General features: G+C 42.0%; 12 protein-coding genes across 29 annotated transcripts in view; 7 read left to right on the plus strand and 5 right to left on the minus strand.

Moving 5' to 3' along the window:
- The window catches only part of cnbd1 (cyclic nucleotide binding domain containing 1), a 21322-nt gene extending 13856 nt beyond the window's left edge, over positions 1 to 7466 (minus strand). Inside the window, 3 exon segments of the mRNA XM_076994640.1 lie at positions 2748 to 2804; positions 7098 to 7217; positions 7447 to 7466. Coding sequence (XP_076850755.1) covers positions 2748 to 2804; positions 7098 to 7217; positions 7447 to 7466 — 197 coding nt within the window.
- A 3034-nt stretch (positions 7467 to 10500) lies between these two features.
- On the plus strand, positions 10501 to 16781 carry cngb3.2 (cyclic nucleotide gated channel subunit beta 3, tandem duplicate 2). Its single transcript, XM_076994641.1, has 17 exons — positions 10501 to 10507; positions 10698 to 10788; positions 11865 to 12025; positions 12908 to 13195; positions 13360 to 13568; positions 13669 to 13719; positions 13805 to 13891; positions 13984 to 14048; positions 14218 to 14340; positions 14997 to 15138; positions 15318 to 15477; positions 15584 to 15681; positions 15786 to 15869; positions 15960 to 16078; positions 16176 to 16328; positions 16429 to 16579; positions 16694 to 16781. The coding sequence occupies exons 1-17, from the start codon at positions 10501 to 10503 to the stop codon at positions 16709 to 16711; spliced, it is 2007 nt and encodes a 668-aa protein (XP_076850756.1). The 3' UTR covers positions 16712 to 16781.
- Positions 16782 to 22047: 5266 nt separating this feature from the next.
- cpne3 (copine III) lies at positions 22048 to 36988 on the minus strand. 4 transcript variants are annotated; one of them, XM_076994616.1, is made up of 17 exons: positions 36728 to 36988; positions 34356 to 34496; positions 34078 to 34257; positions 32848 to 32922; positions 31707 to 31778; positions 29225 to 29305; positions 28940 to 29029; positions 28005 to 28103; positions 27806 to 27892; positions 27589 to 27648; positions 27358 to 27491; positions 26740 to 26794; positions 26587 to 26638; positions 26235 to 26368; positions 25638 to 25874; positions 24749 to 24863; positions 24318 to 24458 (listed from the first exon to the last, which is right to left on the minus strand). In XM_076994616.1, exons 2-16 carry the CDS (start codon positions 34485 to 34487, stop codon positions 24753 to 24755), a joined length of 1599 nt encoding a protein of 532 aa, XP_076850731.1. In that variant the 5' UTR covers positions 34488 to 34496; positions 36728 to 36988; the 3' UTR covers positions 24318 to 24458; positions 24749 to 24752. The 4 variants fall into 4 exon arrangements, with proteins under 4 accessions (XP_076850729.1, XP_076850728.1, XP_076850730.1 ...); XM_076994614.1 differs by lacking the exon at positions 24749 to 24863 and having other exon boundaries at positions 22048 to 24458; positions 36736 to 36988; XM_076994613.1 differs by lacking the exon at positions 24749 to 24863 and having other exon boundaries at positions 22048 to 24458; positions 36728 to 36987.
- Positions 36989 to 40036: 3048 nt separating this feature from the next.
- cremb (cAMP responsive element modulator b) lies at positions 40037 to 47461 on the minus strand. Of its 10 annotated transcripts, XM_076994626.1 has the most exons (9): positions 47398 to 47461; positions 47176 to 47254; positions 46793 to 46861; positions 46009 to 46100; positions 45811 to 45932; positions 45453 to 45614; positions 42848 to 43004; positions 41088 to 41123; positions 40037 to 40717 (listed from the first exon to the last, which is right to left on the minus strand). In XM_076994626.1, exons 3-9 carry the CDS (start codon positions 46841 to 46843, stop codon positions 40573 to 40575), a joined length of 765 nt encoding a protein of 254 aa, XP_076850741.1. In that variant the 5' UTR covers positions 46844 to 46861; positions 47176 to 47254; positions 47398 to 47461; the 3' UTR covers positions 40037 to 40572. The 10 variants fall into 10 exon arrangements, 8 of the variants coding, with proteins under 8 accessions (XP_076850741.1, XP_076850743.1, XP_076850740.1 ...); XM_076994628.1 differs by lacking the exon at positions 47398 to 47461 and having other exon boundaries at positions 45811 to 45929; positions 47176 to 47376; XM_076994625.1 differs by lacking the exon at positions 47398 to 47461 and having other exon boundaries at positions 47176 to 47375.
- Positions 47462 to 47645: 184 nt separating this feature from the next.
- Positions 47646 to 53416, minus strand: fam168b (family with sequence similarity 168 member B). Of its 2 annotated transcripts, none has more exons than XM_076994635.1 (7): positions 53224 to 53416; positions 52170 to 52260; positions 51936 to 52019; positions 50235 to 50377; positions 49360 to 49537; positions 49015 to 49139; positions 47646 to 48859 (listed from the first exon to the last, which is right to left on the minus strand). In XM_076994635.1, exons 2-6 carry the CDS (start codon positions 52237 to 52239, stop codon positions 49027 to 49029), a joined length of 588 nt encoding a protein of 195 aa, XP_076850750.1. In that variant the 5' UTR covers positions 52240 to 52260; positions 53224 to 53416; the 3' UTR covers positions 47646 to 48859; positions 49015 to 49026. The 2 variants fall into 2 exon arrangements, with proteins under 2 accessions (XP_076850750.1, XP_076850749.1); XM_076994634.1 differs by having other exon boundaries at positions 49360 to 49540; positions 53224 to 53415.
- A 3344-nt stretch (positions 53417 to 56760) lies between these two features.
- On the plus strand, positions 56761 to 66004 carry abcd3a (ATP-binding cassette, sub-family D (ALD), member 3a). 3 transcript variants are annotated; one of them, XM_076994638.1, is made up of 23 exons: positions 56761 to 56946; positions 57391 to 57427; positions 57705 to 57803; positions 58316 to 58404; positions 58518 to 58587; positions 59311 to 59408; positions 59531 to 59654; positions 59784 to 59840; positions 59931 to 60073; positions 60165 to 60234; positions 60348 to 60417; positions 60514 to 60611; positions 62652 to 62743; positions 63166 to 63257; positions 63337 to 63409; positions 63532 to 63595; positions 63914 to 63991; positions 64102 to 64167; positions 64267 to 64356; positions 64459 to 64578; positions 64698 to 64802; positions 64904 to 64960; positions 65090 to 66004. In XM_076994638.1, the coding sequence occupies exons 1-23, from the start codon at positions 56837 to 56839 to the stop codon at positions 65165 to 65167; spliced, it is 1980 nt and encodes a 659-aa protein (XP_076850753.1). In that variant the 5' UTR covers positions 56761 to 56836; the 3' UTR covers positions 65168 to 66004. The 3 variants fall into 3 exon arrangements, with proteins under 3 accessions (XP_076850753.1, XP_076850752.1, XP_076850754.1); XM_076994637.1 differs by lacking the exon at positions 58518 to 58587 and adding an exon at positions 58920 to 58989; XM_076994639.1 differs by lacking the exons at positions 57391 to 57427; positions 58518 to 58587 and adding an exon at positions 58920 to 58989 and having other exon boundaries at positions 56815 to 56946.
- Positions 66005 to 66771: 767 nt separating this feature from the next.
- Positions 66772 to 70352, plus strand: LOC143500481 (tartrate-resistant acid phosphatase type 5-like). The gene is made up of 6 exons (XM_076994619.1): positions 66772 to 66970; positions 67086 to 67276; positions 67711 to 67838; positions 67972 to 68163; positions 68636 to 68783; positions 68875 to 70352. The coding sequence occupies exons 1-6, from the start codon at positions 66901 to 66903 to the stop codon at positions 69136 to 69138; spliced, it is 993 nt and encodes a 330-aa protein (XP_076850734.1). The 5' UTR covers positions 66772 to 66900; the 3' UTR covers positions 69139 to 70352.
- f3a (coagulation factor III, tissue factor a) lies at positions 69710 to 74672 on the minus strand. Of its 3 annotated transcripts, none has more exons than XM_076994622.1 (7): positions 74448 to 74672; positions 74199 to 74307; positions 73562 to 73755; positions 73274 to 73458; positions 72227 to 72395; positions 71578 to 71730; positions 69710 to 71488 (listed from the first exon to the last, which is right to left on the minus strand). In XM_076994622.1, exons 1-6 carry the CDS (start codon positions 74515 to 74517, stop codon positions 71585 to 71587), a joined length of 873 nt encoding a protein of 290 aa, XP_076850737.1. In that variant the 5' UTR covers positions 74518 to 74672; the 3' UTR covers positions 69710 to 71488; positions 71578 to 71584. The 3 variants fall into 3 exon arrangements, with proteins under 3 accessions (XP_076850737.1, XP_076850736.1, XP_076850735.1); XM_076994621.1 differs by having other exon boundaries at positions 69710 to 71546; XM_076994620.1 differs by having other exon boundaries at positions 69710 to 71730.
- Positions 74673 to 91806: 17134 nt separating this feature from the next.
- alg14 (ALG14 UDP-N-acetylglucosaminyltransferase subunit) lies at positions 91807 to 99577 on the plus strand. The gene is made up of 4 exons (XM_076994636.1): positions 91807 to 92289; positions 92406 to 92557; positions 92815 to 92937; positions 98683 to 99577. Exons 1-4 carry the CDS (start codon positions 92145 to 92147, stop codon positions 98911 to 98913), a joined length of 651 nt encoding a protein of 216 aa, XP_076850751.1. The 5' UTR covers positions 91807 to 92144; the 3' UTR covers positions 98914 to 99577.
- Positions 99578 to 101085: 1508 nt separating this feature from the next.
- cnn3a (calponin 3, acidic a) lies at positions 101086 to 109722 on the plus strand. The gene is made up of 7 exons (XM_076994624.1): positions 101086 to 101342; positions 106747 to 106868; positions 107093 to 107159; positions 107393 to 107530; positions 107681 to 107797; positions 107900 to 108046; positions 108574 to 109722. Exons 1-7 carry the CDS (start codon positions 101286 to 101288, stop codon positions 108916 to 108918), a joined length of 993 nt encoding a protein of 330 aa, XP_076850739.1. The 5' UTR covers positions 101086 to 101285; the 3' UTR covers positions 108919 to 109722.
- Positions 109723 to 117119: 7397 nt separating this feature from the next.
- On the plus strand, positions 117120 to 133529 carry tlcd4a (TLC domain containing 4a). Its single transcript, XM_076994617.1, has 7 exons — positions 117120 to 117397; positions 121205 to 121374; positions 124248 to 124337; positions 124510 to 124568; positions 125321 to 125415; positions 130187 to 130260; positions 130504 to 133529. The coding sequence occupies exons 2-7, from the start codon at positions 121220 to 121222 to the stop codon at positions 130817 to 130819; spliced, it is 789 nt and encodes a 262-aa protein (XP_076850732.1). The 5' UTR covers positions 117120 to 117397; positions 121205 to 121219; the 3' UTR covers positions 130820 to 133529.
- Positions 133530 to 134839: 1310 nt separating this feature from the next.
- hccsb (holocytochrome c synthase b) lies at positions 134840 to 137863 on the plus strand. Its single transcript, XM_076994644.1, is given in 7 exon segments — positions 134840 to 134899; positions 134901 to 134961; positions 135276 to 135436; positions 135565 to 135713; positions 136327 to 136446; positions 136557 to 136643; positions 136750 to 137863. Coding segments are annotated over 7 exon segments (837 nt in total). The 3' UTR covers positions 136949 to 137863.
- Positions 137864 to 141289: the final 3426 nt, after the last annotated feature.

The following is a 141289-nucleotide window of genomic DNA, read 5'->3' on the forward strand; positions in this document are numbered from 1 at the left end:
GACCGATATGAGCCAAGCAGCCGCATACATGGGACTCTCACCTTACTTATTTGTTTGAGATATGAGAAAAGCAGAGATATGGGGAGGGGTAGAGACAGAGATGGACAGAAAGAGAGAGAGAGAGTGAGATGGAAAGACAGAGAGTAATCCTTTAACTCCCTCTCCTGATGTCAGGGGTTGGATCTCCATCTCAGCAGCTGGTTCTGAGGTTTTGGCGTTGGCTGCCAAAAAGACTTGAGTCTTGACAAAACGCCCCTCAAAACACAGATTATAACTATCATAACTCAGTTTAAATGAGACTCTAAAAGCCAAAGTGAATGTGGGTCATCAAAGCTGAGGACATTTTTTTGAACCCAAGACAAGTGTGTGCAAATCTAGTTATTCTGCACGAACACCCAGAGTTAGATTGTATATGATTTTGCTATGTTGGCAAAGTACAAAGCGCTGTGGAAAACACATTCCCCCCCCAGCTGATAACTGTTACTTCTCGTAAAAAGTTTGCACTAACATTTGGTTCCATGTAGGATGAAGGTCCACTGGCTACACCCTACAAGGGAGCAACCACTGGAAACAAACCAGAAGGGGAGAAAAGAAACCTTCATCAGAGTCTTCTTCAGAGCTTTGTAAAGGGAGAAACGGCAGGGCTAGTGGTGCAGTATTGTTCTAGCAGCAGCTGTGTCTAAAACGTGACTCAAACGCCAACCACGGGCATGGCGGAAAACAAAGCCCACCGAGCCAGGCTGGAATGGGCTGGAACCGAAATCACGCTCTATGAGAGGCCCAGTGCTGTGAAAGTCAATGAGTTTATTCGTTCAGCTTGGGGACAAATTATCTGTTCCAGATGTTTGCATTTTCTGTTCTTGGGGTGGACCGAGGAGACCGAGGCCGAACATCCAGAAGGCAGCAGCCGGCCTCCACCTGTCCCGGGCTGGAGTTCGCTTTCACGCGCGAGCTCGGCCCCCCCCCCCCCCCCCACCCTCCTCTGATGGAAGACTTGCCACCACAGCTGTCGTAGGCTCAATAGCTCTCCTTTAATGAAGCCTGGCTGTCTTCCCCAAGCATAACGAAGATTTTCCAATGTAGTGGGTCAGACAGTTACTGCTGTTGTTATTCCCACAATACAGGGAGCTGCCGCTTTTATTCATGTCTGTGTTGCGTTTGTGTTTTGGTTTTTTACAGCATAACACAAGCAAAATTCAAGTGAAAAAGCAATCTTCAAGTGAGTGGATATTTCAATCTTTCAGTTATCCAAAAAAAAAAGAAATGTGTTTTTTTTTCCCCAGGTGGGTGTCTGATGAAACTCACCTGTCTGACCATGAAAAAGTGATGGATAAGATGCAGATGTCCAATTAAAATGCAAAGTGCGAGAACAAAATGTTTAATCACACATGTACACTATGCACAGGCATCTTCACAAGTTAAGCAAAATAAGCCATGGGATAGCCACAATGCTCATCAAAGGAAGTAATAATTATTTAATGGTGACATCTTAAGACAACACTGCAACCCAGAGATGGCAATAAGCATTTACCCATAAACCCATAAATGAAAATATGAAAATAATATTTTTTTAGGAAATTAATGGAAGGACGTACACATTGCTCAACGAAATAACTTATTTTAAAATGCTATTGATTTAAAGTCAACACAATGCATATGAGTGAATAAATATCAACACTGAAAAAAGTGATGGTTAAACACAACACTGCAAAACGTGCGCTTTAATCGCTAACTCCCAAAGGCAATATGTCACCATAACAAAAGTTTGAACTATATCACTGGTCTAGATCCTTTATTCTGATAATAAAGCATCTCTCTAGCATTCGTACCTCAGATACGGATCCCCAGAGCTATATAAACGGCCCAGCCCAGAAAAACTCGGCCAATGAGTAAACACGATCAGGACTAAACATTCCACAGGATGTACACATTAGAGATGTAATGCAGGATAACGGAGTGCTCCAGAGACAGGAGGGAATGAAACAAACCAGTTGGTGTAAAGTAAACTCATCAGTGGAAAGGAGTTAATGAGAAGATGGATGGCTAAAGGGGGTGAGCTGGTGTGGGTGGGGCATTATGCCAGTCTTCTCCTGCCTTTTATGGTTTCCACTGCCACATTTTCACTCATCTTGCATCAGTGGCCGCAAACGAACTCACACGGCTGAGCAGAACAAGGAGGGGAGCTGTAGGCCTTCAAGGCCGTGAACATGGAGGAACTTCAGAAGAACTTCACCAGCCCAACAACCTGGTGGACTGGTACTCAATGTGTGAGTATGGACTGATTTGTTATCATAGTGCACACATTCGTGATACGATTCTGAGAAGCCACCTACAAACTGCTAGAATAACGAGCAATGAAACAATATAAACAAACCACGGACCAATCAGGTTCTCCCTTAGAACCGAGTGCATTTTTGAGTTCTAGTCAGCATACACAATACAAGCCACCAGTGTGGCAGGCAGTATTGAATGAGAAAAGTAGGTTAAACAGCTTTTCCAGGTCCTCTGAGCATCTCAGATAGCTACAATAAGAGAATTGTCGGAAAGGGGAAAGACACCTAGAATGGAAAGTGTTGAAGAGGGACATGGCATGGATTCATAATGGAAAATAAATATACCAGATACAACAAAAACAGTGGAGAAAAGTGCAGACAGAGCAGACTGCACATGTCGTCTTCCTTCAGAAAACAAGGCAAATGTCTTCTGCTTTGGCTCATGCATCAAGGGTTCTTTCCTGATCCCGTTACCACGGCTGCCTGGCCGAGGGGATGCAGGGTGGGGCCAAACGCTTCCTGCCCCCAGCACTGGCACACAGGAAGGCTCTCACGGGAACAGGGCACAAGAGCAGGAAGTGTGTGTGTGTGTGTGTGTGTGTGTGTGTGTGTGTGTGTGTGTGTGTGTGTGTGTGTGTGTGTGTGTGTGTGTGTGTGTGTGTTTCTGTGCCAGGCAAGCACAGTTGGAACCCACTCCCCATAGTCCTGGATGGGGAAATCTGGCTTTATGGAAGGAACAGATGTAAAAACATGCAAGAACACACACACGATTACACATACACACACACCACATAAATTCACAAAAACAAACACACATGGTAAACACACATGAGTGATCCATGGCACGGGATCAAATGTAAGATCATCAGATGACCTATTCAGCAGATGAATAGACTTTAAAGGAAGGCTGTGGAAAGACAGCATGGGGCAACCGACACAGACAAACTCCTCACACACACACACACACACTTCCCTTTATCTTATAAAAATATCATGATGTCATCTACAATGAACTGGTGATGATCTTCCTCAGTATGTTAACCCTTTCAGGCCTTGGGGGGGCACATTAGACATGCACACAGAGATTAAGTTCATATGCTCTCCTTTCTGCGTAATCTCACCTAGCTCCCAGTTACGCTAGTGCAGTTGTGTCTGATAATGCTCTTTCCACATGGCGGAAAAGGTCCCCCGTACATCAGTACACGGACAACGCGTCTCGGTGGGGACGTGAAGCCGTCTCCCTCCCTCAGTCCTTCAGACACGGTGGATCCTGCTTCCTTCTCCCTCAGCACGTACGCTCACACTGACGGACTGCGGTCGGCACCGGGGTAGCCCACATATCCAGACACTGAGCTGGGAAAGTAAATGTGTGTGCCATATTTTGTCAATTGTGATTTTTACACCGCAATCGAAATTTGTCCTCCGCTTTTAACCCATCTGTGCAGTCAGAACACACACACACACACACACTAGTGATTACTAGGGGGCTGTGGATCACACGTGCCTAGAGCGGTGGGCAGCCCTAGCCCGGCGCCCGGGAGCAGTTGGGGTTAGGTGCCTTGCTCAAGGGCACCTCAGTCATGGCCTCAGGTCTGGGAATCGAACCCACGACCCTCCAGTCACAAGACCAGTTCCCTACCACAGGACCATGACTGCCCCAGAATGAGAATGAGACGGGTGAAAAGAAAAGACAACGAGGAGCAGCGAGTGGCCAGGCAAGCAGGCAGATGCACAGAGATGAATGGAGAGAAGAGACTAGCCCAACCCCGTCCACACGGGCCTCTCCGCACGCTTCCTCTGCTACGTACGGTCTACAGTCTCTGGCTCACTCACCAAGGTTAGGATAAGACTTCTCTGGGACAGGTTAAACAGCCAGGCTGCCTAGGTCTGAGGCCATTGTACACAGAGCCTCACTGTAGTAGCTTTCTGTAGCCATTTGTATCTGATGGGACAGAGGTGGGACACCCAAAGAGAAGTTCATTCGGTTATTGTGTTTGGGTATTGTGTATCTAATTCAATTTAGTTTATACGTTTTCTGGAAACATCTTTGACAAGGCATTACAGGGTTCTTGGCTCTAAACGCATGGCATAAAGAACAGTGATGCCGGTAACGCGTTACTTAGTAACGCGTTACTGTAGTCGGACTACTTTTTTCAGTAACGAGTAGTCTAACGCAACTACTATTTAAAAACTAGTAGTCAGATTAAAGTTACTTATCTAAAACATCGTGCGTTACTATTTCTGCATTTCGGGGGAACGTAGGTTATATTTATTCATTCTTATTTTTTGGCTACACGTTTCTTACGCGGTTACGTCATCTCTGCTCTGCGGCGCCAAAGTCAGATGGAAGGAGAGGTTCGCCTTTAGCAGCTGGAAATACAGGCATTATTTTGATTTTATTTCGGCTAAGGAAGACAACATTAATGTCCGTTGTACACTCTGTCCTGGCGACAGAGTGCTGTCTACTTTCAAAAACACAACGTCAAACCTGAAAAAATAACCGGGGCTTGGCGGCGAACGTAAATTGTTACCGGGCGGGGTGTAAAATGGACTAAATTCAGTATTATATCGCGATCGATCGATCACCGGTGGTTGGCACCAGATCGAACTAGTAACTCACTGAATCATAGATGTGGATCAGAGGTAAATAAACTGGATTTTTTTTTCGGCGTGAGATATCGGAAGTGTGGCGTAAGCGTGTGAAGACAGTCAAATGCGTGTGTCTCAATGCGTGACAGTTGGCAACCCTGTAAGTGGGCGGAGTTGAACAGAAAGACTGTCTTATTTATTTATTTAAAAAACATGTAAGCCTATTTCAAGAAAAAGTTTACAAATGCCAGTGTCATTTTTGATGTTCCGGTTAAAATACATGTCAATAAAGTGAGTATTGGCAGAACTGGTAGTCATTTTCATGTTATAGGGGCGGGGGATCAGCCTCTGCTGAAAGTAACTAAAAGTAATCTAACTTAGTTACTTTTAAAAGCAAGTAGTCAGTAACTTAACTGAGTTACTTTTTAAAGAAGTAGTCAGTAGTCAGTAGTCGGATTACTGTTTCAAAGTAACTATGGCAACACTGATAAAGAAGAATACTCACTTCCCAGCACCATCAGTTGTCTGAATACATTTAAAAAAACCTGTTATTGTAAAAAGTGTAAAATGCTCTATGGCGGCGTGGCTTGGGATTCCTCCGGCTTTCACAGCATTTCATAGCAAGTAGTTTTCGAGAGTGAAAATTGTTAGTGTACCGAATGATGACGACACTTTCGTGAGAAAGAAAAAAAAACCTGCCTTTTGCACTTTTCATCATCTTTCGTCATCGCGGTAAACATTTGAAGCTAATTCTGCACACCTCCGGGTGGCTACACAAAAGTCTCCCCAGGCCCCTAAGTGCATTACTTACACCTAATGTGCCATCAACCTCTTACCCAGAGCAATCAATAGCAGGTAGATGGGCCACCTCATGAGGCCGGAGCGCTACTGCCCACCTGCTTACTGAAAGGAGCCCTGCATGAGGCTGTGTGTAACAACGGCCCTCGGACAGAACCACAGAAGAAGCCTTGCGTGGACTAATGCTCAGACCTACAGTGGCGTGTCCCGTCAGCGCCAGAGCTCAGCGGCCTGCTTCTGATCCTCTTTGGTGCTCCGGTCTGACACAGCCTGGGACAAAAACAAAGCCCACAGACAGGAACCCCGGGTTGCATGAGGGAAAGCCAAAGAGGCACCTAGGAGAAAAGACGCCTCTCAGGTCAGTGAGGGAAACTCACACAGTCACAACAGAAAAAAGATGAGAATAGACATGGCACTGTCACCAGGGACACGGAAGACACTAAACTGTTCCTGCACAAGAGAGCCTTAAGATCCTGTGTGCTCTGTGTGTGTGTGTGTGTGTGTGTGTGTGTGTGTGTGTGTGAGAGAGAGAGAGAGAGACACACACACACACACACACACACTCACTCTCTCACACACTCCATCTCCCTCTCTATTTCACACTTTCATCATCTATCCCACTCTTGGTTTCTGTCCCCTTCTTTCTCTCTGTCTCCCTCTCATTCTCTCTCCATCTCTTTCTCCCCACATCCCTGACTCACAGGGATGTTTACTGATACCAGTAAAGTAAAAAATGTCAAAGGGCAAAAATAGACCTTCGTTTTTGTTAGACATGAAGTACATTAACAATGTGATGCTTGTCAGTGGGTTCACTTTGATTTGGTTTCCAAAATACCAAAATAGTGACAGAATGTATTGAACAATGAGTCCTCAGTCAGTGGTGAGTATAAAGCCAGGATGGTTGCCACAGTAAGGTGTAGTGCACAGGCAGTGCAAACAGCACATCTCCTGCTAATTCTGATTAGCTGACTCTCATGTCTCAATAAATGTTAGGCCATGCTGGTTTCTCGTGGGGATTTTTATGTAAGTAATCATTCAAAGGAGAAGAAGAAGGAGAAACCTGCAGTTGTATATTTGTTTGCCAGGAAGTACAGTATCAGGATTACAGAATGCAAATCTTGAAACTCCATGAAAGAGTGATAGACTGCCCTCAACTGGATGAATTACAGACTACAGTTGTCTTGCAATTGTGCGTTTCATACTCGCGTAAAGGAGAACCACATGAAATATGGGAATGTCCAATAAATTAGTATAAAGTTTGATGATCATAATATCCTGTCCAAAGGCTTGCTACTGATTCAGGTGGGATATATCCATGTAACAAAGCCTCCAATACACTTTCAACAAGACAAGCATCTATTATGAATAAACACTCCATTGTCATGTATGATTCTCAAAGGAAGTTTTGCAAAGAAAAAAGACCGTAGTGCTACTCACGTCTTGAAAGCTCCGATGGCATGGCTGACAAGCGTCTCCCGCATCTGCTTCCCAGGAGACTGCCTGCCTCGTCCTGGGGGACGCCGGCCCTCGGACACCCTCAGGCTCCGTGGGGCATGACTACAGAGGGGAAAACACAGCAGGCAAGCTCACTACTCCAGATCATATCATCATCACAGAACAACAAGAGTTGCAGAACACGAACCCATCACAAAGCATCAAATACAACACCATAACTAAACACAGTCCTTGTAAATTGATGATTAAAAAAAACAAAATCTAAAATAACTGTCAGACTGCCATATTGTTAGCAGCTGTATGCAACTAAGGCCCCTGCTGTCAAAATTACCTAAGTGGAGTTTGTGACATTGTTTTAGTGGTAATTGTTCCACTTGGCATTTAAACCAGCCCATGAATAACTCCTTGGTGAGCTCTTTACAAGATGCCCCAGCTCCTACTGCGAGTGGATCCATATTCAAGCCAATTAAAGGCATGACTCATATGGCACTACCCACAAGAACATTCGTTCTTTTCCGCGGGCCTTTCAGGCCGTTGATGTACTGTAAACATTACTCAGTCTATATGAGTGGGCTCGTTACAGGGCAGCTTTTGACTGACAGGCAACTCTCTGTGTCACGCCGCCCCGGGGGGAGCGGCGCGTTTACGGCCCACGCCTTTTGTCTGTGACATCCTGTTTGTGACTTTCTTTTTAGGTACCCAATTCCAAACAATGCAGACCAATTCTCGGAACAAAGAGACACGTCTCCCGTTCAAAAATCTTCTTTTTCGTATTGTGAAAACGTCAAATGTTCCGGAAGCCACATGACACAAATATAGCTTGCCAATGAGTTTTGACTTTATCGCATGTGATGTAATATCAAACAATATCTGAGCAAGTTTTCCACTGATGGGCCTGATGTAGTCAAGAGACCATGTTAATGATGAAAAGACTACATGGGCATCCATCCATTGGATAGATCAAATCCAGAACCAGTTCCAGGTCACAGGGGCAGTAACCTAAGCAGAGAGGCCCAGGTTTCCCTCTCCTCAGCCTCCTCTTCTAGCTCTCCTGGGGGGATACCGAGGTGTTCCCAGGACAGCAGAGCGATATAATCTCTCTAGCGTGTCCTGGGTCTTGCCCGGGGTCTCCTCCCAGTTGGACATGCCCGGAGAGCCTCACCAGGGAGGAGTCCAGGTGGCATCCGGACCAGATACCTGAACCACCTTAACTGGCTCCTCTCTACATAGAGGAGCAGTGACTCTACTCCGAGTCTCTCCCGGATGACTGTACTCCACACCTTATCTCTAAGGGAGACCCCTGCAGTAATACTCTTTATTTAGGAGTTCATGAACTCTTTATGAGCCTCGTCTGAAGACGAGAGACGTCACTGTAAACAACAAAACAAACATTATGCCAGATAAATAATACTAGAGGAAAATATATTTAGATATGGAATTCACTCACGATAAACCACTCAGGTTTAGTTTCACTACTATCATTATCCAACTGTAAAACCAACACCGCCATGCCAGTCTCTTTCGGACCCATCCCTCTCAGGCCACTGGTTCTACACAAGGCTCTCAACTGGGTGTAGTTAATGCCGACGATTCTCTGTCCATCTGTGACAAACTTACATTAAATTTCCTATCGTCACCGGAGCCAATTCTTTGTCCATTTCTCCCAATATGAGAAGTTTTATACTTGTCTTTAAGTAAAGAAAGTCGCCTAACATGGCCTCATAAGCAAACGGTTAACTACGCCAGGAAGCTAGCGAGTTAGTTTAATTGCACTGAATAACATACACACATAAATTCGTTTAACATGCCAATTTCTAGATGGGAATTTGGCGGTTTTTTTGACATGACATGCTAGTAAACGTGAGGATGCAAATGGAAAGGTAGAAAATGAGAGAAGGATAAATATTCCAGGGAGTGCCCTGATCTCTGCGCCCAGGTCTGTACCTGAAGACCTTTAACTCACTACAGTCACACAGATTAACTCATCGCAGCTAACTCACATTACACACATATATACGTCAAATGTCCAAATTCTGACTCAAGGTTTAGCTAGATTGAACTGGGGTGTGTATTCAAGCCTTGTTCATAACCAGTTATTAAAATGAGGTCTGGCTTTGTCTGGTCTTATTTTTGTTTGCACTAATCCAAATGTAAAATGTAAGATGTAACAAATTAAGATTTTATTATTGTCCAAGTTATTATCCAAGTAAGATAGTTACATTGAAAATGTAAGCAAAAAAAATCCTCGGGTTTTATGTGTGTTAGGCTGACAGAATGTTGATTATATAATCAATTTATTTTTGATCATTTTCACTTCCCCCTGCTCTAATGTATCTTCTGCATGTTCTGTGTTTGTAGGCCCTCTCCGTGATTCACGTGTCTATACTAGGCCATCAGCTTACCATGACCAGATACTATTTCAGCTATGAGAGCTTGTAGGCTCTGCCTATACCCGATGAGACTACACCATAGTAATCCCTTCAACTGAACAGGCTTAGAAGCTTTAATTAAGTAAGTGGTTCTTGGCTTCATTTGAGCACCACAAATCAAACAAAACAACGTAGCTCTCATGCACTTTAAATTATCTACAGCTTTTTTTTTTACTAATGTGTGAATGCTCCCTGGAATAGCATTATATTCTAGAAAAAAATTTATTCCTTATTTTACACAAAAGTTAACTGTATTAGTGTGTTATGAGCATGTGCAGTATGCGTGATATATTTAGCTCACACTGTGCCAGTAGTGATACAAGCGGGTATTAGTGGTCTAAAAGCACTAATTCCATCAGGAGAGCTGGAGGATAAGGACTGAAAAGATCTTGTGTCTTTGCAAAGCTGCAGAACCAGAGTCTGCCTCCGGTATGTTCCACACTCTTAAGATGTTTAGCAGAGGCTCTGTGGGTCCATCCCCAGCCCCAAGCCCGGTCCAAGTACTGGTTCTGGATCCAGCTACAGGACAGACTCCTACATCAACTCCTCCATCAGCTCCTGCATCAGCTGCACCATCTCACACTGCTATGGTAGGACGCAAACATTTTCATCACAAGTTTCCCTTTAGTGCTCGTCGACTACCCATAGCTGAAGAACGTATTTGTTTATTTTATTCCTGATTGTGGACACCATTGGAATGAATCTAGTGCTGTTTAGTGCTTCTGTTTTACGTTTTGTATTCTGAGATTTGTATTGTAATAATTTTACAAAGTTGTCCCAATTCAATTTACAGGCAGAAGAACCCGTCACTAATGAAGAAAAGCCCAAAGAAGTGGCAAAAGCTCATAGTAAGCGAATGGCTATGAAATCTTCCCCCACCGCCACCACAAACAAGCCGAACAGAAGCTCATGTAGGTCTGAAAGCTCTGCGTTTGGTTTTGGTCTGGGTTCAGGTAATGAAGAGTAACCATAGTGCCATAGTGTATGCTTCCAGTTGAGAGTTACAGGCCTGTCTCTTTGTAAACTTCTGTACCAGTGGGAGCACTGCCAATACAAGCATAGCAGAGAAAGTCCTTTTTGAACCCTGTGTGTGTGTGTGTGTGTGTGTGTGTGTGTGTGTGTGTGTGTGTGTGTGTGTGTGTAACCCCTCCAGCACCAATATCCAGCCCTACATGTGTCCCTGCTCCCAGCTCAAAGCCAGCAGACAAGCCAGGTCACCCTGCCGATGGACAGACACCTGAACAGTAAGACTGGAGTAGTTCAACAGTTTCATCTTTGCACGTCTGCTCAGCCCTACATGACTGCAGCTCTTTTATTACATATCGACCATGTTTCTTCTGTACTAGTTATGCCACCAAACCCACTTTGCAAACCAGATCAGTTACTAATTCAGTTACCGAGTCGCTGATTAATGTGAACGGACTCACTGGCCAGAACTTGCATTTGATTAATAAGGCGATTACACAAAATATCGAGCCTAATTAATTAGGGAATCAGCTGGAACACAAAAGAATGGGGCATTTGGACTCATACGCAGCAGTCACAAACATTACCCACAGGATGTGTTTCTGCCAGAGAGCAGGATTACTGAGGTGAAGAGCTGAGAAGAGATTATGAGGTTTGGAGCTCTTGTGATTAAAGGAGCTCTTGAGAGCTACTTACACTGAAGCGACAACACTAAGAAACAGAAAAACAAGGCCTGCATCAAATCAGTAGTTATACTGTAATGAAAGACACATCCCCGTGCATTTAGCCTTCAGTGGCACAGGGAGTTTAATTTGGCAGAAGGATAAGAGCCTCTTGGCACTGTTTCCAATGGACAGTTTATTTTGTATGCAGAGTGCAGAATCTGAACTCAAATGTGTTCACGGGTATGAACTCAAATGTGTGCACTGATATGAACTCAAATGGGTGCACTGATATGAACTCAGATGTGTTCACGGGTATGAACTCCAATGGGTGCACTGATATGATCTCAAATGTGTGCACTCATATGAACTCAAATGGGTGCACTCATATGAACTCAAATGGGTGCACTCATATGAACTCAAATGGGTGCACTCATATGAACTCAAATGGGTGCACTCATATGAACTCAAATGGGTGCACTGATATGAACTCAAATGGGTGCACTCATATGAACTCAAATGTGTGCATTGATATGCTGTATATGATGCTATAGAGCCTAGGAAACATTGCGCCCACGTTCCACAACTCAATGTGTGTACAACGTTTTCTGAATTCAAATTAGGTGTGGTAATATTGTCAAGATGATTACAATATGCAATTTACAGTTATGCTATTGGTTGTGTTGAATTAGACAGGAAAAATTACCCTGTCTGCCGCCTGACACTGTAATTAACAAATACTCGGACGTCCAACTTCGAGAGATCCTCAAGCAGATGCGTGAACGAACAGAACTGTACAAGGAGAAAATCCTGGATCCATACGCCTCGTCGCCCGAGCACAGCCCTCCAGTCAGTGAGTACAGAGTCACCTCAGTTCGGGTCACTACACTTTAGTTCAGTGCAATTGCTTTAATTGTCCCCACAGGGGAGGTGTGTGTTGCAGCCTGATATACTAAAGCTGTAACACAGGAATAAAAACACTCAATACAGCTCATATAGAAAATCCAGTGATCTAAAGATAACATATATCACATATGGAATAATCGTGAAGCCTTAGACATGACAGAGTTCTTCCATCTGTTGCTTTTCATCAATGAGAGCCTAATTCTGCATTCTGGAGGAAAAAGCTGTAACTCATTTAAGTGTCTGGGTAGCTCAGACGCAGTCTTGCTTTAAGGCAGATGAATGTTAGTCAATGGAATTTGGACAATGGTATTTTTTCCACCTTAACAATGTGATTGGGGCAATTCGCACTGTGAAATGTAAGTCTGTAAACCAAACAGCCACAGAAAAAAAGTTAAACTAATTTAATAACTCACCTAAAAAAAAAAAGGCTGACAATCGTCCTTCCCACAATAAACATATTGAACTTCCTTCCTCAGATTGAAGAAATACAATCTCTGCCTGACTTTTTTTTTTACACATTCAGTATTCACATCAAAGGCCAGCTTATCATCAATAACTGTCCAAAAGTATTTATAACTGTCTACAAAGTCAAGTGCTGTGCTGTTAATCAATACAGGTGATGAAAACTGGGGCACTTTACAGAAATCGATTGTTTTTGTAATGTTTCATTTCAAATCCATATCTGTGGAACATTGCACAAAGTCCTATAGAGACGGTTTAATATTCTTTGAAAGGACACCACACACCACCATATCCAGGAGCATCCACTGACTCTTTATTTATTTATTACTCATCACTATTTCATTTGCCCATTTTTTTTCTCACATAGCACCTGTTTTGAGAAAAAAAGATTTCATAAAAAGGCAAGAGGAGGAGAGAAAGAGAAAAGAGGAGGAGGCTAAGAAAGCAGAAAAGGGAGCTGAGGAACAGAAGGAAAAGGAGACAGAAGAAAAGGAAGAGGAGAAGAAAGAGGAGAGGACGAAAGATGGAGCTGCATCAGCCAAGCAGAAGAACTCTCTCTGTCCAAATCTCACATGTACCTTCATAGACACTGTGTTGAAGGCCATAGATGACAGAATGGACGATGTCCTTGGCACGTCCTTGGAGCCATTCACAGGTTACAAACACATCAGAACAAAACACACACTTACTTGCATAGAAACTAGAGTACTGACCACAAACCAGCCAAAATATCTTCAAAAGCTCTCATGCAATATACTGCACCTGTTTCAGATTTTTTAAACATTTAAACATCTTGTTCATTCAAATCATCACCTCTAGATCGCCGGTACATCATCTGGCTTAGCATGGTCACTATTGCCTTGAACTACAACCTTTGGTTCATACCAGTGCGCATGGCCTTTCCCTACCACACTCCGGGGACAATTCCTCTGTGGGTCACCTTAGATGTTCTAGCAGACCTGATCTACATCATCGACATGCTCGTTTTCCAGCCACGGTTGCAGTTCTGCATAGCCGGAGACATCATCGTATGCAAAAAACTAAGTAGACTATTACCATAATTTCAATAACTTGTTCAAAACTGGATTTGGATTATCAAAAATACATTGTTCTCTTCTATCTTGTCAGTACGACAGAACTGTAATCAGGAAGAACTACAGAGACTCGGCAAAATTTCAGGTAGTGAAAAAGTAGGACCTAAAAAATGAAAAATTCTTCACACTGAAACTCAGCAGTAACATTTTTCAACTTTCTTCCTGCTAAGTATGATCTGATATCAGCCTTGCCCCTGGACGTGCTGTGTGTTCCCTTTGGATTCCGGTCTGTCTTCAGGATCAATCGTGTCATGAAAGTATGTCGTTGTGTCTGTTTTTGATTTGTTTTTGTTACTCAATACTCTAATACACAGTTGTAAAATCTCCAATTGTGACTCCTTTTTGTAAGCTTGGAGCATTTTATGAGTTCAGTGATCGACTTGAGGGCATAATGACTAAAGCTTATATCTGGAGGTATGTAATCACAATGACTGGTTATATACAACTTCAGCAATGTTATCATTATTAACACTTGATTCATGTATTTTCCCAACTAAATATGTGATTATTTTCTCTTGTCAGCACTTTAGTGTACCTGACCTTTCACGATCACCCATGTCAGTTGCTTTCGTCCTTCCATTAGGGTTATTCGTACCATTGGATATCTCCTGTTTGTTCTTCATATCAACTCCTGTCTTTTCTACGTGGCCTCTGAATATCAAGGCATTGGCTCCACTAAGTGGGTGTACAGCGGTGAAGGCAGCGCGTGCGTATCTCCACCATTTGTTCACAAGTTACAATGAGTACGTGCAATGTCTCCTAAATTGACTATTTTTGAAAATATGTTTACTCTTCCAGAAGAATTGTTGATAGAGTAATTGCAAAGTTTTTTCTGTAATTTTGATTATATAGAAAATGAAGTCTACAAACTGGTTTCTTCGGCATGAATTATAGCGAGAGTCAGGGGAAACTCTGCTTAATCTTTGCCAAAAAAATCCATTTGATACTTATATACATTTTAAATATAATTTTTTTAACATATATTTTTTTGTGGCCCATGAACTATTGTGAGAGCATTAGCCTGTCTGGGTTTTTATATTCTCATAGCTACCTGAGGTGTTTCTTCTACTCAGAGAAATCCCTGTTGGTGATCTCAGAGCTACCTTTCCCAGACACCTTATTTGCTCAGATCTTTCAGATGACCAACTATTTCTTTGGGTCGTTTTTTTTGTCCATCGTTCTTGGCCAGGTAGACATTTTTGTCTCTACACCTTTTTTTTCCTCCCGCTTATTCGTTTCTGATTTTTCCAGTGGCTTTGCCATTTCTATTCCTTATATCGACCGAGATTCATATTGTTTAAGTTTGCTGAATGTTGAATGTAAGAGGTCATAAAAGTTTCAAAGTCGCTTTCTGCTCAACAGGTACTTGCGCTGTTATTATTTTGCTGTGCGGACCCTGATCAACATTGGTGGACTTCCTGAACCTCACACAGTTTTTGAGATCATGTTTCAGTTGGCAAATTTTTTTGTTGGTGTCTTTGTCTTCTCAAGTTTAATTGGACAGGTAAAAGACACAAGGTGCAGAATTTCCCAGGATTATCCAACCACACCCATTTTTTGGCTCCACCCTTTATAAAAATAAAAATAAACTCATTTGATTGATGTTTTGATTTGAAAGTGACAGAATCAATAGTTTTAAGTGGGATTAATGTATCTGGTGCTTCAGTGTGTGATGTGTTACAGATGCGAGACGTCATTGGTGCAGCCACTGCTGGTGAAACGTACTTTCGCACATCTATGGATACTTGTGTGGCTTACATGGTGGCAAACCGCATACCCAAAGTGGTACAACATAGAGTGCGTACATGGTACAACTACACCTGGGCCTCCCAGGGCATGCTGGGTAAATATTCCTAGTGGAATTAAATGGAACGGAGAATGGAATACGACAAAATATGAAGACTGTAGGACGCAGTATGTGAAGCGTGATAAGACCACTTTCTCCTCAGATGAATCTGAACTAATGGACCAGATGCCTCTGGTGATGAGAACAACCATTGCTGTGGACATTAACCTCGCCACGTTCCAAAAGATTGACCTGTTTAAGGTTGGACTCATTGACTCATTATCTGGCTCCAATTCATGGCATATTAAAATAATCTATGGTCACTAATAAATAACACATGGATCACTGGCCATACGGTGCTACAGGGGTGTGAGAACCAGATGCTGGTAGACATGTTGCTGAGGCTGAAGTCTATAGTGTATCTGCCTGGAGACTTTGTCTGCAAGAAGGTCAGTTCTTCAGTGTTAACAAGTGTGCTCACATTTACCAAAGACTAACAGAATATTAAGGCAATTTATTTCAGCTGTTTTGTCCTACAGGGGGACATTGGTAAGGAGATGTACATCATCAAAGCCGGTGAGGTGCAGGTTATTGGTGGGCCTGACAACAAGACCGTCTTTGTGACACTGAAGGCAGGCTGTGTATTTGGTGAGATCAGGTAAGGCCGTCTCTGCTTAATCCATCGTACAGTGTGTTAATGCATAGAGTCCATGTAAAGACAGAGAGCACGGCTGATGGAATGGACTCCTTCCTAGTCTTCTACAGTCTTCAGCTAATGGAGGCAACAGAAGAACTGCTAATGTAGCAGCTCATGGATTTGCCAACCTCTTTGTGCTGGATAAGAAAGACCTCAATGACATACTGATTCATTACCCAGAATCCCAGAAGGTTCTAGCCAGAAAGGGGAGGTCAGCCTAACGGTTAAAAACACGTGCATATTATGATACTGAAATCTGATTTATTACTGAAAAAGACTGACAATACTGACTGCTTGCCCTGGTTTGGTAGGAAACTGATGAAGACCAAAGGCTCAGCAGGGGTCAGGACAGAAGAAGAGCGTAAGAAAGGCCTGGAGCTGTTTGGAGCCAAGCCTCCCACTCCCAAAATGCTTCGTGCTTTTGAAAGATTCAACAAAAAGGGTTTTTTGGAAAAACTTAAGGTAAGAAACTTAAATGAAGTTAAACGCATGTTAAATATACAAACAAGAAATGCAACAAAATGCTTGTAGTGTCCTTACTAATTATTTTTTTCTTACCTTTTTGTTTTTTCCTAGAGTGCTAAAGATCAATAATTACCACAGAAGAACATTTATGCCACTTCCCTTAGGTGTAGCACGTTCTCAGTTTTTGCTAATTATCTGGAGACGTTTTTAATATGTTAACCATTTGAGTTGATAAAGCTTTGTTGGAAACCTTTGTTGGTTTATCAAGGTCTTTTTTATTTTAAAAATAAAAAAGAAATTACGTATAAAGACTGTAATCTTCAGACGATTTGGCTGGTGTTCACTTTATCCTCCACCACATACAGTATAAACACATAGGATTCTAATTTCATGACTGCACTTGGGCTTTTGTGTCTATGTATATAAATAATAGATAGAGCCCATAGCTAGTGTGCTGACTGTTCATTCGCTAACGGGGCTAGTAGGTCCTGAAAATAGCTACTGGTGAAACCCACCTAGATAATCCCCTTATCCTGCAGACAGCACTGTGAGCTTTCATTAACTGGTATCTCTACATTTACCAGCTATTTTATTAGAAGTGTAACTACCTTGTACCAAGACTTCCTGGCCACTTTACTACATACATCTATCTTATAGGTGCAGTTAATCAGCTTACAATTACAGTGTGTAGCCCATCTATTGGAATGCATTAACCAGTCAAACCAGTGAGGTTAAGGAGAGCTGAGGCTCACACCTAGATGTGGTTCTGAGTTTGCTACAGGTAGCCATGTTCAGCCATGTCCCGCGAACCCTGGGACTCCATCCTGCTCCCGCCATCGTCCCTGCGTGAAGGTAGCAACACCTGCACACGTGGCAAAGTGCTTGTTTTTTTTATTGTGGTTGCTGTTGTACAGTTCTATACATAAAACAAATATGCTAGTTGAAACATAAAATTTAATTGCACATTGCTGTGAGATCATTTGCTCGGTCTACATAAATCAAATAAAAACAAGTATGAAATAAGTGCCATGCACAGTTTAGTAAATATTGACTGCTACCCGAGTTTAAAGTCATTCCACGTCTTATATTAAATAACCTGTATAGTCCTGCACGGTCATGTGAAATGTCCTGTGAATTTGCACGTTCCAAACCATACAGCATGGCAGCCTATGGTCGCTATAGCAACACACAAGCAACACTGCTCCCTCCTGAGTGTCTCGTAATGTGTGCAAAGCATGGTCAGAAACATTACGCTTATAGCTGGACATAGTATGCATGACGTTTAGTGCATATCCATTCATATATATTTCCAGATTGGACCAGAACATTTTGCATTGTAAATATGAATGATTTCCATGCAAGAGCAGATTATTGTAAAATGTTATTTAATATTCACAGAAAGCCAGAGAAGACAGAAAGCACAAAGACAAAGTTCAGCTGTGTATTTTCACAGCTTAAACTCACCTGTAGGCATCATTAGTTTGGGTTTTCTCTGTCATGGATGTCTGCTGTGTTCTCTGTGTGTCTGTTGGTGCCATCACTTGTGAATATGTAAATATACGAGATGTCCTAAAGCAGGCGAACGTAACACTCGTGACGGAGTGTTTTTTCAATAGCCCTGAAATAAATGCTACGGTTTTGTTTTGGTCCGTATCCAGTTAATCAGGAATGAGATTGGGTCCGGACAGGACTGCGTTCGGGTCCGGATCCGGACCGCGGTCCGCCAGTTGAGTACCCCTGTCCTAAAGAATTCCACGGGACATTTTTACATCAGCTTGGCCATACATGAAACTAAACATTACAGTGATCTTTCACAGGCAATATGAAATGAAGTACATTCCCAAATGTAAAAACAGATGAACATCACAGGCCTTACTGGGACATCAGAGAAGTGTTTTTGTTTAACCATGATTTAACAAACTCACAGCTCCAGACCAGGAGCGTGGCCTTCCTGTGACAGCTGGACAACACTGTGGTATGGCAGGTGTACCCAGCACACTGCGTGGTCCTGGATGAAGCCCTGTACCACCAAACGTGCTCTTAGCATGAAAAGGCTGACCTCTGACCTCTCGGCCTCTCAGTGGGTTTAGTTTTAAAGGACGCTTGAGTAACTTACAATGTGTGCTGAAATGCCATTGGGAGATTTGACATGCATGGCTAGCATGGCTGCATAGAGAGCAATATGATCAAATAGTAAGCGTCTTCAACATTACTGAGCCCATAAACTACAGGCTAAGCCAGACAACAACAAAAGAGAAGTTATGAAATATGAGAGTTTATGACTTTATTTGATTTTTAATATGGGTAGTGCAGGCCCTCGCCTGGGACACCCTTTTATGTTTTGAGGTTGTTCGCAGTGCCACTGTTGTCTGGTCTTGTTTTCTATGCGAGGCTACATGACAGGAGTTGGGCTGCTATCATTTCCTCATGCGAACACCAGTGAGAGGACGTGTTCTCGTGCTCTCGTGCACGGCAGAAACAGGATTTCCACGTGGCACTACAGCTTAAAGCAGCCCTGAAATAAATTCCTTTTTTGTAACTTCAAAGGCAGCGAGGGGAAAAAAAACATAATATACTGCTAGTATTCCAGTTGATAAGTGTGACGTGAATGCAAAAGATGTCAAATGCATAAACCCTAAAGCAGCAGAACCCTCCGGTGTGGACCATCCAGCCCTTGAACTACTGCAGCGTCTGGACCCAGAAGCAGTCGAGAGCTCACCGTGTGTGGTAATTGTGATTTAAGAAGGTCCTGGTTAGCATTTACTTCCAAAGGAAAGTTTGTGTTTCCTTTCCGGAGACTGGATTTTAGAAGTCTGCTTTTAACAGCCACACATGTTCAAGCTGGAAGATATTAAAACCAGCCCTTAATAACTCCCTCTCCAAGAAATATGGACTAAAAAAGGAGAGGATAAGAATAAACAAGATCACCTCAAGCAGTACTGAAACAACAAACAAAACAGCAAAAATAATGTGAAGAAACATGGAAAATCTGCAATTTGCAATGAGCACATACTCACAAATCAAATACAATACTCCTGAAAAGAAGACAGCTGAAGAAACATTCCAGATACAAATGCTGTCAGCTTTTGAAACAGAAAGCTCTTGATCTTCTGTTAAATGTGATCAGTATTGACTCACTCCATGTTTCATGATGAACTATGACTTTGGGAAGCAAAAACGGATGGGATAGATACTGTTTCCTGTTGTGTATCATTCCCTCCTGATTCCTCATAATACATCATGTCTGTGTTCTCAGTTCAGGCTGTTCCATGATCCACTTGAAAGCGAAACAGAAAAGGCTTACCCTTCTAGGCATTAACAAAAGAGAGTTTTGTTCATTGCAAAGTCAAAATCTTATCTAAAGCTTTTCTCTGAATATTCAACAGATGTATTCTTGAACAATGTACCAGAATATTTGAATGATTCTGCTGAATTGAGTCCAGGCTCTTTTTGTTTACCACTACAGTTGCATTTCTAAAGAGCAGAGATAATGACAGGCACAGGGAGCAGGGATGTTTAAATCTATTTTAATATTTCCAATAGCAGGAATTTTTTTTTTTCTAAAGAAAATTAACTATAATGTGAGTGAGTATCTACCTGGTACAAAGACAAGACATATATAGACACAGACAACCGTCAGGTGAATGGGGATCATAGGCCCCGCCCACCTGGGGGACGCATACGACGTAACGACGTAACAACTGCTGCTGTGGACGGGGGTGACCAGTAGGGGGTGCAACCCCGTACCGTCACAAAATATATCCAAAGCTCAGATTACATTTTACAGTACGTGCCTAATACCTCAGATATTTTATGATATTGACACTACTCAGCAGCACTGTGTAGTGTTGTTAAAATAAGGTCCAATCAGATTGAAGACAAATAATCAATTTTCAGGATGTAATAACTCAATGCTCATTGCTCATTTCTCTCAGTTGCCCGCACCACTGGTCGCCTCATGTAATACCTGCAGCGTAACTCATTCCTATATGAAGGACTTGGCATCACCAAATGAATTTGGTACATTTTATGAGCTCTTTTATTCAATCTTGGCCCCATATCTTTGTACATATTCCACCAAAGCCGTATTCTCCCCGCTTCCACCACAGATAGTTAGGCAGTTCAAACACTGATCACAAATGAAAGGCCTGATAAAGCCATAAACGTTCTTTGGATTTGCTTCTGTGTCCTATGTCCACAAACACACTCACACACACTGCCAGAGTCAACATATTTTAAGATTAAAAATAAGATGATAGTTTACCTAGTAATAAAGTAATTTAATAACATACTGACTTGCTAAAAACACGTGAATCGGCACTGCTGGATGAACGTCTCTGAGGAGAACAGACATTGCTGTAGGCATCGGACTTGTTTTGCAGAACACCATATTAAAAATGACAAAAGCACACAAACATTATGCAGTTGAAAACAAACCCACATTCATATAAATGTTGGCAGTCTAAAGCTGCCCTACCAGAACTTGATCACTCCGTTTTGCATTACCTGATGATCTGCTGCCATCTGGTGGTGGCCAATGCGTACAATTAATGAATTGAAACCACAAGCTACTTGACGAGTCACTTCAGGCTGGAACACCATCTTGGGGCAGCGGTGTGTACATTTAGATACATCTCCTCACAGCACCATGATGACCAGGTTCTTACGGACATGTTCCTGCTGTTAAGCCAGTCGTGTACTCAGAGCCTTTGTTTTTTTTAACCTGTATAATCAGATTCTCTTTACAATTACAGAGAACATGGTCAATATGAACACACTGAAATAAATCTAATTCACTTCAAACTTTTTAGATTGCAAATAGATTTTTTTGAAAGGTAAACGCTCCCTTCCAAATTGCATTTTTGAATATAATGGTAAATGACCAAGCAAAGCAACTGTGCATTAAAGTGTAAACAGTGATTACACCTGTAAGAAATGCCGTCTGATTCTGATATGTCCCTCCTAGCTACACCTGCTACTAATCACCACGCCCCCTTTTCAGTCACATATATACACCTTCCCACCACTTCCTCGTCGCGAAGTATCGCCGTTGCCATGCAGCATACCAAGCGTTTCCATTGCCTGTTCGATCGCCTGTGCTCTGACCCTTGCTTTCTCTCCAGACCTCGCCTCCTGCCTAGCCCCCCCCCCCCCCCCCCCGTTATGCCCCTGGACCGTCCTGACTATCCCAAGAAAACGCTATTGTTGTTACTACACCTAGCGCTAGTGATACTCGTGCCGTTTTCTGTAAACGTGACTCATTTGAATAAAAGCGGTATACTTCCGCAGTTGGATCCCTCTCTTGTCTGGTCAATACGTTACAACACCCAAAATAGAGGCACCCAAAACAAAATAAAACAGCACAAGAGACCATGGTTCTCTTGAATATTTATTGAAGCTTATTGTTAACTCAATTAATATAAGCTGACAGTGATATCAGTTCTTGAATGAGGATCACAACAAGATTTACTGAAAGCATATTTTATCTACAAGTGAATTACAGAGAACATAGCTTTTTACAGTCATCTTTATAATTAAATGCATTACATTTTTGAGATAGTACCTTGTTAACGTACGTTGGGACAGACGTGTGACAAACTATAATGGCACAGCATCAGACAAAAACTAATCACACCACGGTCAATAAGCATTCTAGTAACGAACGTTTACCAAGACACAGAAATATGATGGTAATCAAACCCAATATTAGGTTGTTGTTACTAGGCACATAAGAGCAATTACGTTTAATCTGTCCATAGGATTAAGACACATGGTATACAACTGGGCACTTAAACATGTTTCTTTAAACTAAACTTATTCCAAAACCTTGAACCCAAAAACCTCAATTTGGGAAAAAGAGTATCAAGATTGCACAATTATTTCTGAAATTACATTGGTATAATCTAAAATGTATTTTACAAAAAAAAAACATACATTTATGTTTAATGATATGTTAACCCAAGTTCTAACTTGCAAAACATTTCTCTGAAGCTGTATTAGAGAAAAGACTTCAATGTTAGTTCAGTAATACTGAAATATAGTGGAGAAACAACAGTTTGTCACACTCAGTATGGCACCACATGGCATCTACTGTCTAATCTTTCATGGTGATTGTGTCTGTGTGGCTGAACTTAAACGTTAAAGGCAATACAAATACGCACACTTGCTTAAAAACAAGATTGGTGTAGAAAATATGGAATAAAGTTTCAAATATCTTCGCTTTATACTATCAAAAGTAGATTTTACATTATACAAATGACAAACAAGACAGTAAATTACAGATAAAAAAAAACCAATTTCAAACATTTAAATGGGTCACTTATAATCTTATAACTGGCCTGTTAGCTAAAGTGGACAGCAACTTTTTATTTACTGAAAAAAAAATTTTGATAGAATGATTTAAAACACAAGACTTGAATATGCAAATACATACATTTACATAATTATATTTACATGCCAGGCAGCATAGGCTAGATTAGCTGGACCTCATAGCATGCTGTTGTAGAAGAGACAACATTTGCACTCACGTGAGATGTGTACATGTGAAGAATGCTGCTTGCCACATTTCAGCTTAGCTCAGGCTAGCGAACCCACACTTGCGATACTAGGCAGGACGTGTCAGGACGTGGCAGGACGTGGCAAACCAGCCCACCGCCATCACTTCGGGACAGCTGAAGAGACAAGACTACGCTTGTCTAGTTGTGTTGGTTTTAAAGGCTACATTTTCTTAACTTTCAATCCTTTTCAACTGTTCATTTACAATCAGTTTCATCCGTGTTAAAATTGCATATGTAACATATACAATATTTTGTATGTAATCTAATGTTTTCATTATTCTAAGTAAACCAAAGATGAAGATTCTGTAAAAGCAAACGTTACTGTTCTGTGGCACAGTTAACTGAAGAAGAATCTTCTCAGCTGTTTTGTACATCTGTACAAAGGAACACATTTTGTTTGTCAACATTAATATTTAAATGCGAAAAAGTCTCAATGTTATTCAAAATAACCCTGATATGCAAGATGCAGTTAACATTATGTGCTTACTTATGTGCTTAGGGGATTTCTGTCTGTCTGATAAAGGCCATTAATAAATGAATAGATTGACTGAGGCAACATTACTACCAGTCAAGTGGCAACTACTGCAGGACTCCTGATGCTTCAAATCAGGAGTACGTCATCTGCTTTCAGTACTCGGGATTGACTCAGGACTGTGTGTTCTTTAAATAACGGAGCAGAATGGAACTGCATGACCAAAGCATGATTCTGTGGAAACTCTAAAACAGTCAAAACCAATAGGAAACAGCCCTCAATTTTTTAGCCCCCATCAACACACGATGTCTGTGCAGAAACTGAACAACATTTAAGTGTATTTTCATTATTGTAAACTGTGACAAAAAAAAAATGCTGTTAGTATTTAAAACAATACAAAATGTTTAAGAAAAATATATCCAGCTTAAAAAAAAAAAGACTGGCACTACTGGAAATCTGAAACATAATTAACAGTAATCAAGAAATGTTCAAAAACAGACAGGGTACAATATACAATACAGGGTATAATATATACTTTAGAGGAGATACATGCAGACATGCTTTAAAGGCTAAAATGGTTGTCTAAACTGAGATGGTCCTTCTGTGCTCCTGATGTACTCATGCACATGCTTTTTTGCATTGTGTTGAGGCCCTGGAGTGGCCCAGAGGGAAGACGTGCAGGCCTGATCTCTCTGTAGCAGCACTAGCCGTCTGCCTTTGGCGGCCCGTCCTGAACAGCTACAGGTGTGCTGGAGTTGAGAGGGCTGAGGTTCAGCATGTTGAAGAAAGTGACAACCTGACCAGGAATCTCTGCCAGCACACTCTGTGCCAGGGCTTCTTGGGGAGCCTAAACACACACACACACGATCACACAGAAAAATGAGAGAAAAGAAAGATTATTAAAGGGGCTGTTATCATCTGAGGAGGAGAAATTGTAAATTGATCATTGATCACTTACAAATAAACTACTATATATAACCATGAGTTAAAAATGTTAAATTCATTGTTCTTTGCATCTTAATCATGTCTTCCACAGGCTGTGCAAAAATGGCACAGTGAAGGTAAGTCAGTAGAGTGTTCTGTGGGAGACAGCAGGGTTTATGGGGTGGTATTATGGGATGAATGGAGTCGCCCTACATGTCTACGATGGGTTTGGTTCATGGGAAGGCTGCAGTTTTTTTAATGTGAAGTAGGTAACAACTTGTTGGGGCAACTCTGCCAATACACACTGGGCCAGCGCTTCCCTGGACGCCTGAAAGGAGACGAACAGAGAGGCAGATAAAAAGACTCTGGCCTTAAACGCCCAACGGAAACAAAGGCAAACATCACAGAGCAAAGGAGACGTCAGGAGAGCACACAGGCAGAAGGACCATGTGTTCTCTGTGCCAATATACTGACCCACATACGGGCAACGTCATTACAGACTGCACTATTTAATGTACTGTGCCACTCATTACCCTCATCAGGGTTTACATCATTAATAATGTTTACATAGCATAAATGCAAACCTTATTTTCTACCTCATTTATTATATTGATTACTATAGAGGTATAACAAAATTGAGTTGGGGGGGGTGTGTGATCGAATTTATACATAACAGTTCAGTTGCATTGGCAGAGCTAATGCTCAAAACCAACAAGGGAAAAAAAGGTGCCAAACATATCCAGGATATCAGACTAAAATATCAGACTAGTGTCCAGACTAGGATATCGGACTAGTGTCCAGACTACAATATCAGACTAGTGCCCAGACTAAGATATCAGACTAGTGTCCAGACTAGGATATCGGACTAATGTCCAGACTACGATATCAGACTAGTGTCCAGACTAAGATATCAGACTAGTGTCCAGACTAAGATATCGGCTAGTGTCCAGACTAAGATATCGGATTAGTGTCCAGACTACGATATCAGACTAGTGCCCAGATTAAGATATCAGACTAGTGTCCAGACTAAGATATCGGACTAGTGCACAGACTAGGATATCGGACTAGTGCCCAGACTAAGATATCAAAGTTGCCCACTCACATTCTGGAATTGTCTGTAAGGCACAAACTGTACAATGTCCCGCACGGCAGGCTCTCCGGACGGAGACTTCAGGCGTCCGTCGTCCCCGTCCAGGATTTCCATGTCATTAAAGTCGGCCGCGCCCACCCCCACAATGATGAGGGACATGGGCAGGTGGGAGGCGGCCACGATGGCGGCGCGGGTCTGATCCATGTCTGTGATCACGCCGTCCGTGATGATGAGGAGAACGTAGTACTGCTGCAGCGTGGAGAGAGACGGGAGAGACGGCTCAGAAACACAGCAGGCGACATGAAGAAGAACTCAGTGGAGCAACTTCGCCTTAGCGTGTGTTACGACCCGGCCTAGGCTACCAGATCGTAATAGGAAAGGACGGAGCAAGAAGTATAATAAAGGAAAAATGTTTATTTGTGGTGGGACAATATAGACTTCAGGAGTTGGCCAAAGAATGAAACTGAAAGAGTTTTGATAATGAAACTGAAAGAGTTTTGATATGGCGCATGTTATATTTTACAAAGCAGTACAACACCGGCCACGGAGAGTCAACCTGTGTGTTGTGCGTCATTTCCCCGAGAGGTCGTGTTCTGTGCTGATACTCACCGAGGCTGTGCGCTGCTGCAAGGCCTCCTGGGCAAAGCTACTCACACGTCTGATGATGGGGGCAAAATTGGTAGGGCCATAAAGTCTGACCTGGGGCAAGCATATCCGATAAGCTTCTACCACACCCTCCACTCCTACAGGAATATCACACACACACACACACACACACACACACACACACACACACACACACACACACACACACACACACACACACACACACACACACACACACACACACACACAACAACCTTTTGCTATTTTCCATCTGAAAAACCGCATCACAGCTACACATCCAATAACTGAACCCATGATCCAGAAGAGGGACTTCCCAAACTACCACAGAACTTACCAGCACAGAATGGATTTGATGAATTAAAGTTGAGAGGGAACTCATGAGACACCTGCAAAACAAGCGTTTCGCTCATTCTGTGTTCAAACCACCAGCCTTCAGGTGTGCACAGCCTCTTCCTCAGCTACAGGTACGTTATGTGTTAGAATTTACCTGCCAGTTTGGTGGAATCTGTGCCCCAAAACCAAAAGCTGGAAACAATTTGTCACTGTAAGAAAAAATGTTATTATTTTATTTTTAAATACACCAGCATCTTAACATCCCTGATCAAAATGACTTAGATGAAACTAAATTACTAACTGGCTATCACCACCCACACACACAAACCGGCTATGACGACTCTCTTCTTTCAGTGAGGTTAGTGCACTTACACAGAAGCATCACCAAACAGAGATCAGACAAATTATTAGATAAGCTTTTATTTTGTAACTACATTCAGAAAACCCAAGTGAGGTGCTTTCAGAGACCGAGGTTCTCACTTTGAAGAGCTAATGACAACTAGCCCCTTTTGGCTGGGTTCACTTGAGAGTAACCCAGTGACATTAAAACTGCTACCATCTCAGCTAGTCACAGTGCAACAGTATCAATTATATATTTGCTGCACATTACATTTCTTACTGCAACTAAGATTAAATATTAAAAAACAAATGCAAAGAAGTGTAGGTGATAATTTTCGATAAATGTTTTTTTGCATACCAGTTTCCATAAAAATTAACAATTTTGTTTTTAAACAAACAAACAAAAAAACACCACCAGCTGATGGAGCATCACCTGTCGTAGTCCTGGATCACCAGGCCCACGGACCAGATGGCGGAGAGGTACTCGTTCACCCCACTGGGGCTGATGTAGTGCAAGGACTTAGGAGACTTGGGGTCACCATTTGAACCTGTGAAATCTATTCCAACCTGCACAAGAAAACGTGAGAGTGATGTTATTTTAATGCAGCGGAGCAGGTTTGTAATTATATGACGATATGTTGTACAGTAAAATATGTGGCCTTACAATGAAATTTATCTGGCAACCCCCCATGATATAATCCAAAAACGTATACTCCTTTACAACCTGAGAAGAATAAACAGAACATATCAAAATAATGTTCCACATAATGACCACATAATGCAAATAATGAATATTCAAATGATATGGTAATTAAAATTATAATATAACGGGTGGAAGTGGAAGGCCAGTGTCCAATAGAGGGCATGTACTACCATAATACCTGGCAGAGTTTCACACTCACAACCCCCGAGTTCTTATAATTCTTCTTCTTTTGCTTCTTCTTAGCGTTAATACAGTCAAACTCCGCCTATCGGGTAGAACACAATGTGTTCAATAAAAACACAAACGCCAGGGGTCACGTAAACCCAATAAACCCCATAATAAAGCCAAAAAACTCGTGTCTCATCTGGTTTCCTGACCGGGGAAAACCGTGTAGCTTCCTGCAGGCGTTTCATGTTGGTTTCAAAAATCCCAATAAGGTCATGTGACCCATCATTGTCGTAGTCATAACATTCCACCTGCAGTGTCAAAGGTACATTATTATTATAAGACAAAACATGACACGACCTAACAAGCATTCACCAATCACTGCATGGTAACACACAAAACACACACAAGGCATGCAAAATATTCACCAAACCAAGAACCATAGATATGCAAATATCTATGAATAATTATCTATACAACTATAACTATGGTAACAAAATCAACACACTGCTTAAAAAGCCATACCATGGCACTGCACTACAATGGTCCAGACTAAATTTGTGCCACGTCTCCAGTGTCTATCACCAGATATAGTAAATCAGTCATGAACTCGTAAGGTTCATTGGGGACGCTCAGAGAAGTATAAGGTGTCCCCACCAGTAGTCTAACAGGTAGGTAGACAGAGAAGACTGTCTCTATGAGACAAGAACCAAGTTAAATTTGACTACTAGTGCAGTGATTAGAGAAAGCACACCAGAACAATGCAATACAACACACTTTATATGAATATGAAATGACTGTGATACGAGTATAAAGCTCTATTTATCGGAAGATGAGTCAAATCACACTGTGAGATGTAAAGCAGCTTAAGTGAATTACCGATGAACAATGAACTTCTTTCCTTTTATAGACGTTTGTCAGTAAACAAGGCAATCACCAACACGTTAATGCAGAAATAATGACAATTACTAAACAACTCCTTAAGCATCAATGACAATTCCAAAGCTACTCAAAAGAGTTTAATACTACAAAACCAGCCAGTTCCAATCAATAAGAGCCATTTTTATGATGAGGAAGCTTACTGTGAGGAGAGATATGCAAGACTTCTTTTCTACACTACAGCTTCATCGTTTGCAGGGGACACTACCTTGATAGGTTTCTCCATGTCTCCTCCACAAAGAGACTGAAGGGGGATTCTGAAAGGTTTCCAAGTGGGGTTCAGGTTGTTCTTCACCACCTTTAGAACAAAGAAGGAGAAATGTCCCGAGTCAGACTAAATAAGATATAAAACCAATTAAAAGTCACCTTAGACATTGCCTTGTGTTCCACAACATGTTAACAGTAACTTTCCCAACTCATGATGGCGGTGACACATCCAGAAGTGGTATCACACCGTTCCCCGGACTTCACTAAAGTGGTGGTTGAATCATACCTCCGTTCTGTGAGCAAGCTGCCATCCTGTCTCTGTCTGTCTGTAGAACTCCAGATAGGGGTCCGATTTTCCAAAGAAATCCTGCAAGCAGCCCATAATACACAAACTACTTGTTTTTAAGGAGGTACATATATTAAAATACATATCATATATCTATTATAAAAGCTCAACAAATTGGATTAGGTTTTCATGTCACTCAAAATCTCAGTTTAGATTGTTTGCGTTATACTCATTTGGACTAATCTAAAAATGTCTATATAAGCCACTTAAATTATTTGTGGATATATCCTTGTATAATTAGGTTACACACACAGCATGTATTCCTGGTGAAAACAGGAGTCATATATATTTTTTATTTATGTAATCACCTTGAATTTATTGGCAGAGAACTGTATTTTTTTTTTTTTTTGCACTGTGCTGTTTTTAGCTATTGATCTAAAAACATTTGAAGCTGCCCATTTACTTTTTAAAGCGTTTTTTTTTTTAATCTTGTTGGCTAATGCCCTTGATACTGATGCCTGCAATACTATTAATTTACTTCTGCTGTTAATCCACATGGTCTCCAGAGAGCCACTGTCAGACCACTGCTGAATACATGCTGAGTAATCTGGACTAATCTGGAGTATAGGGCTCCTTCCGAGGAGGAAGAAGAGAAGAGTTCCCCCCCCCCGGAACTGTCCGCCGGGACGGTAAAGAGGGGCAAGTGTCCAGAGGCGGGCTCATCTCCCGAGCGCTCCCCAGCCAGTGACATGGACTGTTCCCGGGGTGGCAGCTCGGAGCAGCCCATGAGCTGGAGCCGTGGCAGTGAGGAGGAGATGGGAGCGGAGGAAGCCACTCCCACTGCCAGGTCCGGAGGGAGATCCCTGGGCGAAGAGGGATTCCCGTATGGCCCACCGAGGGGAGGGACTAACCGCGCTGCACCTGGCGCGTCGGCCAACCGCGCTGCACCTGGCGCGTCTGCCAGCCGCGCTGCACCCGCTGGAGGGTTTGCAGCAAGGGCAGGAGGAGCACCGCCCACCGCAGCGCCTGCAGCACCAGCAGCTCCCGGTCTCTCTCCCCTCATCGCCCTCCTCCTGGCGCGCAGCCTGGTGCCACTGTCGTGTGTGTCCGTCCCAGTTTTCATGTGTCTTCCTGTGTGTGTACCGAATCCCTTTTTCCCGTTTGTTCCTCTGTGTGTTCCTGTTTGTGTGTTTGCATGGGCGCAGATGGAAATTCTGAAGTGAGGGGGACCAAGCTGTACAATATATACGTTTATGCTTGTAGATGCTAGATTTCGGATGGGGTCAATATAAATCTGGAGGGGACATGTCCCCCCCGTCCCCAGTGCCATCTGCACCCCTGTGTGTTTGTGTCCGTTCCGTTAAATGTGTCTAACGTGTTTTCCCCCGTCTTCCCAGGGAGGGTGTTCTAGACTGTGCGTGGCGGACTCTCCACCAAGGGCGGTCATCTCCCAGATGCAGGACTGGGCGCTTCGGATCCGCCCATCGACGTGGGTTCGGGGCACTCGGTCCTGTTGGCACCCCGGGACGGGTAGTGCCCTTGGAGGGGGCGTCTGTCACGTTACGGTCCCCGAACCCTTCCTTTGGGGTGTGTGTTAACGTTGTTATCCGTGGGTGCGGATACGTCTTGTCATTATCCGTCTCACCTGTGGCTCGTCTCGTCATCACGTGGGGTTGATGTGGTCTGTCTATTTAATGTGCGTTCGCGTAGTGTCTTGTGCTCGTCGTTGTCTAAGTTTGCACGTTGTGAGTGTTCACTGTGTGTTGTACGTGCGCTATTGCGCAATACACGTGTCTAATAAACGTAACCGTGAGTCAACCAGCGGATCCGTGTCTCTTCTGTCTGCCACCGCTCACCATTACACTTACTATCTATAAAGCCAATTTCTTGGCAGAAATGTAGTTTAAATTGAGTTGAGTGATTATCCGAGATCAATCAATTTAAATTAAATTTACCAACCTAGTTTTAGTGTCTACATAGCACTGATACTGCTCTTAAATTAGCGAGGTAGTAGTGGTTTGGGTCCCTGGCTACAAGAGTTGTTCTAAGATCCTCTGATAAGTCTTTAAATGCCTCAGTGTCCTTAACTGAGTCTAACTGTCACCCATGCCCCTGTTATGCCTCTTATATCTTCTAATAGGAGTCCACCAGTACCTCCAGAAACCCGGCTGAAGAGAATGCAGGATGCCTTCAGTAAATATGGCTCCAAGCTCTGGAGTTCTTTATATGAATGCAGTGTTTTAAACTCCAGCACTTAAAACGTAATTCAATTAGACATTTTATCACTTTGCCTCCATCACTCTAAAGACTTTTTATTTGTTTTTTTTACTATTTTTTATTGTTCTCTTACTTTCTGCATTTTTGTTATTTTTGCTCACATTTTGTGTATTACACTTTTTGTACTTGTTTCATAAGGTGCATTACATATACATATTGAATATGTAATGAAATATGAATGCAAGCCCTTCTTCAGGTTTCTTACCTTATTATCTAGTTTCCTGGCGTCCGCTTCAAACGTCACCACTCTGTTGTCCTTGATTTCCTCCGCACTGACCTACAGCAAAATGAACATCTCAACTGAAGAAGGAAAAAAAGCTCAGACCCGAAAAAGCCAAAAACTCTCTGGTTTCGAATATCTGAAATCCAGCTTGAAAAATTATATTTAGATGGCAGATGCAAATTCATAGCCATCGTGAGGGTAATAATAGCACATATCCAGATCTCAGAATAAGCCACATTTAGGGCAAAACACAATTACACAATAACAGCTTATTGGTGTCCTAAAGGGAAAAGTGCCTTTTATGCATTTCTTTTGGTAATAGTCCAACTGCAATAAAATCAGTAACAGATTAGTGCTAAGCCCTGCGAATAACATGGCTCACCCACGACAAATGCAATAAATGCTGTATGAGCTGCCTGATTCAAGCTCGGATTCAATTTCAGCTAAAATGACAATGCAAATCACAACTACCTTCTTCACATTCACATTTTCAGCATTTGGCAAAGACCAAACACAGGCTGCATATGTTTACTGGCATGACACTGTGTGTGTGACACTGTGTGCGTGACACTGTGTGCGAGACACTGTGTGCGAGACACTGTGTACGAGACACTGTGTACGAGACACTGTGTGTGTGACGCTGTGTGTGTGACGCTGTGTGTGACGCTGTGTGTGACGCTGTGTGTGACGCTGTGTGTGTGATGCTGTGTGTGTGACGCTGTGTGTGTGACACTGTGTGTGTGACACTGTGTGTGTGACACTGTGTGTGTGACACTCTGTGTGTGACACTCTGTGTGTGACACTCTGTGTGTGACACTGTGTGTGTGACACTGTTTGTGACACTGTGTGTGTGACACTCTGTGTGTGACACTCTGTGTGTGACACTCTGTGTGTGACACTGTGTGTGTGACACTGTTTGTGACACTGTGTGTGTGACACTGTGTGTGTGACACTGTGTGTGAGACACTGTGTGTGTGACACTGTGTGTGTGACACTGTGTGTGTGACACTGTGTGTGTGACACTCCAGTGACCAAACCAAAGACTTTGATGTAATGAGCGTCTTGCTCTACCAGCTGAGCTACAGTGACATTGTTATATAAAAACAAATGGAGATAAACTCACTGTAATGGTTCCTTTTCCAGCTGGTTTTTTGTTCTTCAAGAGCAGGGGTCTCGTCAGCTTCCCACTGGACACAATCTGCGTTGTGAAAAACAAATGCTTGTTCACGGGTGAGGTACATAGAGAGCTGGAAACTGGCAACAATTGGCAAATTGGCAATGCATACAGAAGCAAATAATATAAAGATCTACAACAAAATGATCACCTTCTCTCCCATTCGCAACCAATAGATAATAACTAATAGATAATAACTGTTGGTCATTTAGATAATTACCGTTTAGATAACAACTGTACAGGTCAATACATCATAACTGTGGTGCTGGAGGCCGCAACTACTCTAGATGAGCTGCATGTGAATGTCGTAGCACAGCCACTTAAATAACTAGCACAAAAGGATAAATTGTTATCACCCACTCCTCCTCATGTTAGGAGTGGGCGATCTTCCCCAAAAAAACAATCTTTTCAACACCCAAACACAATCCACAATCTGACTAATGATCTTTCTTTCCAGTTTTGTAAGCATATCCAGAATAGAAACAGAATCCATATGTTTACTTGCAACATTTAAAACCCAATACAGCACCAAAGATACATGCAAATTCACCATACATGTTTTACAATAATTAAAACTTAATTAGTTAGTTAATTTTATTTAAATATAAAACAAAGCAGTAATTAGCGGCTAAGAAAAATGTATTGAATAATACAGATTTTCATATAGTTAAGTAGTAAAACATACACTAAAAGTCTATTATATAAAGTCTAAGTAAAATGTAAACAGAACCTTCTGTCAGCAGATATTAGAGAAATATTCTGACTTGCATCATACTATGGTGCATCATTGTCTTAAATCCTAAATGGCACCATTTCTTTAGCTAGATAAGAAAGCACTTTGAGAAACCCTTTGCTTATACAGCTAATGAAGGTCCTCTATCTGAAATGTCCTGCTTCTATGGAAACGTTGTGTATTTCACTACAATAAATATACAAACACAAACAAATACCAGACAAAATAAGGTAGGCACAATGAGTTGCCTAAAACCACACGAAAGTAATGTTCCCTGTTCATAAAGTTAAGTATGCACCCTGTATACACACACTGCAAATATGATACTACTATTATGCTCAGCTCTCAAATGACAATAAGTACCATATTTTCACCTGTATTCTATATCTCACCACAAAGTGCAATTCTAATTTACTTTGAACAGTTGTAAATGGGAGCAGTCTTACCTGACCTAAGGAGCACTCGAACTCCCCAAGGAAGTCATGATCACTCAGGTTAGTGGTTTTATAGTCTATATCGTAAATGCCAAATATAAGCTTCTGCACCAATTCAAAGTGGTAATCAATGACAATCTTCTTGGCAAATTTTGGATTCAAACAGTTCTGGACTTTCTCTGTGCGGCCGGCCTAGGAAACAAGGAACAGTTTGTGTGTAATTTGTTATTAACATGTTGATTTCTTATGCTTGTCTGACCTGTGTCTGTGCAGTAAGTCATAGGACTGACCTCAAACCACTGGTTCCCAGATAGACACATTTGCAGTACACACATTGGATCAGACTTGGAAGTCACATCCTTGTCCAAGAGGTGTTCACAGGAGATTGACAACTCCACCTTGCTCACACACTGCATTGCCATGGTTGGAAGCTTAAAAAAAAGTCACACATTAAATGATTACACGCCAGATGTAAAACAAATATACCTGGAAAAACTAGAAAGCAAGGTTTGTGAACACACCTTGAGTTAGCTTGCCAGAGCATGTTGTAACAGCATGAAAACCATGGCTGTGCTAACTGAAAATCAGTATGAAGCCTACATAATTGTGAATGGCAGATATGGAAAATGTATCACAAAGTAAACGTTTATGTCAGGTTTCATGTGTTGAGTTTTAACATTTGAGTTTTAAATTAAAATATCAAGTTTTAACATAAATTACATTGGTTTGCAGAAGTATTCATACCCCTTGAACTTTTCCATATTTTGTCAAATTACAACCACAAACTTAAATATATTTCATTGGAATTGAATGTGAAAGATCAACACAAAGTGGTGTACAGTTGTGAAGTGCAAAGAAAATTATACATGATTCAAAACATTTTTTACAAATAAAAAACTGAAAAGTGCGATGAGCAAAAGTATTCAGTCCCCCTGAATCAATACTTTGTGGAACCACCTCTTGCTGCAATTACAGCTGCAAGTCTTAGTCTCCACCAGCTTTGGACTGAAATTTTGCCCATTCTTCTTTACAAAACAGCTCAAGCTCTGTCAGATTAGATGGAGGGCGTTTGTGAACAGCGGTTTTCAGATCTTGACACAAGGTTAGCCAACATGGCTTCTGGCAAACTGCAAATGGGACTTGTGTTTTTTTCTTTTAACAATGTCTTTGTTTCTGCCACTCCTCCATGAAGACCACATTTGTGCAGTGCATGACTAATAGTTGTTCTGTGAACAGATTCCCTCACCTGAGCTGTAGATCTCTGCATTTCGTCCAGAGTCACCATGAATGTCAACTGCATCTCTGATCAGTGCTCTCCTTGTTCGGCCTGTAAGTTTAGGTGGACGGCCTTGTCTTGGTAGGTCTATAATTGTGCCATACTCTTTCCATTTCCAGATAATGGATTTTATAATGCTCCGTGAGATGTTAAAAACTTGGAAAATCTTTTTATAGCCTAAGCCTGCTTTAAACTTCTCCACAACCTTATTACTGACCTGTCTGGTGTGTTCTTTGGACTTCATGATACTTGACTCACCAATATTCTGTTAACCAACATCTGAGGCCATCACAGAGCAGCTGTATCTGTGCTGAGATTAGATCACACACAGGTCTACTCTTTTTAGTCATTAGCAGTCATCGGGCAACGTTTGAATGCAATTGGTTGCACTTAGAGAAAAGAGGGCTGAATACTTTTGCACACCACACCACACAGTTTATTTGTAAAAAATGTTTTGAATCATGTATAATTTTCTTTCCACTTCACAACTGTACACCACTTTGTTTTGATCTTTCACATTAAATTCCAAGGAAATATATTTTATGTTTGTGGTTGTAATGTGACAAAATATGGAAAAGTTCATGGGGTATGAATCACTAAAACCACAAGCACAGGACAAAAGTTTCTAGAAAAGTTGCGGTCTGTAAAAAAATTAATTAAAAGTGCTTCGTTATGGTAAAATGTTCACGTTCGTGTACACACCCACTAACACAATGCTGCTTTGTTGTGCTGTTGTGTCTATATAAGTTTTTTTGGTCGCTCCCTGCTGTGTTTTGTTGCTGGTGTGGAAAATAAAACCTCCAAATCTCATCACGCCCATTTTTACGACCAGAATGTCAACTTAAAACACTTTAAAACTTAAAAAAAAACTTAAGACAGTAAGTTCTCCTCTCCCTTATACTGCAGGCCCAGGTGTCAGATCCACCCCACCCCATTTATGGGGCAAAACAAACTCGACAGGGTCCCTCAGTGTGTGTTTGAACATCACTTTACTATGAACATCACTTTATTATGAATATAACTTTATCATGAACATCACTTTATTAAGTTAAAATAACGTGTTTTACGTGTAGCCCACCGCGTAGCTGCCAGTCTGGAGGAAGCAGAGCAGCTGAACTAAGTTAGCTCTCGTTAGCTCTGTCGCTAACCGAGCAGCTATACCAGTTATTCCACACCGGTATTTATGATTATCTGAACTATTTCATTACTAATAATAATAAAGGTGGCTAGCTGTGCCGACTAAGTCGACTTTACTAACGTTAAGCTCGTGTGGGCGAACTTTTCGAGGTTAGCTACGCTGCTAACATCAGCCACCATCAGCCGTAAGTTCAGTGTTATTATCACACACTACACTACAGTTTTAATGATACATCTCTCACTACTCACTCTATTACCCGCGAGTGCTTCAGCTGTGTTTCCCCCTCCAGTCGTTCACATGAACCAGTGTTGGGTAAGTTCACTCCGAGACACCGTGTGCGGTTGTCCTCACGTCTCTTCCTGCACACTCAGCCCTCAACATCGCTCCATTCCCCCTGAGAGGCGGTGGGGCGGGCCGCCTCACTCACACACAACCGGCACGCCTCACCCACACACAGAACCGGCCCGCCTCACCCACACACAGAACCGGCCCGCCTCACCCACACACAGAACCGGCCCGCCTCACCCACACACAACCGGCCCGCCTCACCCACACACAACCGGCCAGCCTCACCCACACACAACCGGCCCGCCTCACCCACACACAACCGGCCCGCCTCACTCACACACAGAACCGGCCCGCCTCACCCACACACAACCGGCCCGCCTCACTCACACACAACCGGCCCGCCTCACTCACACACAGAACCGGCCCGCCTCACCCACACACAACCGGCCCGCCTCACTCACACACAACCGGCCCGCCTCACCCACACAGAACCGGCCCGCCTCACTCACACACAGAACCGGCCCGCCTCACTCACACACAGAACCGGCCCGCCTCACCCACACACAACCGGCCCGCCTCACCCACACACAACCGGCCCGCCTCACTCACACACAACCGGCCAGCCTCACCCACACACAACCGGCCCGCCTCACCCACACACAACCGGCCCGCCTCACTCACACACAACCGGCCCGCCTCACCCACACACAACCGGCCCGCCTCACCCACACACAACCGGCCCGCCTCACCCACACACAACCGGCCCGCCTCACCCACACACAACCGGCCCGCCTCACTCACACACAACCGGCCCGCCTCACTCACACACAACCGGCCCGCCTCACCCACACACAACCGGCCCGCCTCTGTTAGGGTCAGTTACAGGCTTTAAAGCAATAAAGAAATGCATAAATAAATAATAAACTTATATTTAAATAAATAAATAAATAGAAATATATAAATATCTGTATCTCTCTCTCCCCAGCCCCCTGCATATTTAATTTTCACTCAATAAATTATTAAAATTATTAATCAAAATAGGCCTGAAACCTGTTTCGCCTAACAATTTATTAAACCCAACACTTTCATTTTTTTTAAGGAAAAAAAAAACTGTTTAATGATACTCATGCTAGTCATAACAAGAGTGGGAATTACTCACAACTGACATTTTAAGGTTGAATTATCATTACAGATGTGTGTGGTCGTCACTATGTGTGGTAGAGGTGTGTGTCGACGTCAGACTCCCTTCGCACATGGACCAAGAGTAAATTCAGCTTTTCTGCTCTATTTATGTATATGTACGTGTTAAACACCAGAACGTGTTGCCAAGAATACCATATAAGACCTGATGATGAGTTTTCTGAGAATGTTACGAACAGGGACTACAGAGCTGTTTTGACACCTGGCTTAATTTCTCTACAGATATCTCCGGAACATGCAAAAGCATTTTGGTAACATGGAGTCTGGGTTATACCAAAGTATTTAATGTTTATATAAATGTTTTTCATTATATCTTGTAATGACTGGAAGAAATAATACTTCCAAATTAGGTTAGTGTACCTGTCTGCAGTGGTTGTGCCACTCGGGAATGAAAGATTAAAGCTGTAGTTCTCACAATACTCCTCGTCAGATCTTATACACTCAATTCACCGAGGACTTTCCAGGCCACCGGTATATTCCTTGATATGTTCGGGTGTTTACAGAGACTCACAAAATGTTAAGGATATTTGGCTTTCGGGTGCAATTTATTTAGGATGAACCTACACTGCCCTCTAAACTCTACACGTGATCATAATGTGACCTTCTCTAAACCTTTGAATGCACATGTCCAACTGTACGGTGTTTCAGTACGTTTTGCATAACTTGCTGTTCTCTACTAAGGAGTTTAAAAGCAAAATCCTCAGCAGGTGTTTGATCCATGAATCGACAACAATTCCTGGTTCAATTGGGATTGCTATTTAAACAGTCCTCGTGCTGTTCACATTGTGACATCATGAGGCCAAGGTGACACCTAACAATTGATCAACAGTGCTTGGCCATTGCGAAGTTTCAAACAGGATGTTCTCAGACGGAAGTGGCCACTGAGCTTAAGTGTCATCAGTAGGTTGCAACAGAAATACAGAGAGACTGGACTAATCACAGAAAGTGGACGCCCTTTTAGCCACATGCCACACCGATGACTGCTTCATTGTGAACAGTGCAACCGCAGAAACAGATGATGAATGCCACAACTCCAGGCACATTTAAAGCAGGTGAGAGGCACCCGAGAGGCACCGAACCATTCGAAACATCAGAGTGGACTGCATGCTAGATGACCCTTCAAGGGTACCTGACCACACCACCAAGCACTGGCGACATCATCTTGCATGGGTTGGGGAGCATTTACACTGGACGATAGACCATGGGGCCTCAGTGCTGTTCACTGGTGAAGGTCAATGCACGCTGAGCAGAAATTATGGTCACCAATAATGTTGGAGACATCAAGGAGAGCACTACACTTCAGCCACTGTTGTCACCAGACGAGCCTTTGGTGGTGGTGGTGGTGGTAGTGTTAGTGTGGCCAGGTGTGTCTAGTCAACACAGACAAGCCCATATTACAGGAACAACATCATTAATCCAGTCATTGTGCCTCTGCACAGACAACACAGGCCTAATTTCATCTTCATACATGATGTTTGCTATAAATTTCATCCAAAAGCTAAATATCCCTAAGTTTTAGTGTATTTAAGTACAGCAAAAAACCTGCATAAAGTACATGCACATGTAGAGTGTAGAATTTTGCTGGGTAGTCAAAAGTTCAAAACATCTATGTAATGAAAAGTTGGACTAACCAAGAAGATTCTAACTGCAATGTGCAATGTTCTTCTTGTGATGCAAAGTTAAAGCAACAGTTTAATCTTTAACTGTGCACTGCTCATTTAGTTGTTGGTGACACATTAAATAAAAGCCCCTACAGTCACATAATGTAAATGACCTAAATTATTCACATGGTCAGATCAAGGTCCAAGATGAAATTGGCCATCACTCAGTATAATGTTATTGCATAGTTGTATTACACTTTGCTCTCTGTCCTGTAACTCCACAATCACTGTTATTTTATGCATTCAACACAACACAAAAATATTATACAAATGTATTACATAAAATATTTTTAAAATATTAAATAAATTATAAAATAATAATTTTTATATTATATCAATAATATATCAATTATTTAATATATACAATTATTACATATTTTACAAATGTTATACATAAATATTGTCTTTGCATCACTGAGCCATTGATACCTTGTACAATTTATGGGACATCTCTAGTGAAATATAAACAACCAGTCCCAACTATCATAAAGGGAAGAAAGACTATGCAACAAAGTGGTTCAGAGTTGCAGTATTCAGCCAAAGAGAGAGCGAGAGAGAGAGAGAAAATCCAAATTAACTGTCAAAAATATATTTACTCAGTTTAAATTCACTACATAGATGGAGATACACTCACATTTTTGTTCAATTTCCATTCACTTGAAATATACTTAGATCTAAGTAGGCAGACTCAAATGTCATAAAATCTTTAAAAAGATTTTTTTTAACATTAAACACTGAAAGTAGCTTTCACAATTTAAACAGTTATAATCCAAAAACAATTCAAATACATTTTTTTTTCAAAAAACATTTTTTTGATTACCATTCTTGTGCTAGTCTAAATTAATTTCTCACAAAATAACCATAAACCTCCTTCAGCTTTTGCTGTTAGGATGAAAGTAGTGGAGGTAAGGTCATGAGATGTGCTGAGATGTGGTGTCCCACACCTAACTGGACTTTCCAGCATAGATTTCTTTCAGGTACTGTAGCTCATCGAAGAGCTTCTTGTTTTGCACCTCCAGCATTGTAAGGCGTGTCTCTAGGCAGCGTATATACTCTCTCTTCCTACGGCGACACTCTTTAGCCGCCTCCCTGCAAAAGCACAAGCGACAAATGCAACATACCACATTCACTGACTCCAGAACAGTGCAGGAGACATGCTTTCTAACACCACCAACAGATGCAGGCACAAAAGGTCTTCAACACACAGAATTACACACATGAGGCAACCATGGCCTTTTCTGGCTGTTGCGAACAGTAGTTAAACAAGAAGTATAAAGCACCTTTGCCCAGATGCTTGCAGTAGCCTGCAACGAGGAGTCTCTTTAATGTCTGGCCTAAAATGGCCTTTCACTATTAAATTTTGTGACAGTAAAGGTCCTTTAGGGCCTTAAGTTCTTCGATGAGCATCTTGTTTTGATTTTCAAGCACAGCAACCCGATTTTCGAGACATTTGACATACTCTTTCTTCTTCCGACGGCACTCCCGGGCAGCTTCCCTGGAAGCGACAACAAAGACGCCCTGTGAGCATTTCCATGTCTGTTTTGACTTCCAGAGTCAAGGCAGAAAATAAACTAGCCATTCAGCAAGCCAATCAAGTGCATGTGGAGCAAAATGTGTCAAAGGGAATGTGAGGGTCAGAATTGTCATAACTTATGTACATGTATTAATCAAATGTTAATAATAAATGTACTTTTTTCTCTGTCTACTTTTAATATACAACTATATTATTAAATTTTCTGAACAAAGGTACAGTCAAACTGGCAAATTTATCTGGTTTGGTAAAGAGCAACTGTATTATGCACCTCTCTAGCTGGAAACCTGTGTACTAGGTTTGCTTAATCTACACCAGATTTAAATGTGTGCTATTCTTCACCTACCGAAGGAAACTTATTTATGTTTTATTAAAGACTGCCGTTCCGTTTTAGCAAAGCACTCTGAAACCATACTGGGACTCTGAGTATTCTCAGTTGAGCAAGATTTAACCTTAATGGTTCTGACCAGCATTGTTATCCAAGAGCACTAGACAGTACAGTACTAATATCCATCAGCCTGTTTAGATCTGGATCCTGCCAACACAAATCAAACACTGATTCTGTAAGAAATGAAAAGCAAAGAACTTTCCAGCTCATTACATGATATTCTGACATTAGGACACTGAAGCTAACACAACTCAAATCATTTTTTTGCAGCTTTCTTGATTGAACACTATTTCCATTCTGTGTGTCAAAAACAGATACCTTGGGATCTGTAACTAACAGTTATTTGTTGTTTGAATGTCCCTTCCTTTGACATTTTATTAACATGCAAAATAAAAACTGCCACATTGCAGGGAAGTGAATAGGCTGTTTCATCAAATTCTAATTTGCAATTTTCCCACACACAGATTAGGCAGACAGACAGACAGACAAACAGAAAGATCTTAAATCAATAACAAATGTAAATTGTGCTACAAATGACTGCACACTCTATAGGTAATTCTTAAGATATTTGCATTTGTTTTATCTAAAATAAAAGATCTCTCATAGTTCCACCCATCCCCCAAGTCTAGCCTTTTTGTATCTCAAGAGATGAGATAGACGAAATAAAGGAATAAGTAGTTATGGGAATTGGCATGTTCTAAAAAAAAAAAAAATCTCTTCTCATACAAAGAAATACAGATATAAAGAGATACAACAATAGTAAAGTCATTTCTGTTTACATGTTTACAATTATTTAAATCTCTTGTTTCATTACTATCTGAAATTAAGCTACAACAATATTTCATAAAGATGACTTAAAATGATAAATGCACAACATGACCGCACAATAGTTTTTAAAAGTTTGGTTTCTCTAGTTCAGGAAAAACTGGAACAAAGAAGAAAAAACAACAAAAATAGAGTGCATTGGCTTTTTTTTAAACATCATGAAATAAAACTTTTGACTTATAGCAGTACAGACATCTTTAAAAAGTGACGAGTAAGTCCACATAGATGGAGAGGAGACAGAAACCGTAGAGAGTTTATGTTAGTGAAATACATGCAGGATGTGTTAAAGATAATTTGAGTACACAACCTGCTTTAAATATTATGCAAATAGATGATTAGGTACAAGCTGACAGTTGCAATGGGCTAAAATCTTTATATTGCAGTGGGTGGGGGTGTGTATATACATACACACACTCACACACACACACACACACTTCTCAGGAGGTTAAGTATAGGAATGGAGCAAATATGGTACCTGTTCTTCATCAGCCGGAGCTCCCTCTTCCTCGAGGCGTCCTCAGCTAGTTGCTGAGGGCTGTGCAGGGATCCTGGAGAGCTGGTCATCACTACACCCTGTGGGAGACTGGAGGTGGGTGAACACATCTGATACGCAGACATATCGCCTGTAGCAGCTGGAGTAACACGCACACACACACGCACACACACACACACAGATACACAAAAACATAAACAATTTGCATTTTAGTTCATTTGCACAATTCAAATGATCTTCAAGTCAATTTATTTTTATATCTGAGTGCCTATCCTGATATGTATCTAATAATAGAATTACAAATAGCCTACATTTAGTGTTTTAATGGGGAGGCCTTTCCTTCGATCATACCAACGCGATATTTGTAAATTAAGGTTAGCTTACTGGAAATAGCATAGAACTGGGATATATCTGTCAAAAATAACAATAAAACTATCCAAAGTCACAGTGCGAAATGTTATGGCTTTGATGGTCTTTAGGTTATATTACATTTTATATAGTAATTTTAATCTTGTCAGTTCCATTATTCCTATCTTATTCACTGTGTAGTGAAGCATCACCAAAACAATCAATGATGTCATTTAAACCACGTCAGTGCTATTTCTGGGTCCCTATAAATTGATGCAGAGCAATAAGGCCATCTGAGGTCAAGAGGTTGTTTCTTACACAGAAACATCTCTCTATTGCATATTATGTTACACATACTTAAAGATGTTCTAGTATTCTATCTTTATCAAGCAAGTATAGATGACCATAAATAATGAAACACAAGCATGCTTATAAAAATGGTAAGACTTAAGCCTTCTTGTGAATAAAACCCTAAATACCTGGAAGGATAAGAGATTACACTGAGCTGCTCTCAACTAGTAGGCTGACATTTTATTATGCATATTAGATATTTTAGTTGTGGATTTAGTCAAATGCAGATATAGTCAAATGGATTAAATGGATTACACACTACTGAAAACTATGTGGTTTTCCAGGACTAAAGAAGCATAGCAACATTCCTACCTCGAGAACAGTTATAGCAGCCACAAACTTTGCTATTCAGTATCAAATATGCAAAACAAAGACACAACACAAGAGTACACAACTGATTCAAATCCTTAAGTCCCATCATTTTTATTTTCTGATGATATCATTAAACCTTCAGAATGCTCTCTCCCTCTGTCTCACTGAGGTAGCAACAGTATATTATCTAACACATGATTAATCTGGCAGTGTCTTTCTCCCACAAAAGCAATTGCCTGTAATCACAGTATGACTCTGGACTGACGTCAGTGTACATCTTATTTGCTGTTCAGCATTTACATTTCCCTGCTGGTGTCCAATTCCAGGAAAGACAGTGACGTCAGCCAGCAGAGTGGGCAGAGCACTCAAGCATTGCACAGAGAGAGAGATAGAGAGAGATGGGGTTGGAGAGAGAGAGAGAGGGAGAGAGAGAGAGAGAGAGAGAGAGAGAGAGAGAGATGGGGGTGGAGAGAGAGAGGGAGAGAGAGAGAGAGATGGGGTGGAGAGAAAGATGAGGGTGGGGAGAGAGAGAGAGCGAGATGAGGGTGGAGAGAGAGGCAGTGAACAGAGAACAGAGCTAAAGAGGCAAGTGAGCAGGCATGAAACCACTGCTGTCAAAATATTTAATGCATTTAACTTGTGCAATTTTAAAATACTGGCAACAGATACATAGTGTAGATATGAAACTACACAACTATTCACTGCCTCTAAACAGAAATCAAAGGCTATTCACATTTTCAAATCAATTCTTCTACCCAAGCTGGAAACTTATCAAGTTGATACATGACTAGGTTCTGTGAGCACCTGGTAAGTTCTTATTTAATAATAGAAAGCCCTCATTGTGTCTATTTAAAAATTAGGTCATTAGATAAAGAAGCCTACATTACACTCTAGGCTTTTGGGTTAAAATATTTTTCCTGATGCATTATTCACACCTTAATATTTAAAGCAGAAAAGCAAAAAAACAAAACATACCTGACTCTGTTTCCTCTCCAATCACAGCCATGTGTAGAGAGAAACTGTTTCTCCCTCTGCCTTCAATATGTAATGCTGTCCAAACCACTAGCTATGTGTGCAATTACAATTAAAGCTATTGACATCACTATGACATCACTTGCCTCCTGATGTAAATAACACAGGGGACATCGGAGTCATCCCTGCCGCTTCCTCTTTTCTCAGTCTTAATGCATTTGAACAGGCCATTCGACCAATCAAGCAGCATTGTAGGTGCCAATGCAAATACCACACTGTAACAAAAATCCTCCCTACACGCTGTAGAAATGTAACACTGGAATGATAGCTTTGGAGTTTTGAAATGGAAAAGGTATTTTACCCTAAACCTTTTACTAGAATGATATGTACATTTTTGGGTTTTGTGTACAACATTTACAAATATTTAAAATGTTAATATACTGTTGCTCAATAAGATAATAAAATTCCTTTATAGGGTCTCCAAGGGCATAACAAGAAAATAAATATAGAATTTAGTCTATATTTTTAACTCAAAATTTATATACAATTCCAAATATATTCCAACCATAAATTACTGCTTGATGTGATCAAATTAAGCTTTTACCTTGGACAACCACCTTGTTGGCAGGCACGTAGTACTGCTGCGTACCACCTCCAGATTGAGCAGAGTATTGAACAATGGTAGGACCAGACTGTGGTGGGGCTCTTGAGGCCGACATGCTAAACGTTGGAAGCCCCTGCTGATTGCTGCCGATATGTACGCCACCTTCATGTTTGAAGGCAACATGAGACCAACAAACACATTCAGAATCTTTACAAATACGTATTGTTTGCTATGTCAGAACCAGCAGAATCAATCAATTAAGTAGTGTTTAAGATGTAAGAACTAAGAGAATTATACAATATGCTCACAGGATTATATAAAAGAACATTTTATCTGGTAGATTTTCTGAAAGACTTACGAAGTCGACTTGCATTAGCATTGAATAAGTTGGATATTGAGACACTAGCAGGAGCATCCTCTGCATCCTTTTCTCCCCTCAAAACTGCTGGTGTATCTGAAGCAAGCTCATTCAAATTTCTCCTTGAGAAAACAATACATTGTAACTTTTTCCTATCAACAATGTACATGTATGCAAGCTTTGAAAAGTCATTCTCACCTGTAGGAGCTTCTAACATAAACCTCCCTTTTCTGCTGTGAGCCAATTTCATCCCCTCTACAAAGTTCATTTCTCAACTCAAAGGATGCTGCCTGAAAAGACATGCAATTCCTTGGCTTTTTTTACTATAAACATTAAATACTGTGGTGATCCATCAAAGAGTCTGCTTTTAATGACAGTTATATGCCATTTTATCTTCAATAGTAGTTTCATTGTGGTTAATCTAGCTATGTTACCCTGTCACAACAGCTACAAACGTCCTAGTACAGCTGAATGCGCTTGGGGAAATGGCTCAACTGCCCTTTAGAGCATCGACGTCAGAACAGCGACGTCTGCTGGTATGCAGAAATTTTATAAGTCATAGGTTCAAAACGGTGTGGCACTGCAATCTATATAATTCTACAGATTTAATAGTTCGTTAAAAAGATTTTAGTCATTAAGTTGTAAATTGCTCTCTGTTGCTTCCACATTTTAATTTACAATTTTAGTTTACAGGATGTTTTACCCCCTCTTAACAGAGCTGTGTCTGTACCTGTGTGCAAGCACTTTTCGTAATTCTGTATTAGCCTATTATATTTAATTTATTGGTATTGCATATTGGAACTAACTGCATATTTGGTATAAAATTAAGGTACAGTGCAGGAAAAAGTCAGATGTAGCCAAAAGAATATTAGCTGGTAACGAAGACACTTCCCAACATGTAAGAAAATAATTTATGTCTGACTAATTTAATTTAGATTATTTGGCTAACTAGTTATCCACCTAACTAACGTTAACCAGCTACCTGTCGACGTTTTTGGTTTTGAACCTGTCGAAAAGCACCGTCTGAATCCATGGCGGGGTTTGTTTCTTACTAAAAAGTAAAATGGAGTTAAACAAAAAATGTATTAGACCGTCACAAATATCTTGTTTAAAATAAAAGTTACAGTCGTGCACTCAGCCAACCTTGCTAGCTAATTAATGGCTAGCTAGCTAAATAAGTTGGAATTATCAATCGGCTATTTTAGCCAGCTGATTACCTAGCTAGGTTGGTTATATTAGATGCTAATCACATCTTGGTTTTTTAGTCTCCATAACAGTAGTTCTGCTAATGTGTTATATTATCATTAATTAGCTCGTTGTGTTGCTGGGCTAACGCTGCTAATTAGCCAGCTACTTCTGACGTACCTATGAGATACGTCAGGTCCTCTGTGGTGCTACGTCGTTTAACTTTAACCGTTAGTTTTCAAGACAGAGACATCATAACCTACGTAACATAAGCAAAATATTACACTTTTTTAAAAATAAAACAATTCAAACTATAACTGGATACTTAAAAAAGATTTTAACCGTCATTTACGCAACGGTTTTAGAACGTTGTGTAATTTGATTTAAACTTGGAGTTCCAACCTTGGAATGGATAGTTGGTGAAACCACAACGAATTGGAGGGACTGGTTGGTATTCGTGGGATTGTTCATGTCTTTTAACAGTTAGTCCTCTGGCTCTGGTTCTACTCTTAGAAGATTTTTCACCGCTTACTGCCCTCCATGCCATTCCTCCTACAAGCATACTTATTGTGTTTGAGTCCAAAAGCCACCCAAGTAACTATAAGCTTCCCCAAATTCTTGCTTTTGTGCATAATAAACACTAAGGACAATGTTCATTATTATGTTTATTTTTTGGTATTTCCTGAAAATACAAAACAAAACCCCAAAACATTACAAAACATTATTTAACTGAGGTGACATAGGCAGTATATATGAATAAGTAAAAAGACAATGAAAATTCGGTCAGTGATGATGCAATCTTGAGGTAACAAGCAATAAAGGTTTTTTTTTCTTAACCAAATGATTCAAATAAGTTACTGTGTCCTTGGTAGTGTTATCAAATGTTTGCATTATAAATTGCCAACATACTCAATTTTATAATTTGCAGGTTTATATTTCAAAATGTTGTTAGCAACGATTCCTCTGTCACTCCTTCAGTTATGTTTTTAACTTAAACCTAAAAAAAACAACACTGAAATAAGTAGGCATGCTCTCAGCACCGGTACAAAGGGTTGTTCAGCAGATCACCTAACCAATCTATATACACACAAATATGTGCATCAATTACCTCCAGTGAGAGCATGAGAAATGATGACCCAATCAGAAGAGAAATGGATATCTGTCTTTTGAGGTGCTAAATAAAAAAATATCTGACTCCTCCTTCAAATACGTAGTGGCAAAAGCGCAATGTGTGTGTTCCCCAGATTAAAACATATCAGGTATACTTTCAAAAATTGAAATCCTAGTTAAAACAAAAAAAGAAGAATTTGAAAACACCTTTTTAAAAATGGGGGAAAAAAAATGCCATTAAATTTTTCTATGAAATAACAATATAGACACACTGCATTTGAGATGTCAAGTTGCTGTTTTTTTTTAACCATAATCCTTTGGATTTTTCTTCTGATAACCTTATGATTTTGTATCAACCACAGCAGGTAGATTCAGCTAGCATTGTTATTTTCAATATATACATGCATTCAATATAGATTCCAAATACAAATCAATTCCAACTGCCTTAACTTCTTTTCACCACTTTTATGCTTCAATGCTATAAAAACTGCAAGACAGACCACAAAACACAAGTCTGCATGAAGAGCTAGTCTTCTGATGTAAGAGATGCCGTTGAACACATATGTAATGCTAATTTAGTTGCAATGGAATGGTTCTTGTTCTCATTCCAAAGCGCACTTTCCTATGCCAACTCTCTTCAGATTCACATTATGCTTGGAAGGAAGAACCACTGGCTGGAAACACACGTGGCATCAGCCCCAACTGTAACTGTAAAATACTGGACTGTGCGGATGCATATCTACCATCTTCTGACCTGGGGAAGACAATCACACAACTGACAATGTCTCATCAAGGACATTAACACATTTTGTGTCTCAAACACAGTGCTAGTGTATTCTAAAACACCTTATTGATATTGATATACTTGGTACTCTGAATTTGTGTTGTCAACAAACATGTTGTACTTACAGTGCCATCTGTTCACCACTGGGGGGGCACATAGCTGTAAGTGGGAGTTCCGGGGGGTCGATAGGTGGGCACAGTGACAGGGTGAGGAGCTACTGGAGTTGGGGAGTGAGTTGTTAATAAAGTTCCTGTGGTTTAAAGGAAACATAATGTGTAATGTAATCACGTAGGTGAGAGACATCTTTGTCAAACACTATTAGCTCTTTCTTCAATATCCTTCATTATCCAAAACGATTACGAAGGAAAATAATATTTTATGCCCTCATTCTGAGGTTTCAGATTCATTTATTGTATGAGGTGCTATTAGAATAGCTAAAAAACATCAACAACGATAACCTTCTCACATACCAGCTGACATTGCCATTGTAGTGCCTGCTACCATTCCCATAGCAACGCCATTAGGACGAGGAGGTGGGATAGGCGGAGCATAAATAGCCGCTGGCATGCCATTGGGCTGAACCACTGTAGTGTGATGAATTACATGGGGCGGGGCGGCGTACAATGGTTGTGTGTAGTAAGTGCCTTGCTGCTGTGGAAAAGAAGATACATTTTGGAGAAACAAACTTACGGAGCCCGTAAGGTGACATCATGTAAAAAATATAATAACGCATGGCCACGACTTACTAATGAGTGCGAACGCCTTACTAACGCGTGGCCACGACTTACTAACGCGTGCGAACGAGATATTTAAGGCGTGGGAACGAGATAATTAAGGCGTGGGAACGAGATACTAATGTCGCCTTTTACGCGTGGCAACAAAGTTTATTTTTTCACAGCAAAGCAAGCAGATCCCAGGGTTGTTCGTGAACTGACTGCCAAGGAGGGGATGTACACTAACTGCCTGCCCAAGGAAGGTAAACCTGGCTTTATATAAAGTAATACTTAATTATCTCGTTCGCACGCGTTAATTATCTCGTTCGCACGCGTTAGTAAGTTGTGGCCACGCGTTAGTAAGGCGTTCGCGCGCGTTAGTAAGTCGTGGCCACGCGTTAGTAAGGCGTTCGCACGCGTTAGTAAGTCGTGGCCACGCGTTATTATTTTTTTACATGATGTCACCTTACGGGCTCTGTACAAACTAACATATGTGCACTGAAGAAACAATTAAGTATAGGAATTCCTTCCACCAGGGGGAGGGAGATATAGTGCCATACAAAGTTTAGCTCCAATACACACATTCAGATGTTACTGATGGCCTTAATGGGCACACTTATTTAACCACTCACCTGAGCGTAAGGATTTTGCTGAGGATAGGAAGTCCTCACAGGGTAGACTGCAGCAGGGTAGGGGTTAGGTGATGTGGAGTAGGGGGGGACAGCACCTGTTGTTGGGGAGCAGGACATTTTGAAAGGTGTCCCTGGGGCATAACCTAGAAGGTGATTTAAAAAAAGAGATTTCAATACATAACCTTTGTAACATTCCTATTTAAAGGTGTTACACTCATATAAGGACAAAATACTGTTTGCTTAAGAAGCTTTTAGGTTGTGTTCATTATGCTGAAGTAATACTCTTAGGGAAATCTTAAAAGAAACATTGAGAGGTGTGTCATTTTGAGTCATGTTATATTGTCCCATGAATGCCTCCATTTTGGAACTGAAATAAAAAGAACTCTAGATGCTGGAAGGCTGTGAAAAGCCAAATCTTGAACATCTGAGTAAGGAAGACCAGAACTCAGCACTAAAAACAGATCCTATATGTCCAATACATTTGCCTGGTTAACACCATTATCTCATTTATTTTGTTTGCTTGTTTGTGTTTTTTAACATAAGTGTAATTTGGAATGCAAGTCACATCTTTAACCATTTCTTATGGTACGCACATTATGGTAACACATTTACATCATTGTTTAAGTAAGTGAATGTTAAAAAGTACATCATGTTAAAATAAATCATAAAACTTACAGCATATCAATATTATAACTACTACATTACAAGATTATAGCAGGCACATCACATAATAGAAAGTGTAATACATATTAGTTTTGATCTGAAAAACAAATTTATAATACATTTAAATACATTAAATGAAAGTCAATAAATTAAGACTATTTAGAATACATAAGGTATTTTAGGACTCTGAAAAGCCAAATTAATTCTAAATCATTTTGGTGATGGAAACAGCAAACCTGACAACCTGTCAGTCTCAAATAGTGGGCAAAGCCTCAATATATGGTACCCAATTTAACTGTCCTTCCAGTTAATGTGGGATTAACTGCCTTGTTTAATCACAATGCTAACATCTATAATTTCACGTATTTAACATATTTTAATTTTATCTGGTTTGTTCATGTTTAGCCACTTTGTTATAGTTTAAGCTTTCTTAATTTATCTGACTTGTAATTCTTTTAACATCATTTCAATTTAATGTTTTTAAATACATCATCTAATTAATTCAAAATCTGTTCCCATAGTGGACACATCTCGATTCAAAACACAATATTAAAAACATATTCTGACAAACATAAAAACACAATCCTAAATTCTTAAAGTTCAAGTAAACCGATCATTTATATTATCTGACTGTTCCTAATGAACATTTGTGTGTCAACAATTTTTCGAAAAGCACTTGAATCATATATTAACCTGTGGTTCTAGTAACCCTGTGGTTCTAGATGGATGACACTAAAGCATCCATTTACTGAGAAGAAATGGAATGACTCAATCAGCTATTCTGTGACTTAAGCTCGTCATTGTGACAATGACCATCTTAGATGTAAAGAGAGGAATACAAAAGTGAATTGGAATGAACCATAAAAAGTACTCTTTGTTTTCTACAACTCCCCTTGTTCCCTGGGCAATAAAAACTGGAAAACAGTCAGATGATGAAACCATAGTGTACAGGCCTCAGTGAGAAGGATATGATCCACACGTGGCTTCTAACCTTTAAGAAGCTGGAGCTAAGAAGCACTGTGTGTGTTGAGAGTTTACCTGTGGGGAATGCGGGGTTGGCTCCAGGGTACATGTTTGGAGAATAGGCCGGAGCAGCTGCGGCATAGCCAACAGGAAACCCAGCTGCAGGTCATAACAGAGGCACCGTTTCATTACAAAAGTAATAATCTAATAAAAGAATCCAATGTTCAATGACACAGGAACTTACAAAGCGTTGGTTCTAAAAAAGGAGAGACAATGTTGAACAAGATCTATTTGTGTATATTCATGTACCTGGGTAGCCTATTCCTTTAGGGTTGGCATAAGGAACCCCTGTTGATGCAGGGCTGTAGACAGGGTTCATGATTTGATCTCTCCGCTCTCTCTGAAAACAATAACCACCCAATAAATGACAACTAAATTAATTAAATCCACATTGGGGGGAAAAAACAGAACCTGGTAAGATAGTTTTTGATAGTGCAACATCATGCTCTCATCAGAATTAGCTGCTGAATAATTTCTTACTATTTTTATTAAAAGTTTTGCATTACGTTAATAATACAGGTTTATTTATTGCCAAACATTGTAGGAAAACGTCTTGCTTCGAATCTACTAACAAAATAGTAGCATACAAGTTACTTTAGAAAACAATGACTATATGCTGATGTGCAGGACATTACTGTCAGATGTCAAATGTCTCTTAAGATAAATAGCTTTTGCTTCATGTCCAAGTTGTCTTTATGATAAGTTACCTAATAGCATGATACTTCAAAAACTGTTTTCGTGGTGTCACCTAATTGCACCCCAAAAGATCACTGACACAAAAGTGACAACTCTGATGAGTAAGCGTCCATACTTTTCCACTAACAAAAACCACATTGTGAAACACACCAGAGAGCCGCCCAAACTGCCCAGATGCCTCTCCTCTCTCTCTCTCTCTCTCTCTCCTCTCCTCTCTCTGCCTCCTCCTAAACGTGAGCACGGTGGGCAATCAGCTTGAAATCTCTATTTTAAAGACTAACGCCGCATGTCCGTGGATGTGATACCGAGAGAGGAGGAACGTGAACACTGTTGTCGCAGTACATCAACACCTGCGTGTCACTTTAACACCACTGTGTACAGTAACACCAGCGTGTGTGTGTGTGTGTGCGCAGCAGTGGCGGTGCAGGCCGCCCATGGCACTGCGCTGCACGGCTGCTGCATCACCTCGCATCCTCACCCCACCAGTTACCCCCCACCAGTTACCCCCACCAGTTACCCCACTCACGTCCACGCTCCATCATCTCCTGCTCCAACAGGTTTACACCGCACACATGAATGCCACCGGGACGGTGTGAGTGCTACTTACGCCTGTTTTACGTCTCTGTGGCGACTGTAATCCCTGCCTGCTATAAATCTATCGCAGTTGAATGACGTTAGTTGCCCCTGTTGCCCCTGTTGCCCCTGGACCGCCTGGCGTCGTCTCGCGCTCTGACGTTGGACCGATGCTGCGTAGCAAGTCTGGAGGCCACGTGCGTCACTTCCGCGGATGAGCGGAAGTAGGTTGGAGCACATGGTTCGCAGCACTGGTCCCACAAACAAAGGTGTTTTATAGCAAACGTGATTTTGCCGCGGTGCTTATGTGGTGGATCTTCGATGTATAAAAAAATTAAAATAAAAACACGAAAATGTTTCACATAAAGCTGTACACAGATCCGAGCAATAATAGTACAGCACATCTATATTATTCTAGCTAGCTAACGTAGTGGGTCTGTTGTGATCCAGCTGTCTACTTTGGCATAACTTAACGTTTACATGTTTCAGTGTAACAAAATATTAATAATAATAATCTTTATTTGTATAGCACCTTTCATACATACATGCAACTCAAAGTGCTTTACAGTATAAATAAAAAGAAACATTAAAAGGAGAAAAGAAAAAGAAAATGTTAAAAGAAATTAAAGATAAAAATATTAAAATAACATAAAACGTAAAGTAAATAAGATAATAAAAAGTAAAGTAAATAAGATAAAACTATTTTTTCGCTATACACAAGTGTACATTATTATTATACATATTAAATATGTGGGAAAGAGGGAAAAGTGAAGTTCAAATGAAGGCACTTTTAGAATGCCACAGAAATGGTATATTTGCTACATTTGGCAAACGCCTTTGTCCAAAGAGGCTTACAGAGGTTCAATATCTCTATAAAACGTCCTCATTTGACAATCAGTCAAACGTCAGTGATGTTCACCTTGGTGTTAAAGATGGTGTGAAAATGAAATGAAACATTTACAATTCGTCTTATATCTTATGATCACGGAAGCCAATACATTGAAGCAGCTTTTAAAACTGAGAATGTAAGCATGAGTTGCCATTTTTCAATCGCCAGTTGCAAAATAACCAATAAGCTAAACTCCACACTTTTGTAACCTTGTCACAGAGTAGGACAACCACTAGGGTGCTCCCCAGTATCCAGGTGTTACATCTCATTCTGGGACCGTCGAGTTTTGTGACCACAGGGGGCGCTATTTCACAGCTTCTGTTCACAGGCACGACAGCTTTACGGACGCTGCATAAGCTGCGCCGACGCGCTTTCGTTTTTCGTTTTGCTACTATCTCCAAGCCAAAAATCAATCAATCAATCAATCAATCAAATTTTATTTATATAGCGCTTTTTACAACAGTTGTTGTCACAAAGCAGCTTTACAAGTGCCGAGTCCTAGCCCCATGGACGTAGTTTTGATTTCATAAGTGGGGGGGACACAACCTGGGGTGGCGAACTGTTGAGCGGGGGGGGGGGGGTTGAATGAAAATTGTTGAGCGCTGTGAACAAAAATTGTTGAGCGGGGGGGGGGGGGGGGAGCTCGGAGCTGCATGATCCTAGTGCTAGATTTGTCGCTATTTGGATATTGTTTTTTTAACCGTTAAAAAGTGGGGGGGACATGACTTCGTCGCTACTTAAATATTTGGTTTTAACTGTAAAAACTGGGGGGGACCAAAACCGGCTTTTGAAAAAGTGGGGGGGACATGTCCCCCCCGTCCCCCCCCAAAACTACGTCCGTGCCTAGCCCCCAGTGAGCAAGCCAAGGGCGACAGTGGCAAGGAAAAACTCCCTAGTTTTTTGCATGAGGAAGAAACCTTGAGAGGAACCAAGACTCGGGGGGGGGGACCCATCCTCCTCTGGCCGACACCGGTCACCATGACAACAACAACAATTTAGACAGAAAGAAATAAAGAAAAGGAAAAGATGTAGTATTGTCCATCATGGTGTAGGCTTATCCGGTCAGACAGTAGGTGGCTGGCACTGGATAACTCGCTTGCCTCTCCTCATCTCATTTTTCCTCGAGCAGGCGGGCAGCCATTTGGAGAAAATAAAACAGGGAAAATTAGCTCTGTATGAGGACATATACAGGACAGATGAAATTAAACACATTTCTGGAGTGTGGCAGCAACTCCGGCATTAAGTTAAACTATTACAGCCTAGCTAAAAAGGCAGAACCAGAAGGTAACATAGGCTTGGGGGCATTCTGAGACAATGGCATCCATCCACTGCACTGTCAACAAACTTGAGTGACCACGAGCAGTGACAGGACGACAGCACCAGCGCCCCAGTCTACCATAAAACCCTTCGTCTATGAACCCCTGGATCTGTACCTTTATCTAAGGGGGGATGTTAATTATCAAATGCTAAACCAAATAGGTGGGTTTTCAACCTAGACTTAAAGATTGTGACTGTGTCAGAGTCCCGTACGCATTTTGGGAGGTTGTTCCAAAGCTGGGGGACATTATAAGAAAAGGCTCTTCCCCCTGCTGTTACCTTATTAATTTGTGGAACTACTAAAAGACCAGCACCCTGTGATCTTAGTTGACGTGGGGGTTCATAGTAGGAAATAAGTTCCTGGAGGTATTCAGGAGCAAGCCCGTGTAGTGCTTTATATGTTAATAATAGAATTTTAAAATCAATACGAAATTTAACTGGGAGCCAATGCAGTGCTGATAGGACTGGTCTAATATGCTGAAATTTTCTAGTTCTGGTCAGAACTCTGGCTGCGGCATTTTGAACTATTTGAAGTTTATTTAGATTCCTATTTGAACATCCTGACAGTAGTGAATTGCAGTAGTCTAATCTAGAGCTAACAAAGGCATGCACCAATTTTTCTGCATCATCCTGTGATAATGCATTTCTTAATTTGGCAATGTTGCGGAGATGTAGAAATGCTATCCTAGTAGTATTATCTACAGGGTTGCCAACTTTTGACGTTCGCTTGGAGTGAGATTTTAACCTGGAGCCGGTGGCGAGTGTATTTTGTTGAGCGGGGGGGGGGACACAGATTCAGTGTTATATCGCCGGTGGATGGCGCCAGAGCTAGCGAACTAGTAACGTAGGCTATTGAATCATATATGTGGATCTGAGGTAAATAAACTGGATATTTTTTTTCGGCGTGAGATATCGGAAGTGTGGCGTGAGAGCGTGTGAAAACGGTCAAATGCGTGTGTCTCACGCTCAGTGCGTGAGAGTTGGCAACCCTGTATCTATGTATTTATCAAATGATAAATCTTTTGAATTTCTCATCTTTTTTTCTCAAAAAGATGAGAAATTCATGTATTTACACATTACTTACATAAAATGTATTTAAACAAGAATGCTTCGTTATTATTATTTTTTGTTTCGTTTTTCAACCTGCATAACTATCATTTAAGTGTACAAGTATATCTGTCACAGTTCCATCATCTACCATGGAAAACAGATCACCCCCACCGTGACTCCGCAACGACAGAAAACAATGCTTAAACATTTCATCCAAAAAAAAATCCCACGGTTATCATTCGGAACGTAATCGGCGTAGTTTACGCAGCGTCCGTAAAGCGCTCGTGCCCGCGAAACGGCGCGCCCCCCCAATTGCGCATGCGCAGAATTCGGCGTAGAACAGCGGCTCGCGCGTCGCCCCCTGGCTAGCTTGTCCGTCGCAGCGAGAAACATGGCGGTCGTCAGTAAATACTTGACAGCGAGGAACTCTTCGATAGCCGGCGCCGTCTTAGTCGCTCTGTATTTACTTAAACGAAGACGAAGGTCTGCCAGGTTGAACAGGTAGGTAACACCCGCGTCCCTCGACCGACGTTTTTGTCATTCATAGTCGCGTTTTTAAACGCCCACTGCTTATTCTCATGTGAACTTCACAGCCAGTTAGCCAGCGAAGCTAACAAGGTTAGCATTAGCTTTGATCAATTTCACCCAGCTTATCCAAGCTGTCAGACAGTTCAGGTAAGGTCTGGTTATTTATTTAAAAAATAAATAATTATGTCAATGTAAAACGACTATGAGGTGTGTTTTTTTTTTTCTTTTCAAAAATAAAGTGCATTTTTGCTTACTACTGACCCATGACTGGTATAGGAGTGTGCAATGTCAGTGTGTATGTAGGTTAAGTGACAGGCTGAGACTGGCCTTGCTTTTACAACACATGATGCTGTTATGTGCATAAAAACACACTATGGTGCAAAACCAGTTGTCTTATTTTCTCATCTCCACGAATAGCAAGAAGAGTTCATCAGAACTTCTGTTAAATAATGAAGTAAGTGAAGTAAGCTGTACACGACTTTGCACAGGAAAATGATCATTCTAAATATTAGCTTGATTGGTTTATTTGCTGTTATTAGATTCATGGGAAAATGTAATTGTCATACCCTCAAAAAATGTAACTACGGTGGGAGAAAAGTCAATCCATGTTGGTGTCTTGTATAAATTCCAGTAGGTGGTAGGCACAGACCGATGAAGGTACTGAATTCATAGGAAAAGTGGATACATTTTAGGATACAAAATCTTTTTATCATTGCTTTTCATCCTATCAGAAAGATGCAAAAAAGGAACGGGCTGCTGTGGACAAAGTCTTTTTTACCCGAATCACTCGAATTCTCAGGGTCATGGTGCCAAGATTCTTCTGTAAAGAGGTAAGGGGGGTGTGGGCAAAATGTGGGAATATATGTGGGCATATTTTTATGTTCTCATGTTTGCACAGTAATGACCACTGTGATCCTTTTTTTTCTCGTTAAGTAGCTGCTTTAATTTACTGATATGGCAGTTTGTGCAAAGTTCATGAAGTGTTAATTGCATTTCTTATATAGAAGCATAGGTGGGTGCTTTACAGTATTGACATAATGCAGTGCACACCTTTGTCGCACCAGTTGCATGCATGTCTGTTACCATATATATATATATATATATATATATATATATATATATATATATATTAGTCATGTGTCATATTAAAACAAAATTCAGAACTCAAGACATTTTGCTTCATCTCGAATTCAAAGATATAAATAAATATATTTTGCATACATCTTTCACAAGCTTCTAAAGCTGTCATAAGAGTATATTGTGGCGATTGCCCTGGCTTGTCGTGTTATGTTATAGATGTGCCTGTAGACTTCAGATTTTCTACATGTATTTTATGTCTTAGACGTGGTACTTGAGCATGATTGCAGTGATGCTGGTGGCTCGGACGTACTGTGATGTTTGGATGATCCAGAATGGCACTATGATTGAAAGGTGGGACACTGATGCTTAATGTCTCAAGTTCAGTGACATGCATGTGTCATTATTTTAAATTTTCAGACACAGAGTTTTAATAACTGAACAATATATTCTTTAATCTTTCACAGTGGTATCATTAGCAGAGATATCACTCTGTTCAAAAGGCACTTTTATTCCTACATTTCGGTCATACCTGGGGTAATGTCTCTATTTGCTGTGAATGATTTCGGACTAATAAGTGTGTGGACTTGTGTTATTGACAGTATAGCCCTACATATCTCATTCCTCTGACTAGATTAAGCCACGTAGCTCACCATTACTTACTTACTTGAAACTGTAAAAACTAATATAGCTACTACTCAGCCATGTTGGCTCCAATACTAAAACACAGATCTCCTCTGATACAAATTCTGGCATTATTATCCCCTATAGACAGCAAGTGTAAGGGTTCACTATAGCAGTCCTTCATCTTTTTTCTTTAGTATTTCTAACTTTGCTTGCTCTTATTTTGTGCATGTTGTGGTTTACAGTGCTATTATTGGTCGCTCCCCAAAAGGTTTCAAGAAGTATTTGTTCAACTTTATGGGGGTCATGCCAGTTGTAAGTGACTTTTTAAAATACTTTTTAGACATGATGAAGCATTATTGATTGAACTGTGTTTTATTTGTAACTATAGTGTATGTTTTCAGTTTTAAAAAGATGTAGAAAGTCAGAGGAGGCCTGATGTAGCTATGTACTTACGTAATACCGTAACCTCTCTTTAACATACTACATTAATATTGCTATGGAGTAATCAGCTACCAACAGTCATTATGTATGCATTTTGCACATCTTGTGTTTGTTTTCTTACTATGTACCAAGAGATTTTTTTTTCTTTAGATTTCATACCTTGTTTAAATTCGTAGTTCTGTACCACTGTAGATTGCCCTGGTGAACAATCTTTTGAAACTTGGCCTGTACGAGCTCAAGCTCTGCTTCCGTGAGAGACTCACCAAACATCTCTACGATGAGTACCTGAAGTAAGGGCACTTCTGAGCCTCGCCCCATGTGTCGTTTCTCAGCCAGACAAAGCATCCTGTATTTCTGCACTTCTGAATCTCCAGGGTGGGTTTTTTTTTTTTTTTGCTTTTACAATTTTTAGGGGCTACACCTACTACAAGATGGGCAATCTGGACAACCGAATTGCTAATGCTGATCAGCTCCTAACCCAGGATGTGGAGAAGTTCTGCAACAGCGTGGTAGATCTCTACTCTAATCTCAGCAAGGTGCAGCATTTCTTTAATTCATTACAAAACAAAATTATAACAGTTCTGCTTTTAAACCTGTGATTTCCATTGCTACACTCAAACGCGGTCACGTTGTTTGACTTGTTGATTTGTTTGTCCCCCTCACAGCCTCTCCTTGACATTGGCCTCTACATCTTCAAGCTGACGACTGCAATTGGAGCCCAAGTAATACTCAGTCTGTTTTCTGAACGTTTCATGAGCGCCACATTTCTGAACACACACCTGGCAGTGAGCTGATGTGATGCGTGCTCTCAGGGTCCCGCCTCCATGATGGCGTACCTGCTCATCTCGGGACTCTTCTTGACGAGGATGAGGAGACCCATTGGAAAGATGACCGTGATTGAGCAAAAATACGAGGGGGAGTACAGATACGTCAACTCGCGCCTCATCACCAACAGGTGCATTTTTTTTTATCCTGTCAGTTAAAATTGTGCCTGCAGAAGAAGTGCTTGTTAACCTCGCACCCTCCTAACGCCTGCTGTCTTGTAGTGAGGAGATTGCCTTCTACAATGGGAATGTGAGGGAGAAACAGACCATCCACACCACCTTCAAGAAGCTGGTGAGAGCCGCCTCTGTACTTTTATGATGAATATTGAACTTGTTGAAAAGTTGGACTTGTGTACATTTGTCGTTACGAATGGCTGTTCGTTTGTATCTGTGCTTTGCCCTCAGGTTGACCACTTGCACAATTTCATCTTTTTCCGCTTCTCCATGGGCATGGTAGACAGCATCATTGCTAAGTGTAAGTTACGCACAGGCTAAATGGATGTTAAACCCATCATAAGCATTGACATTTAAAATCATTTTCAGTGGCAATTCTTCTTTCTGTCACGTGCAGACTTGGCCACAGTAGTTGGTTATCTGGTCGTGAGCCGACCCTTTCTGAACATGACACACCCACGCCACCTCCACAGCACACACGCTGAACTACTGGAGGTAAGAGACCTTAACTCCACCTAGTGTATCCTCCATATTCCCTCTCCCTGTAGGATTACTACCAGAGCAGTCTGATTTATCCCCCATATTCCCTCTCCCTGTAGGATTACTACCAGAACAGTCTGATTTATCCTCCATATTCCCTCTTCTGTAGGATTACCGCCAGAGCAGTCTGATTTATCCTCCATATTCCCTCTCCCTGTAGGATTACTACCAGAGCAGTCTGATTAATCCCCCATATTCCCTCTCCGTGTAGGATTACTACCAGAGCAGTCTGATTTATCCCCCATATTCCCTCTCCCTGTAGGATTACTACCAGAGCAGTCTGATTAATCCCCCATATTCCCTCTCCGTGTAGGATTACTACCAGAGCAGTCTGATTTATCCCCCATATTCCCTCTCCCTGTAGGATTACTACCAGAGCAGTCTGATTTATCCCCCGTATTCCCTCTCCCTGTAGGATTACTACCAGAGCAGTCTGATTTATCCCCCATATTCCCTCTCCCTGTAGGATTACTACCAGAGCAGTCTGATTTATCCCCCATATTCCCTCTCCCTGTAGGATTACTACCAGAGCAGTCTGATTTATCCCCCATATTCCCTCTCCCTGTAGGATTACTACCAGAGCAGTCTGATTTATCCCCCATATTCCCTCTCCCTGTAGGATTTCTACCAGAGCAGTCTGATATATGCCCCATATTCCCTCTCCCTGTAGGATTACTACCAGAGCAGTCTGATTAATCCTCCATATTCCCTCTCCGTGTAGGATTACTACCAGAGCAGTCTGATTTATCCCCCATATTCCCTCTCCCTGTAGGATTACTACCAGAGCAGTCTGATTTATCCCCCATATTCCCTCTCCCTGTAGGATTACTACCAGAGCAGTCTGATTTATCCCCCATATTCCCTCTCCCTGTAGGATTACTACCAGAGCAGTCTGATTTATCCCCCATATTCCCTCTCCCTGTAGGATTACTACCAGAGCAGTCTGATTTATCCCCCATATTCCCTCTCCCTGTAGGATTACTACCAGAGCAGTCTGATTTATCCCCCATATTCCCTCTCCCTGTAGGATTTCTACCAGAGCAGTCTGATATATGCCCCATATTCCCTCTCCCTGTAGGATTACTACCAGAGCAGTCTGATTAATCCTCCATATTCCCTCTCCCTGTAGGATTACTACCAGGGCAGTCTGATTTATCCCCCATATTCCCTCTCCCTGTAGGATTACTACCAGAACAGTCTGATTTATCCCCCATATTCCCTCTCCCTGTAGGATTACTACCAGAACAGTCTGATTTATCCCCCATATTCCCTCTCCCTGTAGGATTACTACCAGAGCAGTCTGATATATGCCCCATATTCCCTCTCCCTGTAGGATTTCTACCAGAGCAGTCTGATTTATCCCCCATATTCCCTCTCCCTGTAGGATTACTACCAGAGCAGTCTGATTTATCCCCCATATTCCCTCTCCCTGTAGGATTACTACCAGAGCAGTCTGATTTATCCCCCATATTCCCTCTCCCTGTAGGATTACTACCAGAGCAGTCTGATTTATCCCCCATATTCCCTCTCCCTGTAGGATTACTACCAGAGCAGTCTGATTTATCCCCCATATTCCCTCTCCCTGTAGGATTACTACCAGAGCAGTCTGATTTATCCCCCATATTCCCTCTCCCTGTAGGATTACTACCAGAGCAGTCTGATTTATCCCCCATATTCCCTCTCCCTGTAGGATTACTACCAGAGCAGTCTGATTTATCCCCCATATTCCCTCTCCCTGTAGGATTACTACCAGAGCAGTCTGATTTATCCCCCATATTCCCTCTCCCTGTAGGATTACTACCAGAGCAGTCTGATTTATCCCCCATATTCCCTCTCCCTGTAGGATTACTACCAGAGCAGTCTGATTTATCCCCCATATTCCCTCTCCCTGTAGGATTACTACCAGAGCAGTCTGATTTATCCCCCATATTCCCTCTCCCTGTAGGATTACTACCAGAGCAGTCTGATTTATCCCCCATATTCCCTCTTCTGTAGGATTACTACCAGAGTGGGCGTATGCTGCTACGTATGTCTCAGGCCCTTGGTAGGATTGTTCTCGCCGGCCGAGAAATGACGAGGCTCTCAGGGTAAACGACATTGCATTGATCATGATTGTAGACGAAGCACACGTCTCCATTCTGACCTGTTGGTGACCGTCTGCTCTGCTGAGATCTCCAATCTGGTTTTTAGTTAACAACTTTAGTTAACAACAAGTTTAATTTCAACTAAAGAAATTGTGGCCTTCAAATTCAAAAGCAAGGCAATGCGTAACACAAAAGGATTTTTGGGGTACTTCGTGTCTCTCAGTTGAGAGATGGGTGAGACAGAATAGACGTTTGAATAGATACAGATTGAATAGGCAGTATACATCAGTGCATTGATGTGAGTCTATATATTTTCTATATGTATTGTATCTATATCTAAATCTATGTAATGCGTGATTAGATTTACATGAAGGATTTATTTTAGTTACTTAAATGCTAATTTATTAATTGTCCTTTATTCATAGGTTTACCACCCGGATCACTGAACTTATGAAGGTCTTAAAAGAGCTGAATTCTGGGAAATATGAACGCACCATGGTCTCTCAGTCAGAGAAAGGTGAGCTCAGATCTGTTGAAGAGGAAAACTGTGGGTAGCCACAAGGCCTTGTTACTCATCATTGATTTAATCTTTGCAGAAACAGATGCCTTAGAAAAACTAACCTTGCAGCCCGGAAGTGGACGGATCAACCACATGGACAACATCATCAAGTGTGTATACAGACTTCTGTGTCTCATCTTCAGACAATGTCAGATTTCCAACAAATATGTTAATACGTCACATTATCCTGGATTAACTTGGTATTTTATCAGCTTTATTTTGCATTCTCTAGGTTTGAACACACACCCTTGGTAACACCCAATGGAGATGTTCTGATTAAAGACCTTAATTTTGAGGTAAAGTTATATTTAAGGTGTACCATTTTACTCGGTATATCACATTTGTTTTCTTTTTGCAAACCATTCTTAGCATTGCAAAGTTTCAAATGCTAGCACATTGCTCATTTCTAGGGCACCTTTGACCTCTCCATTGTAAAATGGCCTTGTAGAAAGACTTGCTTTTATTGTATATCTCTTTGGTTTATACCAGTTGTGAATAAACATATTTAACAGATGTCTCAAATATTCAAATTAGTTAGGCCATGATATAGTTGTGGACTCGGGTAAGGATCACAGAGACCCGTGTTAATGTTGCGTATGTATGTGTCTCCAAAGGTGAAATCGGGCACCAATGTTTTGGTGTGTGGGCCCAATGGCTGTGGAAAGAGCTCACTTTTTAGAGTTCTTGGAGAGGTAAGCACGTAGATTTAAAGCCAACTCCTGAAGACAAGCAAACTTTGCAAAGCAGTGTCTTGTGAGCATTTATTTACATACATGTCTAAAGTGTGGTTCGTTTTCTTTAGCTGTGGCCCCTGTTTGGAGGGAATTTGACCAAACCAGAGAGAGGGAAGCTCTTCTATGTCCCTCAGGCAAGATCCCTGAAAAGCCAACAGCAGCACCAGTTCTTTCTAGATATGCCTCAATAGATAGATTTCTATGGCTTTATAATATTGTGTGCTCAATTCCAGAGACCATATATGACGCTTGGCACACTGAGGGATCAGGTTATCTACCCCGACACCCATGATGACCAGAAGAAGAAAGGCATTTCAGATCACGTACTGGACAATATTACGCCAGCTCAGACAAATGACGTTCTCATTTTTTGGGCTCTTTCCCTCCACTGTGTCTCCCTAACGTTGTGTCTGTGTTTGAGACAGGTGCTGAAGGAATACCTGGACAATGTGCAGTTGGGGCACATCCTGAACAGAGAGGGCTCCTGGAACACCGTTCAGGACTGGATGGATGTTCTCAGCGGTGGAGAGAAGCAGAGGATGGCTGTAAGGAAGCTTGACTTTTCTCTTCAAACATAAGCAGTATGGCTGTCAGAAAATATCCTTAAAGGATCTACGGTCAAACTGAGCACATTGTTTCTTGGCTGCTGTTTTAATTGCTGCAGATGGCTCGGTTGTTCTACCACAAGCCTCAGTTTGCCATCCTGGATGAGTGCACCAGTGCTGTGAGTGTGGACGTGGAGGACTATATATACAGTCACTGCAGAAAGGTAAGGGAGACTTCTTGTCCTTGTATTGATGTTCTCAGCACTCTTCTGTAGTGGTGTGAAGCTTCTCCTTTGAGTTGACTCGTCCTTTCTGTTCGTTGCAGGTGGGCATTACTCTGTTCACAGTCTCCCACAGAAAGTCCCTCTGGAAGCATCATGAGGTGAGACTAACGGGAGGGGGAGGGGGAGGGGGTCGTCCTCTTTTATTCTGGGAAGATGTTATCTGTGCTGGACACTTCTCATTTGTGCGTGAACATGGCTAGCCTGCTTTTTGTTTGTGTTGCCTACAGTTCTACCTACACATGGATGGAAGAGGGAATTACGACTTCAAGCCCATCACTGATGAAACGGTGGAGTTTGGCTCATAGAGACGTGTAGATTCATCAAACGCGTGCGCTCAGCTCGGGCTGGGGGGCATCTTGAAATACTGCACTTAAAGAAACATGCCAGCCAACAAAATCTAGGATTTTGTTTTTAATCCCTTGTAACATTTTTGCTTTTGATGAAGCTCTGTTAAAAATCCGTTAACACTACATTTCTGTCTTCCATGATTGTATGATTGTTTAATTTGTAATTTAAGGTGCGGTCCAATTTACCGGGCCACCAGTAAAGAGAATAGTGAATGGGCTAATCCCAGTGAAATGTGTCCATATCCTGTATGTGAACATATCATGTTTTAGATGAACTCATGTAAGAGGAATTAGTCCATAGGGTGTTCAGTGCCAGGCAACTATTTCTTCCTGAACCTTTGGGATGTGTAGGCCTAGAGTACTAATAATGAGTACTAGAGTACTAACAATGCCTTTTTGACTCCAGGTACACTATTCGTTATAACTGTCAAGCTACTAAGTGGCCTTAGTACTTACTGTAGTAATTTGTGGTGGGTCGATTGTATGGCCCTACGTAGTGGTTTGATGGAGCTATTCTAGCAGAATGTTACCTTTAATCGTAGAAGGATACATAGGGTGGATTGCTCCGATTTGCCAACCAAAAAGCCTTGTACAACATTGTCTAATTGTTATTAACATTTGCCTAAATGCACTTTTTTTTGTTTCATACAAAATGCAGTTTTCTCTGTGCTACTGTTGATAAGATAAAACAACAACACCCCCTGCGTTTTGTATCTACTGATAATACCAAGAGTCCATAGACCTGCAATGAACTCACACATGGCCTTTTCAATAAAAAAAAATGCATCAGTCGAAGTTCGACATGCGTCCCTTTGTTCTTTGGGTCGCTCTGAGATTTGTGGGAAGAGTAGCATAGCCGCCCCCCCCCCCCCCCCCCCCCCCCCCAGATAAGTCACTGATAAGGAAATCGTTTGAAAGATGAGATAAAGTCTTCCTAGAAATAAGTGAGTTTATTCATATTACATATCATTTTCTCGTTTGCTCAGTTTAGATTTTTCATGTCATTTGTTTACTGGTTGTCATATTAGTTGTCATATTGGTTGTCATATTCATATTAGTTTGGCCTAAACCAGTGAGAGATAATAGACTAAGGTAATAGTATCTGGGGTAGTGAATTGTGCACAGTCCAGTGTACAGAAGATAAGCACTTGTGGGGTCTCCTCCCTTCTCTTACTGGGTTAAAGGCTTGTTCCTTGAACTGCGTTCATACTCATTGGTAGTTCTGTTCTGGTGTGTGACCTACTGTTCCAGTTATGTCAATCATTAACGAGGAAGACGGTGAAGTAAATTCTTCACTAAGATCTTTCATATACTGTAATAATGGAGCATTTCATATTTATGGATGTGTTACAGTTGTTAGTTTATGATATTATGACAGTAGTGTTCGCTTCAGAAGACCTGTGTGTTCCCATTAGTTTTGTGTTGTTATATCACAACTCGAGGGCTAATTTACTGTAAGAATCCATGTATGCTTCAACAACAATAATGTGAATCACGTGGTAGGATAGTTTTGTTTTGTTTTTTTTTCCCCTGCAAGACCAATACAGGAAGCTTTTTAAAACCACAAGAACTTCCTCTTCTGTGATGAAATGAAAGCACATATCATAAGACACTCTTTCATTCTCATATTGTAGGGTTATGTGACACAGATAATTCTTGTTGGACACAGATCACCCTTCTTCAAATGCACCATGACCAGGGTATCTCCTCTACTCCTCGTCCTCTTACAGATATTCTGCACATGCCATGCTCAGGAACGCAGTAAGTCCATGGTTAGACACTAACAGAGTAATGTCTGGTAAATTGCAGTGTCTACATGTGGCAAATATTCTTTCTATCTTGTATCTTTGTGTCTTTGACTGCTATGTCTCCCAAGGCTCTCTGCGCTTTGTTGCCATTGGAGACTGGGGTGGTCTTCCATTTGCCCCCTATTACACCACCCAAGAACAGGACATCGCTACCGAGCTGGGGCAGGTTGCAGAGAGGTGGGGGGTGGACTTTGTCCTGAGCCTGGGAGATAACTTCTACTACAGTGGAGTCAAGGACGTTAATGACTTTCGCTTTAAGGTGTGCACTGTTCATTTATGAGTGTAAATATAGTATAATTCATGAAAATATTGAAAATGTGGCTTGTGTTATGTTGTGGTATGTTATGTGAATTATCATAAATCTCTGTAAGTTACAGCTTTTTACTTTAGCAATTGCCTTAAATATGAGACACACAGCCATTAAAAATGGTAACAGATCTACAAATATTTTCTGACAAACTTATTAGCTTGAGAGTTTTCAAATCGTCACTGCTGGCCCTCACACTCAGTAAACGTAGACGTCAAACTTTGCCACATGTGTAATAAGCATGCCCTCTAGTGGACATGGTGTTGCATGTCTCCATAATCATTCAACTATACTAGATGAACCCATGTTTCTACAAACTGATTCAGCACCCGGGACAATATAAGTACTTGAGTTTTAGTCAGTTCCACCATCTCCTCTGGTTTCAGGCAACATATGAGCAGGTCTTCTCCTATCCAGCACTGACTGCTGTTCCGTGGTATTTGGTGGCGGGAAATCACGATCATCTGGGAAATGTTTCTGCTCAGCTTGCCTATTCGGACATATCAGAGAGGTGGTGAGTTTGTGCCACAGTTGAAGGTGAACGCTACATGCTAATTCAGTGGATGGTACTGTGCACCAGCACTGCACTGGTGTTACACTGCCTGCTCTGTGACACTGTCTTCTGTTGATGTCTCTCTAATCCAAAGGCATTTTCCTGAGCTCTACTATCAGTTGCAGTTTAAAGTTCCCCACACCAATGTCTCCATGACTGTCCTAATGATAGACACAGTGGTTCTGTGTGGGAACACTTATGATGGATTCTACCCACGAGGCCCAGAAGACCCTGGCGCTACCGACCGCCAGTTCGAGTGGATCAGGACAACACTAGAGAACACAAAGTAGGATTTGTCAGTTTAGGATCAAACCAGAGGTCCGAACTTAACTTCAAACGTAACAAGGATGGGTTTTTAACTCAAATATAAGGGAGTAGACATCAAGGTAGCACTGGATGTGATGATTTGACCAAATTATTGTTTTTTTTTTCCCCTTACTTTTTGCTGAAGAAGGATAAATCCTTAAACAAGAACGTATAAATTTGGGAACTTGTTTTTAGAAGTCCTGACCTGCCACACTCCTCCTCATAATAAGTTCCACCCATGCATTCCTACAAGTCAGTGTGACCACAAAAACACACCCCATGTCTATGAAAACACAATAGTCCTCCCTTACCCTACACACATCCTAACACCCCTCAACATTCCTAACACTGAGGTATTCCTGCCACAGCACCGCTGCTTCCCTGATAAAAGGTTATGTTGTCTTAATGTCTACACTAAACAGACTCGTGACAAATCTGTGATTCCTCCTCAGGTCTGAATTTGTGGTGGTGGCTGGCCACTACCCTGTTTGGTCCATCGGTCACCATGGACCTACACAATGTTTGGTGGAGAGGTTGAGACCATTACTGAAGAAGTACAATGTCACTGTATACCTGAGTGGCCACGACCACAGCTTACAGGTGAGAAGCTGATCATCAAAACCTTCACATACATTTACTCAGTTCTCCCCAAATCATCTGTTGATGGAAACTGCATTCAATTTCTTCCCAGTTTATCAGGGAAGAGGACGGAAGTGCATTTGTGGTCAGTGGAAGCGGGAATTTCCTGGACACCTCCGTTAACCACAGGAAAGGTTTCCCATTGTCTTGGCAACTGTTTTCGAGTGCTGTGAATGAAACCTTAGGAGGTTTTGTATACTTTGAGGTCACAGATAGCCAAATGTATGTTAGTTATATTCAGTGGGACGGGAAGTGTGTGTTTCAGACGGCTCTGCCTAAACGCAGCACCTACCGGACTGAAGGAGACGGACAATAAGACACAGCAGCTCTGAATGCTCTGAGGAACGTGCTGTCCTGTGTTTGTCTTACATCGTTTCATTTACGTCTAGAAATCATTTACCTTTTTTCATTTTTTTAAAATACATTCCTCTCATATTAAGGGCAGTGCTCTTATTTAAAGATGTTTTTGCAGCTGTACCCATATCTGAGGTCAAATGTTTGTGTCACATATCTTCAGCTTGCACTGCTGCATTTCCAAAATTGTGTCAGATTGCTAGTATGTTAATCAGATTTTGGTCCTGACGCATTTTGGTACCGGTTTTATAGTTCATTATGTAGAAACAGTGTGCCAAATATTTAGGGATTGTATTAGGGCCAGTCTTGGATTAAATTAAGTTAAACTAACTAACCCTAAAACCCTTTTTAGGATTTCTCTGGTTCTAGGAATCTGGCCCAGTTAGAAAAGTATGCATTCACAGTGTTTTACAGTTTTCCACTTCAAACACATGGGGGCGATATTTGAATATGTTTACTTCAGTTTACAATATCCCTTGTTTAAATTGCAATGGTATTACATACATTGGACAAAGCACAGAGACCCAAACATGTAGCTGCTGAATGTACAGAATTTATTTGACGTTTGTAAAAGTGACTTTAGTACCATCTCCCACAGTTTTTATATGTCTACAATGTAAAAGTGTGCAACTTCTGACAGTTTTTCAGTTCTAAGTTAACGTAACCTCTCATAACATAGTATAGTAACACCTTTGTCTACAGTACCATAAAAATGATTTAAAAACTAATATACAGATTTTGTTGTTTGTAAAAACTAGAAAAATAGGTGCCATCTTATAAAACACGTTATGAATAGTTATAAAAGTTATATTTTGGTTTTCCCCTCTGCATACACAAAGCCCCCAAAATGTTAACATTACTCAGCAATTACATCAAAAAATGAGGAGTGCTTATAAAATGTTAAAACAGTAGACAGTGCCAGTGATGAAAGTACCATTGATCTAATGATCACAGAAAAACCATCTGCAGCATTAAATAATAAGCAAGTAACAGTGATGTTTAGTTTCACAGAAACAAAATGAAAATATCCAGTGTTTTACACTGTAATGCAAATGAATCCAGTTCTGTTGTAAGATGCATTTACATCAGCATTCATTTCAATGTTCAGAGGAGATACGCTAAAGAGCACACTCTCCTCATACACCCCTCTAAGAGCACACTCTCCTCATACACCCCTCTAAGAGCACACTCTCCTCATACACCCCTCTGAGAGCACACTCTCCTGATACACCCCTCTAAGAGCACACTCTCCTCATACACCCTTCTAAGAGCACACTCTCCTCATACACCCCTCTAAGAGCACACACTCCTCATACACCCCTGTAAGAGCACACTCTCCTCATACACCCCTCTAAGAGCACACTCTCCTCATACACCCCTCTAAGAGCACACACTCCTCATACACCCCTGTAAGAGCACACTCTCCTCATACACCCCTCTAAGAGCACACTCTCCTCATACACCCCTGTAAGAGCACACTCTCCTCATACACCCCTCTAAGAGCACACTCTCCTCATACACCCCTCCAAGAGCACACTCTCCTCATACACCCCTCTAAAAGCACACTCTCCTCATACACTCCTCTAAGAGCACGCTCTCCTCATACACTCCTCCAAGAGCACACTCCTCATACACCCCTCCAAGAGCACACACTCCTCATACACCCCTGTAAGAGCACACTCTCCTCATACACCCCTCTAAGAGCACACTCTCCTCATACACCCCTCTAAGAGCACACTCTCCTCATACACTCCTCTAAGAGCACACTCTCCTTATACACTCCTCCAAGAGCACACTCCTCATACACCCCTCCAAGAGCACACACTCCTCATACACCCCTGTAAGAGCACACTCTCCTCATACACCCCTCTAAGAGCACACATTCCTCATACACTCCTCCAAGAGCACACACTCCTCATACACCCCTCCGAGAGCACACACTCCTCATACACTCCTCTGAGAGCACACACTCCTCATACACCCCTCTGAGAGCACACTCTCCTCCTACACCCCTCTAAGAGCACACTCTCCTCCTACACCCCTCTAAGAGCACACATTCCTCATACACTCCTCCAAGAGCACACACTCCTCATACACCCCTCTAAGATCACACTCTCCTCATACACCCCTCTAAGAGCACACACTCCTCATACACTCCTCCGAGAGCACACACTCCTCATACACCCCTCTAAGAGCACACACTCCTCATACACTTCTCCAAAAGCACACACTCCTCATACACCCCTCTAAGAGCACACACTCCTCATACACCCCTGTAAGAGCACACACTCCTCATACACCCCTGTAAGAGCACACTCTCCTCATACACCCCTCTGAGAGCATACACGCCTCATACACCCCTGTAAGAGCACACACTCCTCATACACCCCTCTGAGAGCATACACTCCTCATACACCCTTCAAAGGTACTCCCTCCATTCCTCTCTTCTTGGTCTTCTGTCGACGTTTGCAGCACATGACTATGACAGCAATCACCACTGACACTATCACAGCGATGACCAGGATGGCAGACGCTATTACCGGTAAGCTGTAGTCTACAATGCAAGAAGATGAAGACCATGATTAGTAAGCTGTCCCCCTTTACTGAGCACTGTACTGTACAGAGACAGGACCAGTTTTGCAATGCTGCAGTTGTCTGTGGTCTTACCCACTGCCATGACTTCTCTCAATGTCTACATCTCATCAACCATGAGCCCACAATAGTGTTGAACCCTACACACATAACTGTGACACCATCTTCCTGAACGATTGACCACTACTCAGTATGCTACAGTATCATTACACACCAGCATCGCGGTCACACCAGCTACCACTTGTCCTTTAAAGTCATGTGTTAAACGCTAAGGCTGAAAGAATATGAACTACAGCTTTCTGTAGAAAGAAAACTTTTACATAATGTTATTAATTTATCATTACTTTCCTTATTACAAAATAAGCCAATCTGCTGTGCTTTATAAAGGTGCTAATGCATGTTTTAACAGAGCAGCCACCTGTATTATAGGTGGGCATCACCTCTTTTTTAGAGCTTACCATCAAAGAAAGACTTGTGCTCCTCCGGAGAACACTGGACATGACTGATCTCGCCGTGCTGTTTGTCCGGGCTGCGGGAGCGAATGAGGGCTTGTACAGTGAAGCAGTAACTCACGCCCTGGTCCAGATTAGTCACCTCTATTGTGCTGCTGGTGCTGATCTTCTCTTTCTTAGGAGGAGAACATACATGGCGCAATCACTTATCCATTCACTTATTCATTCAGTAATTCATTCATTTATTCATTCACTTATTAATTCACTTATTCATTCACTAATTCATTCACTAATTCATACACTTATCCATTCATTTATTAATTCAATTATTCACTCAGTAATTCATTCACCAATTTGTTTATTTTTCCAGCTAACCCAGCGGATGAAGCTCTTTGAACCCTTTTAAATGCATGTCCGGATTCCATTACTCTATTTTGGCAGGAAGAGGTCATAAACAGGTCCTGAGAAGACCTGCAAGCCTGGTCCTAATTGTGTATACCCATAAAACTAACCAAGAGGCTCCGGGCCAACGGAGGTAGTTGTTGGTTTTGTAAAGAACCATACAAATCTTTAATAATTTCTCTTTAATTATTGTTCCTTAAGATTTAATCCAAGAGATTGTGTACGACTTATAAATCTGTGATGTGAACTAATAACTCATACATAAACATTCAATTATATATATATATATATATATATATATGGTGTGTAATGATACATATATATATATATATATATATATATATATATATATATATATATATATATATATATATATATATATATATTTATATGTGTCGAGAAGAGAGGTGTATCTCTGCTGCACATCATAGTACCAAGATGCTTAGTAGATATCAAGAAAATGAACTTTAGAAGAGTCACTAAACCTCTGTACTGATAAGCAATGCTTGAGAGGGTTATTAAAGTTGTATATGGCTATTGGACGCATGACATAAAATAATATATTTCTTGGTAATTGATAATCCTGCATGTGTTATTTTTGTAACTGAAACAATGGTAACGTACATGAATAATTTTTCAGTTATTACATACCTTCCCAGTACTCTTGGCTTTCCTGTAGAAGACCTTATATTGCAAGTCATCTTTAAAGATATCACGAATGCTCTGAGACTGTTTCTGCCCATTGAGGACTGCTGTCTGAATGTCCTTTACATAGAGTGTTATTGTTCTTTGATCTTTGCTCACTGCAATCCTAAATTCTGGTCTGCCAATCATTGCTAAAAAACAGAAAAAAAAGAGAACAATTTAACAATGGGTTGTTTTTTCAACAGTACATATGGGGAGATGTAAGAGATGGATGAAAGTTCATGAGAAACCTACTGTCATTATAGGGGCAGAACCAGCCGGACGCTGTGTGTGGGAACTCGGTGAGATCAGAGCTAGAACCACGTTTAGGCTCTGACTGAACCTCTGCCATGTATCTGCCTTTCAGGTTTGTGAGTGCAGTCGTCAGGTCACATTCGGTGTCGCTGGTCTGAATACAGAGAGGAGTCCTTTCTCTGTCCTGACCACGTCTGGAACCAGGATATGATTTACAATCGTGAACTACCATCCCATTATATGAAAGCCTCCAGGCTATCGATGCATGCTCATGCAGGCAAAGGGTGTGGATGTGTGCAATACCGGTCAAACATCACATTGATGATGTTACTACTTAAAAATTAAACAGTATTGACTTTACCACATTATTACAATGCAGGACTTTTTTTATGTAACAAAGTGGTAGAAACACTATTTTCTGGTATTTGATGGTAAATCAACAAAACTCTCAACTGATAAGGCTCAGAGTAAGAATAAACTTCATTTAAAAAGGTGTTTACACATCAAGTTCAATACAATTTAAGGTCTCTGTAATTCACCAGCTGTCATAACACTTTACCAAAACCTGCAGTATTTTAAGTCTTTAAATAGTGTTTTAATATGCCTTTCCAATGTTAGCAGCAGAAATATCACTTACTGTGAGAATTCTACAGTGTATGAGTAGTTGGTTGGCTTTGGACTCCATGTTAATAATGTCTTGAAATTCAAAGAACTCCAAGTGACATTCTGGGCTCGCGGAAATGTTTCTACACAAAGGCACACAGAAACATGTGTTTTATAAACACTCCAGGCCACAAGATGGTGTGTGTAATAAACCTCAAATGCAAGGCGAAGTTTGCTACATAAAACTGTAGAAGTATGAATAGTCCTGAACATCTCGACTCACCTGAAGCACAGCCATTCACAAAAATCATCCACACGCACAGAAACCTTAAATTCTTCTGTTGCAACTTCATTTTACTCCAAGATATTGGCTAAACTGCTGTCCGATCAGAGCCTGATCATTTATTTCCACTAAGGATGAAGTACAATTTCCGTGACCAGGTAAAAACGCAGCGCTGTAAACTCCCCTCGTGCGATTTTAAGTCTCAAATTCCGTCCAAACTCCTGAATGCGGTCAGCGAGTCACTGGTGATAATGACACTCCCAACGCCCGCCCCCCTGGGCTCCGCACATCTGTGAGTGGATAAGCCTGCTGTCTGTCATACAATGCAAATGAAACGCCTGGTTATTGACCATATAAGGTTATCCGTTCTGCGTGTCTTTGTGGTGTAGAGTGTTTAATATTTCATTCAAAATTGAATAATAAATACATTCACAGATCCTAATAACTGTGTAATAAAATAGTGGCATAAATAGAATTCCAAGTTTATTTATAAATTGTCAACCTGGTATTACAAAAAAAATGCAGAAAAATTAAGATTCACGTCATTCTGCAAGAATGGACATAGCTACGTTTTTTGGCCGGAAATGTAATCACTAACTTGCTCAATAGTTTGAGTAATTAACAATGTATACATGTAACAATGTATAATCATTCAAACGAACAAATATATTTAATTTCATTATTTTCATTTGGATCGTAATGAATATTAGTTATTATCATATATTATTATATATTATCCTATATGATGAATATTGGTTATTACTCTTCAGCAAACTGACTGGTTGATTTAAGCACAATAGACTTCTGATGTATGGATTTGATGCACAGCCAATTCTGAAAGGTCATGGTGTGTGTAAAGAACAAGTGAGTGTTTTATCTCCAATAAGGTTTGTTTTGTAAAGCCTTTATCCTTTGATAAAATACCCCTTATCAAATATGACAACTGCATTCGATGCCTGTTTTCCAATTAGGTTTTTATTAATACATCCTTTCAAAGGACATGTTGTGTTCTTTCATAACACTGCAGTTTGGAAAATTCTGGTTCTGTTCAAGTTCTTTGCTGCTTTCATCCCTTTGAACACGGGGGGGCTGAATCATGGGCACAGTGCACAGGGCCAAATGCCAGAAAGGGCCTTTACCCATTCAGGAGTTTATGCTAATCTGAAACTGCTGCATTACTCTGGCCTGTGGCTTTGCATATTAAGGTGCTTACTGCACACGCTCACAATACCAGTGAGATGTGCTATTGGCATTCAAATTGACAGTATTAATGAGCTGCCAGGAATGTTTCAGATGTTACATCATAGATTTCCTACTGCTTCTGTATAAATATAGAGCGTGGTGACTCGGCCATGGTCATCATCTCTAATGCAGTCATGGCCTGGCGGTTAGGGAACTGGTCTTGTGACCGGAGGGTCGTGGGTTCGATTCCCAGACAGGCCATGACTGAGGTGCCCTTGAGCAAGGCACCTAACCCCAACTGCTCCCCGGGCGCCGGGCTAGGGCTGCCCACCGCTCTGGGTACGTTTGATCCACAGCCCCCTAGTAATCACTAGTGTGTGTGTTCTGACTGCACAGATGGGTTAAAAGCGGAGGACAAATTTCGATTGGGGTGTAAAAATCACAATTGACAAAATATGGCACATTTCATTTCATTTCATAATGCACTAACCACTAACGGTACTGTCATGCGGTCCACAATGATTACAGCCCAAAGGTATTTTAGCAGACCTGAAGTACATGGGAATGTTTGTGAGAATTAGTGTCCTAGTGGCTTGTTTGTCTGATCCACTTATGGTCAACAAATACATATATTTTTTGCAATTTAAGACACTTGTTGATTAAAACAAGGTTCCCTTGTATAAGAGTTCTGTAAATATTGTGTTTTTTGATGGGAAATGACAGTACATGAATGCATAATGAGCTCACCAACACTTTCCAGTTTAAGCATTATATTTTACTGATAACAACAATTATTCACATAGAGAGAGGGTTTTCTACAGACAAGAGTCTTTTCCTGTAAAAGATGAGTTATTAGCTTGCTAAAGCACTTGTCTAAAGAAGATAAGGTAGAGTTCATTCGTAAAACAATACATGATTCATTACTTTTGATATTGTCACAAGATCTCGTAAGGCAGGGTGTGCGCTACACAAACATATCCTGTTATGCTTCGCGTCCAAGTATTTTGACTGAATCTACTAAGGGATGGTGGTCCCGTATAATTAACCAACACTGTCAGGCATACTGCACATGTCTGAATGTGTTCTCCCTCCTGTCTCTTGATTTTTTTATGGAGTTCTGCTGTCTTTTGTTCAGAACTGACATGAGTATAGATATCTATTCACCAACACTGCAAGCTGAGACCTGTTCAAAGTGCCACAAAGGTGGTGCAAGTCATAGTAACATAAATAATATTCAAAGTACAGGTTGATATAGGTGCATATAGAGGATATTCTTGGGTTCAGGGTGATTGCCTGAAACAAAAATATGAAAAATAGCCAAGTAGACTGGAAATTATTCTTATAACTACCCAGTTAATAACGTCTTACAGAATTAGGAAATAATGCTACTTCTACCACCTGTTGCTACCATCAGTTTGCTATATGTAGGATACTAGCTTGCTAACTAGTTTCAAAATAAAAGTTGCAGCTAATAAAATACAACTATATAAACATGTGCATGTACAACCACATTATATTTTAATTTCTCCAACAAATCGTGTCTTGAGTACAAGTATCACCCGTGTCGAGGCTTTTTGCGGGCTTGGCTTAGTCGATATCGAACTAGTCTCCATATAGCTATCTACACAGATAATGTCAGTAAATCCGGTTCATTTGCACATGTCGAAGTACCTGAACCAGCTTGTTCTTTGATCATTTTGGGAGGATCGTTGTCAGGTCCAACGGCTCTTAGTTTAAGCGGTTTACTTTTGTACTTCTGTGATGAGGTTGCATTACTACTAACTACCTGCAATTACGTGATGCAGGTGTGTGCTGTGCGTTACAGGCTCTAATTGCAAATTGAGCAGGGATAAGGCTGCTTTGAAACCAACGAGCAGGCAGCTGCCTTCTGTTATCGCTGACCTGAGAACAGATGCCTGATAACACCGAGTTCACATTCTTCCTTTTCACCTTACGCAAACTACGATCCGAGTTCTTAGGGGTGGAGGACAAAAAAACGAAGGGAAAATCGTTAACTGTTTGCTTTCCGACTCATTCACACAATTTTTTTTTACTGTGATTTGGGTCTATTTCCATTACTTTTTATTCTCTTTAAAATAAAATAATAATAATTGACCAAAATAAAAACCTTTAAAATATTTATACTTGCTGAAAAAAATTTACACTCTCCTGGACCTAGAGGTAACCTGGCTATATGGCTATAATTCTATGCCCTATTCATAAAATATCTAGCAATAACAGAAATTTAAATATAATGCTGACAGGAGTTTATATATCTAAGATGTGTTCAGCAACATTGTCACGGTGTACAGGCAGCCTAGGAACACACCCACAGCCTCATCCACACACACCACACACACACACCCTCTCACACCCACCACACACACACACACACACCCTCTCACACCCACCACACACACCCACCACACTCACACACCCTCTCTCACAACTCTCACACCCACCACACACACACACCCTCTCACACCCACCACACACACCCTCTCACATCCACCACACACACACACACACACACACCCTCTCACACCCACCACACACACCCACCACACTCACACACCCTCTCTCACAACTCTCACACCCACCACACTCACACACACACACCCTCTCACACCCACCACACACACCCACCACACTCACACACCCTCTCTCACAACTCTCACACCCACCACACACACACACCCTCTCACACCCACCACACACACACACACACACCCTCTCTCACAACTCTCATGCCCACCTCCACACACACACCCTCTTAAACACACTCTTCGTCCTGCCGCCGTGTCTTCTATGGAGACTACAAAGTTTGTTCTGCTGCAGTCTTTTTTGTTTGTTGCATTAACATCTTTAAGACCATCAAAGCTCTATTAGGTTCTATTAAAATGCTCCGTTAGCTGTCATAAAGCACTAAAGCACTTTTGTCTCCTGGGACAACCCAGTCAGTTGCTCTCCACGCTTATTTTCCTGAACTTGTCTCTCTTAATGATGTTACTACTCATAGAGACAACATTCACAACATGTGAGATGGACCTGGGCAGGTGACAACTGTACGCTGTACCCTGAGGGAGTATGGCACCATCGGAGTGCTCACCCTGATGGAGCCAAGCACTTCACTTCCTTTTCTTGCTAATACTAAGCAGTTCACACTGAGGCTCAGACTGATCACAGCATGTAAAAAAATGGGTAGGCACTAAAGTTTCCTTCTGTTGGAAAACCACTGTACATTAAAGACTGGTATTCACCAAAGTTTACCTCTGTTATTGAAATAAGCTGAGTTCACGCTGTACTAACTGTCAGCTAAAGATTGCAGGCAAAGACACTATATACTTTATATATTTACACACTTCTCACCCACAATTTATGAAATGGTGAATAAAAATGGAGAACTGAAAACCAATCTTGCCAGCATCATTGTGATCAAATGTCTTAACCACATTCATAACCACACGATGCTGTGTTACTTGGAAAAAGGGCTTCAGCCCATATTAGATTCTCCTATATAACTGATTGTTACCAAAATCCAGTAAAATGGCTTACGCTGGTGTTTGAAAGTTTGTGAAATCTTTTGGAAGTTTCTAGATTTTTGTATAAATATAACTTAAATCTTAATCATGTTGTCACAGAAGCCCTAAAAGTAAATGAAGAGAACTGAAACAAATTAGATTAAAATATTAAATTATTGATTATTTATTTATTGCATATGGAAACCGCATTTCGTTGTCCAGTACCTGTACTAGGGCAATGACAATAAAGTTTAATCTAATCTATTGAGGAAAATGATCCAATATTACATATCTGTGAGTGGCAAAAATGTAGTATGTAGTATGACTCCCTAGTCCAACAATAACTGCAACTATTTCCTGCACATAAGCTTGGAGGAATTTTAGCCCATTCTTCTGTACAAAACAGCTTCAACTGAGTGTTGTTGGTGGGTTTCCTCCCATAAACTGCTTGATTCAGGTCCTTCCACACGAATCTATTGGGTTAAGCTCAGGACTTTTGACTTGGCTGTTCTAAAACCTGAAGTGTATTTTTCATTAATCATTCTTTGGTATAACAGCTTGTGTGCTTATAGGGTCATTGTCTTCCTGCATGATCCACCTTCTTCTATGATCCAGCACATGGACAGATGGTAATTTTCCTTTACAATTTGTGGGAATAATTCAGAATTCATTGTTCCATCAGTGATGCCAGAGCTGTACCAGATGCTGCAAAACAGGCTCAAAACATAATGCTCTACCGCCGTGTTTCACAGTAGGGGTGAGATGCAATGCAGCAATGCTGGAATGTAGTGTTTTCCTTTCCCCAAAAGATAACAATTCTCATGTAAACCGCAAAAATCTATTTGGTCTCATCCATCCACAAAACATTGTTCCAATTGTCTTCTGGCTTGTCCATGTGATCACCAGCACACTGCAGACAGGCAGCAAAGGTCTTTTTGGAGAGCAGCAGGATTCTCCTTGAAATCCTGCAAAGCACACCATTATTTTTCAGTGTTCTCCTGATGTTGGACTCGTGCGCATTAACATTAGCCAATGTGAGAGAGGCCTTTGATTACTGAGAAGTTCCTTTGGGTTCCTTCATGATCTTGTGGACTACTACATGTTTTGGTTTTGGTGTGACCATGATATGCTTCCCTACACATGCTGTGAAGATCAGGCTTTGCTAGATCTGTAAATAAAAGAGATGTCCACTCACACTTGATTGTCATATCATTCTTTGACAACACCTGACTCAAATTTCAAATGTAAAATGATGCGCTAATCCTAAAAGTTCACTTATTTTTGCCAATCACAAAAATACAATTTGTAATAATTAAATTAATTAAACATTTTAGGTTGAATTTATACAGAAATATATAAACTTCTAAAGGGTTCACAGGTTTTCAGGCACCACTGTAAAGTGAAGTGTGCTTATCAAGACAAGTGCATGCATGCCTCGTACTGCGGAAGAGCTTCCCCACCCTCAGAGAGACGTCCGTGAGTTTTCCTCCTAGGAAACATGTCTGTGTGGAAACGGATCCTGTGATCCTGGGTTGTTTCAAAGGCCAAGAAGAAAGAGGACCAACATTCAGATGAATAAAGGAAGATATCAATATTTGGCCAGTGAAGTGGCTTTTTTAATTTACACCTCCACATGACTATTTTTAAGTTATGTACTTTTTCTCTATGGGGAAGAAATGCTTGTGCTCAATTGTGTTCATTCAAATGTGGTTCCACTGTGGACACTCAAGGGATTTTGTCACTCCGTTAAATGTATCTACAAATCCACTGTGAAGTAGCTGTTTGAGAGAATGATTTCGATGTCATGCACAGTAAATAACAAACCTCCTTTAGAGAAACAACAAATAAAGGAAAATGATGCACCAAAAAAGAATCAACACAAAAAAATTAAACTGAACTCAATTGCATGTGTCTGTGTTCAGTTTCAAGTGTCCACTTGTCAACATCCATGTCACCGAACCCAAGCAGCTGAACACCACAAAATGATCATTACTTATTTACTTCCTTCCTTTCTTTGACATCCACCCTTAAGGGAAGAACAGGAATTCAGTCCGGCTTTAAAGCACAGAACTCCAGGAGTCCTGCACAGGAATTCAGTCCTTAACCCGCATCTCACAAAGGACATCACCAAAACAAGGATATTTACTAAGGCAAATAATCTTTCAAGCAATAGTATTATTAAGACTGTTTATTACAAGCAAGTGTTATTAAGTATTATTTAGTAAAATATAAAGCATTATTTCATATAATAGTATTATTAAAGACTAGTGCTTTATTTGCTTAATGAATAAATAACCTTAAGATGTCAAAACCATTTTCAGATCTCAAGAGTTTTTGCATTCAGTTTGCATTCAAGTGCATGCAAAACTGTATTTGATTAATATTAGTATAAAAATGCAGTACATATTTATAGTTAGAAATAAAAACATGAATAAATCCTAAATTTGTAAAACAAAATATAACAACCATAATATAATGCAGTGAAAACATACCATGTGTCAAACATGCACGGGAACTGGTCAGTAGAAGTTAATAGACATGTGAGCTTCACTGACTGAGATTCCTGTTGGAAACAAGATATCTTATTGCTTATGTACAAAAGGTAGCACAAATATATTTAGACCTCAGTGAACACTTGTAGAAAACATGAAACGTGCATGATTAACACCCGTTTACCGTACATGTCACAATCTTGGCTCTGCTCTAGACATTAAGTCATGTGAATTTTTCGCTAGAAAAACAAAGCCATATAAATACTGGCTCAGTGGTGTACAGAGGACCTGATGACCTTTCAGTGTACTGCCATCAGACGGCTCTATATTACACAAACACAAATCAAAAAATAAACACACACAGATCAACAGACAAAGAGTTGCTAGGCATACCTACATTAAAACAGAATACCTGTATACTGTTTTCTGTAAAGGATAAAACATGAAACGTGAAGTTAAGCCACTGACTACAATGTAGGCACAGGAAACTGTTCATTTTCATTGGTTAACCACCATCACGTCTGGCCTTTTAAAAGGAAATTGTTTTGCAATGATCCTTTTCTGTAGCAACATGTAGTTTTCCTTTTGCTTACATTGTTTGGCATGTCACAGCATGCTGGATAGGGATGGTGTGTTGCACAGAAGTAATTTAAGAACCGAACATGGTGGGACAAGCTTATAGGTGCCCTTATAGAAGCGCTTGTAATGAATAATTAACAAATGTTAACAAATGTGTTAACAAATTGTTCACGAATATTTAGGACATTATTAGAATGCTTCTGGTTTCCTGAGGTAGCTCAAGGTGCATTACAGAAAATGTAATGGAATAAATCACTTCAAACTGTAAACAGTACCTTGAATGTCCTCTAAATTATTCTGAATAAAGTTGGGAAATCCCACTGTATTTCAGTTAATTTATATCATTCAAGCATTCTGGAAGACACTGCTGCTCTGTTAAGGTATTGCAGTTCTCATTAATGTCCAATTTCTATACTTGCAAGGATAATCTGTGATTGGTCATGTATTTTCCACAGTGTCAAACAAAAATTTATCACAGACATGGATAAACCTCAGCATTCTTCAGAGCAATTAAAAAAAAAATTGTTTTTAAAAGATAAAACACCTTGCATAACATTACATATTTTGTGAAGAGCAAACTCCCAGTCTTTCCTTTGGCACACACAATTATTCGAGATTAATCAGATGCAGCCAACGTCTCGTGCATTTAAAAAAACATGAGGCTGCAAAGACCTTTATCACTCAGGTCCACTGTTAGAGCCAATATGGACACTGTGCTGGATAGACACGCTACGCTGCTTCTATATATCTTGCTGTGCACTGGCTCCTTGCATCGAGTGGCCTTTGGGGTGTTTTCATTCTTTCCCACCCTTGAATTGAAGGCAGATAACTTCCATGCAGCTACCCTGTGGCCTGTTGCCCAGATGTTACACAAAGCAAGCAGACCTGATTTTGCTAGATTACCCCTGAGATGTTCACAATGATTTGCCAAATCGCTTTTAAAGTCATGCAGAAAGCAACAAACACTCGTAAGGAATGAAAATTCCTTTAATCTCCTTCTCTCTTTGTCCTTACAAGGATGTGGAATTTACAAGAATATGATTCTTGAGTTCAAAATTGTTACTAGTTAGGCTAAGGGTGTAGGCAATAGCTTCTTATGGTGTTATGACTTTGCAAGTTAGATATGAGATGTTTCAGGTTCCATGACTGTGAAAACAAAATTTTACAAATCTGTGCTTGCATGATGTGACAAGACTACCAGGTTTCTTCTTCAAATTATTGGCATTTGCCATTTCAACTTGAAGGAGAACTGGTAGAGGTCAAAAGTGATTTAAAGTGTAATTTAGCTAAATGTTTTCTTTCATCTGTCTGTGGTGATTAGGTGCAGACTGCATAATCTACATGTTGTTGTTTAATGTCCACATCATCACTAGCTAGCTTATAATCACTGAAAAAAATCTACCAATATAATTGCAGTAGCTCACTTTACTGTAAGCTTGATTGTAAAAGTTATGACACATGCATAATACATATAAAACTGTAGCCGCGTTTTACAGTGATAGTTTAAATTATATTTGTAACATATTGCTATTTGAATTAGCAATCAAATTTATCTGCTTATTTGATAATTACAGACATGTTAATAAACAGAACGTGTGCTGGTATTGTGAAGTTTTTCAGTCCCTTATTATGAAATGTCGTAAACGTTTCTAACCTGTGGCAGCAGGTGAAAGATGTTCTAGGTTACAGATATTCTAGGATACTGATGTTACTGATGTTCAGCAACCATTAGCCTACTCTGAAATAACCAGAACCACCATACACAGCTAGCTAACGTTAGCGAGTTATTACCTAAACAAGTTAGATAACAGTTAACTACGAACCAGCTGGTGAACTTTTTAATAAAATGAACCACATACTTATTGAGGAGAGGGAATGAGAAACGAGTTAGTAAGGCGTGGGAAAGAGATCAATAAAACTTTGTGAATCGTGGATAACAACATTTTGCTCTTCCATTTAATGGACGATGAAATCTGCCACTTCCCCCATGTCTGCGACTGAGGCTGTGTGTTTATGACATTTAAGTTTCTCTTAAAGTAAGTCATAAATGTCATATTATGTCTCACTGTACATACTCAGCTTAATTCATACCAATATTTAAATAACAAAATAAATCGTTTCCCATTTCCCACAAAAACACAGCTTTTGTCCTTTCTGCATGTGATCAAAACTTGATATTTCCATAATTGACTAAATTGTTACCACGCCTTATATCATCCCCACGCCTTATGTGTTTGTAGCTGAGTTAGTGCATTTGTATTGTAAAGGAAAACTACAACAAAATACAAAACAAAAATTCAATGTGGTCAAGATCTGATGACCTCCAAAAGTTTGAGTGATCCATTTGAAATGAAGTGTACTGTGTTCACACTGGCTTTTGTAGCCAAGTGCAGGCAACTGAAATACAGACATGCAGTCAAATGAAATACACGGTGATCTGAAAACGCATGTTAATACAAGGTATAGGGGGTTAAAATCGTTAAAATCAAGCAGACTGTCTTGCCTTGGATGTTCATAAGAACAATTAAAAGGTTTGCCATCCAGCATAAAGAGTACCTGTAAAATAACCATGCTGCAATGTTTTAAGTCCTGGACAAGAATTTGTGTTCTAATATTCTTGACTTGTGATTTGACTTCAACTTGCGTACTGACTTACAGCTGACTATTATTAAATTTTTTACTTTATTAAGAAAAGGTTCTGATCATTTGGAAGAAACATTTAAATCAATATCTTGGCATTAATATATTTGGTGATATAACATGATGCGATGCTTTCATGGAGAAAAGCTGGAAATGATCTCAGCTTGATGAATTGTCTTGGGGTTATGTACAGGACTTGGTCAGGACTTGGTGAGGTCTCATCTAGGACTCAGGACTGGTGACTTTAGTTTGAACACTAGAGACTTGGACTTAGATTCCACATACAACAGCTACAACAACAACAAAAGCCAAAACCAACTTTAATGCAAAAATAAAGAATGAAAGAAAGAGAGATTATATTCTAACTTTGATATGTGGGATTTATAGTTTGTCTGAGTCCTTTTACGAACACCCGCTGAGGTCATCTGAACATCCTCTGGCCTCTATCATCTGGGAAAACAGAAATGCTGTGAGTGAAGTGCTTAGAGCTTAGAGGGTAACTACCCAGACCCCCCCGGGGGCTGCACTCTCTCCAAGACCCACTGACAGCTGTGGTGCTCCTGCTATTATTTGTCCTTCCTTTAAAAGATGCATTGGAAATTGCCTTCAGTGGTGTTGTCAAAAAATACTTCCAAACATTCAGTGCACAGTGACATGGCTTAATTATCACAAACACATCATGGGTAGCTTTGGTCATCAGAGCAGTGTATGTCTAGAGAGGTTGTTTAGAGGGTGATTAACTTTTATGATAGTGTCATGAAAAGTCTCCCGAGGCTGTAAGATTTATGTATGAAGTTATGGTGAAGTTTTGATGGCACCCTGTCCCACACACAGCGAGCTTGGTAGTGTACACTTTGGTGGACAACACTCTTCGTAACTCTCCAGAGACAAATGTGGTTTTCTGGTATAGCCACTGGCTTGACCCCTCAAAAACCTCTTAACTGTAAACTTTAAGCAAAAAGGCAAAGACACAGTTAATACAGACCACTTCTAGTATTTTAGCTGCAGAATAAATTAACTCCATTTTAGACTTTTTTTCTCTGGGCTGCTATTTATGAATAAACTGTTGAATATTGGACAGAGCCATTGTTTATTTAATGTTTGTTTGAAAAACAGACACTTATTGTTTGCAAATTCCAATAAACTATCTTTCTGGAGGTGCCATGTCCGTTCTGTTGATGCACATCCACAGTGATGCCAGACGGAGCCTCACAAAGTCCAGTTCTCACACGTAAACACGTTTAGTCTGTTTAGCTGTTTCTCGCATCACGTCCAACAAGACCATGAGAACTATTTCAGTCTGTCCCAGGACCATAAGCACCTACCATGTTATCTATATAGCCCACTCATCTCTTCGAATTCTCTGGACAGGAAGTTGACTCAGAGGGACAAATATCCATGCAATGACGTCCTCCTTAAATAACTCTACACAGCTTGAATACGCTGAGAGTGCCACAGCTCACACCATAGCAAAGAGTGAACTGTGCAAGCTGTCTTTATCAGATGTGCTGAGTGCATTGCTGGTACACTGGCATGGCCAGAACATTCCAGAAGGCCTCACAGATAGAGGTGATGAGAGCTTGGCTCGCCATGTGGACACACGAGTACTGGCACTGGGAACAAGTCCAGACACCATTAACCCTCCTTCTGAAAATGCTGACACAGCTTAGTACCAGTGTTCTGATGGTTTCAGAAGTTCTTAAACACATCGTGTACTCATAGGAGTCTCGTTTTCTTAGATGTATGCAGTCATTTTTACCATGATATAATTTTTTTTAAGTTGCTAGAAGAAAACAGAATTCTACAGAGATACGCATAAGCCATGTTATATAAAGCATATGACATAGGTAGGTCTTACTGGTATAGAATCCCACCTAGATGCTGTTTTCTGTTTATAGGCAATTAACCTGAGAATGACTAATATAATTAATCACATTCCTATATTCATGACATTCTGTATTCATTACTCTTTATTTAATCAGCACTCTTCATCAGCATCACTTAAATTACGAGAATGTATGAATTAAAGTAATTAAAATATGCCTCTGACATTCACAAGTTCAATAGTTCATTATGGATTTTTTTTCTTTCTATAATATTTTTTTGCAGATACAAATAAAACACCCCAACAAGAATTTGGACTTTGACCCCTTGATATTGGCATATTTTTAGATATGCTGTTATATGATGTATATGTACATGTTATGTCTGCAATAATGTGTCAACATCCTTACAGTCACTCTTTCCAGACACTGGGAACTCCCACACAGGTTATTTCAGCAGTGCAGGTTGTAGAGTAACCAAGTTCCTTTAAAGTAACTGTGAAACCGCAAAGTTATTACACAACACCTACTAGAAACCCTTTCTGGGCTCACACCCTGTTTCTGAAGTCATAGACTGGGCAAACATCCGTGTCCACTGCACCACTCTGCCCGTCGAGCTAGAAAACTCCTAGAGAAATACAACACTCCACTTTGAACATTCCTTACTGATAATAATTGACTGATATGCCGCCCTTCTCCATAGTAACCTGTCTGCCAAACTAAAACTGATTCATGTATGCACATGTACATATATAAAATTAGGAGTTAATTAGATGAATAATTCCAAATTTATGTCCAGCTGACTTTGTATTTATTGTATCAATTGTATCAATGTAAAACAGCAAGTTCAAACAGTAGGTATAAATTAATAACTTGCATTCAAGCAAATACTAATGTTATCTTTTTACAGTGCATGCTATATTTTGTTCAGATGGGCATTGTACTCATTTCTGGGATGATCATGTCGTATGTATGATCAGGATTATATTAAGATTAAATTTGAGAATGTAGGCCTGAAACACTTTCTTTCTTTAAACTTAACCTGGTGGCTGGGTTATTTGATCGTAAATATTATATGGGATTCTTCCCTTTGGACAAAGGGTTATATAAACACCCGTAGGTACATCCAACAGACCTGTGCCAGGTTTCAACAACAATACAGGTTTTGTGGTCCACAGTGGTGAGACAACACGGTAATATGGGTCTCCTGATGCTTACTGCTACAAAACTGGTTCTGCACCACTACCGTGGGTCACAGTTATAGATTAAGCCTTTAACCTTCAAAACAGGCATCTGTATAGATTTGTGCTTGTATAGTGAGCATTGCTACAGAGAAGCCTGTTAAAGAATCGCCTGTGAAACTATTGATACCAAAAATGACTATAAAGGCTCAAAACTAAATTTAACTGCAGGATCGTACGGCATCAACATGGAAGGAACGCTGACAGGATCCCTGTTGCTCTCAATAACGCTATTTTGATGGACATAGAAACTTTAGCAGGCATGGTTGTCTTCTTATTCCAGAATTTTCTGTAAAGAATGTGGTTAAAAAATACATCTTACTAGCATGCCAACAGAGAAAATAACTGCGTGTTTGTGCAGTACTTGTAGAGACAGGAAGTGGGAAAGGGCTGTGAATACAAAAAGTACTTAAGGATGATAAGAAAGAGAACTGAGAAGAATTGAATTTCTGATTACCAATTTTTTTCTTCAGTTCTTGGCAAGTGAGTCTGCCCCCTGGTGGTACAATTGTGAGCAGGCGTTCCACCAAAGTACACACCTCATAATAATAATAATAATAATAATAATAATAATAATAATAATAATAAACCATTTTATTTGTATTTCGCCATACTCAGTGCTCCTTTCCACAGAGTAAACAAAAAACAAAACTCAGATGACATCAAGACATAAGACAAAAAAAACAGACAAAAGCTGTCAAATCAAAAACACAAAGGCAAATCAAAAACACAGCAAGTTATCAGAGAGTGGAAATGTTGGAAAAGATGCATTTGAAGTTCAGATTTAAAGGTGGAGGGAGAAGGACAGAGACGAAGAGATTGCAGTAAAGTGTTCCACAATTTTGCATAATTTGCATAGTTTTGCATAATGTTTGTGTTCTGGTTGCAAACAACTGGTGAGGTGATGAAACAGACACACCATCAAAACTGAATGTAAAACCAGTTAGTTTTGAAATTATGTGTTTAACAGAGTTTAGTTTTTAAGTAAGACAGAGTTTAGTTTTTTAAAAGTTTGCCCTCAACCATTGTTTGAGTTCATGTATACAGAACAAAACAGCAGGGAATGGAAGAATACAGAAAGATTGTTTAGCATACAAATTGCACAAGCTTAAACATACAAATGACATTTAAGTTTATGACAGACAAAATGGATTTGACTAGGACTAGGACTGTCAATTTCAGAAAAATGCTCTGAAATATCCAGGCATTATTTTAGGGGCAGCCCCAGATATTTGAACCAGGGTTGGACATGATGTCATCCCGTTTATGTGATATTGCTTAACTCATCAGAAGAGCACAACAGATAAACAACAGATCTAACAGACGCCGGTTAAAAACAAAACAGGATGTCTGGTTCAAACAAACAAATTTCCACAGTGTATTACCACATAAACTAGAATATACTAAAATACAACAAATCCTTAATGTTTGTCATTTGTTATTTACATAGGAAATTCCACATGTCCTACTAACTGACCAATATCAAATTATTTCTCTTGCTCCTGAATTTCCTGAATCCAGAGAGTTTAAAAACAAGAAACATTCACAATAAAAGTAAATATATAGAATTATAGACAAAGGCACTGATCAAATAAAATATTTTAATTTAATCAATATTTTAATACATATTTAAAATTACATCTTAATGAAAAATAAATACATTGCATTCACTCAGATATTCAGTGTAGCTGCTGGAGGAGATGCCTGAACAAAAAGAAAAAATGGCTCATGCACCCTGCAAAAAAAAACCAAAAAAAAAAACAAACAAAAACAAAACATACACAAAGTGTTATTTCAGTGTCAGTATAATTTCAGTGTCAGTATATTTTAAAGTGTCAGTAGTCTCTAAATGTCAGTATTATTTCTTACCTGTAGCATCCAATTCCTTGTATGTGTGAAAGAGATTCTACCTGCTAGCTCTCTCTTCCCCCATGCACAATGCTACATGCACATCTCAACTGTTTATTCCTTCTCCAAGTTCCACCCAGTTCTGAAATACACACTGACAGCACATCTGTGCATGAACGTAACCTTTCAGTTAAGTCAGAAAATGACCTACTGTATTATAAACATACAGATTTATACTTGCATACATTCTTATGTGTAATATAAATCTCCACATTCCAAGATCTATAAGAACTTGATCCCTCACTCACATAATCTACTGACAACATCCATAATCTACTGACAACATCCATAATCTACTGACAACATCCATAATCTACTGACAACATCCATAATCTACTGTTAAGATAACATCCATTTAGTGCTCACTTACTGTCCTGAAAATAAAACTGGCTGGCATTACACATAAACACTTCTGAATCTTAAAGGATGGTGCAGAATGTCAGAGTCGGTGACAGAGTCAGACTCACTTGCAGACAGAATTCAGGGATTACAGTGGTAGAAGACCCCATGTTTGGAATCAAAACAGAAGAAACACCAGGCAGACAAACCTCAAACAGAGCAGGCAGAGAGGTGAAGACCGGGAAAACAGGCCTAACTCACAACGTGAATGCAAAAAGTTAAACAAACATTCAGGAATGGCTCAGAAACTAGGCAAGCATACAAGACTTCATAACAAGGACAGAGGTGAGGGTTGACAACAAGACAGGTTCAACTAAATCAGAGGATAAGGAATGAACAGGAGGGTTATGGGGATTGCAGGCTGCCTCCATTATTAAGGTTACTCAACTAATCTCCTACAGAAGACACAAAAACAATGACCATTCATGTAGTTACCATATTACTGTAGCCTGCAACTGATCTAGAACTAGCAACTGTGCTACATGTACATTTATTAACACAGCCACTAAATCACCAATCGCCATCACTCTGATCATTTGGTTGAACACCTTTGTACCATCAGGATTAAGAATTTGTTGTTTACTGTGCAATGCATTTTAATACTAATGTACCTTGTACATAAGGTCTATTTAATGCTAACAAACCTTCTCTGCTTGCATTGCTAGTTGTTGCTATGGCAGCAATGAAATGAGGAAACTCAAAGAAAAAGACACAATCTACACTCTTAGAACTTAAGACCTCCATGGTATGAATGTGATGATTAAAACATCTGCCTTTTTATATACATACTGATTCCTCCTCCTGTTCATTCAGAAGCACTTTGCTTGTACACCTGGTGAAGGACCTCTGTCCAATGGCACATGAGATTAAAAAAGTTTAAAATAACAATTTAATTTCTTTCAGTTTCTTTACAACCAAATGCCAAATTCAAATCTGAATCTAATACGAAGCAGACTGGTTGGAAATAACAACAGAAAGAACAACAACGACAACAATAATAAAAACAAGGGCACTTGTATTTGGGTTTTATTTGCACAGACATGTGGCAATGCCGTGAATCTGCTCACTAAGAGACTGAAAACTGGACACATTTTATGGAGGATGGGTTCCCTTTTGAGTCTCAGCCCTCCCAATGTTTCTTCCTAATCTCCCTTCCCTAGTTTTCCCTTGGCACTGTGGCCCCTGGCTTACTCATTATGAATCCCCATGTGTTTGTAAAACTGCTTTGTGACAACATATGTTGTTTAAAGCGCTATATAAATAAATGTGACTTTGATTTTTTACCTAAGCTTTAGCCTACCTTCTACAACTAATAATGGCAACAGAGTGTTATTACAAATATTAGCTTTTTTGTCAGCAATTATTAATTAACATATTAACTAAATAACTATTTAAATAACTAATAACTAAATAACAAAAAACTACTAAAAACAAAAAACTATAACTAAATAACAAAAAAAATAACAATGCCATGTACGTTTTCCATTCGTATTAGTTATCAAATAAAAAGTAAGCCATAAAATAATTTTTTTACGTTCATGAGGTTACGGAAACGCTTTACGCGCGAATATTGGCCTCTCTTTTCTTCCGTAGACGCTGCTATGACGACCGCGGTTAGCTTAGCTTAGCTAGCGCCGCAGGAAGCGGGCGCCGTTCGTCTAATATCTCGTAGTTTATCGCCGTTTAACGTTATCAACGTCCAGATTTCACGTTTGTGGCGACGTACACTAAATGTACATTAAATGTTCTTGAGGTGATGTTTAATGCTCTTGAGGTGTTGAATTAGACACCACGACTCTCCGCTCACCTCGTAGCGAGTCCCCGTGTGTTGTTTACATGTCCGGGCCTGCACCTCGGGAACAGGCGCTGGACCTCTAGACACACCACGCAGGGTCCGGGCTCGCCCGCCGTGATGGCTCCAGCGGGCTGGGCAGTCCTGTGCTGCATGTTCCTGGCCGTGGTGGTTCTGGTCCGGGTGGTGGTGGTGGTCCGGGGCCGCACGGGGTGCCGGCCGGGCAAGAAAGGCTCGGTGTGCGTCCTGGTGGTGGCCGGGTCAGGTGAGACGGACGTGTGATCCACACGGATCCGGTCCGGTGGCCGTGTGGTGGTGTCAGGAGTACTGCACACGACATGAACCCGTCTTGAGTCAGTTGTGTGTGTGTTTGGCTCGTAGGTGGACACACCAGCGAGATCATCCGTTTGCTGGGAGGTTTGTCCCCGTCCTACAGCCCACGACATTATGTGATCGCAGACTCGGACGGGATGAGTGAGGACAAGATCCGCACGTTTGAGACGTCCAGACAGACGGGCGGCGTCCAACGAGAGGTCATTTAAATGTCCAGCATATAGCGTCTCATACGGGCTGCACATTCGCCTACGAACACCAGATGGCAGAGTTTCCCTTTCTGTGACTCTTCAGATTCGTTTGACCTCGCTGGAGTTTTGCAGAAACTTTCAGCCTGATCAGGCAGTTGTGTGAAACACAGCTGATGCTGTTAATCTTGTTTGAGTATTGAAAGTGCAGTGAAACAGACATCGATTACGTCCCACTCATCTTTACTTCTCTCCTTGTTTCCACTCAGTTCACCATTCATCGGATCCCTCGCAGTAGAGAAGTTCTTCAGTCGTGGACCTCCTCGGTGCTCAGTACGCTGTATTCTCTGCTCTACTCAGTCCCACTGGTGTTTAGGCTCAGACCTGATGTGGTAAGGATGCTCCCCACCTCTGCCCATATTTCCCAACACTTCAACTTCTTATTACACACCTACAAGGGCAGTCATGGCCTGGTGGTAGGGAACTGGTCTTGTGACCGGAGGGTCGTGTTCGATTCCCAGACAGGCCATGACTGATGTGCCCTTGAGCAAGGGACCTAACCCCAACTGGGCGCCGGGCTAGGGCTGCCCACCGCTCTGGGCACGTGTGATCCACAGCCCCCTAGTAATCAGTGTGTGTGTGTGTGTGTGTTCTGACTGCACAGATGGGTTAAAAGCGGAGGACAAATTTCGATTGGGGTGTAAAAATCACAATTGACAAAATATGATTCAGATTCGTAACAAAAGAGATTTGCTTTTAGATGGCTTCAGATCTATTTTGATGACGAAGGACTGATATTGTAGTTTTATGTTATCTCACATTTGTCACTTATTTGGATTATCTTATATTTGAGTACGTTGTGTTTTATGCTATCACCCCTCGATGTTGTGTACTTTTCTTTTTTTTATCTTGCTGTATGTTTTCTGCACAGGCCTTGTGCTTGCTGTCTGGCACTTGTGTAACAGAAGGTTATGAGTGCCACACAGAAAAGCTCGACGTTATAATCAAAATTAAATCCTCCTGCGTGGTTACTAATTAAGCCCTAATGCACATCATATATAGGGAATAGTTTCACTTAAATCGTATAATATTTTGCAAGATAGGTTAAATATCTTCCTGATAAAAGAATCAGGGAACTTTTATGTACATAGTTTGTCATGTATGAAGTATGTATAGATGTGATTTCATTCATTATATATGTATATTTTAAAGTTTGAAATAGCCATCATTTTATATGGTCATAAGTATTTAAAAACAAAGGTTCCTATAATTGGAACCCAACACAGAATTAACCTATGAGCACATTAATCATCCCTTTTTTTTAAACTTCTGATCTCTTTTAGAGTCACATATTTTACAAATATGCATTTTCCCTCATAATTGTAGGATTTCTCTTCCTTCAGGTCACACATGCCACCTTGAATATCCACGTTCCAATTGTTCAAAGCCTGGTGTTGTTATGTATCTAGTGAGAGGAGAATGGCACTATCCCATATAAGGCACATCCGTGATTCAAAAAATCAAAAACATCTGGCATTTCTCATTCTGTCTCCAGTTGAGTGAAAGTAGGATGATAAAAAGCAGAGTATATGTAGAAAGATAAGAAGGAGAGTGCTGGAGTGGAGAGGATGAGTGACACCCCGGCCCCTCCCCCTGCCCCTCCCCCTGCCCCTCCCCCTGCCCCTCCTCCTGAGGTCATATGGTGTGAGTGGGAGTGAGTGGGGTGGTGTTTCCGGATGTGGCGGGGCCTGACTGGCTCCTCGGCCCAGCTGTGACGCTGGCCTGCTCTTCCTCAGGAGAGGTGGGATTAAACCCATTTAGGCTTCTCCACTGTCATTGCCAAGGGATGTGAAGCGATGTGATTAATCAGGTAGTGTCTGAGAGTAGAGGAGAAGAGGAGAGAAAGAAGGGAGAGCTGGTGTGTGTAGGGAGGGAGGGAGAGTTCCTTGTGAGAGTTCAGCACAGGGAAGCAGCCTGACATGACTGCGTGCTCACCTCTTATTAGCAGCCCTTCTTCACATGTGGTCATCCTCTTCCTCTGTTCTTTTCAGCGCTGATTAGAAGAGAGGTCGGGTGGAGATAAGTGCAGATAGCCAGGCTGCCTTGTATGGTGTGGAATGGAGTTACTTTAGAGATTTTGTTGCACTTTTTGTTAAGTTTTTTAACCACTTTCAATTTTATTTGCTAATAGAGCTAACTATGTAAGTAGATGGGTCTGTACATCTAATCTTTACGTGTAACGCTTAAAAGAGCCTCATTCTTTAGAGAACTCCCACATCTTTAGCTCGTGCCACGTGGTCTTCGGACTGTGTTCATATAGAAGTGCTAAGTTAGGGGAGACTCTTCGTGGGATCGCGTCCCCCTGTGACGTCTCACGTCCAGGTCGACGCGGCGTGCTGCATTCCTCAGTGTGACTTAAAGCTCCCCTCTGTTTATTTTTACCAAACTTGAGCATGTCGACTAGAAGCACTTCAGCTGTGGGGGCCGCATTCCAGAGAGGAATCTGAGGGAATTTGGGGTGGGGGGGGTGTTGGGGGGTCAGGCCTGGGAGTGGGGGGAGGGGGGGGGGTTCAAACATTGGTTTGCCATAAAAGGGCGTGAATCACAGGCACCCGTCAGCACTGCGCTCCACCTCCAGATGTGTCAGCACAATCCAAGGGGCTGACGGTGTCTCATCAGACGCTGCCTAATGCCATACAGTCTGTCTGAAGCCAGTGGGCTTCGGCTCAAGCCAAGTACTACTGTTGCTTTAGAGCCATTGAGAAGGTGGGTTACATAAGCACCGTAGTGAAAGGCCACTTTGTGCTATAACTATGATGTGCCATATGAATTTGTGCTTTAATGTATTCAGCGGGTATCAATTGATGATTGTGTTTTATTTCCATGGGCTACATCTTTAGATTAGTTAATTCAGCATGACCATAGTGAAAATGAGGAAAACTTGAGCTTGTTAGTAACTTAATTTACCAACTAAGTTTGCCTTACTCATTAAAGCATTTTATAAGTGCGCTTATATTAGTACATTTTAATTATATTAAAAGTGAGTGGGGGAACAAGGAAAAATGCACAGTTTCCCAAGTTCACAGTGTCTGTTTGACTAAGTTGGAGCCTTCAATAAATTCCAGTGCTAGACAGAGAGAAGAATTAACATCCACGCATACAAAAAGTTTGGGGGGAGAAAAAAAAAGAAGAGACATTTAACTTCCATTGGCTGGCGTGCCGGAGGGGCCCCGCTTTTCCTCGTGTGGAAAAACAAGGAGCACGGAGAGGAGGGGGTCACGCAGGTCGTACTGTTTCCAAAACCAAGTGGCGGTGGTCGGGGAGCAGCACGGTGAGCGGCCCCGTCCCGGTGGGGTTCCAGCCCGGCTCCTGGCCCAGCGGCCCCACGCGGCCCCATGCGGCTACGCTCCTCAGGGTTCCGCCTCCTGCTTTTTCCACCCTTTCTTTTTTTTCTTTCTTTCTTTGAACGTTCGGGCCAGTGTCTGAGCCCCATATGTTTCATCTTAACCTTATAAGGAAATTGTTAGGGGATGGAATGGAGCGGCCTGTTGATTGTTTTAAGGCAGATTCCAATATGGATTTTCTTTTTGTTTCCTGCCTCATGATGCTTGGAGTGGCGGAAGGATCCATCAGGCAGCGTTGGGAGACGTAGAACTTGGATCTACAGTTAAACACGCACCAGCGCTGCAAAACGAGACGTGTATGTGCAGGACTGTCGCTCGGATCTGATTTCATTAATGTCTTTTTAGAAATGTGAGACCAGCGGTATCCTGGTCATCAAAGTGCATGGCCAAAATGTCTTAAATCAACCGCTTATTTATTTATATATTTATTGTAACAATCAATATTGGCCAACGTGTGTGTAGTTTTGTTCCATCTGCGCTTGATTTTATGCAGGCTGTCAGACATAACAATAACAGAAACGCGGGCTATATGAACCGGCTGTCCAAACGTGCTCGCAGTCGGTGAGAGGAAGACTTCCACACGGAGCGTCTGGCCCTCAACCAGGACAGCAGGCATGGCCGTCCACTTTGAGCTCGTCTGTGTCTGAATGAATTTCAGGACCTTGTCCCGCCTACACTCTTGATCACCCTTGCGGTTAAAAACAGCCCATGGGGATGAATGTGTATGTGTGTTTGCCAGCTGCATGTCTAGTTAATCTCTGTCTCTGAGTGTGGGGAAGATTGATAAGTGATTTATAGGTATCTGTCTGATAGCCTTCTGGATCCTCCCAAGTCTTTTATCTTGTAACTACAGCTTGGATAGAAGGGTCTTGGCATTTATGGGCCTCCACACCTGTTTTAGTCAGGTCAGAGTTTACTCACCCTGTCTGAGAGGAAATGACACAGGTTGACACGCTCCCTCACCTGCTCCCACACGCTGTGATGCAGTGTGTTCAGTGTGCCGTAGGACAAGACGTCATCGGCCTGCCGTCAGATGCCTCCTTTACAGCTGTTTAACCTGCTGGGAATCAGGAAACCGTGTGTAAGGAATGTTTGTGGAGGAGTGAATGGAGACAGTACAGACATACGCACTGTAGCACACGGGGATAGAACACGCAGCCACTTTTAAAGGTGTTAATCGAAGAGGTTCAACCCGTGTCCCTGAGCTCACAGACCTGGCAAATGAAGTGGTTATTGTATGTCTGTGAGATGACCTGAGAGAAATTACCTCACTGATGGGGAGTGTATGAATCAGAGCCAAGTACTGTGAGAGAGCAGGCCTACTTTTGGTGAGTGAGTGTTTTGGTATCTGTACAAAGAATCCTCGTATGTGTGTGTGGTGAGTCACTAAGGTGTGGAATCAGGGCTCAGCCCTGGAGAGGCAGGTATATGGAGACACGTCAGGAATTTTGGGGTGTTTTTTTTATTGCAGTTATTGGGCTCTTTTCCCTCAGGAACTGGGAGATACCCCAGTGCCGTAGACCGCAGATATTGTAGGGCATTGTGTCTCGTCATGACTGACTGCAAAGGCTCCTTTCACTGCGTACAAGAGTTTTTGATAGTGTTACAAACTGCTTTTCCTTCCTGTGGACATGCTGCTATGCAGTGCTTTGACTAGCTTCTGAATGATTATAGGGCAAGAATGTTTAAAAGCTTATGATTTATTTTGTGCTGAAAATAAACATTATGTCCTTTCAGATTTACGCCTTCCTGGCAGAGGTTCCAAATGGCCTTTTCACAACTTGGCAGACACCCATACCAAATGCTCAAATACACGAGTGCAGTCATCCATAGAGCTGGGTTCAGTTTTGTCACTGTTGGGTGACAATGACTTCATCCCCAAATGGACCTGCAGCAACACGTGAAGTGCAAATACGTCTGAGGCAGAGCAGACACGAGGCCCCGCCCTCTCCAGTCACTCAGCTTCTCCACGAGGCCCCGCCCTCTCCAGTCACTCAGCTTCTCCACGAGGCCCCGCCCTCTCCAGTCACTCAGCTTCCACACGAGGCCCCGCCCTCTCCAGTCACTCAGCTTCTCCACGAGGCCCCGCCCTCTCCAGTCACTCAGCTTCTCCACGAGGCCCCGCCCTCTCCAGTCACTCAACTTCTCCACGAGGCCCCGCCCTCTCCAGTCACTCAGCTTCTGCATGTGTGTGGCTGGGATGTGACCACTCCCCTGCCTCTACGTTTGTGATGTAGAATTCAGGTCTACGCTTTCCAGAGCCAGAAATCTGAGTGCATTCATGTCTATATGTGAAACTCGGAGCTTCTCGATCTTCTCACTGTCACTGGTCACGTTTAGTTTTCTCTTTGGTTTCTGTCCAATGCGTTGGTCTCATCTCGGTCTCGTCTCGTCATGGTCTCGTCTCGGCGGCCCGCCGAAGGAAGCCTAGGTTTTTCCAGCGTCTCTGCACCCCCTGCTCAGGGTTCAGCCCTCAGAGCGGTGATGGATTCTCCAGACTCCATGGCCTCTTTCCACAGCAGTCTGACTGCCTTCCTGTGCAGCTCCTTCTCTGCAGTCCACAGTCTCTCGTATTTCTCTCTGAGGAGAGCTGTCACACGCAGCCTTTCACCCTCACTTTACAGATGCACGGCGTTACCCTTTTAATTCTGTTTAGTAGGAATGACCTAAATATGTGTAATTGCAATCCTATGTGTGTAATTGCAATCCTGTGTGTGTGTGTGTGTGCTGCAGGTGCTGTGTAACGGGCCAGGGACGTGCGTGCCTCTGTGTGCTGCTGGACTGCTCTTGGGGATCCTGGGCCTGAAGAGAGTGCTGCTGGTGTATGTGGAGAGTATCTGTCGTGTGGAGAGCCTTTCTCTGTCTGGTCAGATCCTCTACCACCTCGCCGACTACTTCTTTGTGCAGTGGCAGCCGCTACAGGCCAAATACCCCAAGTCCATCTACATTGGAAGACTAGTATGAGTGAAACTTGACTGGACGTGTCACTATCACAGTGGCACATTTAAGATCGGTGGGTCATGTGTCTTCTGTTGTCATTTTAAAAGATGCAGAATTGTATAGATGTTATTGCTGGAATACAGAGCTTCGTGTTGCACTGGGACAATGAAACACATTTTTCTGTACAGAGTGAGTGAACAGGAGAAGTTGATATTGAATAAATGGTTCTGTGTTATCTAAGCCGGGTTTTCTGCTTTTGAACTGAAACTGGGAGTAGAAGTGTTGTCCAGAAGGAGGCTTCTAAAAAGAGCACTCATGCTCTCTGAAAAATGGGGAGAAGAAAATGCTCTGCGCTGCGGCCAGATGAACCCCCGTGCACGGAGTCATGGTGGAGCGTAAGGTCATGGAGAAACATCACCGCGCTTACTGCCGTTAGGGTGAAGGTTCGGCCTGAAGGACGATGACTGCACCAGTCTGCCGAGGTCTACGTGTTTGCTCGCAGGCTTTCTGGATCCATCTGTTATTCCATTTCTGTAGCAATAGTGTAGACAGGTCTACACCACTGAGCACGCTTTTAAGATGTGTACGATCTGAGAAATGTTTCCAGTTGGGATGATTGTGTTTTTAAAGAATATCAGAAGAATTGTGCAGATTTTATATATTATAAAAATAAAGTGTATTAAACAGAGTGGCTGAGAATAATTGATTGCCTCCCTCCATGTAAGATTTGCAGTGTTCCTTGTGTTCCCAAAGTCCTGTGCGTAGTGCAATCGCATTGTGGAGCGTTTCCTGTCTGTGCTCTTGCTCCCATGCTGAGATTGCTGATGGCCAGAGGAAGCAGCGTGAATAATTGAGATGTTTTGTTTTTCTGGCAGCGTATGGAGAGAGGGGGGGAGGGGGCAGGCCTGAATTCTTTGGTGAGCTAATTCAGCACTCACATCTGGGTTATAGAGCCAAGATGCTATTTTGGTTACCATGTTTTTGGTAGAGTAATAAAGAACTTTAGAATGTACATGACCGTGCTGGTCATACTGACTTGAGTGGGCCTACCCCTCCCTGACGAGTTCATGAAGGTCACATCATTGTTAGTGTGTATTTTCATTTCCCTTAAGTCACTGCGTTTGCTCTATACCACATTCTAGGGTTTGATCAGTACAAGAAGGTGCACAGCTGGAATGTTGCATTAAGAGAGTTTCAGAGTTTAAGACATGAAGCTTATGACTGATGTGAAACAGGATTTTTTAAAAGTTTGTACATCACCACCAGGAAGAAGAGATGTTTGTTGAGCGGGCCTGCAGTATTTTGAGGAAGAGTGAAGTTGTCGGCAGCTGTCTGCAGTGATGGTCAACGGCAGTGGGAGAGACTGGTGTGGCAGTGTTTCAACACCCATGTTAAAGTGATCCAATTCAAAGCTGGAATGTGTATAATAAAAGGTGATTGGTCACCCTTCTGCGTACTCATCATAAGTCACATTATCTCCTGACACGCTGGCTATCCGCAGAATGCTTTGAAAGATAACTGGAAAATAAAGTATACGTCCTGTATTACGGATCACCTCAGCACCTTTGATATGTTCTGTGCTTGTCCCTTCACCTATCATAGTCGATCAGAAAACCTATGTTTTATCTCGCCTGGCTAACTTCAGAGTTCTACATTACTGCTGGAGATTTTTGGACTTTTACTGTTCCTTTGAACCTCACGCTCAGAGTTTGTTAGAGCTTTAGATTTTATTTCCCTCAGTGTTCATATGTTCAAATACTGTCATTATATGGAACCTCAATTTCATGCTGTAGTGTACACACATAATTACTACTAAATGCACACAACCGCATGCACCAACATTTGGAAAGGTCTGTACAAGTGATCCACACTGCACATACCTTTAAAAAAACAGACTCAGTGGGCTCTATGTTCTATTACGTCCTCATTACAACCTTAGAAGGTAAAATGTGCCCACAGCCAATTCATACAAGCCTGAACCATTGTTTAAGCCGTGAAATAATACATCGTCGTATGCAGATAAATATCCAAAAAAGCGCATAACGATTATGTTATAATTCAGGTCGCTCAGCAATGTTTGGAATCTCAGCAGTCAGTAGATCCCGACCGCAGCGCCGCTGTAACAATAGATCCGCGAGTATGACGCCGGAGCGCTGTGATTGGCCGACACAAATCCGTCAGGGATCTTGCGACATTTCTCCTCACAAAAGTGATCTACTGAGGCCAGAACTTCCCGAGCGAGCGCAGGCGGCCCCACCGAACCTCCCGAGCGGATTTAATGTCTTTTGGCTGTGCCGTAGTGGACTGCCGAAGTACCTCGACTGTGATTTGAAACCGCATTTTTAAAACCACTTTGTTGCCAGATACACACTGACACAAAGAAACTTCACGGAACCATGACCCAGTTCAACAAGGGACCCGCCTACGGATTATCTGCAGAAGTTAAAAGCAAGGTACGTCGAAATGAACATTTTCTTCGGCGTAAAATGTAGTTAATATTTGTGTGAATTGTAGAGTAGTAGTTCACTGCAGTCTGCAGTTTTAACGTGCACGTAAAACATCAGTTGTCCCGTGTCTCGTCAGGCAGCTTTTGTGCTTTTATTCGGAAACCCTTCCCTTAAAACCGGGTCCAAACGCCAGAGTAACTTCAGTGCTCTTTTGAACGGAGGAAAACTTTCATAGGGATAAAGTAGAAATGTGGTTGTGCTTTAATGTAAAGTATTATCTACTAAACCGTATAATAGAAACAGCCCACTGTGTGTGGACTAACGGACTATGGTGTCAATCTGGAGATTTTGAGTTTGTTTTAATATTTTGTTGTAATTCTGCGGCATTAATGATATTTGTAGGCCCACATGTCGAAAAGCCAACGGCTTTATTTCATGTCAGTCGAAAACAGTATAAAAGTGTAATTATGCGGATAAATGAAGTCCGTTGAATCTGGTTGTTGGACGTGTGCACCCTCCCTCCTTAGAGAATACACCACGACAAATACGAGCTGCTTCACTTCATCTTAACGGTGCACTTCATGTGCTTGTGTGAAACCATGGTAGAAATAGTGTGGGCAGAGTTCCTTTATATGAGTTCCTTTATATGTGACCTCTTAACCCTGAGTGCAGATTTCTAGTAGCCACAGACTTTGCAAGTCTTACTGAATATTCAGAAATGTTTGGATGCAGTCTAGTATGCTAACTCTGTGTTTTGCAGTCAGTGTTGTGGGAGTTTTTTTTTTAGTAAAAGTCTTTTTAAAACCCAGGAATTCAGAACATTCCTGATCTCTGAGGTTTACAGAGTCAGAGGGGTACGTGGTCCCACGGAGAAACATGCCCACCAACGTTTGGTAGCACAAAGCTTTAACCCCTAGAAACTGATTTCACACAACACTGTGTTTAAAAAGGCAGCTTTCTACAGTGTGATGGATTTGCTCCTGGGATGTGTGCGGAAGCACAGTTAAGCTGTATTGTGGCTCCACTGGCTTACCTCCTGTGGCCAAGGATATCTCTGAACCATGTGATCCAAGGTCTTCTGCCAAGCCCTGCCTGGGAGAGCACTTTACTCTTAAATAATATGAGAGCCATTTTCTTTGTCCATTACTGTTTTTTTTACATGATGAAAGCCAAACAAATCTATAGTAAAGAATGTGAAGTTAGGTGAAACCCTCAAAGCAATCGTTTTCCCCTCTACCTCTTTAGTTTTACAGATTTTCTTGTAGAATGTGAGTTTGTGTTCTATATCTTTGTGGTTTCTCATTTTGCATTCATAATGTCAGTAATTCTACACCAGACACAGACATTGTGCTTATGCAGGATTTTGGTTGTTTTATATACAAACATGTGAATGTCTTACAAAGCTTAGCAGTGTATAACACTGACCACTTAGCAGCTGGTGTCATTCTCCGCTTTATTGCATCTTTTGTGACATTTGTAAAATGTTCTGGTTGAAATTATTCTCAGGAGTACGGGGGAGAACATCCTTCTCGGGAACATTTTATTTTCCGACCTTCTCCATGGGTCGTGTGCTTTTGGAGGCTTGTTGGTGTTTTCTAGTTTCAGTAGTAGATGGGAAAGTTCATTACTCAATGCTGATTGTGTATTCTGTTTTCTGATTCTGTTGCTCGTGAGAAGAATGTGAAGTAGACTGAGAACTTTCAGTATAGTTTAGTATCGTAGTATCTGTTGTTCCTGTTATCTTTTCTATCAGTTAGTCCTCCTATTTGCACATAATTTCTGGGATGATTAAGTTTGGTGAAAGGATGAATTCAGTATCACATGTTTCCACACTCACACACTGCCCCTTACTGGTTATGTAATATCTTCCTCGAGGGTCAGTCATTACCATTTTATCGGCAAAACACATCACTTCCCCATTTTACAGTTATCACAAGTTACACATTGCCTTCTTTAGTCTGTCTAAATTATTTACGTATGGACACGTCATCTTGCAGAATGAGTTATATTTGAGTCCTCAGATCTCTGGGGGAGGGGTGAGTGGCTGACTTTCATTGAATAATGTTTGCCTGTGGGTAGGTGGGTGGGTGGGTGGGTGGGGGGGTTGTTGGGACAGTTAGCAAACAGTCCAGAGAAATGTGCTGGATCTGCCTGAAATGCATCTGCTTTAGGGAAGAGGCTTGACGTGGCATAAAAATGGCTGTTGTGGTATTGTGATCATTTACTGCTGTGACTGATTTTAGTGTTTTCTCAGGTTGATGGCTTTTTTGTTTTGCACAATGCGTGAACTCGCACCCTTTATAAGATTGAATACACCTTCTGTCTTTTTTTTTGTTTTGTTTGAGAAACATCCCTTTATCACTGTAGTAGGTTCATGTTTCTCTCCATCTACGCTTTCTTGCTTTTTGCATGTCACCGTGTAACAGAGTGCAGCACAGGGGCATTCTGGGGGCTGTAGTGTTTGGAGAACAGTATGTGTGCATGGTTTTGGGTGTAACCGCATTGGGTTGAGCGCGGTGACCCACAGGCCATTCCTTCCTAATGCCACATTCTGATCACGGCTTTGTCGTACACCACCTTTTCTGACTCGTGTAGATGGAGTGTCCAGGTGGCCCGGCACTCTTGCGGCCTTTCCCTGTAATGTGCTGATGAGCAGATCTTTTCCTGGATCGGATCAGGCTGTGTGGAGAGTTACCAGCTGCAGCCTTCTACTGCCATTTGGAGTTGGACAGGAAAGTCCGTTTCCTCAGGCCATTGTTGCTACGCTTTAGGCCCCCCACATCCGTTGCGAGGCTTTTAAGCAGACCGTCTTTTACACGCCCCATAAGTGTTCCTGATCTTGATTTAAGATGCGTTATAAGTAGCTTTGAAGGCCAGGCGGACGGTGTTGTCTAAGGAGTCTGTTTTGTTTCGGTTATTGTGCCTGTTTAATCTACACTGTCTGCCTGTTAAAGACCGATGTACTTGAGGGTTCAAGGACTTTTTTGTGGTGTCGTCATTCGTCGAGTGAATGAGATCGAGAACTGTCTTGTGAGCTGTGTTCAGGTTCTGCTCATGTGTAAACGGTTCTGGTTGATTCCCCGCGTACAGCTGATCTATCTTCCTGTTGACGTGTCCTCGTGCTAACTGGCGGTTAAATATTAATCATGACATGTTGGAATGTCCGTATACACTTTGTCCAGTACTTTAAAAATATTTTCAGTCAAGACATCTGTAGGTTTGTAATCTATGACACTCATCTTGTTCACCTTACCATGCCATGTTAGTGTGGCGTCTACAAAATGAATATTTTCTTTTGCTGCCTTTTGCAATTGCATCATAAGCTGGATGTAAGTTCATGTCCGATAATGTTGCATGAAAGCCTGGACTGCCTGTGTCTGCTTCTGTCCTGATGGATGTCCTGTTCATGTGTGAAGATGCAGTTCATCTCTGGAGCAGAACTTTCTGGATTTTGCTCCAGAAATTTTAATGACCTTGCCAAGAAAGGAGATCTTGACTGGGACTTTTTGGGCTTGGCGTTGGCCGTGCTCCCGGAGGACGACTGTTGGAAGAAGTGAGAAACTCCTGCCCTCTGATCTGGCCCTGTAATCTCCCTGCCACATAGAGGAGTGTCTGTTCTGCTGATGTTCTAGTTCATCAGTTAACTTCTAAATTAATTGGTCCAGTGAGGAGCCTGTAATTGTGTGAGAGAACCTGAATCCATGGTAACCTTTAAATATCGCGCGCACACAGACGCACAGAACAGTCGGTCTTTTGAAACCTGTGGAACAAAACTCCATATTTGCCCTTTTTGAGAATGAGAGACTTTTATAAGGCTCTTGGCCTTTTGTCTGTCATTATGTGTGAGGAGGCTTCATGTGTGACCTCAGATTGCACATGGGGAGTGAGCGTGCCCTATGGTGGTGTTTTTATTTTTTCTTCCTCTTTTTTTCCTGGTGACTGCCCTCACATTCCAGCGGACGGGCTTTTTGCGAGGCACCAGCGATTTCACTGAACTCGGGCCAAAACGCGCCTCCTCTGCACTGAAAAGAGGGATTGAAAGCAGCATAACGAGGGCCTGAAGGCGTTTGGTTGGAGAGGCTACCGTTGACCATATGTTTATAAGAGCACTCCAACACCAGCTGTTCTGTATCGCCTTGTATTACTCACTCGGACCGCCTTACTAACCTTGTGTCGGCCAAGCAGAAGTGGGGGAAATACTTCCTTTTCGGTTCCAAATGTAATGTTGTTGTTGTTGTTGTTGTTTCTCATGCATCCTGCACATCACATGCACATTCTCCTCTTTGAGATTCAGTGTTAAATAAACATGGTGCTGTTGACCAGCTTGTATTGTTTATAAGCGAGACGGCCGGAGGTGTGTCTGTTCCTCACACCTGGCACATGCCCTCATTCTTTCACTTTGATGCACTTTACACAATATCTAACAGCTTTAACCACGTATCCCAGACCTGTGCTTCAGGTCAGGCAGGATGAGCGGTATTTCACACCGGCTTCTGTTCGTCGTGCAGCGTCTGGGGAGCGGGAGGGGCGGGAGGGGCTCCGGGGCAAAGTGTACTCCTGCTCAATCTGTCTTAGTTGGCTCAGGGAGCTTCCTGCTCACTCGGGTCTGATGACTCCATCAGCTCTGGCAGTGGAGATGCTGACCCCTGAAGCCGTCCTTGAAACGGCACACCAGAGAGAAATGCCATTCGCTGGCTTTCGCCTTCACGTTAGCTCTGCGCTAATGTCAGATGGATTCGTTCGGAAGGTTCTTGTTTTACTGGCAGTTGGGATAATTACCGTGGAATGGAGGCTTTACGTTTTGTCGAGTGTTTGTGTTGTTTGCACCTCATAGGGGTAAATATGCTCACAGTTGGATTGTAAACTTTCATGAATTCTAGCTGCCAGCTGGCAAAGGTCAAATGAAGTAAGTTATTTAAGGACTAATGTTATAGAAACAGCAGTTACCAGTCAGAGAGGGTCTATTTTCTGGTGCACGATTGGATTTGTTGATCATATAAATCAAGTGTCTGATGAAAACAAAAACCCAACCAAACGGCCTGAGCATGGCTTCTTTCCTTTCAGTTGGAAGAGACTGAATTATGCTTGTGGCATTGGTAATGGTATATTGTAAACATTTTCTATATGAGTCTTTGATTTCTGTGACATTTCTTGGAGAGATTGGTGTCCTGTCTGTCAAATATCTCCATTAGCTGATTAGTAGATGTATTTTAACAGGGCTGAAAACGATGGGGTTGCGTGCTAGTATATAATTACTACGATTGCCATCTGCAAGCAGCTACAATGCCTTCCTGAGCACTCTACATACCACGATCATTCCAGCAAAAGGCATAAAATATTATAATACACACTTTTAGCTGTAGGTACAGAATGTGATCTGTACCTCTGCTCATGTTTCGTCCACGTTTAGATTGCTCAGAAATATGACCCACAAAAGGAGGAGGAGCTTCGCTTCTGGATCGAGGAAGTGACTGGGATGCCCATCGGAGACAACTTCCAGAAGGGCCTGAAGGACGGTGTGATCTTGTGCGAGTAAGTGCTGTGTGTGTGTGTGTGTGTGCGCGGTGATGACTCGACATGCTCGGACAGACACGTTGTCCGTTGTCACATGGTAGTATCCTCCATCTTCAGGACATTCTGGATCAGGCATATACAGACACGATGGGCCTGTTTATATCCCTAATGTTTGTAAGCAGCTTTTGTTTTATAGTAATAAAAATGTTTAATAGAGTTTTCTAATCTTTTTTTAATTTTAGGTTAATAAACAAGCTACAGCCAGGAGCCATAAAGAAAATCAACCACTCTCAGTTGAACTGGCATAAGGTAGTTACACCTGCTTCTTATCCAACTCCAGACCTTTGTTCTGCGAGGCATTCGGTGTCCTGGACAGGAGAGACGTGCCTTCAGAAATAGCCCAGTAATGGCTCTGTGGCATCCTGTTCTGCCCTGCCGTCACGTGCTGCTGGGATATGTAGTCCTACTCAGCAGCATTTTACCTTACTGACATCATGTCTTGTATCTTATTACATTCTGTTTGGACCCTGTGCTTCCTGTAGTTGGAGAACCTTGGGAACTTCATCAAAGCTATCTTGGCCTATGGCTTGAAGCCCAATGACATCTTTGAAGCCAATGACCTCTTTGAAAATGGAAACATGACTCAGGTCCAGACTACACTTCTAGCCCTGGCCAGCATGGTATGCTCTTCACCTCTGACGTGCACCGGAGACCCAGTGTGGTCTTTCCTCGCACTTCTTTCTGGTCTTTTAACATTTTCACGTGTCCCTTTTTAAAACACGTGGACATGCATATCCTTGTTTGTAATGTTAATGTATTACTTTTTGTAGGCAAAAACCAAAGGAATTGACACAAAAGTTGATATTGGAGTGAAATATGCAGATAAACAGGAGAGACATTTTGACGATGAGAAGATGAAGGCAGGCCAGTGTGTTATTGGACTTCAGGTTAGACACGCACCATCTAATATACCATCAGACCAGTGGAGCCCTGCTATGTTGTCTTGTGGCGTATTGTGGACAAAGTGATTTATTTTCCAATATTTCCAGATGGGAACCAACAAATGTGCCAGCCAGGCGGGTATGACTGCCTATGGCACCCGGAGACACCTCTACGACCCAAAGACACAGACAGATAAGCCGTACGACCAGACCACCATCAGCCTACAGATGGGCACTAACAAAGGAGCCAGTCAGGTATCTCCAACGCACCTGACGTGAGATAGAAGTGGAGAGCATGGGCACACACACACAACCTTTTGATCTCTCTGTCTGTCCGTCTCTGTCTGTCCGTCTCTGTCTGTCCGTCTCTGTCTCTCTGTCTACATGTACTAGAAAATACAGTATAGGAGTAACTGTGACCACTCTATCAGGGTACCCGTGGGACCTTAAAAAGTCTTAAAATGTCTTAAATTTAGTTTTCCATATTCAAGGCCTAAAAATGTCTTAAAATGTCTGGAATTTTATGAGGGGAGGCATTAAATTATTATAAGTGTGTGTTGTTCAGTTGTTCTGGAGCGATGTGAACTTTGCCGAATCTAGCGCTAATGCAGAAAATAACCGCTCCAGGGTCCTAGTGCTAGATTCCTAGCGTTGGAGTATACGGCCTCAACAACGTCAACAACAACAATCCTACTGACACAACCTACTCTCCAGGTCCTTAAATCCTTTTTTTTTTTGTCATTGAACTGTGCTCTTCCCTCTCTCTCCCTCTCTCTCTCTAGGCCGGCATGTCTGCACCGGGTACCCGGAGAGACATCTTCGACCAGAAGACGGCGGTCCAACCGTTGGACAACTCCACCATCTCTCTGCAGATGGGCACCAACAAGGTGGCCTCCCAGAAGGGCATGAGCGTGTACGGGCTGGGCAGGCAAGTCTACGACCCCAAGTACTGCGCCCCCTCCACGGACGCGGCCGTCGTCCACGCCAACGGCAGCCAGGGCACCGGCACCAACGGCTCCGAGATCAGCGACAGTGACTATCAGGCCGAGTACCAGGAAGAGGAGTACCAAGGGAGTTACCATGACGACTACAGCGGCCACTACAACGACCAAGGCATCGACTACTAGGGAGAGCCGCGCTATTAGTTGAAGCAGTATTAATGCGTTATATATCAACAGAGCAAGTCTTTTGCTATCCTTGCTAGTCTTCCTTTTGTGTTGAGGGATGAGAGAGGCGCTGTGTGTGGGGGTGTGTGTGTGTGTGTGTGTGTGTGTGTGTGTGTGTTACTGCATTGTGCTTCTCACCTCTCATATTCCTCTATACTGCAGCTCCTCTATTAAGCGGCAGTGTTTTAAATCGGTCATAGGTAATATAGAATGGCAAGAAATCTAAAACCTGCTTATCCGAACATTTCTTTTTAAAATGTTTTTTTATGAAGTATAGAGAACTGTGAAGTCAAGATTACCCAATTGTACTATGCAGCATTTGCTCAGTAAGGTTCAGCTTTTATATCCCATGACTGTGCGTGTGTGTGTGTGTGCGTGTGTTGGTTTTAACTAAATGATTCCACATCTCAGACTGAGTCCTACCAGTTCAGCTAAACTCCACTGCAGCCCGAGAGCACTGATGATGTAAAGTGGACACACAAGTGGACCAAAAGCCTTTTTACATCACTGGAAATGTAAAATCATTTCGCTCGGAAATGATTGAGGTTGTGGTGCTTTTAAAAAGTTCCGTCATTAGACTGGATGACCAAAAAACCTTCTTTCTTCCAGCTTTTATCAAATAGTTTTATTTGTGCCATAATCTCTAATTTTCATATAAATTCCACTCCCTCTGTATTTATTGCAATTTCTCATTTAAACTGTTCGTCCGTCATATGGTTCTTTTTATGATTACAATGTATGTTATGAATAAAGCATTTAATGTTTTGTTTCTCCAAGACTTTCCCTTTGTAGAAATACAGTTTAATATTGTTACTTGACAATTTGTCCTTTTAAAACCAAAATATAGCATTTTCAGTACCCTCTATTAAATTTCAATTTCATATGACGTAAACAAGAATAAGACGTAAATAGCTTGACCCCTGCTTCAGAGTAGTGGTCTATAGTTGAAATATGGTTTCATGTTTAGCCTCTGATTTAATTAGCTAGCACACAGCTCTTGTATATTTTATGAAGGTGAAAGGCACAGAGACTTAGATGAGCATTCAATCTGCTCAAGGCAATATGGTAAAATCATAAATCTTCTGTTCTTGAGGCAACCCTCCGAGGGTGCAGGAGGACTTTTGGAAGCTGGCCCTTGAGCTAGTGGCCCCTGATTTCTTCAAATGCTTATATAACCTCCTTGAGTTCACTTTGAGTGGAAAACCAGAATCTAAAGTAGAGAAGCTCTGTATAAGTAATCGGAAAGAAAACTAACTGCATCTTGTGATTATACGCATGGTATCTTGACAGATGAGGGTTTAAAGGGACTGAAAGGTTTGCATCTTTTCTTGTGTATGTTAATACAGTTCTGTGCTCAGAATATTGTGATGGGGGGCCCAACAGGTCCAAACCTGCTGATCAGCTCCAAAGGATCTGGGTTGGATTATGTAGCGTAGCTTCCTGTCCAGCTGTGAGTGCAGCGTGCTGAAGGAAGAATACCAGACCTCGTTTCTCGGACCTGTTGGCTGATTGATGGAGAGTTTGTCCTGTTTTTGCACTAGCAAGTTTACATTTTGACATTATGACCTTAAGAAATGTCACATAATGGAGACCTGCAGTGTTTGCATTAATTAAATAAAACAAAAGTGAGCTTTGCTAAAATCTCTGGCTACTGAAATTGCCTAAAAATGTGAAGTACAATTTACAAGACATCGTATGTTCCAGTGAAGATCTGCCTGTGTGAGAACAATCCCACTGGATGATCTGGGGAGACGTTCTTCCCTCCAGCTGCTGCTAATGTGGGTATAAAAGTGGACCTGACGGCCAGTGATGTGAGGAGATGAGCTGGAAACTGAACCGAACCATCCTTGAGCTTCCTCAGAAATCTCTGGCCTTCTTTCAAATGCTGTCTCCTTCTTTCCCCCCTTCACTGCCAGGGAATAATAAGTGCTTTGTACTAGCTGTGGAATCCGGGACCAAAACGCAAGACTCAATTATAGGGAAGGCCTTAAAAAAAAAAAGACTGTTACCGCAGCAACCACCGTGGGCCTTTACAGGGAGACAGAAAGTGAAGCAGTCGTGCAGCAGAGAGTGTTCGGTTCCAGCTCGGTCGTGCAGTGGTGGGTGCACAGGGCCCAACCGTGTTCACGCTCCGCTCTCTAAAGCCTGAATGAGCTGCTGCGTCTACCTCATGCCTCTGGTATTCTTCAGTGTTTTACTTATGAACAATGAGGTAACGTCTCTCGCCATTGAAAACCTTTAATGCCGTGAAGCGTTTTAATATGGTTGCGTTAAGCTATTCAGCAGTGGAGGTATTATATTGTGTTGATACCGTGATCGATATTGGTTTGACCCAGCGGATACAAGCTGGGCCCTGTCTGCTTTTACAGATTTGATTTCACATTTCTCCCAGCCATCTGCTCTGTGTGTGTGAAACGTGATCGAGCTCTTCTCTGTGAATCTAAAGGCAATAGTGAGCAGGACAGTCTAAACCCTCTAAACCAGTCTAAACACTAAAACAGTCTCAGGGCTGCAGTCTGGTCTTTATTAGCAGCTCGCTCCTGCATGATGGTCCAGCAGCCGTAACTCAACACACCTCAGCTGAAGAGAGGAGGCATTTCAGACGGGGAGGGGAGAGGGGAGGAGAGGGGAGGAGAGGAGAGGGGAGGAGAGGAGAGGGGAGGAGAGGAGAGGGGAGGAGAGGGGAGGAGAGGAGAGGGGAGGAGAGGAGAGGAGAGGAGAGGAGAGGGGAGGGGAGGGGAGGAGAGGGGAGGAGAGGAGAGGGGAGGGGAGGAGAGGAGAGGGGAGGAGAGGAGAGGGGAGGAGAGGGGAGGAGAGGAGAGGGGAGGAGAGGGGAGGGGAGGAGAGGGGAGGAGAGGGGAGGAGAGAGGAGGAGAGGAGAGGAGAGGGGAGGAGAGGGGAGGAGAGGAGAGGGGAGGAGAGGAGAGGGGAGGAGAGGGGAGGAGAGGAGAGGAGAGGGGAGGGAGGGGAGGAGAGGGGAGGAGAGGAGAGGAGAGGAGAGGGGAGGAGAGGGGAGGGGAGGAGAGGGGAGGGGAGGAGAGGAGAGGGGAGGGGAGGGGAGGGGAGGGGAGGGGAGGAGAGGGGAGGAGAGGGGAGGGGAGGGGAGGAGAGGGGAGGAGAGGGGAGGAGAGGAGAGGGGAGGAGAGAGGAGGAGAGGGGAGGAGAGGAGAGGAGAGGGGAGGAGAGGAGGGGAGGAGAGGAGAGGGGAGGGGAGGAGAGGAGAGGGGAGGAGAGGAGAGGGGAGGAGAGGGGAGGGGAGGAGAGGAGAGGGGAGGAGAGGAGAGGGGAGGAGAGGGGAGGAGAGAGGAGGAGGGGAGGAGAGGGGAGGAGAGGAGAGGGGAGGAGAGGAGAGGGGAGGAGAGGGGAGGAGAGGGGAGGGGAGGGGAGGGGAGGATGTATTTGTCTTTACGCAGACACGTAGAGAGGGTGGAGAGGGTGTGAGGGAGGGGACCGGGATGGGGGGGGGGGGGGGGGGGGGGTTCCTGGAGCTGACAGGCTGTTCACAGTGAGATACAGCCCCCTTGCTAGGTAGAGCTGGGCCTGATCCAGGACCTGTGGAGATGTCTGGAGGCCTCTAGGTGTGGTACAGGTCCACCACTGAACGGAGCTGAATGGAAATAGTTTCACGTTAATGCACTTGCACTTTCTTTTGTTTCCATATTCTGTAGTTAGCAGTAAAATTCCTGTCATGCCTCTGTAAACGGAACCACTTGAGACCAGTTTTTTATTGTTCGGTAAGTACAGCCATGTCTTTACTATTCAAAATTCTTAAAAGGTTTTTTTTTTCCACGAAACACTGTAGTTTGAACTCAAATCATGGCGTGTGTTTTCACTAATGGCAGCCTACATGGTAGGATTTACATTACAAAATTTTATTAAGTTGAACTTTTTATGCACAGACAAAAGATGAAAGAAAAACCAACCATGTCCCATGACATCCGGATCTTCCTGCATGTTTGTAGCAGAATAAATAAATTTCTCAGATGATCAAAACATTTGGCAGCAGGTCACACTCAGCTGCACACAGACCAACCGGCCCGTGAACGTCCTCCCTTAATCCACAGACTTATTATTTATTTATTCCACGGATTTATTATTCGACAGCTAACAACAGACACGACACATGTCTCATTTGCAGGAACAGGAGCTGTTGCTATATCGGGATAATTATAAATATTTATAATATTCTTAATATTTATTATATATATATATATATATATATATATATATATATATTAATAATGATTTAGCCAATTAATATTTATTATGCAAGAGGTATGTGTGTCTGCGTTCTGTGTTAATCAGAAACAGCTGTCGAGAGTCACTGTGTGGCATTATCTCTGAATTGCTTGTTTCTCTGGCTCAAATGAGGTCTAATTTTCCTGGGCATTGACATCCATTCAGACAAAGCCACATTCATGGCCAACCTGCTCTCGTGGTGGGGAAGTGTGACGGAATGTAAGTCTGAACTTCCTAAACTCCAAGCAACAAATCAGCACCATCGGCCTTTGAACAATGAAATAGTTCTTCAGGGTGATGGGGAGCTACAGACATCTGATCTCAGTTACTAAACAGAGAGGTAAGATTACCTCTGTTTTAATGCCAATTAGTCAGCTAGTATGTCCCCTTCACAGACATTAAAAGTTCACCAGTAGCACTGGGAGAGAAACGCTTTTCACAATTCTTTTGTAGCACACGGCAGATCTCACACAATGGTATTTTTTCACTTTTCATTTAATTAAGATTTACTGGTTTCACAATTGGCTTGCAAAGGGCTCAATAAACTGCATTTGGTGTATGTAATCTGATAAATTCACTAGCACATTTTAGCGCTTTTACTTCAGTTCTCAAGCTTATGTTAGGCTGTTAAACCGCACAAATGTTAGGAGGAACAACTAAACTGCAAGGAATCTTCAGGAGAGGGTGCACAGGAATTTCATTGCTCTTGTTCAGATAGAGAATTACAAACTCTGAGACAGAGTCAGTGGTGGTTAAAACACCATCACCATGGTCGTGCTCAAAGAATCCACAGTCAACAGGGCCACTGGCGGTTGCTTTTGAAACCTTTTGACAATGAGCAGCGTGTTGGACCAGAACCCCCTTTCAATGGTTTGTGTGGAAGAGAAATTCTGAGTGCCCAGACTATGAGTTGATAAGTCTGAGTAAAATTCTGGTCCATTATGTAATGGTTCTCATAGTCCATAATCTTTCTCTCCTATCTCTTTGTCTCTTCCACTCTAATGTATTTAAATGTTCCTTTAATGTCTATTCAGTGACATTAAATTCTGATCTATGAAACAGATAATATTTTTATCACTCTCAGTGCAGTTCTACACTTTGCTTGCACACACTCCACTTGTATAAAGTCTTTCGTGCATCCTGTGTACAAATGTTTTCATGCTAATAAACAAAGCTACCGTAAGTGTAATCTTATATCTTAAGTGTCAACTAGTGCTGAGAACTGGTGAAGTTCAAGTCCAAATTCAATGCATTCAACAAGTAAAACTCAATGTGGAAAAACCATTTACACATGTCTACGCACAGTGAGTGTTCAGTTTCTTCCGTGAGAAAGGTAAGATTTTCCTATTGCATGCACTGAAAAGGCACTCTGAATATTCACTCCTAGGGTTTCTTACATGTTGCCAACATCGTCATTCTGATGATAAAAAAAAACATTAACCTTTGCAAGCGATGGCGGTGTGACCTAGACACGAGAGACCCAGAATAGAATCAAGACAAAAGGGTCACGCCCTGCTGTCTCCTGCAGACACGCCCACACAGCCATCCTACCCCTGTGACCTGTGTTTGTGTCTGCTCTGTGGGGTCACTGTTTCCTCTGGATTCTTCTGGGTCAGGGTGTGGTGACATCAGCAGGACGGGTTAGGAAAAGTGCAGAAAGCTAAAGGTGCAAGAGCATTATGACCATGAAGATGGTTTTATTTCCACAGTGTCTGGACCTGAGGGAGTTGCTGAAGACAACTAAATCTTGGTGTAGGCAAGAACAGGATGATACTGATTGTTAGCAGAGAGATCATTTTATGTTGCCGAAAATAGGGACCATTTCAGAAGGGGGTGTTCTGTGATAATATTAACATCACCATGTCTGCTGTAGCAAAATAAGTAATTACTTTATTACAGTAATTAAAATGTCTATAGTCATTATATGAAATCAAAAGAAGAACCACATAATTTTAGAGATGGTGCATGTCTGCAGACTCTACATGCCAACACGTCAGAAGAGCACACAACCATCCATCCATCCAGTATCTGAACCGCTTAATCCCACTAGTCGGGGTCACGGGGGGCTGGAGCCAATCCCAGCATCTCCGGGCGAAGGCAAGGTACACCATGGGCAGGTCGCCAATCGAGAATCTAACCCAGACCGCTTTGCTGTGAGGCGACAGTGCTAACCACCACACCACCATGCCGATCGAGCACACAACCTTCTTTAATAAAAACTTATAAGAATCACATATGCAAAATACAATACTTTAAAAAATGAGAATTTGTCATACAACTTTATTATTTTACACTTCATATGCACAAAACTTCATAATAAAAACAGTACAGTTTAGGATGTTATAAGTAGGCCTATACAGTCCTTTACAAAGTTGTAAGTATATGAATGGGGCACAGATCGATATGTTATTGGATATAAAAAGGGCTATAATACTCTAAAAGGCATTTGTAATAAATAGCATCTAAAAATTAGAAACCTATTTTTACAACCTTTCGCATATGAGAGTGTCCTGATAACGTTACTGTGCTGATGAATATAATCCTTGGGGTGCCTTGCTCTACCGGTTATTAAAAAAGACCAAACAAATGTCTGGCTCTGTTATTGATAAAAAATAAGTAAGATAAAGCAAAAACTAGACTCCCTCAAATAAGCAATGTTCTCTCAATGCTTGAGTATAGCTACATAGAAAAAATGCGCCAGATACTTCATGCAAGGAAATCTGCAGATATTCCAGTCAGCTGCCTGTGTAATATCTGTAATTTAGTCAACATTAACAAACATCGTGATGTTTTAATATGCTCTTCATAACGTGTGCTGCTAATAAAACCGATATTGCTTTTCAGTCAGAGCTTATGGAAGAGGCGAAGTCAGCGCATGACACCTGACATGAAATGACTACAGGATTTTACTGGCAGCTAGTAACTGTAAGGCGAGGGTATCCTGAAGGAAGGATGTGCACCGTGCGCCCTCTGGCGGTCAGCAAGGGTAACTGTAACGGTGGCCATTTCTGCAGGATGCAGAGTTGGCTAGATTTGCCTAGAGTGGGAGCTAAACGGCGAAGGAGGAAAGTGTCCACAGACGGTGACAGAAGCGTACAACTGCACGTGTGAGGCGGTGCAGAGCGATGCAAATCTAAAAATACAGTTGTGCTCTGACGTAAATAGTCCATTGGCATGAGTGCACATGTTGACGTGCGCCATTTGCCACCCTGTTTGTCCCGTTTGTCCCAGGTGCAGGTCTCACAGCTGGAAGACAGATAAGACAGATAAGACAGATATGCACAGGTGTGCTGTGTGTTGTGTCCTGTGTCCTGTGCCACGGCCGAGTTAGAACAGCACCGATCTCACACGGAACTGGGGGATTGTAGCCTGGTTGATCGTTCTGGTAATTTTGTAATTAACAATTAACTGTTGGTAAAAATGGATATGTCGGATATTGCATTTGTATGTAATTGTAATAGCCAGTAGAAGTCCTGGTCTAACTCCTGCTCTTTGGGTGTTCTCTGCTGTCTCACTTTGAGCTTTTCAACTGACTCAAAACTGTTGAAACTGAAATGAAAAACTTCTTGCCGTTTTTCTAGATTTAACCAAATCTTAAATCTTCAGCCTCAACACAAGAGTGTCCATGCGAATACATCAGCACCATTGTGTCAGCAGCCTGTCATCTTTGTGTAGTGTTGTATTTCTGGAGGAGGCTTACAACAACACACGCAGATAGACTGTAGAGATGTACAAGAGCAGGTACTTTATTCATAAAAACCATACATGTTATTGTACGCACAAAATACTGTAAACAAATACTGTGTTATCATGACGCTGAGAGCAGCTGCTCCGTCCTTGCACCGTGTGACTGTAGCGATGTCTCTTTAAGAGTGAAACTGAAAGGCGATCCGTGTAGGAGAAAGCGCCTTGCCCTGCAGTAACCTCCCGCAAGCGCGCGCGCCGCTCCTGCAGCATCCTGCTCCGCGCGCGCTCTCACCTGCGTGTCTCCCAGCACGCGCCGGGCCCGCGCGCACGAGCCGCGCTGAAAATGTGCACGGACGTTTATTACGGAGGAGGGAGGACGTTACCGAGCGACTAGAGGCGCCGACGGGCGGCCAGCAGGTTCGGTTCGGCCCCGTTATGTTCGCAGCCGTCGCGCACGAGCCTCAGAACTAGCAGTCGCGCGACGGGGGAGACGCACTTGGATGTTGGACGGCAGGTACGTGCACGCGGTACCGGAACCGTTTTCGTGCCGGGACATCTCGGGCGCGGTGTTTTGATTGCTGGGTTGTTTTCTGGCGAGATCTGGCAACCCGGGTCAGGACGTTTCCGTGTGTGGTGGAGGCCGTTTGGTTGCAGGTTGCAGGTGTTTACGTGTTTATTTACGGTGGTTTCAGGAGAAACATTGCGGCGTTTATCCGTCTAACCCAGCGAACTTGCGTGGCAGGTTCAGATAGCCGAGTGCCATGTTAATCGGCTCGGTCTGTTGGTTTGTTCACTAGTACTAAGGGTCCCTAATGTCATATTTTAATAATACAGTATCGCAACAGATGCAACTTCTTACGGTGAGTGTCTGGGGTTGTTCAGGGGTGGACACATCACATTCAGTTTACAGGTCATTTAGCAAGATTCGTGTCTGCAGTAATCAGATTGACCAGCTACTTTAACCTCCGACATCACAACACCCAACAACCCCCGCGAGTCCTCCATCCACCACCCCATCACCACCCCCATCACCACCCCATCTCCACCACCCATACAGTATGGAGAAGTCACATCACTGCTGCTGTTTGTCTCAGATCTGTTTCATCAGTTTTCATATATCCGTGATTTTAGGGTCGTAATAGCTAAACAAGTTTGCATTTGCTTAGGATGCATCTTGTTCCACTTTTGAATGTTATCCTTTGATGTTCTAGACATCCCAAAATAAGGCCGAACTTTCAATATACAAATGAAGAAATTCAGACGTGGCCCGCTGGAATCTTTAGAATGAATCAACTTTTGTTTGCCTTTGAGAATGATCGGCATGGCAGTGATGAAATCTCATGTGAACACTGCTGTTTGTTCATGCGTGTAGCCGTATGTCATGCTGTGTATTTAAGATATAACCGTGCTCCAGTATTTAGTGTACAGAGGTCACCTGAAAGAATGAGCCCATACTGCATGGCTGGGTTTGATTCATGGTTGCTTGGCTGTTTGGTCTCTAGGGAATGCACTGTGCATGCCTCCATATATTGCTGTCTGACCTCTGTAGTCACATGCCCTTGACAGCCAGCACGCGTGTCCATAAATGATGTAAAACTTTAAGCACTCTTCACTCTGCGTGAGGTTGCACTGCGAAAAGCCCCACAGGCCGGCGTACTGGAGGGCTGTGCACTTGTGTGGTTTCCTGTAAATGGACGTGGTATGTTTTCACAATGAGGGAACGTGGTGTGGAGCACGGAGCTGGAGCTTAGCGGACGCCCCGTTACGCTTGGCGGTGTCCGTGGCCTACAGCGGCTCCCTGGTGGGCTCGTGAGTAGCCGGGTAGAGCTGAACGCTGCTGCTTGAAGAGCACGGAGCAAGCTGTGACACGCTGGCGCTGAGACACCCTGCGTTTGACTTCCTCTGCAGCACAGCACTATGGGATGTGGGACGGTCAGAGTAGGCGTGAAGATAAGGCTGGGGGGGGGGGGGGGGGGGTCTGTGCAGAGAGACGTGTGGCTGGTTCAACCGGTCTGCTGCTCGAACTGGCAGTCAGGTGAGTGTGTGTGTGTAGGTCTTCCAGCGTGATAGATTTGTTGCTCTGATCTGCATGCACTGCAGTGCTGTGATTGGCTGTGTTCAGCTGTGTTCAGCTGTGTACATACCTGTGCTACTTACACGTTCAGGTTCACGCCTCTGTTGTCACTTTGTCTCCATAAATGCTGTAATTATAGTTTTGACCAGAGTCATGTCAGAATTCAGTTACACAGTTAGCATGTGTTTTATTTTGTAACAGGACAGGTTTGACAATACTAACTTATTGTGAGTTAAAGGCTTCATCACAATGCAGAGTAAGATTGTTTACGGTACACCCTGTAATCTAAGCAGTTACAGCCTTAGGCAAGAAGTCTTTTTTTATTGGCTGCATGTGGGTATTGGCCACAGGTGTGTAAAAGAGGTCACAGAGAGAAGTGTATATAGACCGAGGACTCAGATTTCTGCACCTGATACATTATACAAATCTGGAGTGCTCAATTAACTTGGTATTAACTGTAATCTTCATTTTTACTTAATCCATTAGCATGTCACAGAAATCTGCAGCCGTTGTGTTCCAATTAGTCGGTCTTAGATGATTAGTTAAACGAAGCCAGTGATCTGGCTATTATAGAAAAGCCACTTCCTCAATCTCACGATTATTGTTGTGTATGTACTTCTGCGTTGCTGTTCAGCAAGGGTTATAAATTGAGTATGTCAGTAATTTCCATGGGAGAATTCAATTAGCCTAGCGTTTTAGTGTCACAGCTGTGAACGTTGTCGTTTAATTACTGAAATGTACACTTTCTGCAGTAGAATGGTGATGTTTAAAAGTCAACCTCAGTGGTGGCTGTTCAGTTGTAGATTAATCAGACTGTATTACAGATCAAGGTCTTGTTTAACTGGTTTACTGCCACTGTGTAAAGATGCCTTGGGCTCCCAGTACAGGGAAAGAGGACTGCACCCAAGGTCAGTCAGTATAACTAGAAAAGGTAAAGTTCTCTTATAGTTGTGGAAAACTGGGGTGGGGAAAAATGGGAAAAAATCTGTTTTTGTGATAAGTGGATATGGAGAAATCTTGATGTACAGTGGCTTTTTATGACTGAAACCTTAGAGCCCAACAGCAGGGGTGCCTGATTGCTAGGGGCACGTGTCTGGTTAGTGTAAGGGACGTGTGCACAGTCAGACATGTTTGCACCCCCAAACCCCCACCCCCCCACTCACTTTTGACAGAACCTGCCTTGTATTATAAGTCTGTGGTTAACAGACTGTAGCCATCTCCTGGAATTTACAACGGGTCTCCTGTTCGTTCCTGAGCAGTAGTCTGCTGCTGACTGGTTTGAGACTCGAATAATATCATGGCCATAGTACCAGTCACGGATGGGTTCGGTTAGGGCTTTGCTGCTGATTTGCTATGCGTGAGTGTCACTGTTGTGTGGAGAACGCACCACTCCGGACAGAATGTGCAGACAGGTGGTAAACACAGAAAATGGTAAACACAGTAGTTGACGATCATCAGAACAGTTCACCTGCAGTCTTAGATAAAGGTCCTGTTGCAGCATGAGAGGAACTGTGTAAATTCATATAGTAAACACTCAAAGACCCTATTTTTAATTTGTAAGTTTGGAATTACCAAGTCTTTGCAGATTGAATTGCTTTCTCTGTTTCCAGACTGCAGGTGAGACTAACACTAACAGACTAACAGATGCGTGGACAGTGTATAACCTCCACCTTGATGGAGTGGTTACTGCTGTATAGGTCCTCCACCTTATTGGAATGGTACCCTCACCCCTATAAGTTCTTTGGAAGAACACCTGCTCTGGTGGCCTCAGAAGGGGTTGAACTGTCACAGTGCCTTCGGAGAGTCTCAGTAAGAGGAATTGTGGCACTGATGTATGGTTCAGTAAGGCTCGGGTTTCTAATGTATAACTGAAGATTCAGAACCAACTGTACATACTTACTACACATATATTATTGGTTAATGTCATGGAGCTTTATTATACAGTGGTGCAAAGTAGTTTTTTAATATATTCTTTATATCCTTTAATAGTTTGGAGTTTGTGCTGTAGGCTATAGTATCTTGTGACATCACTGGCAGCTGTAGTGTATGGCAGGCATCTGATGGTGCTTTAAATAAAGCATGCTAGGGTGTCAGAGCCGCATACACTACCCTGAGCGTCCTCTGCTGATGGATGTATGTATAGTATCTGCTTGAGGGGTGGGGGTGGGGGGGGGTAAAGCCTGTTTACTCCTCACCCCAGTGCTGTTGAGTTCTCCTCACCTCCCTCTCCTCTCCTCCGCCTGTCAGCGAGCTCGCGTGGCCATGGACGCCTTCAGCCAGCTGATCCTGCTCATCGCTGTGGTGAGTTTCTGCACCTTCCAGTGGCTGTTCCACTGCGTGAGCCCCTGGGTGTCGTCGAGGGTCAGCCTGGGCTTCCTGAATCTCAGCCAGAAACAGCAGATCGAGTGGAACTCAAGGTAACTCACGTACTTCCTCACCGCTCCACAAACGCCCTCATGACTTCTGACCTCGGTGACTCCTGACCTCGGTGACTCCTGACCTCGGTGACTTCTGACCTCGGTCTGCTTCAGGTTTATTCCTGCTTTATACCACTGCATTTATCTGGCACAATAATTGCTAGAATTGGAAGCTATTTTGCAGTGCAGCAAATAAATAAAGAAATAGATGAGGACACATAAATGGGACACCCCACACATTTGCTTATAGAGGAGTTCTACAGTTTGATTAACCAAGACTGTGCTACACTGCTGTAACTGTTGTATCATGTGTTCAATCATCAAAGTAAAATGCAAGATGGCCGAGTGTTTTCAGCTTTTTTCTTCATCACCATCAAAAATCAAATGCCAATCAGAATTTTGTACAGTGGCATGTAACAAACTGGACACTGTAGGTCAATATTTCTGTTACTATAAATAATGAAGTAGAAGGTTAATGATCTACAAAAGACAGAAAATGAAACATTTTTCAATGAATTATTTTCATTATTTTAAACAAGGTTTGGGTATTTTTGTTTTGTACAATTTTACGGTGGAAAAAAGTATAGGAGTCAAACAAAGCACTGTGATAGAAGCTCTTGGGTGTTTTGACCAAGGTCTCAGACTGTAATGAGCTTGTTAGGTCTGTGGCTTGTTCACGATCATTGACAGAAAAGGCCAGGTGATGCAAGATTTCAAATCTTTGTAAGTACTCAAACATTGGCCCAACAGTCATTTGCATTGGGTTCTGTTAAGCAACTTTAGCTCTCTGCAAACTAAAATCATTTATGCCCACAAAGGAAGAGGAAGCTACATCAAGATGGCATCTTCCAGGAAGTCAAGTTAAGGTCTGGAACACCAAGCAAACTCGTGCTTGTAGGTCTTCCAGAAAGGCAGATCAGAACTAATATTGGACTGTAAAAAAAAAAACAAAAAACCTTCAGGATGATTTAACAGATCACACCACCTGCATAAATGTGACCTTTATGAAATAGTTATCAGAAGAAAACAAAAAACTTTCCTGCATCCTCACCACAAATTTCATCATCAGAACTTTGCAAAGCAGCATCTAAAAAAACGTCCTGGTGCGTCAGTCCTGTGGACTGATGAGGTTCAAATAGAAACATCTGCAATGAGCAAACAAATGTTTGGAGGAAGAGGGAGCAGGATTTCATGACAGGAGCACGTCTCCAATTCCTGTGTGGAGGTTGTGCTTTGGGCTCGTGTTGCAACCAGTGGCACGTGCAACGTTTTCACTGTGAGTAGACCTCACACAATACTTGCCTTACGTTTTCTTGTTTGTCTTTTTGAAATCTGGTCCTCTTTTACCCTTGTAGCTATTCACCGCACCACGAACGAAGCAGCAATACATAGTGGCAACACTGCGATTTTGCTGAAAACAATCTCAGGCCTTTTTTATAACTCACTCCAGCTTTAGTGAATTATACCGGCACAGGCTGGTGGTATTACACTTGTTTTCAGCCCATTTTTTGAAAGTCTCTTTTGAGTTGCTACGACCCAGTCTAGGTTGAGCCTGTAAAAGCAATAGTGAGATACGATGACCAGGAAGTAGTGATGCTGGATGAAACATGACTGTTAAAGAAAGAACCCACAAACTGCACAAAGACAAATGTGTAATGGAGGGATATATTGTAAGAGTGAAATATGTGTTGTGTACTAGACAGACATAAGGATGGCCCACACAGAAAACAAAACAGCAAAGAAACAACTCACACCCAAAGGAGGAATGACTGCAGCAGGCGAGAACAGGCGTACACTTCCGTAACTCTCTGCCTAGACGAAAACATTAACAAACCCCCAAAACACAACACAAACAGCAGCCAACCCTACACCTGGTGCGCTAGACAAACAGTGAGCAACTAACTACACAAGTATTTACACTTAGGTCAATGGTACAAGAGCGCAATCCAGAATCGAAATACAAACACATGGATACCAGAGTCAGACACCGAGTGAAAACGGCAAATAACTGAGCAAACGGTAAAACACGGTACTGACGAGGCGAGGCGTCTCTTACTTACTGGACGGTGCTTCTGGGTTTGGCGTCCACACGACGTCTGGGAACAAATGTCGTCATCAGGTGGGAATTCAGGGTTGATGGAAGACCAGCGCGACGTATGACGTTGACATACAGAAGAAACGGGGATCATGGGGGACAGGAGCAATGTCTGAAACGACACGCCACACAAGACACGAACACACACACACACACACACACACACACACACACACACACACACACACACACACACACACACACACACAGATCCACATACATATGCACAAGACTAAGGTTGTAACAGTCTCTGGTCTGTATTCAGTTGGAGTCTCAATAGACACGCTTGAATAGTTGTTAATGAGTACATGTCTTCAGCTCTCACTGGCCTATAACGTATGTGCTGCTTGATTTAGCTGTAGTTAGGTTGTTCCCCCCAGATTTTACCCTACCATTGATCACTTAGAATGAAACAAGAAATCTCATGCTTGTCTTCACTTGAGGGATATTTGAATGAGTCACTTTATTATGTATGTCTATATGAATGTCTGTATATCTTGAAAACGAGGTTTATGTTTGATGTCTGTCTTTGGGCAGTGATTAGCATTAGCATGTCTTTATGAAACGTTTTCATTGCCTGGTGCTTGTACAGCTGCGGTTGGTGTAATGTTACTGTAGATTGGCATGAATTACAATTACAACTGTTACACTGCCATATGTGTTACTAGAACCAAGCAGCGTTCTCTCTGGCTGCCAGCTGGAGCCTCTGAGCGTGTGCTGCTCGCGTGGCTGTTTGATCTTCTGCTCACACGTGGTGCGCCTTGTCGTTGTTTTCCAGAACGGTCTCCACGCTCCACGCGATTGTCGTCGGCCTCTTCTGTCTCTACATCCTTCTCTTCGACGAAGCCGTCAACCAGGACCCCGTGTGGTGAGAGTACGCCGCCGTCAGCCCGGGCGAACTGCGCTGCATGCGCACTATCGCGGGGAGGCACCTGATCTGCCCAGGCACCCCCGCCCCCCGCTCTCGCTCTCGGCCTCTCTGGCGCCCCCCGCTGGGCCGCAGCAGCATTAACCTGTTTGCCGTACCTTTAACCCTGCAGGGGAGACCCTACACTGGTGAAGATAAACGTGGGAATAACAACAGGCTACCTCATATCTGGTGAGAGTCCTTTCGTGCAGTAGGAGCGGGTGTGTGGGGGAGTGTGTGTGTGTGTGGGGGGGGAGGGGTCCATAGTGCATTCTGTGCACCCTGTACTTGTAGGGCACAAGTCATGATAAAGGAGTTGTTCAAATCAGTGGTCAGTTGGTGTACATGGTTGAATTGCTTTTGAACATTTCTTGCTTTTAAAGAATTAGTAATCCTCGATTAGTCAGAACATTTTTGTTTCTTTGCGGGTTTGTGTTTTCATAAAGGTCTAAATCAATCCAGAGACGGTGTACCGTTTCTTTTCTGAGACATTAATTTCAGAAGGGTAATGTTTATGAGTGATGCTTCTGCAATGTTAAACCATCCTGAACAAGTGTGTTGTGTGCACACCCTGTAGTCACTGGCTAATACAGCCTCATCCCTCCATGGCTGATTCTGGTAAATAAACCTCTGTGGTTGTTGTATTTCTTTTTGCGGTACGTTATTTCTCCACTGGCCTCATTTCCCTCGCCGTAGCGTCTAGCGGGCCGGGCTTAGTGGAAGAACCTGCACTTTGTTAGTTCACCATTTTCACAGAGGAACACAATTTTGGCTTCTTTGGTTTGTTTGTTGAAATAGCTTCTTTATTTTGTTTTCGTGTTAGAATTTGTGATATACGACCTGGCCCGTAAACTGTGGCCTCAATTGGATTTTGTGTAAAAAAAAAAAAAAATGAAATTCCTGTTGACTCATCTTGCATCTTCTCCTGTTCTGATCTTTTTCAGATTTGCTGCTCATATTTTACTATTGGAGGGCGATAGGGGACAAGTTTTTTGTAATTCACCATCTGGCAGCGCTGTATGCTTACTACTATGTACTGGTGAGTTCCTTATTGTCCAATAGCAGAATGTGCAGGCAAGATGGGAATGAGGCGGCCAAGGGTGAGCGGCGACACACACACACACACACACACACACGGACACACACTCACACACACACACACACACACACACACACACACACACACACACACACACACACACACACACACACACACGGACACACACTCACACACACACACACACACACACACACACACACACACACGGACACACACACACGGACACACACTCACACTCACACACACACACACACACACACACACACACACGGACACACACACACTCACACACACACACACACACTCACTCACACACACACACACACACACACACACACACACACACACACACACACACACACACACACGGCCACTGTGAAAAGCTCGCCGTTCTGTCAACGCACTGAGGCGTTACTGCGAGTGCACGAAACTGACACGGTGCAAATTCATTACACTGGATAAAAACCAGCAGCCTGCTCTCTGAGATCTGCTAGCGGTGAACAGGAAGCAGGCAGCAGCCCCAGGTGAGAGTCGCTCTGCTGTAGCCGGCTGCTTCATTCTCTAGGTCACTTGTAGCAGCTCTGTAAAGTTTCTCCTGAGCTGGCTTTCACTGACGTTCACAGTCTCAAAGTCTCAGACAAAGTTTCCATAGTGTCCACACACTTGCTGCCTGAGTGGTAAGCGCTCTGAGCACAGAGTGTGACAGGTTAAAGGTCAGAGCAGGCTGTTCTCTCTTATTGGTCTGAACTGATCCTTTATCCAGTTAAATTCGTGGGGCCAGATACACTGAAGGCCAACGCTGTTCACCCTTGGCTCTGTTAGTCTGGAATCATCTAGGGTGTCAGGTTCTGTATCTGACTATGGCTATGATAACTATGGTAATTTTTGCATGGAATGCTCATTGATAGTAATGGCGGAAACCCTCCCCTGTCCCCTGTCCCCTTTGCCTTTCCCTGCTTCTGTCTCGCGGTCCCTGAGGAAGAGGTCCTGCTCCGAGTGGAGCCAGGGCGGGCTGGGTGCATGTTGTATCAGCGTGTGGCCCCCAGGGGCCCAGTGTGCATGCTCTGATGATCTTCTTCTACTGCGAGCACTCTCATGCTTTTTCTCCCGCTCCCTGACCCCCGACCCCCGACCCCTTGCCCTCGTTTGTGCTCGTTCCTGTGTGCCGTCTTTTCACTCTTCCAACTGCATCTCTTTCAAAAAGCTAAAGGGCCATATCCTGGCAGGCCGATAGCCTGAAGAAGTCTCAGATCGTTTACTATTCTACTGTTTTTGCCAGACGGGTGCGGCTCGTGGAGAGATTGGTTGTTTCTTTGTCGTGCTTTGACTTTGCCTTGTGTTTTGCTAAGTGCCCTTTGCTCTAAAACGGCACAGAATGTCGTGCATGTTGTGTTTCAACTCCGGGAAATAAACATACTGTGTGGCCAAAAGCTGACCTGATGTTACCGAACTGTCAGATCACCGGAGCAAAAATGTTGAGTAACTGCAGTGAATTCTGAGTCAATCTGAGGTAAACGGCAAGAGAGTATTTGCTTAGTCTAGCAAAAATGACCCTCACAATGAGAATGTGTTTAGAGTGTGCTCAGCTATGTGCTAGAATTGTTGTGTCTGCAAAAAGTTCAGTTTCTAAAACGTAGCCCAGTGTAAATATTGGAAGGTAAAAAAATTGAAAAAGTACCAATGTACCAACCCATGACTGCCTCTAGATCGATTGTGAGAATCCTCCAGAAACATGGGGTGTTGTTGCAGGGCCATACTGTCACTGGACACTTTCATGACTGCCAAGTATAAATAACCATTACACAGATTATTTAAAACATGATCAGGATTAGACATCCTGCTTCCTGTCTCTCAGCATCGCTTCATTCCTGTTGGTATGATTAAATTTGTTGTTTGAAAAATCATAAGCGTTATTTGTTGTTATTGTTTCTTGTGTTATTTATGGCAGTTTGTCAGTGTTATAAGTTTTACATTGGCATAATACTGCCTATATAACTATATATATTCATATGTATGTTTACTGTTTACAAAGATCGTGTAACTGCAACAGGGTGAGGTAGTTATTAATCAACATGTAGCAGATACTGTTAATGTCATATTAGAATCCAGTTATTTTATGTACACTCTGGGTATCTTTGATGGACATTTATAATTATTGTTCATCCTAATGTAGACAAGCTGCAGATTTAATTTCAGGCTTATATCATGGCCTGTAAAGGACTTGTGTACTGCAAGTTTGTGAAGGTTAACAGCTCAAGTGTGTGTGTGTCTTGTTTAATTTTAATCCATAGTGCATGTCAGAGAAAACTTTAATGTTGGTGTTGCTGCTTTTCTATTGTTGCTTTCAATCTGCACCTTTTTTGTCTTAAGATTCTGTCTGTCTGTCTCTGTCCTCACCTAACACGACTTCTTGAACAACCCAGTAGCACTTCTTCTGACCAACCCTTCATGCAAAAACTACCAGGAGTCTGTTAGCTGTTTTGAACATAGCGAGGGTCCTAGCAGGGGCTTGGCTGGTCCAGATGGACTCTCCTTCCTGTCTTGTCTGCTGTTGTGCTGTTGCAGAACCACTGAGCAGATATGAAGCCCAGTTACAGTATGGACTTACCAGTACCTGGGGGTACTAGCATGCACATGCTACAGTGTTCTCTTGCCCTTCTTTGCCCCCCCCCCCCCCTCCCTAAACTCTGCGTTTCATTTCAGCCCTCAAGGTAAGTGTGCTATACATGTGCAGGTGTTTAACCTGGTATGTACACGCAAAACACAGACCAGCGGTCAAATCCCATGTGCCTAACCATCCTTAAACAGAACCTTCGTGCTGAAGAAAGCATTTGTATGTCTGGTGAATATTATGTGGAGGTCTGAGCATTGAGCTTATTGATCCTTCAAATTGTGTTGATTAACATGAACCTTTTTTTTTACACGTAATTAAAATGTCAAATTGTATGTATGCAGTTGCAGCTATTTTAAACAGGTCTTGTATTGTGTTAATGTTTGGAGATGTTTTCACATTTGAGAATTTTCCACTCCATTCTCAGGTGATTCTTGAAGGTATATTCAGTATGCGTTCGCTGTGTGGTTTATGATGATGAGCCTTTTCTCTGGGCGTTTTCCCTTGTGTGTAGTGTGTACTTTACCTCTTGTGTGTAGTGTGTACTTCACCTCTTGTGTGTAGTGTGTACTTTACCTCTTGTGTGTAGTGTGTACTTTACCTCTTGAGAGAATTCTGTGAAATGCACAAACTTCACCGTAATTTCCTATTTCTAGTTGTTCCAGTTGCAGCACTGATCTAGTATGAAGGCACTTATTTGAGAGCTTGTTTGTTATATATATATATATATGTTTGTTTGTTTGTTTTATATATATATATATATATATATATATATATATATATATATATATATATATATATATATATATATAAACGGATGTTCAGTAGTTCTCAGTGCGTGTGTGTGTGTGTGTGTGTGTGTGTGTGTATTTTATATATATATATATATATATATATATATATATATATATATATATATATACACACACACACACACACACACACATATATATATATATAAACACACACATACAGTGAGAAGAACAAAATGGCGGGTTTTTAATTGAGGCACTTAATCCATGTAAAAGGTAAAAACACCGTGCTGTCAGCAGGACCTTTCTGCTGCTTTAAGTTACACACTTTCACAAAAAATAAAAGCCACCTGAAATATCACTTTTACAGTATGAATGTATGATTACATTAAATGTATTACTTTGAGTATAATATTAATACATGTCATAATCACATTAAATTCTAACACAGATATAATCAAATATCTCTTAAGTTAACAAACCTTTTCCATGTGTTATCATGTGACCTATTGGCTTCTTGTTAAATTGCTGTGTAAGCAGTTCTGTGATATTTCAGGCTAGACTTGTTTCAGAGTTAGATCATATTCATTACAGGAGGGTTGAATCAGATGAATCACAGGAGACTTGGATCAGATTTATTACAGGATGTCTGATCACTGCCATCTTGAATGTTCTGTAAAGATTCTATGTTGTCATATAGATTTTCTTCCTTTCTGTACTGTACAACATGAAAATCACAATTTACCTGTTAAAGAAACCTTCTAAATATAAAACATCAGTCTAATATACTGTGAGATACGTAATATAATATAATATATAGCCTAATATGCTTTGGTATAATGTCATATTGATGCTCATGTTGGCCCAAAAGTCCTCTATTTCTCTTAATGTTGGTGTCTCCTGGGCATCTGTGATGTTTGGTAGAATTTTAGAGATCTATTAACTGAGCCCGGTGCACCACCTTGTCTTTGGGTTATATATTATTACTGTCCTCTGTGTGTGCTGGTTATAAAATATACATGTTTTCACCTTCACATAATGGCAGAGAACGCAGGGAGGAAATTTTGATAGAAATGCTAAAAGCAGAAAATTCTCTCCAAGGGATTTGGACCTTGTTTGGTCTCAGAATAAGTCCCATATTTAGCGAGAGAGTGTAAATTTGAAATTATGCTCGTTCAAGACATTGCCATAGTATTCTCTGATCACATCTTTACTGAAGTTGTGGGCTAAAACTGCACAGGCAGCCAACAACGTTCCTCTTGGGGTTCCTCACAAGTGTGAGATGTGAGATCACGTGTCTCTGTAAATGCTGATGATTACAGTATGGGTTCAGGCTGTGTCATTTTATTTTGTCTGTCATTGTCTCTTCTTCACTTTGTTGTTCCAGGGCCAAGGAATGTTGCCTTATTTTGCTAACTTCCGTCTGCTTGCAGAGTTTTCCACTCCGTGTGTGAACCAGCGGTAGGTGTTCCGCTGCTTCGGTCTAATATGCTACGTGAGAAACTTGCAAGCTTCATTTCAACTTGATTATTCTGACCTACAGAGTCTACAGCTTAAACCTGTTCACTAGAACTGCTTTCAGCATGCTGCATTTTTGCTCACTGTATCATTCATAAGTCTTAAGGATTTGCTTTGTACCTTGTCAGCCTCCTTTGAAGGCCGATTGTGTGCTATCATGCCAACGCGCTCGCCTGTGTTTTGCAGCTGGTTCTTTGAAGTGTTAGGTTACCCTAAATGCTCCAGGCCCAACATTGCCAACGGGGTGCTGATGGCGGTTGTGTTTTTCATGGTACGGATCGCAGTCATGCCCGTTTACTACACCCGTATGTGCTCCGTCTACGGCACGGAGGCCTTCTACCGCGTCTCCTTCGGTGGCCGCGGTGCCTGGATCTTCTCCAGCATCTGTTTGGACATCATGAATATCATGTGGATGCATAAGATAGCTCGCGGCTGCTACAAGGTGGTGCGCTCCAGCCGACAGCTCAAAGCCCAGACTCAGGAGAACGGAAAAGCTGACTGAGAATGAGGACGAGTTCGCCCTCGGCAGTGGCGTGAATTCCACAAAGATTCTCTCTCAGTGCTATTGATTGCTTTTTTTTTTTTTGTTTTGTTTTTGTTTGTTTTTAACTGTTCCCCACTGCTCTCACAAGGGAAGCGGAGAGATGAAACCGGACATCTTGTGACCGTAGACGAGAGGAACCACCCCAGAGCAATATTTTAAGTTTCACAGTTTCACAGAACCTGACACTGTGATTGGACCAACGATGTTTGATCAAGTTGGCCAGTGCGGGTAAAGCCACCCTGCCCGTGCTGGTGCTTTAAGGTGAAGGGGTCAACAGTTATGTCCATTCTGTTTGATTTGCTGAATGTCCTGAAACCTAAACATTTTTTTACCTTGATTTGATTGAGCCTCTGTCTGTTCGTTCTTGGTTGAGGGAACCATGACTTCCTGATGGGGGGGAAAAAAAGCAAGTGCCACATCCGTCTGATTTAATCATCCAAGTCACTGCCTTCTGTAAAGGAGCAGTGCGCAAAGCATCTGCCCACGTTGTTTACGATGAAGTTAGACCTCTTACACTGACTGAAAGGCATTTATCCTCACATCTGCACTATACCAGGACTTGTTCAGACCACAGGCCGGACCTGAACACGGCCTAAGACACCGACTAAGAGACAACAAGGCTGAGGAGGGTTATCTGTGAGTCTGCACACACACACATTCATGTGAAGTGTTTTTTTTTTACAGCTATAGTAAGGAGTGCGGTACACTTTGCTGGTGCGCTAGAGGACACATCGAAGATCTCAAGAAAAGGACGAGCTGGAATGTATAGAACTGCCAAGATGTTTTTCGACCCAGATCTGATTTGGAGTTGTTAGCCATAATCTGATACTTTTTCAGTACACTTTGATTACAAGATGGTTTTTCATTGTATACTTGAGAATTGATGCACGCGGATAACGTGAAGGTGTCCTCACAGCTCAGTGTGTGTTTTCTCTGTACAGCTAACCTTTTGCATGCAGCGGTGGCATGGTTCTCCGAATGTTTGCAATGTAGATAGAAATGTTTATTAGACATGCAAAATGCACATTTTAATTAATTTTTTTGTGTACAGTGTATTTAGTCAATATAAAAGACAAACTGTCTAATATTTTGGGAAGAGTTTTTAAAGGGATGTTTCAATCATGGACATTATGGCTAATGTTCACGTGAACTCTAGCTAAATGTTAAAATCTTTTTCTGCATCATATTTATTTGAACCAGTCCAGCACTGGGGCAGCATGTACTTACATATTTATTGTTTTAAAAGAAATGTATGATGTATCGGTGAAGGCTGTTTGTGATTTATCTAAGTAGTTATAAAATAAAGGAGATGACAATATAAGGACATATATTACAATCAGTTCAGAATGCATCATGCGTCAATTTGTAAGACGTTTTAGCATAGAATATACATACTATACAACTCTTACATCCAGTGGCAATTCACCTACACAGATTAGAGAATAGAGGATGCCATGTGTTATTGTATTTCGTTAACTGAAAAAGTATTTATTATGTATGGATATGAGCAAGACACATGAGATATATAAGAATGGTTTGTTCATTAATAAAATGCCAGATGTTCTATTTTTAAATGATTAAATACTTGAATTCTTGCTCTACCTTACTGTGAAAGGCAGGCACTGAAAATTGTTTTAATTGCAGTTTGTGAAAGATGATTCCAATCATAATAGTTTGCCTTTACTTGTTTTACACATGTGGTGTTGTAGATGTCTTTTCTATACGATTTCTTTACAGTTTTTACCACGTCACATTGATGTAAGATTTTCACATCATTTTGATTGTATTAGGCTTGCATGTCATGTTTTCCACCATGTTTTTGTGGTGTCCACTTGAGTGATGTGTGAAAGTTGAGCTGAACGTTTGCGTTTCTGTTTGCACTGTTTAGTGGGAAACTGTATTCAGGCACACCAGCACAAGTCTTAACATTGTAAATTCCAAACATCTCCAAATTCCTGCAGACTTTTGCCTTTTTGACACGTTTCAAAACAATGTTGCCAGTTCCGTCTTTCCTTTCTTCTTTCTTTACTCAGTATAGAATACAATACAGTGCAAAATGGTTTTGTACTAAATATGATGGAAGCTGCCTTTCTTTGTGGTAGTTTGCTAAATGTTCTTATTGGTTAGTTGAAGAAGCAGGGTTTGTCTTTCAAGTACAAGCATTTTAAGTATGAGCCTTCAAATCTGTCTTCATATGCACCGTACTGCTCTTTTGCAGACTGAAGAATGGAACTCAGTAATTAGTTATTTGCTTTTTTTCCTTTTGAGGGTATTACTTGTATAATGCTTCCTAAATTCTGAACAATTTATGAATATGCTGATTCTGCGGGCCTGATTAATACATTATTTTGGTGTTTTAGCTAGCTTCACTCAAACAGTTCAACAGCCTGAGTATGAGATCTGCTGTGTCTGACTGCCCATGTGACATTTCTGTCATGTTAAATTGTTTTTCCTCACCTTATTTTGTAAAAGGTTTCTTAAAATTGTAAGACTGCACCTGTTAAAGTGTGTATATATCACATGCTCATTGACGAGAGATATGTGAAGACAGTCCAGGAGTTTTATATGTGAGCATCAGGTATGATTTATTTTCAAACCTTGACTTGTCTTATTTTTTCTGCCATAGCCTAATGCCATTTGCCTCAATAAAGCAATATGTTCATTTTGATTCCTTGTTCATTTTGATAACCTTGACTCCACTGGTGACCAAAAAATAAACATTAAACATCATCTGCATTAATTGTACCCTTTTATCAATAAAAACCATTTACAGTAATTGCAGTTACATGATAATTTCAGTGTATTAGGCAGGCAGTACAGTCTCCATCCTCACTGTACAAACACTCCCCACCACGATGTCACTTCCTGAGGCCACGTTTGAGACGTTTTTTTTTGCTGATTTGTAAAAAAAAAATCACCAATCCAAAACAAAGCTTAAGTGGAGTAACGCTTAGAGACAAGACCGTAACCTGTCCTGATAACGTGGTGAGGTTACCGCTGTTACCTGTATTGAGTTACCGCTGTTACCTGTGTTGAGCTGTAGGTGGCAGTAGTGAGGTTTGACGATCAGCGGTAAGACAGAAGAAGCGGAAGTGATGCCTTGTGGGTAATGACTACAGGACAGCACGTTGACATTGGGCACCAGGCTGCAGTTCTCAAACAAGTACGGAGGTAAAACCTCATAAGACCTTTATGGGTCCGTCTGTGTGAGATATGGCAGATATTTTACATAAACGTAGCCGCCATATTTAGGATTGGCTTGTCTTGCAAAATAAATGTATGTTAGTTAGCTGGGTCAGGTCGGCTGTGATTACTAAAGAGAATTACTGGTACTGTAGTTAGACAACATGCTGTTATCTTGACCGAGGGAGGGAGGGAGGGGGAGAGAGAGAGAGAGAGAGAGATGTAGGGAGAGGTAGGGAGAAAGGGGGATAGATAGAGAGAGAGAGTGGTAGAGGTAGGGAGAAAGGGGGATAGATAGAGAGAGAGGGACGGGGAGAGAGAGGGGGGGTAGAGGGAGACAGAGAGGGAGGTAGAGGGGTAGAGAGAGAGGTGGAGAGAGAGAGGTACAACTTGTCATTCATCTGATCAAAGGCTTAGCTCAGCTGGCTGTATGTCTCTGTGTCCTAATGTATATTGTATATGTGTACACTGTATGTGTACATTGTAATATGTGTATATTGTATATTGTATATGTGTGTATGTGTACATTGTAATATGTGTATATTGTATATGTGTACATGTGTATATGTGTACATGTGTATATTGTAAATGTGTATATTGTAAATGTGTATATTGTAATATGTGTATATGTGTACATTGTATATGTGTATATTGTAATATGTGTACATGTGTATATTGTAATATGTGTACATGTGTATATGTGAACATGTGTATATTGTAACGTGTATATTGTATATGTGTATATTGTAACATGTGTATATTCGTAGCTAGATTGGAAGCAGGACTGGGTCCAGCATGGGTGCTTCACTCTCCAGCCCTGCTGCCACTGTCACAGCGGAGGTGGTGACGGTACCCGGGTCAGCCTGCTGCCGGCGGCCCACCACAGGACTGCCCCATGCACCAGAAACACCACATGGGTACGGACAAACCAAGCTGCTTAGGCAAAACTTTTACCCACTCTCCAAAATGTAGTTCTTCAGTCTATTTTTACAGTCTCAGAACCAGACTTGACAACGAAGGAAAGTATAATGTAAACATGCGCTGTGAAACCTGCACTTGTGGTGGTGATGACTTTGCTTAGAAGTTACAATCGCCTTTTAGCACCAGTGCATAACTTAAGAAGCAAAAGATGGAAACTAAACATGTTCTAGCTGCTAAACGGGAGATTCTAATATAATGGTTGTTCTCTCTTGTATGAAATGCATGTTCCTGTTGGACTGTCAACATAAAGCAGCCCCTCCATCGGAGTGCCCTATGCATCAGGCTGGGAGTCCAGCCACACCCCCTGCTGGGCCGGGACACCAAGAGCGGGCGTATGAGTTTGTGGAGTGTCCGGTGAGGGCTGCAGAAGGAGGTGTGCCGAGACCGACTGACATCGATCCAACAAACATGGTAACCAGATCTGGTTATGATTGATGGCAAAATCATGCAGCTTACTTTTACTGTATTGTATTCTAGTTGAGTGCAAATTGTGAGTTGGCCATTTTTTTTTTTTTTATGTGTCTGTGCGCACCTGTAAGATGCCACCACCCAATCAGCAGCCGGCCGCTGGACAACCTTTCCCACTGTCCGTTACCAGAGAGGAGTCCAAAATCCCCAGAGCTGGGACAGATCAAAACTGGGTCTATCCCTCAGCACAAATGTTCTGGAACGCCATGCTGAGGAAGGGGTAAGATTGTTTCTGTTCCATGCTAACGATCAGCAGTAGAGCTCCTTAAATGATACTAATTTAATTTATTCTGCCCTTGATCAAAATTCCATTTTACAGACTTATAATGTTTTTGGACAAGTATAGTAATGCTGTTAAAAAAAAATAAAAATTAAAATGATGGTTTAAAATACTATAAAGATCTATTGTGATTCAGAATATATCTCGTGGGTTACATTGTAGATTGTGTACCAGTCATAGAGTAGATGAACTGTCATGTGATGTTTGATGTGTAGTGCATGCGTTCTACTGACCGATAGGCCTTAGCAGTCCACGGATCCTTGGTGTGAAATTATGATGCATTAACTTGATTTATTTGTCTTTTCATGTTGCATTATTCTACAGTACAACAATGGCAAAGGTCTTTCTTTTAAAAATATACTACAACTTATTAAAGATAAATAATATCAACTAAACTGTTGTGTGTCTGAAGAATATGCTGTAAGAACAGGGCAGTTTAACAGTAAAAGGTTGGTGGTGCGGTGACTTTTGCCAACTTGTCCCGTTCCTGATAAAACAAGATATTCCTATTATATAAGAAGTATGGCAACTCTTGATGTGTCCTTCTGTGCAGGTGGCGTTGGAAGGATGATAACCTTTCACCAAACGACATGACCAATATCATCAGAATTCACAACCGCAATAATGAGCAGGCGTGGGAGGAGATTCTGAAGTGGGAGGCCCTGCATGCAGGGTGAGCAGACCAGCGTGTTACACACACACACACGCGCGCGCATGCAGCACAGCAGGCCACAGCTGTAAATGGTTCGTTTTTTATATCTTTGGTGTGTTTCTGGGGTGTAGTGAATGTCCGTGTGGTCCATCCTTGAAACGGTTTGGAGGTAAAGCAAAGGACTTTTCACCCAGGGCCCGTATCCGTCATTGGATGGGGTAAGTGCCACTTCTGTCCCGGGCTGGTGAAACACAACTGGAGGGCTATTGGCGTGTTACGTCCATCCATTTTACCTTCTCTCTCTCTGTCTCTACTTTTGTGTAGGTATGAATTGCCCTTTGACCGTCATGACTGGATTGTAGATCGTTGTGGAAAAGAAGTTCGATATGTAATCGACTACTATGAAGGAGACCTCGACAAAGACACTTATCAGTTCTCCATCTTAGACGTGCGTCCGGCTCTGGACTCTCTTGGAGCAGTGTGGGATCGAGTGAAGGTGGCCTGGTGGCGCTGGTCGTCTTAACCTGCCGGACGCCCTGTCACATCTGCCTTTATTCTCATGGACATCACAACTTCAAGAATGTCACTGTGGAGAAACAAGACAGTTGTCAGGGTCTTATTTTAGTTCTGCATTGCTGGAGGTGTGAGCCTCCATTGTAAATCTGTCTATGACACGTGGATGAGCTCTTCAGAAGCATACTCCACTCTGAGCATCTTCTCTTTCCGGGATTTTATTTTGTGGCATTTAGAATTATATGATTTTAGGGCACGGTAAACCACAAATCTGCAAAGAGGCACTTTTCTGCCGTTGTATATGAGCTGTGATCTGAAATGACTGAACATGATGGTTATGGTTTTTTTTTTTTTTTTTTTAACTGAAATATTGAAGTTGAAAGCTCATTACGACCGAGCACTTTGGCAGAACAAAACGGATTATGACTAGAGGAGTCCTGCAGGACTTGTCTAATGTGTTTGGCATGAGCACTACAGGAGGGATGTAGGGGGCAGCGCCACACAGTGGCAGTTTGTGGTGTGAATTTCCACACTTCCTTCTCTGAATAGGAAGCAGCAGTGGATCGTCCTGTGTGGTGTTGGACTGTGTGTTGGACTGTGTGTTCTTTAGTATTGTTCATATTTCAAAAAGAAAAGTGCTAAACTCCGTGTAGTGCTTCTGTGTTAATGACATTTCTAATATGAGGCAGTGCATTTAAAGTTTGCATTTAAATGCAATAAAGTGCATTTAAATTTAAACTTAATGGGGAAACAGTTCACAGAGATAAAAGAGAGTAGGAGTCTGACCTTGTTTTTGTCCCTTAGCATTGATTGTGCATTCCAGGTCCTCTGGTTTTGGTATCCGTGTATATTGTCCTGATTTATTACTGCTATGAAATGCCGGGCTGTGAACTGTGTGTGTATTAAACTGCTTCTGTCTCCATTACTGGATGATTTTGTTTTCAGGGTCACATTATCATTGAACTTGTTAAACCAGTCAAAAAAATGTCACCAGTACATTTAATTTGGACATTCAACTTTGAATGTTGTATGATTGTATGCAACGCTACAATTATTACTGCAATCCTCCACATCACCACATTTACTGCGTGCTTGTTTGTATATTAAATATAATTTAATATAACATTGAATCTATTTGTTGAATTCGGTGTTCAAAATAACTGACCCTTTTCCATGTAGTGTAAGGATCAATTACCATCTTGCCAGTAGATGGCGCCCTTAGACAAGTTTACCTTTTTCAGAAAAAAAAAATGGGACAACATATTCAACCATTATGTTTTAGATTTAGATCATATGACTCAAGGTTCTAAGTTTTTGGACTTTAATGACTACTCCAACCTGTGGTAGGTTATTGTACACAGGATTTCACGGAATAACAAATGGAACAATAGGGGGGAATGTGGTTGAGGAGCAAATTAAGGTGTGTGTGTGTGTGTGTGTGTGTGTGTGTGTGTGTGTGTGTCAGGGGATCAGGTGCTTGTGTACTTCTGATGAGTGGGTGTGGGAAAGAGCTTTTCTCCCAGCAAGATTAAACCTGGTGTTCCTGTCTCAACCCACTTAGGTTGTGGGTTTTAGTGTGAATTTGACCTCTCCCTCTCAGAGAAGCTTACTGAAGACCTGTTTGATTGGTTATTTCAGCTGCAGTATTTCATATTGTACTCTGAGGTAGTGAATCACTTTCTCCATGCAGATGCAGAGACTAGAGATGCAGTTGCTTGTTACATTGGTAACAGAAGAGCTGCTTACCAGACGGGCAGTGCCAGCCGTGGAGTTTCCCTTCGCTGGGACCTGCTGATCCTCCCCAAACCTCTGAGCCAGAGCAGCCCACCAGACCCCGCGTCTGCTCCACACCAGCCGCTGCTGTTGCTAAGCACAAGGCTTCATCCCAACTCTACTACTAATTCGTTCAGAGAGAGTCTGTGAATCTTGCATGGATTAGTCTGTGTGTGCAAACAAAAACACGCATCCCAGATGTGAGCTCTGAGCAAACGTGTGAAGAGCCGTGTTGTTGTGTGAACACGTCTCATGGTGTGTCTTTGTGCCCAGTGACTGGGAGCCTGTCCATCCGTGACCTGAAGTATGCAGTTGCGTGTCCCGGGGGGGGCCTGCATGCCCCAGCCTCCGGCCTCTCACGTGACTGCATCTCACCATGTGCTTTACAATAACTGCATGTTTGCAGTGCTTTACATTGCTTACCACAAGATCCACTTCTCTCATTTTCGCTGAAACAACAGTGCACTCGAGTGCAAGAAAAATGTGCCTTCCTGCTGTAAACAATTAAGGGGAAAATGATCATTATTTTAAAAATTCCATTAGGTTAATGGAAATGGACCATTCTGGAAGGCCTGGTGTGCCTTGGGAGAGAGAACCGCCCCAGAGGACCAGCTGCCTTCATCTTTGTTCCAGGAACTGAAGAAAAACCCTTTTATGGTTGCAGAGAAGGGGAGGCAGTACAGGGCTTTCAGGGGCCACAGGCTGCCCTGAGGAACACCCACCTAGAGCAGCACACTGACACCCTGTATTCACACCACACATACATACATACATACATAGATAGATAGATAGATAGATTTATTATTTATTTGGTGTGTTTTGTAGCTGCTAAGTGCTGTGATTGTGATTTAAATACAGTGGTACCTCGAGTTACGAACATCGCTTCGAACAAGTTCCCGGATGCTGTCGGTAGTTGACGCATCGCTCTCACTCCCACGGTGACCTCTCATGCGTTAATCACGTTCTTCTCACGTGATAGCGCGTGAGATTTACGCAATTTTTTGTAAATTAAGTAAATTGTTTTGTTTACTGTAAAGTGTATAGCAGGTGCTGTATCTAAGCTTCGTTCCGTGCACGGACGTAATTTAGGGGGGGGGGGGGGGGGGGGTTTGGGGTTTTTTTTTTTTTTACGGTTTTTACGTACAGTTTTTACGGTTAAAACCAAATATTTAAATAGCGACGAATCCATATCCCTCCCACTTTTTATTACAAAATTACGTCCATGGTTCCGTGCCAGTCTGTGGCCTACTAGTACAGTAGCCTACGTATATCTCTCTCTCTCTCTCTCTCTCTCTCTCTCTCTCTCTCTCTCTCTCTCTCTCTCCTCCGCCGCCAACGTAAGATTATACCGTATTTTTTACATTTTTCTTACTGTATTTTGTACATTTTCCTTTTATTTGTTTATTTTGTAGTGTAATTTAAAGTTTTTCATGTGTGTTTCTTAATTAAAAACATGTATTTTTTTCATAATTTATGAAATTTTGAGAAATTGTCAGAGGGCTGCAACTGTTTAATCCCATTTGCATTATTTTAAATGGGGAGGATTTGAGTTACGAACTTTTCTACTTACGAACGTGGCTCTAGGGGCCACTGTAGCTATAGCCTCTCTTCTCTTTGTTATGATCTTTCCCAGTGCTCTGTTCCTGCGTATATGGCATGTCTGACTTGTTTACATACTGCGACCAACACCCGGAGATAGATCATCGGTGATTTTTCCATTAACTATATGGTATGTTGATGGTTTTGTTTGACCTTGACTGCCCAGACTTTATTGACTGCCCCATTTTCTACAGAACAAAGTCCAACTCGACTTCATCTGATCTAATCAATAAACAAACAAACAAACAAAAATGACTGAGGGAGGAGAGGACAGGGTTGATCTCAGCGCCTGTGTTTTCACAGTCTGTGTGTTTTGCTCTTTTGGGAAATGATGCTTCCACCAAAGCTGTGCGTAAGAGTTCAGCGACAACCTTTACGCCGTTTCTGAAAATGGAAAAAAAAAAAAGCCTATTTTGGACAAAAATGTCCTGAGGTATCTGTGTAAGTGACATAATGTAGCTGAGCATGTATTATTCAAGAACGAAGGGAATGATGGGAATATTCATGGAGGTTGTGCTCTAACTAGCACACGTAGTTCTAGTATTATCTAGACCACATCCAGCCACGCTTCACGTGCACTGAGAGACAACTAGAAATAATGAGAAGCAATAGCAGAAAGGAAAATATCATTTAACCATGACAGGTAGTGAAACGCAGGGTGTATTCCAGGTGCTACCTGTTCCCACTTCACCTGGTGACTAAGCCCCGCCTCCACCCAGCCATGTGGGGATCTCTACTCACGTTAGTATTCAGCATCAAAGCCCTCTTAATTCTGCTATCCTGCTTCATTTATGCACACACCACACTGCCTGGGAGCGTTTAAATACTTTAGGATTTGTGCGTGGACCCCACAATGTTGTGTTTGTCATGGACATCTGCGTGTGTGTGTGGGTGTGCGTGTGTAAAAGTCTACTTGAGTACTTCAAATGTTATGAAAAGGCCTCACAGAGTCCTGGTTGGTGCTTTGGTGAAGAGCCAG

Source organism: Brachyhypopomus gauderio, unplaced genomic scaffold (genome assembly GCF_052324685.1).
Source record: "Brachyhypopomus gauderio isolate BG-103 unplaced genomic scaffold, BGAUD_0.2 sc153, whole genome shotgun sequence".
Taxonomy (NCBI): domain Eukaryota; kingdom Metazoa; phylum Chordata; class Actinopteri; order Gymnotiformes; family Hypopomidae; genus Brachyhypopomus; species Brachyhypopomus gauderio.

Excerpts from the sequence above, each read along its gene's own strand:
- cngb3.2 (XM_076994641.1), top strand. Across the intron at positions 15,478-15,583 it reads GGCCTCCCAGGGCATGCTGG|ATGAATCTGAACTAATGGAC; the intron begins GTAAATATTCCT and ends CTTTCTCCTCAG. Across the intron at positions 16,079-16,175 it reads TGTGTATTTGGTGAGATCAG|TCTTCTACAGTCTTCAGCTA; the intron begins GTAAGGCCGTCT and ends ACTCCTTCCTAG.
- cpne3 (XM_076994614.1), bottom strand. The coding sequence starts at position 34,487 with ATGGCAATGCAGTGTGTGAGCAAGGTGGAGTTGTCAATCTCCTGTGAA. Across the intron at positions 27,893-28,004 it reads AAGCTACACGGTTTTCCCCG|GCGGAGTTTGACTGTATTAA; the intron begins GTCAGGAAACCA and ends TCTACCCGATAG. Across the intron at positions 26,795-27,357 it reads GTGATCCAGGACTACGACAG|TGACAAATTGTTTCCAGCTT; the intron begins GTGATGCTCCAT and ends TTTTTCTTACAG.
- cremb (XM_076994626.1), bottom strand. The coding sequence starts at position 46,843 with ATGGATTCAGACGGTGCTTTTCGACAGGTTCAAAACCAAAAACGTCGA. Across the intron at positions 43,005-45,452 it reads CAACAAGGTGGTTGTCCAAG|CTGCTACAGGCGATATGTCT; the intron begins GTAAAAGCTTAA and ends GTGTTACTCCAG. Across the intron at positions 40,718-41,087 it reads TGCCGTCGGAAGAAGAAAGA|GGAGGCGGCTAAAGAGTGTC; the intron begins GTATGTCAAATG and ends GTGCTTTTGCAG.
- fam168b (XM_076994634.1), bottom strand. The coding sequence starts at position 52,239 with ATGAACCCTGTCTACAGCCCTGCATCAACAGGGGTTCCTTATGCCAAC. Across the intron at positions 52,020-52,169 it reads TAAAGGAATAGGCTACCCAG|CTGGGTTTCCTGTTGGCTAT; the intron begins GTACATGAATAT and ends TATGACCTGCAG. Across the intron at positions 49,541-50,234 it reads AGCAAAATCCTTACGCTCAG|CAGCAAGGCACTTACTACAC; the intron begins GTGAGTGGTTAA and ends TCTTTTCCACAG.
- abcd3a (XM_076994638.1), top strand. The coding sequence starts at position 56,837 with ATGGCGGTCGTCAGTAAATACTTGACAGCGAGGAACTCTTCGATAGCC. Across the intron at positions 56,947-57,390 it reads AGGTCTGCCAGGTTGAACAG|CAAGAAGAGTTCATCAGAAC; the intron begins GTAGGTAACACC and ends CTCCACGAATAG. Across the intron at positions 59,841-59,930 it reads CGACTGCAATTGGAGCCCAA|GGTCCCGCCTCCATGATGGC; the intron begins GTAATACTCAGT and ends GCGTGCTCTCAG.
- LOC143500481 (XM_076994619.1), top strand. The coding sequence starts at position 66,901 with ATGACCAGGGTATCTCCTCTACTCCTCGTCCTCTTACAGATATTCTGC. Across the intron at positions 66,971-67,085 it reads ATGCCATGCTCAGGAACGCA|GCTCTCTGCGCTTTGTTGCC; the intron begins GTAAGTCCATGG and ends ATGTCTCCCAAG. Across the intron at positions 67,277-67,710 it reads TTAATGACTTTCGCTTTAAG|GCAACATATGAGCAGGTCTT; the intron begins GTGTGCACTGTT and ends CTCTGGTTTCAG.
- f3a (XM_076994622.1), bottom strand. The coding sequence starts at position 74,517 with ATGAAGTTGCAACAGAAGAATTTAAGGTTTCTGTGCGTGTGGATGATT. Across the intron at positions 73,756-74,198 it reads TACACTGTAGAATTCTCACA|ACGTGGTCAGGACAGAGAAA; the intron begins GTAAGTGATATT and ends TCCTGGTTCCAG. Across the intron at positions 72,396-73,273 it reads AAGCCAAGAGTACTGGGAAG|AAAGAGAAGATCAGCACCAG; the intron begins GTATGTAATAAC and ends TCTCCTCCTAAG.
- alg14 (XM_076994636.1), top strand. The coding sequence starts at position 92,145 with ATGGCTCCAGCGGGCTGGGCAGTCCTGTGCTGCATGTTCCTGGCCGTG. Across the intron at positions 92,290-92,405 it reads CCTGGTGGTGGCCGGGTCAG|GTGGACACACCAGCGAGATC; the intron begins GTGAGACGGACG and ends TTTGGCTCGTAG. Across the intron at positions 92,938-98,682 it reads TTAGGCTCAGACCTGATGTG|GTGCTGTGTAACGGGCCAGG; the intron begins GTAAGGATGCTC and ends TGTGTGCTGCAG.
- cnn3a (XM_076994624.1), top strand. The coding sequence starts at position 101,286 with ATGACCCAGTTCAACAAGGGACCCGCCTACGGATTATCTGCAGAAGTT. Across the intron at positions 101,343-106,746 it reads CTGCAGAAGTTAAAAGCAAG|ATTGCTCAGAAATATGACCC; the intron begins GTACGTCGAAAT and ends GTCCACGTTTAG. Across the intron at positions 106,869-107,092 it reads GACGGTGTGATCTTGTGCGA|GTTAATAAACAAGCTACAGC; the intron begins GTAAGTGCTGTG and ends TTTTAATTTTAG.
- tlcd4a (XM_076994617.1), top strand. The coding sequence starts at position 121,220 with ATGGACGCCTTCAGCCAGCTGATCCTGCTCATCGCTGTGGTGAGTTTC. Across the intron at positions 121,375-124,247 it reads CAGATCGAGTGGAACTCAAG|AACGGTCTCCACGCTCCACG; the intron begins GTAACTCACGTA and ends GTTGTTTTCCAG. Across the intron at positions 124,338-124,509 it reads GTCAACCAGGACCCCGTGTG|GGGAGACCCTACACTGGTGA; the intron begins GTGAGAGTACGC and ends TTAACCCTGCAG.